This window comes from Sorghum bicolor, chromosome 4 (assembly GCF_000003195.3).
Source record: "Sorghum bicolor cultivar BTx623 chromosome 4, Sorghum_bicolor_NCBIv3, whole genome shotgun sequence".
Lineage (NCBI taxonomy): Eukaryota > Viridiplantae > Streptophyta > Magnoliopsida > Poales > Poaceae > Sorghum > Sorghum bicolor.
The window spans coordinates 768,044-893,398 of record NC_012873.2 but is presented as its reverse complement, the minus strand read 5'-3'; the positions used below and the strand labels follow the sequence as shown (position 1 = coordinate 893,398).

The window sequence follows — 125,355 nt, the reverse complement described above, 5'->3', positions numbered from 1 at the left end:
GTGTAAAACTGATATATCAGCCGTGCTCACGGTCACGAGCGGCCCAGACCCTCACTTGATGAGCAAATTGGATTCACTGGTTACTTGGAGATGGACCTTGGCGAGGTTGCTACCTCGTGTTTTGGCGGAATGGCTATTCCGTGTTGGCAGGATTGCTATCCTGTGTTAATAATTGGGGTTAATCCCTGGACTTCTATAATTATTAGGATAGTCATTTAAAAGATGCTAATTACTACTTACACCAATAAGGGTTGGGTTTATGCTACTCATGAATAGTAGTAGGTTGTTCTAATAATAGTCATAATTAAAAGTGATCAACTAAAATGCTACTGCAGTCAAACCAAGTCAGCTTTACCTTGTTTTAAGCCTTGCATGTCATTACTTTCCGTCTGTGCTTGCTGAGTTCGACATGAGCTCACCCTTGCTATAATCATTAAAGGTTGCTCGGACGATCAGGAGTACAATTGTGATTTCCCTGAGGACTACCCTGAGTCTCCCGGTTGTTAGGCTTGTGTGGTTCTGCCGTCGACCTTCCTGTGGCAAGGTGGTCCTGCTGTGTCGGCGTTTAGTTTCCTCTTTTATTTATGGAACAGTTTAGCTTATGTTTTCCCTTCGCACTTTGATAAACTTTTGGCTTGTAATAATGGTACATTTACTCTCATTTATGTAATTCGTTTGAACACTGTGTTTTGTACCATTGATGATGTCGATCCATGTGTGTGAATTTGAGATCCTGGCGCACATGTGATTTGACACCCGAATGCTCTTTTACATCCGGGTGTGACAGAAGTGGTATCAAAGCCGTGTTGACCGTAGGATCACGCAGCCTAGTTAGAAACAGCCGTTTAGATTGTCCCTTTTGGGTGGAATACACCATTGGATCTATTAACTACCTTACTAACCTGTCTCATTAGACTTTATCTATTGGCCTTATCTACTTACTTTTACTAACAGCTAGGTTTATTCACTTACCTCCTGCATTTATTACCTTGTTATCATTTATTGCTTTCTATTTCTCATATTGCATTTATATTCTTGTTTCAACTTTTACTACTTGTTATTTGAACCTTTCTTTTATACCTTGTCATTTATTATCATTCTACTCATATTACCTTCTTGCTCCTTGTTTTTCATTTATTACTTGAGTTATGTTTTATTTCTGCCTTGCCAATAAATTTCATTACCTTGTTTTCACTTTATACCTTCATTACTTGCTTTTATATCTTACCATAAATACCACCAAAGTTCATATTGTCCATCCATTGTATAATCTTGGTTCATCTTCATTACACATACACTTTACCTTCATTTATGTTATTCATTTACCCATCATTGTCATGATCTATTAACCGTTTCCTGCATGTCTATGATCTTATGCATAAGTAGATGACTCGCCACCTGACCTGCCGCAAGAGCGTTATCCGTTTCCGCCCCGTTCAAGCTGTGGAGTTCTCGTTGACTGGTCGCGTGGATAACATCGTGTTCCAGCCTAACCAGCATCTTGATGACGGTGCTAACCTCCAAGACGCGGAACCCTATGAAGGACAGCAACCACCTCAAGCTCTGGTGGTGCATGGAAGGGCGCCTTGCTGGGCACCTGGAGGAGATGATCCCTTCGGTGATGATGACATGGATGATGATGATGAGGATGATGATGATGAGGATGCACCTGGAGGACCTGGAGGACCCGGAGGACCCGGTGGACCTGGAGGACCTGGAGGTCAAGATGGACTTTTTGCTGCTGATGATGGGTGGATGGTGACAGTCTGCACCAGGGATGGTGGAGAGTGTTTCTTCCACAGCGAGCTGAAGCGTCTCCTTGACCAGCAACTGGGACATGGCATGTTCTCAGTGGAGTACCGCAGTGAGCACTGGAGTCACCCAGACTACCCAGCGTACTGGAAGGTCTGGGCACACGTCGGCAGGCCTAACCCGACGTTGAGGGCACTGAGGATCATGTCCATACATGAGGCTGTGGCTGAGAGGTCTACCCAGATGGCGGGCATTAATGATGCTGCTCGCCAGGCTTTCTACGCATACCGTGATCACTTCTTCGAGGAGATCAGCCAGGATGAGCGTCGCTACTACCCTCGCCGTCGCCGTGGAGAGTTGGCAATGACTATTGCTTCCACCACTGATGAGCAAGACCCCCGCGTGCGCAGGACTGTCAAGCTGGTGGCGGTCACTAACACCGAGCTCAACAGTTCACTAGTGGAGCTGAAGCAAGTCAGGAAGGAGCTGGACGACGCCAGGAAGAGGATAGCGCAGCTGGAGGCTCAGATCACTGGAGTGCTACCGCCTTCACCTAAGTGGCCTGCTTTCTCTCCGCCTCGTGAAGATCCAGCCTATGGGGATGCCAGCGCTCGTACTACCATAGAATAGGAGCTATTCCCAGCTTAGTAATAAATAGTGCCATGTTTAGAACGTTAGCACGATCTTAGCTATGCGAGTTTAGTGCTTAGTCGTTTGCTTAGTGTGCTTTGCTTGGTCTGTGTGAGAACTTGATTTATTATTGTGTTAATGGTGTGATTTGGTTCTTTGTAATGAGTGCGATGAGTTGTGGGTTATGTCCACAACGCATCAAGAATAAGATTAAGTATTAAGTTTATTTGAGATAGTTTGGGTTATCATCGGTCTCCTTCATTTGTGCCTTATCATATTTCATATCGCTTTATCTTATCAGTCTTACACTATCATGATCAGTTCATTATCTATATATTACATCTGTTGTGAGTACTGTGTTTATCAACTGAGAAAGGAAAGTAACTATCAGCTGGGTCATACTTTGAGGAAAGATTATTACATTGCAGTTTACACTACAGCCCAGGTTTACACATATGAACCACATCTGATTTTATTATTTCTATATATCAGATGCCTGTCCACACCAGGAGCAACACCAATGGAGGAAACAATGGACAGTCCAACAACAACAACAATGATCAGAGCGGGACTAATGCCAACCCTCCTCCTCCTGGGAATCAGCCCATGACCATAGAGCAGTTGATGACTATGCAGACTCAACTGATGCAAGGGATGGCTCATATTATGAACCACATGCAGCAGAACCAAAACCAGAATCAGAACCAACATCAAGGAGGTAACAACGCGTTTGCCCCACCTAGGGACAAGCGTGGAGAGTTCATGAAGGGACGTCCACCGTTCTTCTCCCACTCAGCTGATCCTATGCAAGCTGAGGATTGGCTTAAGGCAGTGGAGAAGCAGCTGGTCATTGCTCAGTGCAATGACAGGGAGAAGGTTCTGTATGGCTCTGGGCAGCTTCAGGGAGCCGCACAGGACTGGTGGGATTCATACTGCTTTGCACATCAGGACCCGGATACTATCACTTGGGATGAGTTCAAGGTCGCCTTCAAGACTCATCATGTGCCTGCTGGATTGGTGAAGCTGAAGAAGAAGGAGTTTTTGTCTCTGAAGCAGGGCTCCATGACAGTTTGTGAGTACCGTGACAAGTTCACTCAGTTGTCGCGGTATTGCCCCAATGAAGTGGAGAATGATGAAGACAAGCAAGACCACTTCCTGGAAGGTTTGAATGATGGTCTGTCCTACATGATGTCGAATGTCAAGTATGCCAGTTTCCAGGAGATGGTGGACAGGGCCTTGGTGCTTGAGAGCAAGCGCCGCAAGATGGAAGACAAGAAGAGGAAGTATAATTCCTCTCAGCAGCAGGCTGGTGCCAGTCGTCCCCGTTACAACAACCAGCAGGGCCCTCAGTCTCGCCTTGCATATCAGTCAGGCAACCAAGGACAGCAACAGAATGTCAGGTACAGCAACCAGAGTCAGCCGACGAGCCAGCGCTACAACAACAACCAAGTGCAGCGCCCCGCTAGTCAGGCGCCTCGCCAGAATGCCCCAGCACCATCAGGCTCTCGCCAGAACTCCAACACTGTCCCAATGAAGCCCAATGTCAACTCCGCCCCCACTGGAAATACCTGCTTCAAGTGTGGTCAGCTTGGACACTACGCGAATGCGTGCCCCCAGAGGCAGAGGAATGACAACAACAATGGAAGGGTGAATCATGTGAAGTTGGAAACTGCGGAGGAGGCTCCAGATGTGGTAGTTGGTATGTTTCTTGTCAACTCTTGCCCAGCTACTGTTTTGTTTGATACTGGAGCATCACATACTTTTATAAGTGCACAGTTTGTTGAGAAACATAGTATAGCCACCTGTACCATGCAAAACACCATGATAGTTAAATCACCTGGGGGAAAGATGCATACTAATACTTTGTGTCCGGGAATGAGCATTAAAATAAGGGGGGTAGATTTTCCTGTCAATCCCATTGTGTTGGGTTCAGAAGGTTTAGATATGATATTGGGAATGAGATGGTTGTCCAAGTTTAAGGGTACTATTCAGTGTGCTGAGAAGACAGTGGCTCTAACCGCACCTAGTGGGAACAGAATTGAGGTCAGAGTTTCTATGTCACCTAGTAGTGAAGGAACAGTTTACCATCTGAGCAGTGGGTCAGTAGAAGATATTCGAGTTGTGAAAGAGTTCCCTGATGTGTTCCCAGAGGATTTGCCAGGTATGCCACCTGAACGTGAGATTGAATTTGTTATTGATTTATTACCTGGTACTGCACCCATATCTAAGAGACCTTATAGAATGGCTGTTAATGAGTTAGAAGAACTTAAGAAACAACTAAGGGAGTTACAGTCTAAGGGGTATATCCGTCCTAGTTCCTCACCTTGGGGAGCTCCAGTTATCTTTGTAGAGAAGAAGGATGGGACACAGAGGATGTGTGTAGACTATAGATCTTTGAATGAGGTCACCATTAAGAATAAATACCCTTTGCCTAGAATAGAGGACTTGTTTGACCAGTTGAAAGGAGCTTGTGTGTTTTCCAAGATAGATCTGAGGTCGGGTTATCACCAGTTGAGGATTAAACCTAGTGATATTCCAAAGACTGCTTTCACCACCAGATATGGACTTTATGAATATACAGTTATGTCTTTTGGATTGACGAATGCTCCAGCTTACTTTATGTATCTGATGAATAAAGTTTTTATGGAGTATTTGGATAAGTTTGTGGTAGTCTTTATTGATGATATCTTGATCTACTCCAAGACTGAGGAAGAACATGAGGAACACCTGGGACTTGTGTTGCAGAAATTGAGGGAACATCAGCTCTATGCCAAGCTGAGTAAGTGTGACTTCTGGTTAAAGGAAGTGTCTTTTCTTGGTCATGTCATTTCAAATGGTGGAGTTGCTGTCAGTCCGAAGAATGTGGCAGATGTTCTTAAGTGGAGTCCGCCTCAGACTGTTGGAGAGATCAGAAGTTTTCTTGGAATGGCCGGTTACTATCGGAGATTCATTGAAGGATTTTCCAGTATTGCCAAGCCCATGACTGCTTTGTTAGAGAAGGGTAAGCCGTTCAAGTGGAATGAACAGTGTCAGGCTAGTTTTGAGGAATTGAAGAAGAGGTTGACTACTGCACCAATTTTGACTTTACCAGATGTGACTAAAAGTTTTTCTATCTATTGTGATGCTTCCAAGCAAGGTTTGGGATGTGTACTGATGCAAGAGGGAAAGGTGATTGCCTATGCATCTAGACAGTTGAAGAAACAGGAGGTGAATTATCCAACTCATGACCTTGAGTTAGCAGCTGTGGTCCATTCACTGAAGATCTGGAGACACTATATCCTGGGTCATAAGTGTGATATCTACACAGACCACAAGAGTCTGAAATACATCTTCACTCAGAATGACTTGAACCTAAGACAGAGAAGATGGTTAGAGTTGATCAAGGACTATGAACTGGAGATTCATTACCACCCTGGCAAAGCTAATGTAGTTGCTGATGCTCTGAGTAGAAAGAGTCAAGGGAATATGTTGGAGGCCACAGAGTTACCGATGGAACTACTGGCAGAATTTGAGTATCTCAATTTGGGGTTTGTTGCTAATACCCAAGGTACTTCCATGGACATAGAACCAACTCTTGAGCAAGAGATCAGAAAAGGTCAGGAAGAGGATGAAGAGATCAAAAAGATACTTAAGCTGATAGAGGAAGGTAGAGCACCTGGATTCAAAGTTGATCAAGAAGGAATTGTTTGGCACAAGGACCGATTGTGTGTGCCTGATATTCAGAGAATCAAGGATGTGATACTGAAGGAGTGCCATGAATCTGCTTACTCTATTCATCCAGGAGGTACTAAGATGTATCAGGACTTGAAGCAAAACTATTGGTGGCCTGGTATGAAGAAAGATATTGGTGAATATGTGGCACTGTGTGACACCTGTCAGAGAGTGAAAGCGGAACATCAGAGGCCAGCAGGGTTGTTGCAACCGTTGAAGATACCTGAGTGGAAGTGGGATGAGATCAGCATGGACTTCATAGTGGGATTGCCGAAAACTCAACGAGGTTATGACTCAATATGGGTTGTAGTAGATCGATTGACCAAGGTAGCTCATTTCATACCGGTCAGAACTAACTACCGTGGAGATCAGTTAGCAGAAAAGTATATGGAACGGGTTGTGTGCCTGCATGGGGTTCCTAAGAGGATTGTGTCTGATAGAGGTACACAGTTTACATCAAAATTTTGGGAGAAGCTACATGATGCTTTGGGGACCGAGCTCAGATTCAGTACTGCTTATCACCCTCAGTCCGATGGTCAGACAGAGAGAGTCAACCAGATAGTAGAGGATATGCTCAGGTCTTGTGCTTTACAGTATGGAGATAGTTGGGATACTAGTTTGCCCTACGCTGAGTTCTCCTATAACAATAGTTATCAGACTAGTCTTAAGATGACTCCTTTTGAAGCTTTGTATGGAAGGAAGTGTAGGACTCCATTGTTCTGGAACCAGACTGGTGAAAGGCAAGTGTTCGGCCCTGATTCATTGAGAATAGCCGAAGAAAGAGTTCAGTTCATCCGACAAACTCTGAAGGCAGCTCAGTCTAGACAGAAGAGTTATGCTGATGTGAGACGAAGGGAACTTGTATTTCAGGCAGGTGATTATGTATACCTGAAAGTGTCTCCGATGAGAGGTCTAAAGAGATTCAATGTCAAGGGAAAGCTAGCTCCAAGATACGTTGGTCCTTTCAAGGTCTTGGAAAGAAAAGGAGAAGTGGCTTATGAGCTTGAACTGCCTGTTAGTTTATCCAACGTGCACAATGTTTTCCATGTCTCCCAATTCAAGAAATGTTTGAGAGTGCCTGAAGAACAGTTGCCACTAGAGGAACTGGATCTACAGGAGGATCTAACTTATGAAGAGAGCCCTATCAAAGTCCTGGACACAGCAGAGAGAATTACCAGGAGTAAAACTATCAGGATGTGTAAAGTACAATGGAAACACCATTCCGAGGAAGAAGCAACCTGGGAAAGAGAAGATGATCTAATATCCAAATACCCTCAGTTATTTCCTGGTTCATCCTAATCTCGAGGACGAGATTCTTTTAAGGGGGGTAGGTTTATAACACTCCAAATTTTTGAATTTCAAATTTAGTTTAAATTTGATTTAATTTTGGCTCAATTTGAATTTTTGGGAATTATTAAATAATTTACAAAATTAAATAAAATTAAATATAAGGTAGAAACATGTTTGAGTTTGCATTCATGCTGCAGCATAATTTTTTGCTTGATTTTATTTATTTGTTTGTTTGTGCCTTTATTTGAATTTTGGAGCAATAATTAAATAGGAGAAATCTGTTTAAAAAAAAAAAGAGAAGAAAAAAAAGGGGGCAAGCGCCCTCTCTGGGCCGGCTTCTCTCCCCAGCCCAGCAGCCGCGCCCCCCCTTCTCCCCGCTTCGGCCCAAGCCGCGGCCCAGCAGCGCCCCTGCCGCCCGCTGCCGCTGACGGGTGGGCCCCACCCGTCAGGGCCACCCTCAACCTCCCGTCCGAAACGGACGGGGCAGCCGCAGCGCCGCCTCTCGGCTTCCGAGCCGCACGCGCGCCCCGAGGTTCACCCGAGCCTATTTAAGGCGTCCCTCGGCCGCCCGCAACCCCCCCCTAAACCCTAGCCTCGCTCTCGAGCCGCGCGTGTTCGTCTCGCCGAAAACCGCGCCGCCGCCGTCAACCTCGCCGCCGCCGCCGTCGAGCTTCTCTTTGACTTCGTCGTTTCGCGGAGGTGAGCTTGCCATCGCACTCGTCGCGACGCGCCGACCCCGTTCGTGCCCTCGGCACGCTCCCCCGTGCCCTGTAGCGCCGCCGCCGAAGCTCCGGGCGGCGCCAATGCCGCCACCGCCGCCGCCGGCCGCCCCTGCGCTCCGCACCGGCGCGCGGTCCACCGTGGACCGCGGCCCTGCGCCCCCGTGCGGCCGGTCCACTGGACCGGGTCCAGGAGGCCGCCTCCCGCCGCTCCGCAGGCGCGGTCCACCATGGACCGCGGCCTGTCCCCCCCCCCCCCGCCCCGGTCCACAGCACAGTGCCGTGGACCGGCCACTCCCGAGCCGCCACGTGGCCGAGCCGGCCAGCACCCACGCGCGCCCCTGCACGTTTTGCAAAAAGGCCCCTGTTTTTATTTAAAATTAACCCGCTATCCTATGCAGTTTAAAATAATTATGTTTATGCCCTTAGTTTTCGCAGTTTAACCCCTGGCTCGGTTAGAATTTATTTATTTTGTCCAAAATGAGTTTTAATTCAGTTTTTAATTAGTTTTATTACGAAAAATAGTTCAGTTTATCTACAGAAATGCCATTCAACTTGTTTTAGCCATAACTTTTGCGTCGTAACTCCGATTTAGGTGATTCTGGTCGCTATGGTTTCGTTTCGTCGAGTAGATTACAGTAGTGCAGTTGCTTTTTGTTTTCGCATGCTTTGGTATACTGTTTCTGATTAAGTTTGTTTGCTTGCATGTATTGTTCCTATGATTGATGATTGTCGCATATAGCCAACGAGACGTTCGTGAAGGAAGAGGTTCAGGATCCTGCTGAGTTCGAGCAACCCGACTTCGATCAAGGCAAGTGCAGACACCGTTTGATCATTTTGAACCTACTCATTAATGTCATTTGCTTTATATGCATGTGCCCAATGAATGCAAACCCTAAGGACATGACTAGCTTTACTTATTATTCCTTGCTCACCTGGGGTCATGTATTTGGGTAGACTAGGCTATACTAGATTTGCTTAGCTGCTCTACTCATCTTATACACATGCCTAAACAAGTATTAGTCTCTACTCAACTTGATGCTTAAATTGTGCTGAATCTTTGGTCACTGTGGTGATGGCGATGGATGCTTATGAGCATCGTGATGATGGTGGTGACAGGGGGAGCGGGTACCGTTGGTGGTCCGGTTTGCCGGGCGTACCCGTCTCTGCTCTCCGTAAGGACTTAGTCAGGGAGCGGCCCCCTGGGACTTACAGTGCAGCTCCAAGCTATATGGCTCTGGCTTGACTAATTAGCAGGACCTCCACTAGTAGGGTGTTACTTTCCGGGTAGGCGTGAGGAAGTAACTTGGGTAATGAATATTAAGTTGTCGGTTGATCGGTACGCCATGGCTATGGGTATCGACTGCCGAGCGCCCCGGCAAAAACTTGCGAGTGGCATCCTATTAGTTGGACCCTGTGAAAGGTCTCGTAGTGAGACCCTGCCTGCTCACCTTGGAAGTGTTTTGGGGAGTCGCGACCCCGGGCAAATGGGAATCACGACTTGGAGTGAACGTGCACACCTCTGCAGAGTGTAAAACTGATATATCAGCCGTGCTCACGGTCACGAGCGGCCCAGACCCTCACTTGATGAGCAAATTGGATTCACTGGTTACTTGGAGATGGACCTTGGCGAGGTTGCTACCTCGTGTTTTGGCGGAATGGCTATTCCGTGTTGGCAGGATTGCTATCCTGTGTTAATAATTGGGGTTAATCCCTGGACTTCTATAATTATTAGGATAGTCATTTAAAAGATGCTAATTACTACTTACACCAATAAGGGTTGGGTTTATGCTACTCATGAATAGTAGTAGGTTGTTCTAATAATAGTCATAATTAAAAGTGATCAACTAAAATGCTACTGCAGTCAAACCAAGTCAGCTTTACCTTGTTTTAAGCCTTGCATGTCATTACTTTCCGTCTGTGCTTGCTGAGTTCGACATGAGCTCACCCTTGCTATAATCATTAAAGGTTGCTCGGACGATCAGGAGTACAATTGTGATTTCCCTGAGGACTACCCTGAGTCTCCCGGTTGTTAGGCTTGTGTGGTTCTGCCGTCGACCTTCCTGTGGCAAGGTGGTCCTGCTGCGTCGGCGTTTAGTTTCCTCTTTTATTTATGGAACAGTTTAGCTTATGTTTTCCCTTCGCACTTTGATAAACTTTTGGCTTGTAATAATGGTACATTTACTCTCATTTATGTAATTCGTTTGAACACTGTGTTTTGTACCATTGATGATGTCGATCCATGTGTGTGAATTTGAGATCCTGGCGCACATGTGATTTGACACCCGAATGCTCTTTTACATCCGGGTGTGACATGCAGACCGTGTGAATCGCAGGGAACGCACCTCTGGCTCCATCTATGGGGAGAAGAAGCAAAGTGAGGATGACAAACGGGACCCACATGTCATTCTCTACAAGGATAAAACTGGGTAGCTAATTTTAGGTAGTTCTGCTGGAGTTGGAAGCAAAATTTAGGTAGCATAAAAATAAGTGGCTAACTAAACAGACATTTAGGTAGTTTGATTTAGGTAGTACTCCTGGAGATGCTCTAATCTAACAAAATACATGGCACTTAATTAAACCGAGTGTATAATAATAAAAAAAAACAAAGACCAAAACTTACGATGATTTTATATGCACGAACACTAGAGTCTGCCCAAAAATTAGGATTAGCTCTAGTGTTTACCCTCTTCCTTTTTCTCTCCTAATAAACCGCCAAAATCATCCAAAGGATACTCTGACCGTTACAACCTTTATAAATAGCCCCCCACATATTGTACAATCAACGACGACGCCCTCCACGCATTTTCCCCTCTGCCCCCTCCTTCTCCCAAAAGATTCGCGATCCAGACCCTCCCCTCCGGCCCCCCTTTACGGCCCCGCCAGGCCGCCACGATGGCCTCCGTCTCCGCAAAGAACCAAGAAGACACCGAAGCCGACTCGCTGCGCGAGGACGCCGAGGAGGAGTCCAACGCCGCCGACTCCGCAGCCGCCGCTGCTACAGCGCCGCCTCCTCCCGCTCCGCCGTCCAAGAGCTTCCAAGAAGGGGCCAATGGGTCACCGGAGGCCGGAGGCCGAGACCCCTCCCCCACCACGGCCGCGGCGGCCGAGCGGAAGGGCGAGGAGACCATGTCCTCGGCGCCCACGGGCGGCAAGCCCTCTCTTCCTCCACGCCCGATTTCCGTCTCGACAGCCAGGGGGCCGAGCTCCGCGAGCGGCAAGCCTCTCCCGCCACGCCCGACGTCTCGCGAGGAGGTGGTGGCGAGCGGCACGGCGGAGAAGGGCAAGGGCAAGACGAGCAAGGACAAGGACCAGAAAGCCGAGGCCGAGAAAGTACCGAGGAAACTCAAGGGCCAGGTGTTGTTTCCTGACCTTTTGGCTACGTTCTTGAGCGGTTTGCTTGTTATTTGACCTTTGGGAGATCGAATCCTGCTGTTCTTGGGGATCTTGGGGAGGATTTAGGGATACTGCAACCATGAAATCGGATGAAATTCTAGTGTACGGGGCGGAATCCTTTAGCAGATGTCGGGGGCAAGAGGCAATGATCTTTTCCTGCTGTTCTTGGGGATCGTGTGTGTGTGTGTGGGGGGGGGGGGGGGGGGGGATTACGGATACTGCAACCAAGAAATTGGATGAAATCCTAGAGTAGAGGGTGCAATCCTTTAGCAGATGTCGGGGGAAAGTGGCATTGATCTTGTCCTGCTGTTCTTGGGATCTTGGGGAGGATTTAGGATGCTGCAACCAAGAAATCGGATCCTAGAGTCGGGGGTGGAATCCTTTAGCAGATGTCGGGGGGCAAATGGCATTGATCCTGTCCTGCTGTTCTTGGGATCTTTGGGAGGATTTTGGATCCTGCAACCAAGACATCGGATGAAATCCTAGAGTCGGGGGTGGAATCCTTTAGCAGATGTCGGGGTGCAAGTGGCAATGTTCTTGCATAGATTTATACAGGCACATGTTATATCTGTGATATTTCTGTTCACTTTGATGGCATGCGGTTTTTTGACTGTCAAACTTAGGGTCAGTCTGTATATTTATTTCTGATAACATTACTGATAGTTTCTTTAGGTCATTGACCAAATTTACATGCATTGCTGGTTTTGGCCCTTTCCTGCCTGATTTCTGAAAGTGTGTCTTCGAAGCCCCCAAAACATAATCATACGAAGAGCTAAGACAACATGAATTTTCAAATTGTTATCACTACTCCCTTGTTTGAATATTTGAATTTCGATGTTGATTCTGGAACAGGTGAAATCGTGGCTCGAAAAGGTTCAAAACAAACAGATATGGAGAAAGGTACAATATGACCTGAATATTTCTTACATCTTTGGTTATGACTCATAACTGGTGTGAGCACTCTTGTGCCAATTTTTGTGTCTGAGATGTTGGATCAGGATTGTTCTGTATTTGTTTTAAACATTCTTATATATGAAATAATGAGACCATAAAGTTTATTATAGCAAGAAATCATGTTATTGCTTGCATTGCTTTAATTAACGGTCAGACGATCAGTATTATGTCTTATTCTTCATTGTACCACAAATTATTCTTGTTGACATGTTACAGAGAAGCCCTGAAGTCATACATACAGGATTCTAATGTTGATGAATGGTCTAGTAGTTGCAAATTAATATTATTTTAAAACGTCCCATTGTTTCCTTCTGTGAATTGTTGGATCTTGGCATTAATTATTTTCTGTTGCTTCTGATTCTGGAAAAATTCTGGAATTCTTAACCCAATTTCTGTGGAAAAGGTTTTGCACAGGATAAGGAACAATCGAAATCACACAATAATGAATCCTCATGTGAACTACCAGGTTTGACTCCATACACTATTTGTGTGCCTCTTCTAATTGATAGCATTGATTTGTTATATGGGACCTTAATCAGCTTTGAATTTGTACTGAATTTAGGAAATGTGCTATATGTTCTTTCTTTCTTTACAGAATAAATCAGTATCAGCAAAAATGTTTCATTTATTAGTGGCTTTTTTTTATATGTGGAAACCTGAAAAATGAACAGATTAGAATCCGATATTAGAACTGTTGCTTCCTGGTTCAGATCATTGTGATTAGAATTCTTTTGTTCTCGTGTTTGTGCAGAAAGTACACATGGCTGGGATCATTAGGCATTACAGTCTCCTTGAAAGGGTCGCTGAGCAAGGGTTTCATTCAAATGTACTCGAACTTTGTCGTGCCTATTCTGAATTTAGGCCAGTGCTTGGAGATGGTGAGTGTTTCTACAGGAGCTTCATATTTTCCTACCTTGTAAGTGTCCTCCTCCCTTTTCCTTTGAATAACATTTATGTTTAGTGGTTAACACAATAGTTTGTGCCACTCTAAAACAGGAGCAAGTTCTTGATAGGCAGGATACACATGAGGAGCACCGTATTCTTGCTGCTGTTAAAGGGGTGGCTAGGCAACATGCACGCCTTGGGTGGGCTTCTGAATTTTCCAGTAGCCACAAAGTAAGCTCTCACCTTCTCTGCATTTGACATTTCTGAGATAAACATGACTTTCTTCAAGTTATATCAACATGCAAGCTGGACCTGGCATCTCACTTTCCTTTTTCTTTCTTTTATCATTTGCAGGATGTGCACAATTGTTTCACCGTAGTGGCATAGTGGCATGCCATCACAATTTTACAACCTGTTAGCATAGGTTCAAATTTGAATTTATTGGAAATGTAACAATCTAATGCTAATAAAAATACGTGGTGAGATAAGTTCACTTTCACAGAGCACCAATAATATCAGTTAGAGAAATAAAACAGATCATGCTTCTTCCCTACACCAATATAATGCACCCATGCTGCTTTGTTTGGTCATCTGATGGAATCACTAATGTTTTGTTTCTCCTACTTACTTATAAATATTTTCTTTCTCAACTACTATCCTATAGTTGTTGCTTACTGGTAGAAGCTGCAAAGACAAGTGTTATGCTGGTTATATCTGTTCATACTTTGTTATAAATGGTCAATATTGTGTAAGCATTATTGCATAAATACAGTGATTATCTGATTCTTTTAGGCATTTAAGAAGCTGATAAAGAAAGTAATGAGATGGAAGACACACAGCAGATGGAAGCATGTACCAACAATTAACAGGTTTCTAATATTTTTCCCCTGCAATTCCATTGAAATGTTGCTGCCACTGCATTTCATGTAATTTACTGAATGTGTTTCGTTTTTCAGCTACCGCACCGAGAAACTTCTTGAATTCTTCAGTAGTTATGACAAGACAAATGACAGTGAGTAATACACCCCCTTGAACCAAGCTATCCTTCCTCCACTTGTATAGTTGTATTAGCTCCTGGTTCGTTGTTCCAACACATTTTGTTGGTCAGTTTTTACTTTCCTCAGATTGGTAGCAGCTATCTGGATATGCTCGCACAGTGAAGAGTTTGAACCACTTATACCTGAGCTCAATGAAGGTTACACTCTAACCGATGTAAGCATCACTGCCAATTTAGCTTGGGTTTTTAGATTACTTAGTTCTGAACTGGCCAATGCATCTTTTCCAGAAAACTTGACACTTATTCTATTTGTACTTTTGTCTTTATATATAAAACAGTGGTGCTCTCGAGAAGTTATCCAGCGTAAGGTCTTCACAGATCATATTCAGATAATAGCATTGGTAAGGGCACTTGGGGTGCCGCTGCGAGTGGAGTACCTCTTTCAAGAAGTTGGTCAAGACCTGTACACTGGGCAAACCTCTGAGGATGATATCTCAATCTGCATATGTTTACCATGTCATCATCATGTACTACCCCCTGCTCATCAAGTTCCTCGTGTGACTGTGCTATACTCAGATCAACACTATGATGTGATCTATCCATATTGTGCTGATGGTAAAGTGATTTTAACTGATGTGAGATCTAGTCAGCAGTCTGACAAGATAGAGTGCCCAACCGCCGCTAAGAGTCCAAGTCAACACCAGGGAAGTAGCTACAGTGATGAGAAATCAAGTCAACGATTGACTGGATAGATCAGAACACCAATGATGAGGAATCAAATCACCAGTTACCACTTCCTGATGAGCTATTATGGGATATCTTTCTTCAACTACCAGGAGCTGACATCCAGCGCTGCTTGAGGGTATGTAAGCAGTTCAGAAACCTGATCAGACGTGAGTCTTTCCAATATCATCATGGTCAGGTATGGTCCCCAAGGATATTGATATATCACAAACCAGATAGTGCAGTGCCAGAGCCCGAAGTGGTCACATATGATGAGGTGCCACAAGTCATAGAAGGTTTCAATGTTACTACACGCGAGGTATCCCCACTACTGCAGTTGACATGTTTGAACTATCCTTTTCTTCATCCATCAGGAATTCAAATACATGGATCATGCGATGGAATGATATTGCTCTCTCTCGAGGAGGAATTATGTGTGTGGAACCCTTGGACTGGATGGTGGGGGCACCTGGCCCCCATCCACTTACAAAATGTCATCATAGCATTTTATGCACAGTCGCAGAGTCCTCAGGAAAGTGCAAAGCAATATGTTATCCTCTGTCGTGCGAGTGATCAAGATAGGCATGTCAGTTATTGGATAATCAGCCTTGGCAAATATGGTTGCAATGCTGCAAGGGAAATTGGCCGTCCAATGATTATTGGGTCACCACTTCAGTTGGATAAAATCCTGCAAAGGCTCCCCTCTGCTTATAGTGGACCACCCACAATAATAAATGGGCTTCTGGTCTGGCTACTGCCTCCGCAGTTTCAAGTGAATTATCTTGTGACATTCAATATAATGGTCGAAGTCTTTGGAGTTATTGACATTCCAGACACAAATGGTCTTCTTCCATATCAGTTGCTTGTAGTTGAGAACAGGATTGCTATAGCCTTCTTGAGCCAAGCCATGGATTCTATTGATGTGTGGGTACTCAAAGACGGATGGGTTCCAGTACATACTGTGGATCTCCCTATTACTGAAATCCAGGCAATGAGAGGCATCAAACGTTTTGGAGAACCTATCATATATGTGGTGCTCGAAACATTAGATATGCTCATTTGGACTCCAGAGTTCTTTATGGTTGTGGATCCCAGTGGTTCGGTGCTGGAATATCACCAGCATCATCAGGATTGGATTCTACTTCCACCCCACATACTAAAAGTAAGATTTGAAGAGCAGTTCTTCGACCCTGAGGATGCGGTGCCCTTCTTTTGGTTTCCTGAGGTTCCTGCTAGTGGCTTTACTCAGAGTTCCACTGCTGAGAGGTCAAATCAACTGACTGTGCACCAGGGGGGGAAGTTAAGTTCATATCTGTCAAGACGAGTATGATGAGTATTACTGAGAGAAGCAATGGACTGCCATGCATACACTGACGAGATAGATAGGCTACTCCTGGATTCTCTGTTGGTGCCAATAGGATATGATTCTTTGTCTTGTGTTGGCATAGACTGCTGGTGCCAATAGGATTGTCTGAAAACCTGTAACTAGGATAAAAACTTTGTGCTGTACCTCAGTTAAAGTCTCAACTTGGTATTTTGATTCTGTTTGTGAACTGTGACCACACTTTCTTTATAAGGTTTCTGAGATAACTTTGGCTTCATAATCATTGGTGTATATACAGAGTAAATCTTTCTTGTGCATTTTCTTCTAATGAGCTTGCACTAATTTCTTAGTTCTTTTTTATTCACTTTGTAATTATTTTTCTATCTTCTGTAGCTATCGTCAGCCTACCATTATGTTGTTGCCTGGGTGAACCTGTATGACAAACCTTGTTTGGTTGGTAAATTGTAGTTGCAATCAGTTCATATATGGTCTGTGTGCAACTAATCTGTAGCTAGCATAGCAGGTGCCTGTGACTATGCTTCTGCTTAGCTGAGGATGGAATGCGAGAGGTGTTTTTTTGGATGCTGTACAGCCATGCCTCAAGATGGTAAGGGGGAATTCCCCGTCGGGCCCATTCCGTCCCCATCCTCGTACCCCGAGCGGGGAATTTATCCTCGCGGGGTCCCCGTCCCACGAGAGCGAGACAAAATGTAATCCAAACATCAAAAATTGATATAAATCAACCGTGCAAATATTTCTCAAGTATTGCTATTTCTGTTCCTAGTTCCCTGCTGTCAAAATACAAAGAAAAATAAACAATAGTAGTTCTTTGCTGTCAAAATACAAAGAAACAAGAAACAGTACTATTTCTGTTCTGAGTTCTCACAAATCCAAATAAAATATAGAGTAGCAAGAAAGGCATTGATATAGGCTTAGCATCTTTGGTTCTTTCTAAAGAGAATGTGCTCATTGCCAGCAAAACTTATACTGGTTCCCTTGTTGCCATAAAGCATTCCTTAACTGTCATCAATTTGTGATTTTTGATTCCTTAACTGCCACTACCGTCACATACATGGGTTTTATTTCCTTAATTGCCATTCATTGAGATAATTTGTTTCCTTAATTGTCATCACCTTAATTGGTATGGTTTTTGAAATGTAAAAGAAGAGGAAACATTCTTTCTAGAAAAAAAATCTAATGATCTTACAGTGGTCAGTGGACTATAACATATGTTATGAGATATAATGTAAGTATGTACCCACTGTGATATAGGAGTACATATATTTCTTGTGTGTTTATAGTCAGCTCTACCGTAACTCTTTCTTTTTTGCTATAGGCTCTACCATAACTTTTGTACTACTTTTATGCTTGGCGTAGTTTTTGGTCGGTCGGGCATGGTAAATTCATATGATGCCATTAGGTATGGCTTGTTGATCGATCGAGACGGTAGATTAAAATTAACAACATTTACGATATATCATAGCGTAACAAACCAACAATCACACGTATCATTAGTTTCTTTTTTGTTTTGTATAATAGAGACATGGGAGGAGCATCACGCGTTTAGTAGCCCTTACCAGCAGTCACATACATGGGTTTTATATCCTTAATTTGTTTCCCTCCTGCCCTCGGCGACCTCGCCGGAGCAGGCTGGCTGTGGGGCCCCCTCTCTAGTTAGATGGTAGTACCTAGTAGCAGCGCAGCTAAAGTTTCTAAAATCCCCGATGTGGAAGTCCTTTCCTGGAGCTGTCGCCGTCGTCGTGCTTGCCATGGCTGTCAAGGTCGACTTCACCGGCGACACCGCTTCTCACGTCAGTCGAAATAAAATTAATCAGTTCCCTATGCAGCTCCATCTTCGGCCGCTCCCCTCCATGTCTGCTCGAGCTTCCATGCCGCCGTCCTTGATTCGTCCGAGATTGAGGCTGATTTTGAGGGTTGTGCCTACGGATTGAGTCCCTTTTTGGGTGGATATGATCCGTGGTACTGCTGCTCTGCTCTGCTCCTCCCCGCCCTAGCTGTATTGTCTATGCTCTCCGACTTCACCCAGCTGCACACTTCCTCCTCTCCATAGCAGGCTCTGATCTGGATGTGCTCTTCAGCAACAAGGTGGCCCCCTCCTAGTATTCGCCCGATGGTGCTGCCTCCCCTAGGATCCTGGTACAAGCTTGTTCTTTAACCTCCGACAATGACTTCAATTGAATCTTTCGGTCGCCGGTGTGCTCGTGATTTGACGGTTCGACCGGCCGCCTTCAACTGACGCTTTGCACGGTCAATCCACCTAGGTGTAAGCGTCTTTGACGCCCCTGCAACCCTCCGCCAGCGGCATCATCGCCACCTTCTTCTAGGGCTATATTGTAAAATGGCCTTCTTTTGAGGACCTCTATGTAATTTGGCTACTGTGATAATATAATATATGTGTTTATTGTCCAAAAAAAATTGAATTGTATCAGTTCATATGATTTAGATTAGATGCAAATAACAGATGAGGACTAATCGTATTGAGGTGGAGTAGCGCCAGGTTCTCGGCGACAAGGCTCCATTGCTCACGACCACCTGCATTGATTCACCACAGCGCTACCTTGTTTGGGCGACAACGTGCTCTACTTTGTGTTTATCTTGACGTCGTTTCTGTCGTGCCGTCGAGCGAGCTGTGTACAACGGGGTCGTGCTCCTCGTTTTGAGGAGATCATGGGCTTCTCCGTTAGGCCGTGTACATCCAAACTCGCGAGCTACTATACGCACGCATGAGCCGTGTATGTCTATCCTTAGGAGCTGATATATGCACGAGCCGTATACCTACGAGCTGCACGAGCCATATGACAATACGAGCCTGATCGTAGCCTAAACTGCCAAGTATAAGAGACATTGTTTTTTGGACCGTATGTGCACCAAGATGACAAGTTCTTGTTCCCGATAGAGCAGATTGAAAATTGTTGAGGTAATTTGCACAACACGTATAGTTCTTGTACTCTCTGGATGCAATTTACTCTATAGGAAGCAACCACAACCCTATTATTATTAGAGGCAAATATGAAAAACTAAACCCTATTAATTATTTCTTGGTTACCACAGTCATATCCTAAACGTCAGGTTTTTGGGTATGAGGGGAGTATATATAATAGTATATATTATTCATCTCGGCCCAAAGAAAAACAAAGAAATAAATAGGTGACACAGTTGATTTAATTAAAAAAGCAATAATGATGAATCATCACTGGAATAAAATGTATAATAAGCTAGCTACATTAACAATTTAATAGATAACACATCCAAACTGCATTATTGCATTATTCCATAGTCAATAAACTCCCAGTATAAAGCGTGAGTGGCCCCCTAAAATCGTTGCCCATCTCCATTAGGTGAGTGAGAGCACCTGTGGTAGGATGGTAGAGTTGCAGGACGCACTGAACATCATCGTCCGACAGTTTTTGCTCTTTCTTCTTGAAGGCGTTTAGCATCAATATTCGTCCGTCAACCAATATCTCCAATGGTTTAAAAAGACACCAACCCTCGGTCATCTGTATCGCGTACTCCTTAACCCATATGCTCCTCTCGGAATCAACAAGAAACCATATGTTTTTTGTGCAATAACACCTGCTGCCCGGGTGGTGGTTGTTGTTGTTATTGTTATTGCGGATGATATCAGTCTGAATCAGGCATAGGGAGCCCTTGAGAGGTGCTAGAGCCATCTCCCATCCCACATCCTTGTTGAGCGGCGACGCCGACGACGGTCCACTGATGATGGTTGGTTTCCACTCCTCGCTCTCGAGGTCGAAAGAGGCTATAGATACATGGCACATGCTTATCGGAGGGCTCCATGGGCGTCCAGTGTGGGACGGACACCGGTGATTCATCAAGTAGAGGACGCCATCGACAACGGCAGTGCAGCTCGAGCAGCCGCAGGTAAGGATCGGCGGCTCTGGCCTTCGTCTCCAACAACAACAATCCATGGCAATATTAATGCCGCCGCCACGACCACGACCTTGATGATCATCATCATCGTCCCATGGCCATGGCCATGGTACGGTGGCAACATGGCAGATCTGGACAAAACCCTTGTTCGTCGCTAAACTGTCACGGAGACGTACAACCTTGTATGCACCGGACGGTGTGGCACGACCCAAGCTGTTATAGCTTGACCACCTGCATGCGAAGACGGTATTGTCAATGTCGTCGCCGTCGCCGGCGGCAGCTGTGTATAACGACAATGTAGTGGCACTAGTCGACGACGACTCTCCATCGAGTACCATGACCCGGCCAGTCGCCGGATCGATGACACTGGCGCCGCGGTCGCCTTGGTCCACCAAGACGAGGCGGCCGAGGCGGGCGCTGCACATCATCTTGGTGCTCTTGACGTCCTTCACCACCCTGAGGACGCTGCCGCCGTCGGCGGGGTCCATCACCCGCACCTCAACCGACGGCTCGGGAAGAAACCGCGGCGCACGGGCCGGGTGGAACTTGTTGATCGGGCACGGCGGCCCGAACACGCCGGCGACGAGGGGAGCGGCGGCGCGGGATGCCTGCGCGGAGGCGAAGGCCGGGGACGAGATGAGCGCGCGCCACGACTTGGACACGCACCGGAACCGGCATAGGGTCTTCACCGGCAGCCTGGATAGCACGTCGAAGATGATGTCCTCAGGCAGCTGCGGCGGCTCGGCGTCGGGATGCTGATCGCCGCCTCCTCCTAGTCCTAGCTTCACGTCGCCCGTGGCTTCGGCTTCTTCCTTGTCGCGCTTCTGCCCGGAGAAGCAGAGACACGAACGGAGCAGCCGAAAAGCCTCGAGTTTGGGTTTGCCCATGCCTGGATCGTGATCGCTTGAATTGTCTCGATAAATTGCTGCTGCCGGCGGCTTGCCAACAGTACATATATACTATCAATAATAAAGTTCTCCGTATATTATCGGAATTGGAATCGTATGACATAGGCGGCAGGACAAACACATCGTATCCTAATCATACACGAATCGTTCTGAAAAAGGACTCTAGCTCAGTCGGTTGGGGCTTTCTAGTGGCACCCGTTAGGTCCTAAGTTTGAATTCTAGTGAAAGTAAATTTCAGACTCGGCTTAGGGGTAAATAAAAATCGGTACTGCTAGCGCTCGGACGTCCGGCGCCAGCAGCGCGTCCGGACGCCGAGCTCTCCATCCACACCACACGGAGAAAAAAACCGTCAGCCCTCAACCAACTCGCCCCATGCAAAAGACCACCCTTGGTCCGCTCCCCGCACAAAGGAGCCCATCCTCACCCCCACCAGCACGGGATCCGCCCGCCCCCACCTCGCCGCACCCTAGCATATCCGTCCGTCGCCAACTCATTCCCACCAAAAACGACTCGTGCCCCGCGTCCGCACAGAGAAGAAAGGCGACCCCCACATGCATAGATCTGTTCGTCCACAACCTCGCCAACCCAGCACCTCTGACCCAACCACCAGCTCACCACCATAGTCTGTCCTCTAGCTACAACTATTGCAAACATCAATGGATATCTAAAATGCAACAAAAAGAGAAAACACTGCTAAAACAAGCAGAAAAAGCTATTGAAACATTGGAAACCATCTAATGCAACAAATAAAAAAAATAAACTTCAACATAAAAAAATGTCTACTGCAACATCGAGGGAAATATACTAAAACATTGATAAAAACCTATTACAACATCTCAAGCACAACTAATGCAACATTCAAAAAAACGTCTGTTGCAACAAAAAATTTAATGCAACATCAGAGGAGAATCTGCTGCAACAATAAGAAAAAACTATTACAACATCTCAATCACTACTAATGCAACATCAGGAAAAAAAACGCATGTTGCAAAAAAAAAAATCTACTGCAACATCAGGGGAGAATCTGGTGCAACAACGAAAAAACAAAATAAAACATCTCAAGAACTGCTCTGCAACATCAGAGAAACGCATGTTGCAACAACCAAAAAAAGGTACCATTGCAACATTCCACATCATCTGTTGCAACATTAAAAATGAATCATTGTAAAACAGCGACGAGATCTAACTCATTGGAACACTAGCTATCACAAAATCCTTAGATCGAGGAGGGGAAGAGGAGGAGGAGGAGGAGGTGTAGCAGGAGGGAGCAGATCTAGGTCCAGTGGGAGAAAGGAGGGGGAGAGAGACCTCAGATCTAGATCTCTCCCTACCTACCTCGTCGGAGCCACACATAGAGGTCACACCACACGAGGATACAAGAGCAGGGAGGGCGGGAGGGTGCGCGGCTCACTGGAAGCCGCCTGCCATGGCCCCCACTCCGATGGCCATGGATGTCGCAGGGAAGGAGGGGAGAGAGGCTTCAGATCTAGATCCCTCCCCACCTACATCATCGGAACCACACCGTCATCCCCATCTCCAGATCATGGAGGTTACAGTGCGCGAGGATGAGAGAGTAGGGAGGGAGGGGAGGTGTGCGGGCTCATTGAAAGCTGCTCGCCATCGCTCCTACTCCGGTGGCCATGGATGTCGCAGGACAGGGAGGTAGGATGCGAGGAACAGCTCGTCGGCGGCGTGGCAGAAGGATGAGCGTGTGGGCGTGGGCAGCAAGAGCGACGGGGGCAGCGAGTGCGAGAAAGAAGAATGGGCGTGGGGTCACGGGACAAGCCAAGGGTGAGGTGCTCATGACTCGGTCGAGTCGTTCGGGTCCGTCCGATCTGTCCGGACGTCCTAGAAGGAGCATTACAGAATAAAAATCCCCTCTAATTTCTGACAAAGCCAGGCTTAATGAAAAATGGGTGGAGCCGTCATTCCCCTTGTCATGTTTTTTCTATATGTGTGTGCTCTCTCCGTTCATATTCAAGTGCTCCGCGGGATTAGTCAAACTTTTCAAATTTGACTAAGGTTGTAGGTATCTCTAAATGAATTTATTATGAAAATAGATTAAATGACATATCTAATGATTTGTGGCTATCTCTAACTGATTGTTTGAGAAGTGAGAATGACGAATAAGAAGTACCAGTAGGAGTATGTGATTTACATATAACGTGTTGCGACCTATGTACGATCCAAGCATTCATACATACAAACTTTACAATCTTTAACCAATAATTTGGTCAAAAAAATTTAAATTGTTGCAATGCAATTTAGTATGTGTTTAGATTTTTAAGCAAATACACTACCCAAAATAATCATAATCATATATAAATTGCGCCTTTAAAATTGGACTCCATTCACTCGTCCATTCTTTCTACGTATACGTAGTATAAATAAAAGAACACGATACTCCAATATACATAAGCCTAACTAGACCTTTTGTGCATGCATGTTTTTTTTTTTTTTACGTCAGTACAATGCTGCTCCGATATAGTCGAGCTAGGTTGCCAATATATATAATCGATCTCTTCATACAAACTTCTTGGTGGTGGTGACCGTGGCAGCGTTATCATCGGCGGCGTCCTTTTTAGCCCTGGCGGCGACCGAGCCGTCGTTGCCGGCGAGCTTCATGTACTTGTCCTTCCTGGTGAGCGTGGTGCACTGGAACCCGAGCTCCTTGGCGATGACCCTCTGCACGTGGTTAGCCACGTCGACGGCGCTCCTCCCGCCGGCGCCGCACGTCTCCTCCGGCCGCAGCGGCGGCAGGAACGTGACGTCGTAGCCTGGCCGCGGGTTCATGTAGAAGAAGTAGGGGTCGAGCCACTTCCACCCCCTCGCCGTCGACCCGTAGTAGGTGCCCTGCCGCGCCTCCATGGCCACGGGCACGATCCGGTCCGTGAGCTCGGCGAACAGCGCCGAGAACCGGAGCAGGCAGGGCTCCCGGCACGTGGTCCCCTCGGGGCACACGACGACGTCGCCCTCCGCCAGCAGCGCCGCCATGCGCGCCGCGTCGGTGGCGCGGTCCCGGGACAGCGCGACGGCCCGGATCGGCGAGATCGCCGTCGAGAGGCGGCTCGCGCTGTACGTGACGCACGACACGGGGCGACCCAGCGCCACGGACAGGATGATCGGGTCCAGCGCCGTGCGGTGGTTGCAGACCAGCAGCGAACCCGGGGCGCCCGGCGCCGGGGGCGGCGGCGGCGTGCCCCGGACGCGGAGGCGGATCCCCGTCAGGCGGTACGTGTGGCGGACCAGGCGTAGCGGCATCATGAGGTTGAAGAAGACGCGGAACAGCGCCAGCAGGAAGCCCAGCGGGAGGTAGGCCAGCGCGAACAGCGCCTGCGCCGGGTCCGGGCGCTGGACGAGGCGGCCGTCGTGGAAGACGGAGCGGGACAGCAGCGTGTCGGCGGCCGCACGCGCCGCGCGCTTGTCCGGAGGCACCATGTAAGCTTCCTGCACACCAAATCACAGGGCGGATTGGACAATGTTTGTCAAATAAAAACGAAAGTGCTACAATAGCTAAAAAAACTAAAATTTTGCAAGCTAAACAAGGCCTAAGTTTCCCCGATCAGTCAATTTCTTGTTTTTGTTTTTTTTTGCGAACCAGTAAATTACGTACAGTAAATTCAAGTAAGGTTGATAATTTGATTTAATTAACCTTTTTATTATATTTAGTTAATAAATATTATTAGACTAATCATGAGCCATAAAATTTATTGGTATTTACCTATAAACTTATTAGTCAAGTAAAGGTTGACTTGATCTAAAATTAGAATTGTATTTTTTTGACCGGAGGTGTACTATTTCTCAAAGTCATCATCTTAACAATAAGCATTTTTTTTTCTAGACTACTGTGGGAACTTTAGTAGAAAGGTTTGCAGCCACACAAACAAACAGGGTGCCAAAGATGTGACAGCTGGTGCTTGAAGAACAAGCATGGCATTTGTTTGACTTGATGAGGCAAAGAAGAACAAATCCTCCTAGTGCTTGCTTGCTTGGTTACTAAATTCGTAGTCATAATTTAATCATCAAGCAACAAAATTTTAATTTTAATTTTAATCCACCTGAATGTATCGTATCTAAAATCTTAATTTTTTGTAATAATAAGCAACCAAAAAAAAAAAAGAAGCATGGATTTACTCCCGTACCTTGCAGATGGCCATGAAGTCATGGTCACTCTCGCGGTCCCCAAGCCCGACGTCGGGCATCTCCCCACCGGCGAAGAGCCGCCGGACGACCTCCGCCTTCCTCTCCCCGACGAGCACGGCCTTGATCCTCCCCGTAAACCTGGCGGCGCCGAACGCGGAGAAGGTCTCGAGCTCGGTGCCAGCGACCTCAGCACCAAGGAACTCGCGTACGAACTCGCCCACCATGACGGCGGGGGACGCGGTGACGACGACCCTCCTCCCCTCGCCGCAGCCGCGGAACACGGTCCAGGTGTCGGCGCGCACGCCGGCCGCGTAGTGCCGCGGCAGGACGCCGCGGGCGACGGCCTCGACGTCGCGCACGCGCAGCCCCGCGAACGTGACGAACGCCAGCAGCGCGATGGCCGCCGCCTCGGACACCAGCGTGTAGAGCGCTAGCAGGAGCGGAGCCACGAGGAGGAGCGCCGCCGCGCGGAGGCACGAGCCGGCCTCGAGCGCCACGAGGAAGTAGTAGGGGAACGCCGAGGAGGACGCGAGCAGCGTGCCGTCCAGGTCCGCGGCGGCGGTTCGGCGGGTGCGTGCGGACGCGTCGTAGGATGACACCGGTGGGAACCTCGCGCTCGCCGCGGGGGCCATGGCGAGGAAGACGACGGTGGTGGTGGTGTCTGGCTGGGTCGGAAAAGGTTGGGACTTGGGCAGGCGATTATATGGTTGGTGTCGTGGTGGCGGCGGCGGCGGTGGCTGCGTTTGTTGAGCGGCCCAACGCTGCGGTTGACGATGATGACGGAGGGATTTATATGTAGGACGGGGCTGGCAGCAGAGGTGGTGGTGGTCGGAGTCGGAGCAGAGAAGGGAGGAGGAATCGGAGCATGGAGTTGGGTGGGGGATCGGATTCCGAGTCGAGCTCGGCGCACATGAAGCAGGCGTTTTTGTGCCCGGACGGATTGGTGTGGCCTCAAAGGCGCCTGAAGAACAGACAGTGACGGACAGACTGACTGATTGGCGAGCTGAAGAAGAAGCTTAGAAACAGATGGATGAAGAACAAATTACAAATTAGGCGTCAGACTTGGCAGTCTGCAGGCCAATCCGGGTTGGTTAGTGCTTGCTTCTATTTTTGCCGTTGACCGAGCCGATGTGGATTTCATTCATGGGGATTAGTTACTGTAGTACAGTACAGTATTCTCCATGGAATGAAAGTGCTCTTGCTGCTCCATTGAAGTGGGTGATGTGCACAGGTAACTGCCTGCCGACTTGGATTGACACGGTGGGTGACCTTCACTTGGATGGATGGCGATGGATCATCGTCTCTAGTACACGTCAGAGTCTTTCGCAAGAGCAGCAGGCAGATCACCAACAATTCTCTAACTTCTGCTGCCTGCTTCCAGCTATCCCTCTTTCCTCTACTGTAATCTCTCGTCTCGTTTAAGATGCTCAAAAATATTAGTGACATATTTACATCTAAGAATATTTTTGTCTTTTATTTAACACCAACGGCAGTAGTATGGAGGTAAAGAAAAACAGTTTAAAACAGTGACGCTGAAGTCCGACTTTTAAAGTGGTTCACTGACGAAGGCCTTGTTTAGTTCCGAAAAGTGTAAAGTTTTCGGAACTGTAGCACTTTCGTTTATTTGTGACAAATATTATCCAATCATGGACTAACTAGGATCAAAAGATCCGTCTCGTGATTTGCAGCTAAACTGTGTAATTAGTTTTTGTTTTCATCTATATTTAATGTTTCATATATGTGCCACAAGATTCGATGTGATGGGAAATCTTAAAAACTTTTTTGGTTGTCAGAGTGAACTGAACAAGACCGAAGTATTTTCAGTCTACGGCTTGACTTAGCTTCAGTTAGAGCTAGCGACCTAGCCTACTGGTGTGGTGGCCTGGCGACTCGCGTCGCCCACGATCTCGTATGTGCACGGCGCATACAGCCGACCATCTTCAGAGATTAGCAAAAATACTAGTCAGATTAGAAAAAATACTAGTCAAATTTACTGATTTAGTTACTCTCTAAAATAGATTCGATAAAAAAAATATTAAAGTATTCCAACAGACTCTATGAAAGATGATTAGTGAGGTAGGCAATCTAAGAGTAAAGAGTGAATAAGGTGGAATGAAGAGTTACTAAATTTGAAAAGTCATTTATAAAGTCGGTTGAAAACATTTTTCCTATAATAATAACTAAATTTATTTTTAGAATTGACAAAAAAAATATTATCTTTAGAAAATAATTTAACTAATATCTTATAGATGCTCTAACCTGTGTCCAGAGACCAACACGAAATCCTGTTGGCTCCTACTCTCTTCATACACAATGAATTATGATCGTTTACGGTGACTCATAACGAATTTCCTCTAAAAAACACTGCGCAAGGCCTTGTTTAGTTCCACAAAAAATTTACAAAATTTTTCAGATTCTCCGTCACATTGAATCTTTAGATGTATATATGAAGTATTAAATATAGATGAAAATAAAAACTAATTGCACAGTTTGGTCGGAATTGACGAGATAAATCTTTTTAGCCTAGTTAGTTCATAATTGGACAATATAATTTTTTTGGAGCTCTAAATTTTTTTGCAAAATAGGAATAGTAACACTTTCGTTTGTATTTGACAAATATTGTCCAATTATGAACTAACTAGGCTAAAAAAAATTATCTCGTCAATTCCAACCAAACTGTGCAATTAGTTTTTATTTTTATCTATATTTAATACTACATGCATACGTCTAAAGATTCGATGTCACGGAGAATGAGAAAAATTTTGCAAAATTTTTTTAACTCACACACACGCACAAAGAAAAAAAAAAGGTCTCTTCGGCGGCTACCACACCTGCGCGCTGGACCTGCCACCGTCGGCGTGGCCGCACGTCCGTCCGGCCTCTTCCCCGCCGCCGCTGCTGGATTTCCTCACCACTGCCATTGGATATCACACCCAACCGCAACTGGATTTCCCATGTCCGCAAAGTTGCGATCGATTCCAACATCTCGATTGGCAAATCCACCGCGAGAAGCAAGCGCAGCAGCAGATGCCGCCGCCGCTGCCCGCGAAGCAGAAGCGGAAGCTCGCCCGCCTCTGCGACCTCGTCTCCTCCTCCCTGCTTCTCCACCTCGTAAGCGAGCAACTCCGCTCCGCACGCCGGCATTGGTTTCCACCTCTCCTGTAACCCCGCGCCGCTCTGAGCCTACATCTAACCCCACTTGCGCCTCTCGCACCGCAGGAACCCGCGCCGTCGCCGCCGCGGCAGCTGACGCGGGAGGGCGAGCGGCACCTCCTCCTCGCGCTCTCCACGGTAACTTCAGGTCATCTTCCTCCTGTTTATAATCGGTTTTCGCGGTTGATTGATTGGGACTTGATGTAGGTGAACAAGACCATACGACGATGGGACCAAGAGGAGGCAGCTTGTGAATTGGTTCAGGTATTGCTTCGAGTTTCAGTATTTTTTTTCGTTTCATTGTTAATCCACCTATGAAGCTTCGTATTGGTAATTCTCTCTGGCTAGTCCAAAATTTGTGTTTGATGCTTTTGTAACCTTCTAATCTCGGACCATACTAGATGTAATCAATAAATTTTATGTTTGATACTTACATGACCCTTCCAATTCTCAATCCATATTGGATGATAGCTTCCTGTTCTAAAGCAGTAATATTTAGTGACATTTATTTTGTAAATACTTGGTAGCTGATTAAAACCAGAAGAAAAAAACCTAATCTTTGATATCAATATATTGGCACAGGATATCTTATAACGTTTTGCTCTACTCAAGTATGATGATCTTTATGAGCAATGTAATGTTAATGAGATATCATTTTTTTGTGGTGGAAGTATCTGAGTTGACTTATCTATGTGTAAATTTGTGAATCTGACATCTATACTTTTCAGTCTTCACATCCATTTACTCTGTTATGTGTACAACTGTCACAGGAGATAATAACACATATTCATATTTTTCCCTTTTCATTTAGGAAACTCTTTCTGATTCTGGAGAAGTTCATAGTTGTTGCTTACTACTTGAAGAGCATCCATATGATGGATTTGGTTGCCTGGTGAATATGGTCTCTGTTTTGGTAAAAACCTTTTTGTTTGGCAAACTATATCAATGTTTCACTCAATTGTCTTCAATTTTATCTTTAGCTAGTATTGTCTTATTTATGTAGCCCGTACATTTCTGGAGGACCAATATGGCTAGTAGGTTACCGAAGCTTACATCTTTTGTCATCCTTTTCAGGTTGGTTTCCTTGATTTCTGCAGTGACTATGTCAAACATGCAGCTGGCAATATCCTAATTTCCATATCTAGTACCCTAATTAACTTTGTACGCTTCTCATATGTTTCCGTTTTCTTCTTTTGGTGCATTCACTCTTGCTTTTAGCCGACTAACTGCTTACTCCATGGCTATTGCTCTGTTCCTAGGAATCCATTTGGATTCAGTTCATTGAGCTTGTCTGGGTGGCTATACATGAAGCATCGAAATTTGTTCATAACACTTCACATTCTACAACTGACTCCAACAGCGATGACACCACTAGTTCAAGCACAAGAATCACAAGCTTCATGAAAGTACTTAATGAGCGTCGTCTCAGCATCAGTGGGCAAACCATGTCCAGTCTCTTTGGAGTATTACATGCTATCTTGAAGTTCCTTAAACACAGTGACAGTGACTTGAAAGATGACTTCATTTTTCTATCCGTTCATCATATTCATAAGATGCCTTGGGATTCTTTCCATCAATTACATGCTGGAGGACTTGCCAGCTGTGCCGAGGATAGCAGATTTAGCTCCAGTAGTGATTCAACACAGTCTGGAATTCTGACTGGCAGTCTTCTCCAGCTATTGGGCTCTTTACTTGACCAAAGTTACTTGGAAGGCACAGATGGACAAGATATGTTTGTGAAACTTGTGGATATAGTTCCCAAGATAGCATTTCCCTTACAAGGGCAGCATGATGGTCCCAAAAGTCTTTATCACTACTTAAAGCACAAAGTTCTGGTAAGCTGACATTCAGAGCTCTTTGTTTCACTTGTTGCTAGTTATTTTGGCTTCCTAAACATTTTGGCACATCTTAAGATATGTTTCGAACTTTCAATTTTGAATGCAGATGGTAATGATGCGGCTTAAGCCTTACATACAGCAAGATTGTTCACATATTGTTAGTTGTCTGAAATTGCTTCGACATTACTTTGAAGACCTTCTTCATGAGCCTATCTCACAACATATTGCTAAACCAGAAAATTGTTTAGAAGGTTCTCCGTTTTTATTGGACATGGTAGATTTAGTTGAGAGTCAGGATAAGTCAACTCGGCACTTGCAAAGGCAGGCTATCTATTTGTTCCTTAGTTGTTCCATATGTTTGTCTTACCACAGAAATGATGGTGCACTTCAATGTTTATGCAAGAGGGATGAGTATTTGTTGGATCACAAGGTACAAGGCTGTAGTAATCACTGCAACTGTTTTGGCTTATCACAAATTTCAGACTGGTTTCAGAAGTGTTACCTAAACTGGAGTCTTGACTCAAATTCATCAAGTTTTGCCTTATCCTTTCTGGAATTGTATATGGAGGAGGTATGCATCTATGCGACTATGCCCAAATGATGGTAGCTAAAAAATAACTTATTCATTGTTCTGGGAAACACAGCTTACCCTTTTACGTTTGATTTTATTTATTTACATTTGTTAGACAATGTAGATTGAAATTAGTTGTACGATTCTAGTTCAGTTTGTCTTCGCAAGTGGTTTGTTGTTACCCCACTGTGAGTAGTTTCTTTCTTTTTTCCCTGAATAGGGTAGTTTCTTTCTATACAGGTGGACATTTGGATTCTAATATAATGCATATGGCTAGTGAGTTACTTTATGTGCTGTGCATTCCAGTGAAAAGTCACGAGTGAATGCCCAACCCCCTTACTGCTAAATGCTAAGGCCTTGTTCAGTTCGTGAAAATTTTTGGCTTTGGCTACTATAGCACTTTCGTTTGTATTTGACAATTATTGTCCAATCACAGACTAACTAGGCTCAAAAGAATCGTCTTGCAAATTACAGGCAAACTATGCAATTAGTTTTTATTTTCGTCTATATTTAATGCTCCATACATATGTCAAAGATTCGATGTAACAGGGAATCTTGAAATTTTTTTGGAACTAAACCAGGCCTAACTGAGACAATCTATCCACTCTATTATCCATATCTGTTCAAAGTGGGTTAGAACAAATGCTGATAATAGTTGTCTGCTTTTTTTTTGCTCAACTATTAAATGTTAATAAGTTCATGCTTCATTCTGTAATAGAAAAGAAGGCTTACCACTGGCTTTATGAACTCTAAACTATCTTGGTAATATGTTCAATGTTCATTCATATTTCAGGATGACATGCTATTCAGCATTCTCTTACAACTTTTAGATGCTCCACTCATTTACCTAAAAATGTAAGTAGGAAAATATTGTTTGTTAGCTTGTTACTGAAGCAAGGAAAAAGTTATCCAGACAATAGATGCTTCTATAAGTTATAACCTTTTTCCCCAAACTTGCAGATCTAACTTGGAAACTACCGAACTTGTTGGTGTAAAACTGTTCTCAAGCATTTTCGACCCAGTTCACCTTTTCCATCTGCTTCTTCTTCTGGTGAGTCGATCAAAATGTTCTCATTGTTATGTTAGGTCTGCTGGAGGCACAATGGTTTCTGTAAGATAGCATCTTGACATTCAGTTCTTATTTATCTTGTGGTACAAGTGAGTGACTTTTTATGGGTTAATATTAAGTGCTGTAACCTTGATTGAGGACCTGGACAACAGTACTATTTGTAATTGCATATACTAAACAAAATCCAGTACTTTAGGACTCATAATTTTGCTCACCCATAGTACTTTCTTCTATTTGATCTTTCAATTTTTCTCCTGTTTCACTCATAATGCTTATTTTAAGCATAATATTTATTTTTGATCATTGAAATTATTCTGCAGCTGCACTATGATCACATGGTACTTGTTGATTACCTCATATCTAAGGATGTTGGCGTGCATTGTGCTCAGTATCTATTAAGGTTGGTACCTATCTTACAATTTTTTAAATTATTTTTGTCGACGTCTTTAGACAGAACGAAGCGTCTTCTGAATTGTGACCTTTGACTTATCTTGCACAGGTGCTTACGCTTAGTTTCCCAGTCTTGGCATGCTTTTGTTGATGAATCAGTTTACTCAAGAAAAATAGAAAAGCTTGACTGTAAAAGGCAGAGGATTTCTGGGGATAAAGATAGTGACAGAGCCAGTGCAAGTAAACAGTATAAGAATGGTTCTGGTTGTGATAAAGAAGTCAAGGATTCACAGAAGCTTTTCCTCGATGCTAAAGAATGTCTTTATTCACTAAAGAGAACAGTGGAAGATCTGCAAAAGAAGGATTTGTTCCCTTACAATCCGAAGCCTCTTCTTAGAAGGTCTGTTCTATGACCATGGTTTTTGTATGTTGTCTGGTACTTAAGTGAAATCCTTTTCTTGTTCTTGCATTTGCCTCTTTAAATTCTTTTGGCATATCATCAACTCAATGGCATTGTCAACCTAATGATTGAATTTAAAATTTTGGCATATCAAGTCAATGGCATTGTTAACCTAATGATTGAATTTGAAATTTTGGCATATCAACTCAATGCATTGTCAACCTAATGATTGAATTGGAACTTTGGCACATCAACTCAATGGTATTGTCAACCTATGATTGAATTGGAACTTATGGCATATCAATTCAATGGCATTTGCCAGGCAGACATGTTATTTTCTCATCTAACAAAATTGCGGTAGATGATAACTCTTATTTGCTTGAAACTGAATTTTAATTTCTCGCTTGGACAGACAGACATTATTTTATGATGTGTTCATATGAATCATGCATATAGTTTTTGCTTGTAGCTTGGCCCGGTTTCAGGAGCTGTGTGAGCAGGGGTGAAATTTGAGTTACACCTGGTGAGAAAGCTACTGCTTGTAGAGTTGAAGAATGGCCCTTTGGCAGGTAGTTGTATTTCCTTTACTCATCATGGCTTAGTTTGGTTCAATTGATATAGTTGGTAAAAGGGAACTGCGAATATATCTTCCAATTCATTATCTGATCTAGCACTTGAATTGCCTGCATCATACAGAGAAATTTCAGATGCTGCTACATTTTTGTAAGTTTCCTGCTACCATTATGCTTTCGGCCATGCGAGTCACCTATCATGTAAGGGTAAGGCACCTATAATGTAAGGCACCATTGTTCACTATACATTAATTAGCATCATATCATGGTGGCACTTGGCTTTCAATTATACATCAATCATTTTGTCCTGTGCACTTACACAGGTTTATGTATGTGAACATGTTTTAGGCCCTCAATCCCTAAAATCCTATATACACGAAGTGGTGCATGGTTGCATGAGGATGAGGTGGACTTCGATCCATGGCCTCAGATTGATTATGGTAAACGGTGAAGGGAAATGCTCATCTGTGTATTACTTGGGTAGTTGGCGCTGGATTTGTAAATCAGAATGAGTATCAGACGTTTACTGAAACAGCCATTAGAATTTAGACTTACAGCTTCTACTGAAACAGCCGTTAGAATTTAGACTTACAGCTTCTACTGAAACAGCCATTAGAATTTGTACAAGGGACAGTAGAGAAGGCAACTGAAGCTGATCATGAGCACGGTTCACCAAGAAGAATGTTCCTTGACCTCCCAAAAATTTTCTTTTTGTCCTATTACATCTTTAGACACGAGCATAGAACATTATATATATATATATATATATATATATATATATATATATATATATATATATATATATATATAGGTTTGAACCTTTTAAATATAATTAGTTTATTATTGAATACTAATTATTAAATAAAACGAAGATACTACAGTAGCAAAATCTAAAAAAATAACTAGATGAGCCCATAGTTTCGAAGGTTTGTATAGACCTCTAAAAACGTGTGGAATACTTACATAAAGGATCCTCAGGTCAATGCAACAATATTTAACTTATACTGTTATACAAGATATCTTCTCCGCTCATCAAGAACGAACTAGCTAGGGCACTGAATGAATATACTACATAAAAAAGGATCGGATCTAGACGTATCCGGTCTCTTTCATTTCTCCGTTCTTCCTCGCCCTTTACTCGTGCCAAGCTAGATGCATGACAAATAGCACACGTACGGGTTACCTAGCAGTAACGGGCCGAGTCTTAGTTGGCCCACCATGCATGCAAGCCCAGGCTTTCATTCATGCATGTTTAGACTTGGGTTATCGGATGAGACTAGGTAGCGTGCCCGTGCGTTGCTACGGGACATCTAAAATTTTATACTAAAAAAATACGTAACAATACTATAAAATTAATTAATTCAAAAGGCAAAGTTTGCCCATGTGTTGATCCAAAAAGAAAATATAACACCATGACAATTAGAGTTTGCCCATGTATTGTTGTATTACTAAAAACAATGTGTAATCATGGACTCTTTACCATCTTTATTTTTCAGCCTTTTTGACTCAGTATGCAATATTGTGTAACCATGGCCGCCTTCACCTTTCCTGCTTGTGGGGCAGTCCACTCTGTTTTGTATTGGATCTTTGATGTTGCAAGCCTGAAGGTACGTGAGCAAGTAATTAAGGTTAAATGGCCAGGCCGCCAGGGGCTAAAAGATCACAGGAAATAGTTGTGATTATCCAATCAAGAAACGACATCAAAACATACCCTGATTCATGAGATATCTTAGCAGCAACTAAGTTCATTCGTGCATAGGATAATTATATGAAAAGATCTATTCTGTCCATAGTAATGTCAATGGAGACAAATAATCTTTCCAGCCATTGCAAACCTTCAATCAAAATGCTTGATACACAAAAACTAAGGATATCGAATTTCGTGCACATATCTAGGTGAATGAAAAAAATCTCACACACAACAAAAAATTACCTTGCAATGAAGACAATTCTGAATTTATGTAAGGCTTTGCGCCTTTGTGTCACCTTTCTCATCAAAGACACATCTACATGAAAACAGGCATAACCAATAGTAATAAGCAAATTCTTGGCTACTAAGCATTTTAGCATCATGGGACTAATAGGAATTCAACAAGCATTTTATTGTACAAGCATGTGAAAATATCATATGTGCAATAAACTATTTACGGTTGAAAAAGGCTATCCCAGTATTCACCAATCATAAAAAGGAAAAGAGGTTTTCATTCCTCAAGAAAAGCCCACATATAAGAAGGGATAGATAAAGTTAAAGACATTCTAGAATAAAAGATGACACCAGGTATTTCAAACCAATAATCGACATTGTCTTTTTCAGTCTATGATTGTACAAGTCCTTGCGGCCATATATAAGAAGGGACAGATAAATTTAAAGACATTTTTCAACATTAGTGCAAGAGGACATGCCTTGGGCAAGATCTAGCAGGCTGCCCACTTTCTCCCTAGCCTTATCTTCTTTCTGAACCCATAACTCATGCTCTGTCCCACAACAGTAGCAATGGACAATTAAAATGCGCACAATTCAAGTTCAAACAATGTGTCGAACACGTTCCGAGTACTAAGAACAATGCCAGCATTAGAACCAAAACCTGATTAGTGTAAGAAAGTTTTCCTGACATCAATTGTTCATCCTATGCATTTGGATCCGGTAGTTATTTTAAAAATGGTACACATCTAGAAACTTATTTTAAATATACAGGCAATAGAAAATTGTCATTTCATAATCTAGCAAAGTGACACTTTCCAAACCTATTTGTGCTAAAAACACAAGCTGTTGTAACCTACAGGTATAATGTAGAGTCAAACATCCTTACATGTACATGCCACAACCTTCACCAAATATACATTGCTCGATCACAATTGGTTTCTGATCTTTAGGAATACAACCTAAGCCAAATTGAGTTTGATGCTATGAAACAATGCACAATGAAATTACCGGGTCAGCGTGAACTTGATTAATAACCTGACATTAGAGGTAGAGCTTTGACCAAATAGAAATAAGCAGTCTAAGTAATTAAGTGCTGAACACCTAAGAAAAGTATCAAAATTCTGGTTTACCGATTGGAGATTAAGTTGGACAGGGAGCAGTGGTCCACCTTGGTCTCAACACATGGATTAGCTGGTTCGGCTGCAAGATGCCTAGGGTGGTAGCTCTCTTCTGTTGCAATACATCTTATCAGCTCAAGTACTGAAATACCATGTACAATAGTAATTAATTCTCTGCAAAAAAAAACTGTGTGAGATTGAATCTGCAAGCACAAAAAAACAGAACTGGCCAAAGCTTAAAAACCTTTTGCATCTAAATGCAATATCTTGTCTCATGTCTCACCTATTCAAGTCAAAATGCACCAGCTGCATGTCTTCTGATATCTCGACTTGCACAGCTCCATAAGATGAAGTCTGCAATAAAGAAGTTCTAAAACCATGTGCAATATAGATGCTACTGCTTTTGCCATCTAAAGTAATATTAATATAGAAGCATCCCACAAGAAACTGCATCTAAAAAACATCCCAAAAGAAACTGCATTTGCCCAGATTATTTGCCCATCTACCACTACATGTACTATTTTACCATATAAAAAGAAATAGCTGCAAACATTTCTACATTCTATGTAGTGTCAAACAAACTCATCCTTGTGCAGAGAATTAATCTGCCAATAATTTTCTGGTTTTTTCAAAAAAATCTGCCAATAATCAATTAAGTAAACTAATGATATCTATTATGGGTCAAATTATTGATCGAGATTGGACTGAAGTGAATACAACTATATGAACATGGCTAGCAAATTTTAGGAGAGTTTTTCCCTCTCGTTCATTGTCTTTGCTTGGAAATTGGAAACAAAAGGCACTGCCTCATCAGACTATCTGTGAACTTGTGTACGGCTAAATGTTGTAGTGTCTTATTTTTTTTATCTTTTCGCTCATAAACAGATCCTCATACAGAGATCAAGAGAAGAAGCTAAAATATGTTTTATTAATCCTAAAAGCAAAAGCAAGATCTTAAAATGACTTCAAAATGGCATCTGCAGTTCATATTGCGGATGCTGGAAAATCAGCATGTATTGATTTTGTATGTTTGACTAATTGAACTATGCAATGCAACCTTGTCATCAAGAACCATGATCCCGATGCAGCTATAGGGTTGGAATGAAGAGCATGTGCTGCACAGTGATAGAATTATATAAAAGACAACTGGATTTGAAGTTCTTATTCAGCACTTACACGTCCAGAGAATCACCGTTCTTATTCAGTCTACAGAACAAAATATTTCAGCATATACCTCCCCGGATTCAGCTGGAGCAAGCTCTAGCGCCCAGCAGTTTCACCGTGTCGATCTGCTCGTGCGTGTCGTCCAGAGTAGTCACTGCAGCCTGAATCCACGAACAAGCAAATACACCATTGATCCACCACATGAAACATTAAAACCTATTCAGAAAGGCAATAACACGAACCAGCAAGCATGCACAAACGCACCTGACAGCAGGGCCGTCGGAAGCGATAGATCTGTTGGCTGCAGGCGGATGTAGGCAGTAGGGGAGGGGCCGGCTGGCCAGGGCGGCTGGCAGCCAAGTGCTAGGCGCACGGTCATGGTGAGAGGAGGGCCGGGCCGCCCCTGGCTCTGGATCGAGATGTGGCCGCCGCTGGCTCGCCGGGGACTTGGGGTCCTCGTTTGGCTCGCTAGATCAGGAAGGCGCCGCCGTGCTGGACTGTCGGAGGACGGAGGTGGCCCGACAGGAGGCCGGAGGCGCTAGGCAGCGGAGGTGGGGTCACGGTGAGCCGGTGCCGGGGATGGCGCGTCTCACGAAGTCTCAATCGGGGCAAGGGGCATGCGGGCAGCGGGCCGCGGGTGCCGCGCGGGAAGCGGGCGCGGCCACCGGCGGGTCGCAGTCGCTCAGGCGGCCACCGAAGTTCGCGCGGGTAACGGGCGCGACGCTCGGGCAGCGGGGGCCACCGGCGTTCGCGGCGCGGGCCGCGACCACCGACGCGGTCGCTCGGGCAGCGGGGGCGCGGGTCGTAGTCACTCGAGCGGCCACCGGAGCGCGGCCACTGGCGTGTCGCAGGGCGCGCGGCGGGGGTGTGGGTCGCAGCGGCGCTCGGGCAGCCACCGGAGTTCACGCTCGCTCAGGCGGCCACCGGATTCGTCGAGGAGGATCTGGAGGGGGCGCCGAGGAGGATTTGGGAGCGGGGCGCCGAGGAGGATGAGGGGGGCTCTGCGTCGAGGAGGATCTGGGAGGGGGCGCCGAGGAGGATTCGTCGAGGAGGCGGGCGCTTTCCTTTTTTTGGCGGAAGAGAGAGCCGGGCGTCGCGCGTCGCAGGAGGCAGGACGAAAACGGGAGGGGAGAATGTCGCACCAAAACGATGTCCCCTCTTTAGTCTTTTTAGTTGTAGGAGAGGAGATTGGTTTCCTGTTGCCAGTCACACCGTCTCCGTACGTCCTTGGCGTGTTGTGCCTGCGAGCCAGCTCTCTTCCCTGTCCTTTGCAAGTCCTTCCATGACTCTTGGATCACTTGTGTTGTGCATCTTATAATCTTATTATCTAACTCTCATGCAGCCAATCAAACAGAGAATTGACTTGTCTCAACTAAGGGAGTGTTTGGTTGAGATTGCGTGTTAAAGTTTAACACGTACTATAGTATTTTCGTTTTATTTGATAATTAGTGTCTAATCATAGACTAATTAGGCTCAAAAGATTCGTCTCGCAAATTACTCTCTAGTCATGTTTTTAGTTTCGTAAATAATCTATATTTGGTACTTCATACATGTGTTCTCAATATGACGGACGGTAAACTTTACCGTCCGTTGTAACCAAACAGGGCCTAAACAGTATATTATGGTGAGATGGTAAGTTTGTTTTAGTTTCCCCACATCTTTTTTGAGGAAGCTGGAGGGGCCAAGGCCCCTGCAGAAATTTTATTAAAACAGGAACAGTTAAAAGACGTTACAAAACATTAGAGAACAGCCAGGGAGAGGGAGAAAGGGAGGGCAATTAGGAAACAAAAAAAGAAAGGAAAAAAATGAACAGTAGTCTAAGGTCTAGCTGAGAGATTGTATCCATTGATTAAACTCTTGTTTAAGCCCCTCCTTGATCCTGTGGGTAACAAATTGCGCTTCATTGAAGAACTTTTCTTTGGCTTCTTGCAAGCTGCTTTGATAGTTTTCGAAAACTGCTCGGTTCCTGATTTTCCAGATAGTCCAGGTCATGATGATGATTGGAACCATGAAGAATTGATTTCTTAGTTGGTCCTTGATAGCCAAGGTGTTGAGACAAGTTGATCCATCTTGATCAATTCGAATGTTTAGCATCCCCCAACACTGTTGGGCGAAAAGGTAACCCCAGAATAGATGTTGAGCATTTTCTTCCACATTCTGCAAGCAAGTTGGACAGGTGTAGTCTTCCAGGTGCATATTTTTCCTTCTAAGAATATTCCTAGTACTGAGCCTATCTTTTAGGAGTAGCCAGTAAAAGACCTTGTGCTTAGGTTGACAGAGTGAAATCCACGTCCACCTGAATGCCGGGTCAATCACATGTTGACCAATCAGCTTCTGGTAGGCTAAGGAAGATTTGAATTTAGAGCCCGAGCTGAAGTAAGTCCAAACATCAGTTTGTTGTTCCTCTGCAGTCCAGTTGTTCAGAATCTGCTGAATCTCATTTACCTGTTGGAACGCTGTCTGGGAGAGAGGTAGTGTAAAGAGCTCAGTTAAGTCTTCAGTTTGAGACACCTTCTGCAGAGTGATTGCCTTGTTCTTAGCAAAGGAGTGGGCCTGTGGGAACAAGCTTTCAAGAGTGTTAGGCTGCCATTTGTCTTGCCAGAATAAACAAGTTCTTCCATCTTTCCCTGTCACCACTGCTAATTCCTTGAACTTGGGAAGCAGCTTCAAAATGTCTCTCCACCAGAATGAACCTTTTTTTTATGTGGCTTGGCAACCTGTCGTTCCTGTAATTTTTCTCCCAGACCAAATTGACCCAAGGTATGTTTCTTCTATTGAAAAATTTGTCAAGATTTTTCATCAAGAGGGCCTGGTTCTGTAGCTGAAGGTCAATTACCCCTAGACCTCCTTGTGCTTTTGGTTTGCAGAGGAGTTTCCAAGCTGCTTTAGGCTGACCTCCCCCATTTATGTTGTTTCCTCTCCACAAGCAATTCTTCCTGAATTTATCTATCTGTTTGATGACTGCCTTAGGCAACTCTAGGGTACACATATAGAAAGTTGGTAAGGCAGACATGACAGCATTAGTGATTTGCAGTCTTCCAGCTTGATTAAGCATGCTTGAGACTCCTCCAAGTCTTCTCTCACATTTACTTACTAAGGGAAGGAAATCCACTACTTTCGGTTTTGTTGTTCCCAGGGGTAGGCCTAGGTATGTGAATGGTAAGGATACTTTGGAGCAACCAAAAGTGTTGGCCAAGAGATCAAGTCTTTCTTCTGAAACATTAATAGGTAACATCATTGATTTGCTGAAGTTGATTTTGAGCCCTGTTGAGACTGAATAATTTTGGAGCACTGTTTTGAGGAAGAATAATTGCCTTGTGTCAGCTTCTAAGATAATGAGAGTGTCATCTGCATACTGAATGATGGGGAAGTCAGTGTCAGATTGGATGGGCAGGGGTAGCTTCAACAGGTTCAAGTCTTTTGTTTTGTTGATCAGAGTCTGTAGGTAGTCTGCTGCTAGAACAAACAGTAGGGGTGATAGGGGGTCACCTTGTCTTACTCCTCTTTTACAGTGAAATCTTTTTCCTGGTTTACCATTAAGCAAAACTGAGGAGGTCCCAGAGCTGAAGATACTATGCATCCAAGAGATCCATTTTGTGCCAAACCCATGTGCTTCCATGATTTTAATCATGGCTTGGTGTTCCATTTTATCAAAAGCTTTTTCAAAATCTAATTTCAGTATGATTACTTCCTTCTTTGACTGATGACACATGTGAATGTATTCAAAGGCCCATGCTAAGCAGTCCTGAATTGTCCTAGTCTTGATGAAACCATATTGATTCTTGTGGATGAGTCCCATGATTTTCCCCTGTAATCTGTTGGCCAACAATTTTGTGATGAACTTAATTGAAGTGTTTAGAAGAGATATTGGCCTGAAATCATTTAGGGTCTGAGGGTCTTGGGTCTTGGGGATCAGAGTAATGTAAGAGCTGTTGATACTCTGAATGCAGGACGTATTCTCTTGGAAACTGGAACACAATCTATAGAAATCCTGCTTGATTATATCCCAGGAAGCTTTGATGAACTCATTGTTGAAGCCATCAGGTCCAAGAGACTTGAAATTTGGGAGGTTCTTAATGACAGCATCAATTTCCTGCTGTGAGAAAGGGTTTTCGAGATCTTGGAGGTTGTTATCTGTTTCAATCAAGATACCCGGGTCAATGGTGAACCCTGTAAACTCTGTGATCCCTAGTCTCTGCTTGAACTCTAGCCAGATGATTTCCTCTTTATCCTTATGTTGGCAGACTGTGAATCCTTGCCTATTAGTGAGGTGAGAGATCAGATTATTTCTGTGCCTGATTGTAGCATTAGCATGAAAGAAATGGGTCCCTGCATCCCCTAGCTGGGCCCATTTAATAGAACCTCTCTGTTTCCAGTACAATCTTTGCCTTTCCAGAAGGGTATGCAGGTGATCTTGTAAAAGTTTGTAGAAGTTCCATTCTTGTAGGCTGAGATCTCTCATATCGGCAATAACCTCAAAAAAAGTAGGATAAGCTTAGTATTTGAAATGGCAGTTTTGATACTAATCTTTGAGCTATGCCATTTTTTGAGTTCTCTTCTCAAGGATTTCATTTTGGAAGAGATGACCTTTGCCGGGTCCAAATCAGGGTTATGAGGACCCCATGTGTTGGAAAGGATCTGCTGAAATTCCTGCTGCCCCAGCCAATTGTTGTTGAATCTGAAAATACTCGTTGTTGGCAAATCAGTTGCAATGCTGACTATGCATGGGCAGTGATCTGATGGTGTCATATCCAGAGCTGTAGCAGAAGTGTTAGGGTATGAGGTAGTCCAAGGGGAATTGGTGAAGATCCAGTCTAGTTTTTCCATCAGAGGAGCTGGATGTTGCATATTTGACCAGGTGTATTTTCTCCCTTTTAAGGAGATTTCATTCAGCCCCAGATGACTGATTATCTCATTAAATCTGAACATGAGGTTTATGTCACCACCCGGTTTGTTTCTATCCTCTGGTTTTCTGATCAAATTAAAGTCTCCCAAGATTATCTGATTATCAGTTTGGGACACTTGCAATTGTCTGAGCCAGTTCAGGAAGAGATTCCTGCCTTGAGGGGTGCAGGGGGCATAAATGGCTGTTAAGCCCCAAGATGAGTTGTCGTATAGGGAGGTTAGCTGGACTGAAATGCTAAAGTCGTTTGAGTCTGTTCTGTTTGCTGAGAATTTATTTCCTTTCCATGCTATCAGGATTCCCCCAGAAGCACCAATCGAGGGCAGGAAAACAAAAGCATCGAACTCTGGTGGGCAGAACTTTTTCAAGAAGGCCAAGTCAACCAGTTCTGTTTTTGTCTCTTGAAGACAGACTATATCACAGCCTGCGTCCACTATTTTGTTCTTTATAGTATCCCATTTCCTAGAGGAGTTAAGTCCTCGGACATTCCAACTTAGCACTTTCCATTTCTTACCGAGGTGCGTATCCATTAGAAAACCAATGCGGAGTTTGGTCTTTGCTCAGAAGGGCCCCCATAGATGGGCAGAACCTTGTAGACAACGAGCAGCTAGAGGACGGCCCCAAGGCTATTGCAGTTAAAAGCATCGATTCAGAAACAGCAGAGTAAGAAGCATCAGTAAGGAAACCCAGGTTGCACAACCTGACTTTGCTGAAACAGATAGCGAACTTAAGCATCCCCTGATTGTTCAGACTACTAAAGCAACGATTCCAGCAGCAATACCAACTGTTACAAAGGACTAAGGTAACATAGAGCAAAAAGCCTGCCCAACTGTTCCAGACACATAGCGACCAAATTTTACTATGAATGTTTTTTGACATTAAAACTAAGGTAACAGGATAGCTTCCAGGCATCAGGTTGCCTTCATTCCTTGTCTTCTAGGTCTGCCCCCTGTTTGTCATCCTTCCTAGCCTTCTTTTTGACAGCTCTGTCCATCTTCCCCTTCTTCTTGTTTAGCTTGTCCTCTGAAGCATCAGCAGATTCCATTCCACAGAACTGCACACCAAGGTTACGAAGGGTTTTAGCAGGCACAGTTGGGGGTGGGTTGCAAGAAATGCAGTTCAGAATTGGGCAGCTTGGTGATTTGAATCCACCTTGGCCCTCTTTTTCTTTTTTTCTTTCACTTCTTCTTACCTCTGTATCCACCACCGGTACAGCTCTTTTTGCAGGTGTCTTCTTTTTGCCTTTGTCCTGTTTGGGGCTAGCTTCCGGAGCAACATTCTGGGACTCTGTGACCACTGGAGCCAGCAGCCCTGCATCTGATTGTTCAGCAGTTAACTCCAAGGTTGCAGCATGTTGTTTGTCAGGATATTGTTTTGGAAGGGGGACTGACACCATACCTTGTTTTTCTCCCAGGAAGGATGGGGCTCCAGACTGGAGAAAGCTTTTTGCCCAGCCAAAGTGCTCTGAAGAGGATAGTACAGTTATGAAAAACTTAATCCAATTTAATGGAATCTTGATGGAAAGTGGCTCTGCATTACCTGGGCTGATCATATGGTCCCAAGCCTGAAGGTTGTCTTCCAGGTTCTTGTTGATTTCCCAAGTGTGGAAGACTGGGCCCCAGGGAGTCTGAGGGACCAGGGCCATTCCCACCTGCAGGTTCTGGTTGAGTTGGATATCTGGGTTCTGCTGTTGGCCTACTTCCAGCTGGTCCTCAGGTTGATCATGTTGCTGAACAAGATTGGCCCCCTGGAGATCCTGAACTTGAAATTCCTGGGGCTGTTCCTGTACCATCAGAACTGGTGGGGGCGGCACATCCTCTATATTGGCTGGCAGTGCAAGTTCCTCTGGTTCCACAATTGGGTCTAAGTCCATGTCAAAGTTATCATCTCCTTCCTCCGCATTGTGGTCCATCAGCTGCTGAGGGTGAATTTCCTCCCCAATGAGGTCAGGGAGCTGTGGCAGGGGAGCACCATTGATGAAGTTGTTATTATCCACTGCCTCCAACTGTGGCTGGATGAACTGTTGTACCTGATTGAGTGCTGCTTGTTGAGGAATAAGTTGCTCCACTTCCTGAAGGTTGAGGCCTTGACCCATCTGGGGGTTCTCAGATTGAACAGGGTTGATTATGACTTCCATAGGATCAAGGTTGAGGTCAATCTGGCCCATGATGGGCTGTTGTGGAGGCTCATTGAGGTTAAGTTGCTGGGCTTGTTCCTGCTGAGCCCACAGAACCTGCTGTCTCTGGTTTGCTTGCTGTTGGGCTGGCTGCTGTGGCCAAGGGGCCCAGGGCTCCCAGGGGTTTATTTGTAGCATCTGAAGTTCAAATCCCCCCCTTGGGCTTGTTGCTGTCCTTGACCCTGCTGTTCCTCCAAGTTCTGCTGCTGCCCTCCTTGTAAGTTATCCAGTTGCTGCTGTCCTTCCCCAATCTGAATATCCTCTTGTTGTTGCTGAATGACCGGCTGTCCGAGCCCAAAGAAGTCATAGGGCACGACTGGCTCTTGCTCAAGCTCGTCTGGGAGCGGATCCTCTTCTTGTGGTTGAATCAAAGCAGGCTGATGCTGAAGAACCTCACACTGCACTGTCCACGAGTCACCATTCGGATTTGCAGGGTCTGTGTAGACGATGAACTGTGGGATAGCTTCAATGCTCATAACTCTAGCTCTAACTAGGATTCTTCCTGGATAGTTATCGCTTTCCTCCCAAAGGATTATTCTAGCAAATTCACTAACCGCATTGAAAATGTGCTTTTCAGTCTGGTAATCCCCCGGAAAGGCTAACATCATAAACCAGCATTCTTCAGTAAAATGAACCCTTCTCCAGTTACGGCCCTGGTTGTGTCTAACAAAGGTGATGTGGATATCCCCGTGCTGGTGGGGGCTCTGAGCAACCATGTTATCTCTTTCATATGCGTGATTGAATCTGACAAAGGCTTGACCAAGAGCACATGGGAGGATTGCACGCGGGACTATCCTGCGCTGGAGCAGAAACTCTCTGATGATGTCCCTAACCACAGTGAAGTTCAGCACATTACCGGGCAAAGGAGCAAAGTTGACGATGGCCAGGTCTTCATTGTTGGCAGCAGGGCGGACCGGCGCCACTACCCGGCGCATATACTCTCTGTTAGGCACATCCACCCATTGGAATGTTGCCGGGATGAAGGGGCAAGGATCTACCCGCTGGAACGCCATGTTGATGTCAAGTGGGCGGTCGGCGTGGACGTCGAGGTGGCAGCCTTGAACTTGCTTGGGGTTATTTTCTGGGAGCGGAGGGGGCGAGGTGAAGTGGGGAGAGGGAGCTGAAGGGTCGGAGCAGAGTAGAAGGGGGCGAGTGACAGTGCGATGCGGAGCGTGCACAGCAATGGGTCGTGCAGCGGTAGCCTTTCCAACTATAGGCTCCTTTCCCTTGGCGGCCCAAGCGGGATTCAAGGAGAGGTGTCTTCCCATCTCCGAGAGCTGAGCAGGGGTCAAAATACCAGGCGGCCCAATGCGGGAAGGGCCGGCGTCAGACCGTGTTTTACTGGTCTCGGTAACCCGCCCCCGTCTGTTACTCTGGCCGGTAGAAATGGCATTACGAGTCAAAGGCTGCGTCCTGCAATTTACAGCTATGTGCCCTAGCTTAAGGCAGGCCCTGCATCTGATAGGCTGCATGCAATGCTGTCTGGAATGCTCTCGGGACATGCAACGAAGGCAAAACGGAAGCAAGGGCCTGTCCCCGAGATGATCAAAGGGAGATACGCCTGTCGGACCACCATGGCTAGGGTTTGGCAGGGAAGCACCGACGGGAGGTTGAAGACGGCGAAAAACCGACCGTTTAGCAGGGAGCGGAACCGCGTTAGCTCCAGTGAGCAAGGGAGGCGGCTTGTTCAGATCTAAGGCCGGTTGTTTGAAAGCATTGGCATTGGCCTTGGTTACATCAGCGAAGGAAACTCCAGGGCGGACCAAGGTAGAATTACCGATACGCCGCGAAGAGGCAGGAGGCTTAAAAAAACGAGGCTTATACTGCTTGGAAGAGGAAGAAATCCAAGAACGATCCTCTTCAGCAAGGAAGAGATTAAACTCCCGTCTCCAATTTGGACCTCCGTCATTCCAGAGGTGAAACGAAAGAAAGTAAATATCACAGGAAAAGGATCGGCTGTTAACCACCGAGAAACCCACATGCTTGGAGGAGACAAAGAACTTAAACGTGCGCTCGGCAAGCTGGGAGACACGGAAGTAAGGCGCAGAACCGCCAATGGTGGCTTGGAGAATGATACTAACAGAGCATGAGTCCAAGCGAAACTTGCATCTACCGAAGGCGGCCACCAGAGCAAAGGATGAGGGGTCAGACGAGGGGCGGCAGACTGGAAGGTTAAGGTCTCTACTAATTCGCGACTCAAAGCTTCTTCCCGGGGCGAAGGAGAGCCCGGGCAGGACCGGCAGCGACATATCTGAACAAGGCCTTCCCCACATCTCGGTGCATGCATAAGAGGATCGGAGGACGAACAGCCATGTTGATCCTCCCACATATATAAACCCGATCGAGCTGACTGACATCGATCATGATGAGGTGATAAGTTGCTTTCTCTGGATCTAGACGCGAATGGGAGCTGCCGCGCGCGTTTATTTCAGGGTTGCCACACCAGTAGCTAGCAGCGGAAGCCAAGCAACAGAATGAACGAGCAAAATTAATAAATCAGGCAATCGTACGTGTCTTATCGAGATGGATGGAGCGGCAAGCTAAGCAAAGCAAAGCAACCAATCAGTGAGCAACCAATGCTGCGTGCAAGCAACATGCATGTCCAGTCCAGGTCTCACCCCCATCGATGGAACCAAGCAATTAAGAACATGCAGGCTCATCAATCAAGTCTATCTAGGACGACACAGGCACTTGCGTCACGGAATGCATGCAACGACTGTCTAGCCGAACACATCATGCTTGCTTTTATTTTCTTTGATATATAGATGCTTGCATGCAGCGGAGCAGAGTGAGCACTCGGTGACGGTGAGGCAGCAGCACGTTCACGGCCATTATCTGATTTCCTTTCTCCAGACTTGCAAGCCAACCCAAAAAAAGCAAGGCTGCCTTGAGAGATACACACCCGTAGTGTGATACTCCAGTATGTTAACTGTTAAGCTAGCAGCTAGGCTTTGCCAAACTGCACGTGAAACTGACACTGACAGCAGCAGCAGGTTCTGTCAAGCTAGCTAGGCTGCACAACAGATTTCCTTTCTCCTTGTTTAGTTGCTAAAAAATTTTACAAAACTTTTCAGATTCCATGTCACATTGATTTTTTAGACGCATACATGGAGTATTAAATATAGACGAAAATAAAAACTAATTGCACAGTTTGGTTGGAATTGACGAGACGAATCTTTTGAGCCTAGTTAGTCCATGATTAGACAATATTTATCAAATACAAACGAAAGTGCTACAGTATCGATTTCCCAAAAAATTTTGCAACTACGGTGTAACTAGGAGGAGGATTGCACACAGAGAATGCATGCAATGCATCAAGTGTGTGTAACTGAGTGAGGTTATTCAGTTGCATTTATTCAAGGATCACACAACCGTTATCGTTATGGGTGGCTCAACTGAAACGCTGCCGCAAATTCAGTTATAAATAAATAACTGAATCGGATAGCAGGGCGGGAGAAGAGAAGCACACACCCTCCATGCATCAAAGCTCGCTGTGATCTGAATTCCTGGGTGTCGACGGAACTAACACTAGTGAGTAGTGACTATGACATCACCATGAAAAATCTCCGTCAATCCCAAAATAAATCTCTGTCGATCGTAGTTGAAACGCTTGGGGGCAGTCAGATGTCATAGTTCTCCTCAAGTAAGGCAACATGCATAAATATTAGTCGTAATTAACTCTACTAGTATTTGATAAATTGTGTACAATCCCATGATCCACCCCCCCCCCCCCCCCCCAACACACACACACACACTTATTCCTTTCGTTGTTCAGCGCGACGACCATGTAGGAGAAAACTAGTACGTAGTTACTACAGTAACAGAGTTTGAAATTACAGGATGAATCCATCGTAGTAGGTGTACGCCAATTCGCCGAATCTTCACAACTGCCCAAACGAAAGGAATCTCTTTGGTCTCTGCTTGCAAGCAAAGTTAGTTTAGTACTGAAGCCATTCTGAATTCTGAAACCACCAAATCAACTGAAATGCTGCCGCAAATTCAGTTATGACAACTGATCGGAAAGCAGGGCCGGAGAAGAGAAGCACGCCAAGCTTGCATCAAAGCTCGCGGTGTCCTGAATTCCTGGGTGTTGGCGGAACTAACACCAGTGACACTAACACCACCATAACACACACACAAATCGTACAAACGCGTAGTGTCGGAAGTCGGACGTGAGGCGACATATGCAAAACTATAATTATTCCTAGCTAACTATTATAATAATTTGATAATTTATGCAGAATCCCCTCTTCTATAATAGTATAACAGACTTCTCCATCTTTGTAGGTGTCCGCCAAACCTTCACAAGGCCACAAATGAAAAAGGAATCTCCTTTAGTCTCTGCTTGCAAGCAAAGAAGTCATCCTGAATTCTGAAACCACCAAACCTGACGAGAGGAAGTCTCTCGCGCTAGTCCGTTTCAAACGCCAACGCAATTCAACGCGACGGACGCGAGCTATAAAATCGGAAGAGAAACCGCTGCCAGTTCCACTTCCATTCCATCCAATCCCCCACGAACTCGCTCATCCATCCTCCATTCCTCCCCACGATGCCATCCTCACGCCTCCCGGTTCTCCTCTGCCTCGCCGCCGTCGCCGTCACGGCGGCGATGGCCGCCGGAGAAGGAGGCCTCCGCCTGCCCCGCGACGCCACCTTCCCGGCGGCGCAGGCGGAGCGGCTCATCCGCGCGCTCAACCTCCTGCCCAAGGAGAAGGGCGGCGGCGACGGGCCCAGTGTGGCGCCGGGGGAGCTCCTGGAGCGGCGCATCAGGCTGCCCGGCGTGCCCGACGGGGTTGGGGACCTCGGCCACCACGCCGGTTACTTCCGTCTGCCGCACACGCATGACGCCAGGTGATTGTGCTGTAAAGCTTGGATCTTTTGGTTTGACTTTGTGAATGAAACAAATTAGAGCTCCCAGCGTTGTAACGGCAGTCCAGAGCGTTCGATGAGACCAAACAGGACGTTGAACTGAACGCCGGTTTGTGTGGCTGGATTGCTGCAGGATGTTCTACTTCTTCTTCGAGTCGAGGGGGAAGAAGGAGGACCCCGTCGTGATCTGGCTCACCGGAGGGCCCGGCTGCAGCAGCGAGCTGGCCGTCTTCTACGAGAACGGGCCCTTCACCATTGCCAACAATATGTCGCTTGTTTGGAACAAATTCGGTTGGGACACAGTAAGTAATCGAATCATACCATGTCTCATCAGGGGAAATCAACTTCGTCACTTACAGTAACAAGTCTCAAACTGAACATTCCAGTTTTGCTTGCAACCAATTTTTGAAGAGGAAAATGACAAACTAACTACTTCAACCTATGTTGACTAGAGTAGCAATAGTCAAGTTTAGCCGTTAGTGAAAATATATATGGTCACTTTCAATGTTTCTGTCTGCTAGCATTTGCCAAAAATACTTTCTTGTCCATAAACCAGAATAGGCATATTTGTTACTATACTATTATCTATATTTACTAACTTCAGATAAACGGTTATAACCAGCTCATTTATCTACTTATTCGGCCCCTTAATCGACCAATTTCCAATAGCTCCATGGTACAGTATTAGTTCGTTAGTTTTTTTTTTTGGAAAATAAAGTCTTAGTTAGTTAGTTACAATTACAAGCCAGCTGTTTCCCTATTTCCGGAAAGAGACTGTACTAAATTCAGTATATCGTTGTAGAAAGTTCTTATTGCTGCACAGCTCCCACCTTATGTTGAATTACATAGATCATGCCAATTTCATTGCTATAGGTTGACTTGACCTCCTCTGTTTCTGATATGACTTGATGTCTGCAGATCTCAAATATCATATTTGTTGATCAACCCACTGGAACTGGCTTTAGCTACAGCTCTGATGATCGTGATACTCGTCATGATGAAACCGGTGTCAGCAATGACCTATATGACTTTCTTCAGGTGCTACTTTTGTATCAATTATGTCTGGCTGTTGTGCTTTGTTTCTTTTATTGATTCAATTATGGATGGTGGCCTTCTTGTGGTGTCTAAAATGGCTGCTCAACCAAGTATTTGGCCACACCACCATCCATGGCCTGGCTAAATGGATCAAACTGAAAATTTAGTGTCTAGGTTTTTAAAAAATATTTGTTATAAGAAAGTTTCGGGACTAAATCATACAAGGTGGTGTGGAGAATTTTATGCCTAAGCTTGTTCTCTTCAGCAAATCCATTGTGCTGAGTGGTGCCCTTAGATGCTATCAATGCTGCGAGGACCCTTTTTGCATAAAAGTATAAAGGATTATGGTAAATTTGGCTGGATTACTTTATTAGAGGTAGTAAAGATCATGAATCACATTTACTATATTTGGGCTATCGTATATTGCTTGATTGTGTTGGGAGGAATTGAGAAAAACACAAGGGTCATGGCCTCAAGGGTGTTATTTAATTCCTCTACACTGCCATTTCAGGTGTTCTTTAAGAAGCACCCAGAATTTGCAAAGAATGACTTCTATATAACTGGAGAATCTTATGCTGGGCACTACATTCCAGCATTTGCAAGCAGAGTTCACCAAGGAAACAAAGCAAACGAGGGCATTCATATAAACTTGAAGGTAGTATTAGCATCTTTGCATCAACTTTTCAGCCCTTTCCCATTCTCAATTCCCCTTTGTTTATTTAATTCTTAACTAATCTTATTCTAGGGATTTGCTATCGGTAATGGTCTCACTGATCCAGAAATCCAATACAAAGCCTACACAGACTATGCACTGGAAATGAATCTGATTGAGAAATCCGACTACGAAAGGATCAATAGGTTCATCCCACCATGTGAATTTGCAATTAAGATGTGTGGTGAGTACTTGTACTACAAAGAAACCTTTGTGAACATTGCACGATTTTATTTTCTAGCAATCGTCATTAAATCAGGATATGCCCATTATTTTCCGGTTGCCTGAAAAACTTTTACATCAACGTATGGTGACCTTCCTGAATCTAGCAGAAGAGGATTAATGTAGTACCTAAAAGTTTCATGTGAATGACACGTCCTGAGGATCACTCTATGTTAAATAAAAGGATTCATACTCAGTACTAATCCCTGCTAATGTTTCAGGTACTGATGGGAAAGCATCATGTATGGCAGCTTATATGGTCTGCAATAATATTTTCAACTCCATCATGAAGCTTGTTGGGACAAAGAATGTGAGTAAACAATGCCCTGCTATATGAACCTGTGTTGCTGTTCACTAAGGTGGAGAAACCTTACACAACAATGGCCTCTTTGCAGTACTATGACGTGAGGAAGGAATGTGAAGGGAAACTTTGCTATGACTTCTCAAACCTGGAGAAGTTCTTTGGTGACAAAGCGGTCAAAGAGGCACTTGGAGTTGGTGACATTGATTTTGTGTCTTGCAGTACTACAGTTTATGAAGCAATGCTCACAGACTGGATGAGGAATTTGGAAGTCGGCATCCCGGCTCTACTTGAGGATGGGATTAACGTGCTTATATATGCTGGAGAGTATGACCTTATATGCAATTGGCTCGGTAAGAATACAATTGGGCTCCATAATTTTGTTTACCTATTTATATATTTTATTTTACAGTCTTTCATCTATTGTTTGATCATGACTATGGACATACCTTCTCTGTGCAAGTAGCTGCACATAGATCTGTCTTTTGTCGACCATATTATTAATTATTAATTCAAAATAATTGTAGGACTGACATTCATCAGATCTATTGATTTACTCGTTGCAACATTTAGTTAGCACAGTAACATTTCAGGTGCATAAATGAATTTTGCACTCTGCCCCCTGACCAGTTTTGAAGACATTATAAGCACACAGTCAAGCTGACAGTTTTTTCTGTCTGCCTAATTATGGGGTTGTGGATGAATCTCAATGAGCTGACAAATGAATGTGGGCCATCTAGAATGGTCATGTTTGCAAATAATGCAAACTTGTTATCAAATTGGTTTCCCTGTCAATTCGTAAAAGAAAAAAAAAAGTTTCTGTATGAAGCTTTTTTGCTAAATAGTCCTTTCTGAAGTAGAGGGGACAACAACAACATTATTGTAGCACTTTTTCTCTTGTTGTTCGATCTTGGGAAACTGAATAGACATCTTCCCTTCGAAAAAAGTACAAAATGCTAACGTGTAATTTCAGCTGCAAGTTGCAAACTTTCAGATATGGAGGATCTTTATCAATATTGATGTAACAAGTATCCTACTTAAAAGTTACCCTCTATCGTTAATTGTCTTGCTGTCTTGCACATGCAGTTGTGCATCATCAGATTCTTTAATGGTTTTGCAGTTAAAATACCAAGTATTCAGTTTCAAATTTGTTTGTGTTTGGGCAGGAAACTCGAGATGGGTACACTCCATGGAATGGTCTGGCCAGAAAGACTTTGTATCCTCTTCTGACTTATCGTTTGTAGTAGACGGTGCAGAAGCTGGAGTTTTGAAGAGCCATGGACCACTCAGCTTCCTCAAGGTCGCGATCTGGCACTCCTTTTCACTTTACCTTGTTTCCTAGTACTCAGATGTTTCATGTTGGCGTACTTTACAAAATGTGGCAAGATAACCTAGTAAAATCTGTACACAACTCATAACTGCATACTAACATGAAAGTACCACTCAACCTGGCTGGCTGTCTAGTGCTTTAGAATCCTTTCGCATGTGAGGATCTACAACATCCAACAGCAAGTTTTAGGTATATGCGAAGAGTTAAAACCAAACTAAGTATATGTTTCCTCCATATTATGCAAATGCAGGTTCACAATGCGGGTCACATGGTTCCGATGGACCAGCCAAAAGCTTCCCTGGAGATGCTAAGGAGATTCACCCAAGGGAAACTGAAGGAGTCGCTCCCCGAAATGATGGTTTTGAAGGCGGCGATGTGATTGGCATGAACATGAAGGGAATTGCTTGATTACTAGGTAGTCTGAGGTGTCATTCCAAGGAGTGTGTCGATCACTGAATTGAAGCTTGTTATTTCCTCCCTGATACTAATAACGTTGGCCCTGCAATGTAAGTAACTACCCACTGATGCATGCTGTTGATATAAAGTCCAATACAAAGGGACAATGTCGGAAACCTTGTCTGCTGCTCTTGTAAAGCATCTCATGTATACAACCTTTGATCCAGAAAGACAAATAATATTTTTTATTAAAAAAAGATACTAGTGTCTGAATTACTGTTGGCAATTTGCTGTCTAGCCCTCTTGGCGATTTGCTGTCTGATCCGCACGCTCACTGACTGGAGCTCACATGCATTCCTGCTGGTTAGTTTTGAGCTGCCTATATATATAATTTACATGTGAAAGGAGTGGTCCTTAGATTTGCATTGCTGTTTGCCAACACTGTGTCCCTCTCGTATTCGCGCATTCAGAAGTTTTTTAAAGGAGACACACTGCTGAAAAATTGAGACTTGTTCTTGGGATCACCACAGATCGATCTCGTTCACCAACTAACTAGCCACAGGCATCGCAGGATTACTTACTCTGCTGGCTGGCTCACATGGAGGAAAAAGGGAAGGGAGGCTAGGGTTCTCTAATTTCTCCTCCCCTCCCTGAAGCTTTTGAGGTGGCACTGCATGATATGATGTGATAGACAAGTGAGGCGTGCAGCAAGCAAGAGAATCGTGTAGGACCAGAAGGGATTGGATTGCTGCATCTCCAGCTAGGTAGTTTGAGATGCAAGAATCAAGAATGTGAGCAGCCAGGAGGGACAAAACAACAGGAAGCTGGATCAATTCTATACCTGAATTTTATATATCCTCTGTAGTTTCTTTTCTTTGTCTAACAAAGTCACCAGGCACGCTAACTGAAAAGTATGCCAAGGGGTGGTTACACTGCCTTCCAGATGTGCAGGAACTGGACCTAGATCTGCAAGAATTCATGCTAGGAATTTGATGAACACATTAGCATCTAGGTGGAGAGACCCAAGTAAGCTTGTCTGCAGTGACAAGGTAAGTAACGAGAATTCGACTGTGGGAGGGAGCCAAGTTCATCAGAGGAACTGCTTGCATTGAATCCATTGAACCGCTGTGTGACTGTGCTGTGATCCGTGGCAGTCGTGCCTTCGTCTTCCTTTCACCTGTGCAAGTCTGCACCAGGCCAACAGCAAAGCATGCAGGACAGGATCAGAGGGGAAGAAGGAGAAGGCAGGTGTCCCAATTCAGTTCTGAGTTCTAACTGAACAACCAGCCAGCCAGCCAGAGCCAGACCACCAACCCGATCTCTTCTCTGACCTGAACGTCTGAACGAGGGAGCAGAGCAGAGCGCGAGCAGGATCAGGCCAGTTGCAGCAGCCGAGCTGATCTCCAGACGTCGTGGCCCGGTGGGAGACAGGCATGTCTGCGACAGCAGGTCATGTCCAAGCACACTGCGACATGACATCTAGCTCTCTTTCCCCCCTGCAGCCATGGAGCTCACCCCCTCAGGGCCACACAGCTCACCACCTGTCGCTTCCGCCGCAACCACGCATCTCACCTCCTTCCCTGCCAGTATATATACGTGCCTGCACCTGCAGCACCATCCATTCCATTTCCAATCCATCCATCTTGCAGCAGCTGCAGCCTACAGGTGTGGTGGTGGTGGTGTCAACGACACCTAGCTGTAGCACGTGGCCAGGTAGCTAGTCGGGTGATCGATCGATCATGGGCGACGTCGTGCGCGGCCTGCACGGCGGCGGCGGCGCCGGCGTTCCGGCGCCGGCCAAGTCGCCGGAGCGCGCGCGGCTGCACGTGGCGATGCTGGCGCTGCAGTTCGGGTACGCCGGCTTCCACGTGGTGTCCCGGCTGGCGCTCAACATGGGCGTCAGCAAGCTCGTCTTCCCCGTCTACCGCAACCTCATCGCGCTCTGCCTCCTCGCCCCGTTCGCCTACTTCCTCGAGAAGAAGGACAGGCCCGCCATGACTCCCGCCTTCCTGCTCCAGTTCTTCCTCCTCGCGCTGTGCGGGATCACCGCCAACCAGGGCTTCTACCTGCTGGGGCTCGACAACACGTCGCCCACGTTCGCGTCGGCGATCCAGAACTCGGTCCCGGCCATCACCTTCGCCATGGCCGCCGCGCTGGGTATCGAGCGTGTCCGCCTCCGACGCCGGGATGGACTCGCTAAGGTGGCGGGCACGATGCTCTGCGTCGCCGGCGCCACCGTCATCACGCTCTTCAAGGGCCCCGCCGTCTTCGGCCCGGCCACGGCGGCCGTGGTGACCACCGTGACCGCCGCGGGCACCACCGGCGGCAACAAGAGCTGGGCGCTGGGGTGCGTCTACCTCATGGGCCACTGCTTGTCGTGGTCCGGCTGGCTGGTGCTGCAGGCGCCCGTGCTCAAGCGCTACCCAGCGCGCCTGTCCGTCACCTCCTACACCTGCTTCTTCGGCCTCCTCCAGTTCCTCGCCGTCGCCGCCGTCGTCGAGCGCGACGCCGCCGCCTGGACGCTTACCTCCGGCTCCGAGCTCCTCACCATCCTCTACGCGGTGAGTTCGATCGAGAGTAGCATGGCATGGCATGGCAAGAATGAATCGAAGGTGACATGCATGTGACACGATCGACATGGATATGAACAGGGGCTGGTGGCGTCCGGCGTGGCGTTCGCGGTGCAGACGTGGTGCATCGACCGCGGCGGACCGGTGTTCGTGGCCGTGTACCAGCCCGTGCAGACGCTCCTCGTCGCCGTCATGGCGTCGCTGCTCCTCGGCGAGCAATTCTACCTCGGAGGGTATGCCCGATCATATCGAAATCTTTCTGCTTCTTCGATTTATCATTATACCGCCTGTCTTCGATCTTCTGATTCGTTTAATTAAATTTCTGGAATCCTTGCAGGGTCATGGGGGCAGTGCTCATCATCGCTGGGCTCTACCTGGTGCTGTGGGGCAAGAGCGAGGAGAGGGCGCTCGCTGCAAAGCTCGCCGCCGCCGGCGTCGGTGACGACGAGCCCGACGCGGCCGCCGCCTCCTGCCTGAAGCAGCCGCTGCTACCGTCGCCGGCGACCTTGGAGTCAGCTGTGTGATCGATGTGATCCAATCAAATCCAATCATTTTCATGCACGAGTAGTCCTATATGCATGGCTGAGATGCACTGCACCCGTCGTACCGTATCGTAGTGATGATAGCATCTGGTAGTTAACGTCCATCTCGCCTCATCAACATGCATGTTAGGTTAATTATAATTTGTAAACTGTATTAATCCATCACCTATCACATGGCTGTGTGTTGGGTTCACAATGCAAGTATACCACTACAAAAGCAAATAGTGAGTAACATGTGCAACCGTTGTAGTAGTAGGGATAAAAACGGCTCGGATACGGACAGATATCATCACTGATATCATATTTGTTTTCATATTTCTGATTGAATTCGGATTCGAATACGGATAATATCAACCATGTCGGACAAGATAGGATTAGATGTCGACATCATAAATATACAATCTGCTAAGTATTCGAATACAGATACGGAATCGGATGTTGAATATTCGTACTCGAATACGGATAGATCTGAACCCCTCTAAACGAATTCGGTCTCGAATATGATCGGAAAATATCAGTACCATTTTTATCCCTACGTAGTAGTAACCCTTTCGTCAGCAAACTGCAGCTGCAGCTGTTTTTTTGTTTTATATATTGCAAGTGGACTTGTTTTGTTGAGCTTCCGAGCGACAGTTAGTTGACTCATAGCGTGAGCGTCAAGTGCCATGCATGATATGTGTCGTCAGTCATCAGTCACGTACTCACATGGAGACGTTATATAGTACGCATATTCAATTCTAGAGTTTGTTAGAGCACCTTCAAGAGTTTATAGAAAATGGATCTCTAAACTGCTTCCTTTTATCATGAAATATAGGCATTCAAGGTTCGAAATTGTCCCTTATACGATATTATAGATCACATAGATGCATGCATACCTTTTGAACATTAGTATTTGCTTAAAATAACTACTCCCACATCCTGAAGTCCTGAAATAGAGTGTGTTGTGACTTGTAAATTTTATATTGAAATACAATATATTCTACATAATGACTATATTTCAATTTAATAAGGTTTATTAAAAAAGGAAGCCATGATTTGAGGAGAAACTCTATAATTGGAATAATCTATGGGTATATGTGTCATTTCAGTGTTGTCTTAAAATTCATAGAATGCACTGTATTACAGGACATGGGGAGTATGTGTAATTAGTAGACAAAATCAATGGCACACATAATTACCTTTTAAATTGTGTATTATTAGTAAATTATTAAACAAATTAATAACCAAATCATTGCCTCTATCATGTAATAGTGTATTCAAGCATTGAAAAATTGTACCCAAATATAATAGATTTTAGGGAGAAGAGATAGTTTTGCATTAAATAGTAGCACAAATACGGTAGGTATTATAACGCTACATGCCATTTATCAACCAGTCTTGATTAGAAAATAGAGTAAAGATATATGTCTTTTGTATTGTCTCTTAATCTATCTTAAAATTTTTAGAATGCACTACTCTCTTCTTTCTGTAATATAGCGCATACAAAAGACAAACGATAGTTTTACATTGAATACTTCATATTTATCATCAACCAATCACCATTAATCATGTTGATGATTACATCTAATTATTAGAAATTAAAGTGATGACACATTTATTTTTTATGTTCTCTCTTAATTAATCTATACTAAAATTTCTAAAACATACTATATTAGTGAACAGAGAGTATATTACAAAATTGAGCAAGTAACTATAATTAGTAAAAGGGCAAGTTAGTCTTTTGTTAGAATCTTTATTTGGTCATAAAATTACTTAGATGTATTGTAATTCAAGATGGAGAGAATATTTAGACATTTATAAGTACCCGTTCGTTGTCTTATATGCCGTACTTTTTTTGTCAACCAATAATATTTTTCTCTCACAATAAATTAGCGAACAGTATTTTCAGCCACGGCGGCAGAATCTCTTAATTAGACTCTTCATTTTTTAAATATACATAGAAAACGAATTTTGACCCCGATGATCAGATTCGCCTACGTCCAGGTCATGCGCCGCCAAGTCGTCACCCGTCCAGCACATTCTCAGATGATGCTCGCACATCGCAAGGTTCAGAACCTCATATGCCAATAGAAAACATTAAAAGCGAAATTAATACAAAGAACTTTATTTTAAGCACAATTAGTTGAAGATGATGGTGGCTGCCAACCGGCCAAATTAGGACAAGCTGCAGGTCACCGGCCACTAGTCCAGCGCATGTCCAAACATTTCTCTCCTTTTTCGTGGAGCAAATCTCTACGAATCATCAGTATTGCAACTTGTGATAATTTTCATGTTACACCACCTCGACTACACTAGAGTATATTCTTACTTTAGGTTTGGTTATGTTGGGGCCATACATTAGACGTGCTCTTGGTCCACTGCACCCTTCAAAATGGAGGCAACCATACAAATTGGAGTGGGCATGGCGATTATTTATAGGTTCTTTGGTTTGAGGAATGAGTTAATTCATCATCTACTTATTTTCTCATTTTTTTTTGTTTGGTTTGTGCAATAAAATAAGATGATGTATCATCAACTCATTTCTCACAAGCTAGTCAACAAGCTGCACCTCAGGCCCTATAAGCTTCGGGTGTGAGCTGCTTCGTTGCAACCACGCAATGGACACAACTATGCAAGCTGCCACTGCACCACCACTGCACGCTAGCTGCCCTGAGCGTTGAAGGAGAGGACGATGAGGCCAGTGAGTAGGAGGAAAGAAAAGCGAGGCCGAGAGGGAGTGAAAGAACTAGGAAAAAACACATGAGTTAGAGGAAATTAGAGTTTAGATATTTTTATTTATGAAAAACGGAGATGGTTGAGATAGGCTCTTGATAGGCCTATTGTTAATTAGGCTGACTTCTCATATATAAAGATACCTAAACCTTAACGCACTCGAGGGTGGCACGTTATGCAAAGGAAACGACCCAAGCATGACCTTTATGTTGCCCAACCTGGCACCGACACAATGGCCATTGGCCGTGACATGCCTAGGTGGGGCCTAATGGTTGGGCCATGAGCCATGCTCTGGGATAGATATAGCTCTGGGACGGATAGGTTCAAGCCTCAGCTATCATTACTCAAAACATAGATCCTCTAATAAAATACTATCCATTAAAGTCTAGAAAGAGGGGTTAGAGATGGAGGATAATGGAAGAAGTCCATCCTAATTTCTAATATGTTTTTGTAAATCCGCCACTAGAGCTACCCTCATGGTCTTCCTACCTTTTGGCTATGTTGCCCCAGGTGCGAACTGCCTTAAGGGCGATAGATAGAAAAGAATGCTCTATCATATTTTTGTTCGTGTTTTCTAAATTAATCTAGGCACGATACCGTGTTTGCGGACTCTGGATGAGAAAAAAACAGAGATAAAACATTAATCACCCTATTCACTTGAGCTTATCTACCAATTCTAACAGCTATTATTCAATATTGTTTTTTTTTCTTGCAACATATGAGCGAACAGGCTCAATATCTGTGGGTGGCCCGGCATCCAGTTTTCAAAATCCGTCAGATCCACTCGAATCGAAGAAAACAAAAGAGGAAGCACCTACATACCTTTGTGGCAAAGGAAGAGCACTAGCCAATGACCATCCAAGACGGCCCAGAGGAGAGGAGAAAGAAACAAAATCAAAGCTATTAGCTAGCTAGCAGTAGCAAATTAGATCCGATTTTTTTTAGATTTTAACACTGTATCACTTTCGTTTTTATTTGACAAACATTGTCCGATCATGGAGTAACTAGACTTAAAAGATTTGTCTTGCGATTTACAGATAAACTGTGCAATTAGTTTTTGTTTTCAACTATATTTAATACTTTATGCATTTGTCGCAAGATTTGATGTGACGGAGAATCTTGAAAAGTTTTTGGTTTTTGAGGTGAACTAAATAAGGCCTTGTTTAGTTGCGAAATTCTTTTGGATTTCGCTACTGTAGTATTTTCGTTTGTTTGTGGCAAATATTATCCAATCATAGACTAAGGGTGAAAAGATTCGTCTCACGATTTACAGATAAACTGTGTAATTAGTTTTTATTTTTGTATATATTTAATACTTCATGCATGTGCCGCAAGATTTGATGTACTGGGAAATCTTGAAATTTTTTTGGTTTTTGGGGTGAACTAAGGCCCTAAAGGGGGAGGAGGTGGACTGAACTGTGAAAGCATTAGTACGTAGTATATACTCCTACTGTACTACTCCGACCTGTGACGAGCGAGCATATCCATGGAAGATGCCGCCGGAGCAGATCGATGCACCAGGCCATATCTCCTGCTAGCAGCAGCGCTCCGATCCCCATGTCTATCTCTGTCTCGTCCCTAGCTAAATTCTCCCGTCCAGCTATATATAAATTGAGTGCGCAGGATCAGTAGCTAGCTACGCATCATGAGTGGGTTCCTGAATTCCTGAATTATATATACTACATGGAGGCCGCCGGCGCTGCCGCCGTGGTGTTCCCATGGCGATCCGCCGCTTGGTCATCAGCAGGGTTGTCGTCTAGAGCTCAGCAAGCAGCAGCAGCAGGAGGAGGAGGAGGAGGAGGATCGGTGCTCTGGATCCATATCGTCGCTGTCGCCGTCAATGCTGCACCGAGGGATCGGATCGGAGCTGCTGTGGCGTCGCCGGCGCCGGCGCCACGCCCCATGCTGTCTTCCTGCTCCGGTCTTCGATTCTTCCCCGGAACCGAAGAAGCTAGCGAGCTGAGCAGTGCGCGCGAGGTCGGAGCAGGCGTCTGATCGATCCTCTCAGCTCGGCTCCTCCATTTTCTGCAGGGCAAGTTGAATCCTTTGGCATGTACGTATGTAGTACTACTGATGATGCATGTACACGATCGATGATGATATCTAACTAACTCTTCCACCATTCGTTTCCTGAATCCTGATCCTATATATTGTGTGTTCTGACTTCTGGACAGACGACAGAACACGAAAGATATATGATGCACTGGTGCATTTTAGACGACGACGACGACATAAATAAATCTTGTAAAACTCTCTTCTCGGTTTCCTGACCGTGCGTTCATCAAGTGCTACTAATAGTCTGATGAATTAATACATCCTTTTCTTTACCGGTGAAGTATGAATCATATATGATCCAGCTATTTCCAATCAAGCGATTTTCATAATCAGGTTCCGTAATATCCGGACGTGTTTAATTTGCTTCTCATCCTGAAGAATGCCCCTGATCAGGCGCCAACGACTTTGAAAGTCTGCGGTTGGATGGATGTGGCAGGCAACAAAACATCCATCACCCCATGGATCGATCAATGACAGTGGTCACCATCGTACAGTAACAACATACTACTAGTACTAGGACTAGGATATATAGTACTCCTCTCGATCAATCAAGTGGTGGGTTGCTGCTGCCTCCTGCATGCACACACTTTGACCTGTCAGTTTAGGCCTATCATCGGAGCAGCTCGTTTTCAGTGCCCAAGCAGCAGTTAATGCACTGCACGTCTGCATGATGAGATGAGAGAGAGACGGTTATAACTGACAAAACGAACTGGCACAAGAACTGCGCCCATCCGTTGCCGTTTGCCGCCAGAACAGAACAGACGGTTACTCCTGCCCGCCAGAATCTTTGACCTGCCATGCACAGTAGTACTCCTACAGGCTACAGCTAGCGGTTACTCCTGTCCGCCAGAATCTTTCTTTGCAGGGACCAGGGAGGACACCATCCCGGGTGTCAAATCATATCAGGAACTGTTCAAAGAATTTAATAATAAATAAAAAGCATTGTTTAGTTCCTACCTAAAAATTTTTAATCCCATCTCATTGAACGTTTGGACACATATATTAAATATAGATAAAAAATAACTAATTACATAATTTGCATATATTTTGCGAGATGAATCTTTTAAATCTAGTTAGTCTATGATTAAACACTAATTGCTATAGTTACACATATGCTACGTTACTCAAATTTTTTTCTTTTCTTCTACTAAATAAGGCCTTTGGTTGCTACACTTGTCCTTAATTGCCCTTCTGACTTTGTTACCTCCACTAGGTCCACACACACACACAAAAAATGTTATAGCAGTATTGCTTATTGCTTATTACCATAATCATCCAAACAATTAAAAACAAGGATGTACTAGATGGAAATATATTCAATATACTTTGATGCACCAGGACACCACGGTCTCTCTCATTTTTTACTCCCACCGTGTACAATTCACCACCACAATGTTGTGAGCTGTGCGTTGCTATTTTATTGTAGGCTCAAGCCATGTAACAAACAACACAGGCAATGAATTTGCAGTAACAAATGCAAATTTGGTACAACTTCTCAACCAGTGAGGGTGTGCAAGTATACAGCACACTGTCCAGGTCAATATCATGCTTCCCAAGTAAGAAATTCAACAGAAAATATCGTACATATATAGTCATTATTAGTCACTTGACAGCACATTCCAAATGTACAGTGTATACTCCTGCGCAAATTCCAATTCCGAGCCATTCCAACAATGTCCACAGAAGATCACAGCCATTAAACCAACTCGTAAATTCACAAAACGACAAGGTGTTCCATGCAAATGACCCTTCACTGTCTCCATTCTCCATGTCTCTTTAACATAAAAACCCATCACCTCCTACTAATTTACGACTCCACCACCACCCTCGCCTCACTCTCCTTCCCCTTCCCCTTCCCCTTCCCTGTCTTCTTCTTCCCAAAAAAAAAACCCGACGAGGAAATAAAAGAGAAGGGAGGCACGGAAATCTCCATTCCCAAACACGGATTAGGGCTTGACCACCCACGCCCGGCGCCCCCCGCAGCGCGCCCCCGGCGGCGATCCGGCGCCGCGCGGGCCCGGCCGACCTAGATCTGCCTTGGACGCATGAGGGAGCTCCGAATCGGCCAGATCTAGAAGCGCTTCCGGACCCGCTCCTCCCCCCAGGGGACCCCCGGGCCTGCCACCATGCAGCCCAGCGGGGGGCCCTCCGGCAGCTCCCGGGGCTCGCCAGCGTCGTCGCCGCACCCGGACCAGCAGCAGCCGCCGACCCCGGCGTCCGCGCAGCAGCAGGCGCAGCAGCTAGGGTTTAGAGGCCAGGTAGGCCTTGCCTTGTCTGTCCCCCCCACCGCGGTTCTGGGTTCTGCCCTTCTGGATTCGAATTTATTTTGGTGGTGGTGGTGGTGGTGGTGGTGTGGTTTTTTTTTCCGCACTTGGGGCCAACGCGATTGGTGGGAAACCGTGCGCGCCTTGGGATTCGCGAAAAAGGCGGCGTGTTTACGTGGACTTCCGCTAACGGCAGTCTTCTCCCCTGGAGTGAGGAGTGCCTTTCGTTGTCTTGTCTTTGCTCCCCTGCTGTTCTTCGCCTGGTCGGAATTTCATTAATTTGGTATTGCACATGTGTTGTGTACTTGTGTGTGTGGCGCGTGGGGTTTCGTCTTGCCCCGGTTTCGATTCGGAGTAGTTGTCTGACCCTGATAGTCTCTCAATTTGGTTTTGGTTTTTCTTCAGAGTGATTTGGATTTGGATAAGCTCTGTTCTTTAGTATGGTCGATGCGGCCGATTCTTGCTTTGCTTTTAGAAAATCCGACCCATTCATTCGTTTTCGTTTTATGAGCTTGCAGTCGATATGCTTCTCTAGTATGCGTTTTTGTTGTTTCTGGTTCTGGTGATGGTGAGGTTCTAGTAGACTTCTGATGAACGGATCACCTTCTGCTGCAGGGAATGATGCATCACCATGAACAGCAGCAAGCCTTCCAATCTGGTGCGCCGCATGCCATGATGGGACCAGGGGGTGTGAGCTTCCCTCAGTCGTCTGGTCCAGTGTCACCGTTCCAGGGTCAGAGGAACCTGCCAATGTCAGGTGGACCGCAGGGCATGGTCGGTGGTCAGGTGCACAATCAGGTTGCAATGCAGCAACAGTTCCTGAAGCTTGCGATGCAGCAGCAGCAGCAGAAGGCGGCCCAGGGGATGCTCCTCCAGCAGCAGCAGGCCAAGATGAATATGGTGGGTTCATCCTCAAGAGACCAGGACATGCTTAACAACCCTGCCAAAATGCAGGAGCTTATGGCCCTTCATCAGGCCCAGGCCCAGGCTCAGATGTTTAAGCGGCAGTGTGAGCAGAAAGAGCAGGGGCAATCAAGCAGTAGTGAGCAAAGAAGTGGCGATATGAGGCCTCCTATGCCTCCTCAAGGAGTCCCTGGACAGCAGTTGCCATCAATGGGTATGATCAGGCCCATGCAGCCAGTGCAAGGCCAGGTGGGCATGGGCAGCGCCGGTGGCGGCCCGATAACACCTGCGCAGTTTCAAGCCATCCAAGCCTGGGCAAAAGAGCACAACTTTGACCTGTCCAATCCTGCAAACATGAGTGCAATTTCTCAACTCCTGCCAATCTGGCAGGCCAACAGGATGGCAGCTATGCAGAAGCAGAATGAGGCAAACATGGCTGCACAGCAGCAAGCAATGCCCTCTCAGGTGAACAGTGACACCCCAGGGCACGGTAACGCTCCAAGCCAGGGTGCCCTACTGAAGCCCCGGCAACCCCTTCCCCCCAGCTCAGTTTCTGGTGGAGAAGAGGCTAAGGTAGTGAATCCGAGCAACTTGCAGTTGCAACAGCAGTTGTCTGTGCACAACAGGGATGGTTCAAATGAAAGGGCTGTGAGGTCACCTATGACAGGGGGCAATAGTGCCCAAACGATGCATATCCCCCAAAGTTCTGGACATGTGAGTAAGGTTCCTGAGCAATCCAATCCAAAAAATGTTCTTTCAAATTCAGAAGCAATGCAGATGCAGCATGTCAGACAGATGCAACAGCTTAACCAGCCTGCTGCCCCCACATCTACCCCTGGTGAAGCAGGAGGATCACAGGTCTCAACTCCAAGTGCTCGGCCACAAACAGGGCAAACGGGTTTCACCAAAAATCAACTTCATGTACTCAAGGCTCAGATATTAGCTTTCCGGCGTTTAAAGGTATAAGAAAGACAAACCTTAAAGTATTTTTTGTTTTCTTTCAAGAGACTAAATCCGTAATTTTAGGTTCAAGCTGATCAATCTAATGTTGATATGTCCTTTTTCCTCCTTTGGTTGCATATCTTGGTATCAGCGTGGTGATCGACTCCCGCCTGAAGTTCTTGAATTAATTGTATCTGGCCGCCCTCCTGATTCACAAGGAGGACCGCAACAAGTTTCAGGACCTCAGGCAACACATAATCGTGAAAAGCCTGGTGTAAGCAATGCTGATGAACATGGAAGGCAGATGGAGAGTGGTGACAAAGCTCCCGAAAAACCTGCATTGTTGAAGGGACCCTGTTTACCAAAGGTGGAGGTTTCTGCTTCAGAAGACAAAGCTAGTCCTGCCAGTGGTCCTGGTCCCATGCAAGTGATGAAAGCTTCACCGAAAGAACCTCTTAAAATTGGACCAGTTTCTGTACCAGAGCATAGTAACACTACTGTGATTAAATCTGAGCAGGAGCTTGAACGGAGTATCCAGAGAACACCTGGGAGAAGTGATTACAATGCTGAGAGGGGTAAATCTGTACCAGCAGAAAGTGGTTCAGCGGATGCTGAGCAGGCAAAAAGGACTGGCTCCACAAGCAGTGCCCCAGCTCCAAGAGATGTTCCCAGAAAATACCATGGCCCATTATTCGATTTCCCGTCCTTCACTAGGAGACACGATTCGATGGGACCTGCAAATTACAACAGCAATCTGTCACTAGGTTATGATGTGAAAGATTTGTTAGCTCAGGAGGGGATGATAGTTCTTGGTAAGAAACGTGAGGATAACTTAAAAAAGATAAGCGGTTTGCTTGCAATTAATCTAGAGAGGAAAAGAATCCGACCTGATCTTGTCTTGAGGCTACAGATTGAAGAAAAGAAACTCAAACTCCTAGAGCATCAGGCTCGTCTAAGGGACGAAGTTGAGCATGAACAACAAGAAATTATGGCAATGCCAGATAGGATATACAGAAAATTTGTCAGGCAATGCGAACGCCAACGTGTTGAGCTTGCAAGGCAAGTTCAGCAGATGCAGAGAGCTTCAAGAGAGAAGCAGCTGAAATCCATTTTCCAGTGGCGCAAGAAGCTTTTGGAGGCACATTGGGCCATTCGTGATGCTCGAATAACTCGTAATCGAGGGGTGGCCAAGTACCATGAAAGGATGTTGAGAGAATTCTCAAAGAAGAAAGATGATGATCGGAACAAAAGAATGGAGGCATTGAAAAACAATGATGTGGAAAGATACCGTCAAATATTGTTGGAACAGCAGACTAGTGTTCCGGGTGATGCAGCTCAAAGATACAATGTCCTATCTTCTTTCTTGACCCAGACTGAAGAGTACCTTTATAAACTAGGAGGAAAAATAACTGCTGCCAAGAGTCAGCAACAAGTAGAAGAGGCAGCAAATGCTGCAGCTGCAGCTGCACGGGCACAGGTATTTTGACACTCTTTGCTTGGGACGAGAGAAACTGGCATGTCCCCAGCCTTCTTCCTTTTTGGGTTCATAGCATTGGACACCGAAGGTTTCTGTAGATTTTAGCTCAGATATTCATTGTTTTACATTACGAATTCATTGTTGCTGCATGTAACCAGGTTTCTTCTTTCTAGTCCTGTATATGAACATGTTGCTTGTTTAACAGGGCCTGTCTGAGGAAGAAGTGAAGGCTGCTGCACAATGTGCTGGTCAGGAGGTTATGATAAGGAACACATTCTCTGAGATGAATGCGCCAAGGGATAATACATCTGTTAACAAGTAAGAAAGCGACTAAATTGGAAATGTAGTTGTATTGGAATTTTTTTCTTTCTCTATTTTGTTTACTTTAGAGTTCAGATATGCACCTGGAGTGAAATGCTCCTCACCCTATACAAGGTTTTTACTTCTTGCATACTTTCAGGTACTATACTTTAGCCCATGCTGTAAGTGAGAGAGTTACGAAGCAGCCATCACTGTTGCGAGCAGGAACTTTAAGGGACTACCAACTGGTAGGATATTTGCTTTTAACTGAAGCAATATATGTATTCATTTTCAATGTAGTTTTGTCCTGTCATAGGAGATCTTACAATTCATTTTGTTGGTTATGCAGGTGGGCCTACAGTGGATGCTTTCTTTGTACAATAATAAGTTGAATGGCATTTTGGCTGATGAGATGGGTCTTGGCAAGACTGTACAGGTCATCCCTTGCTTATTCTTTTTTGCTTGCTGCAATCCTGTTATTCATGATGTTTTTCTTATCATAAATGCTTCCTCTTTATCATTCGATCCAATGGCTAGGAACTTATTTGTATGGCTATGCCATTTGTTATAATAGGTCATGGCATTGATTGCGTACCTGATGGAATTTAAAGGGAATTATGGCCCTCATCTCATAATAGTGCCAAATGCTGTCTTGGTCAATTGGAAGGTGCATCTTCTGCGTCCTTCATGCATTGAGTTTTTTCCCCTTTTTTTGGTAAGATATTTGTTATCGAAACTCATATTTTTTGCTGACTCTTGGTTCAGAGCGAGCTGCTAAATTGGTTACCATCTGCATCTTGCATCTTTTATGTTGGTGCAAAGGACCAAAGGCAGAAGTTGTTCTCTCAAGTAAGCTGCTTTTTTCTTTGGGTATTCTTTCATATATTAGGCATGTGCTCATGTTATGATTTATTATTTTAGCAATAAAAATTTCCTGATAAATTTGTTCTGAATAAACACAAACATTCCTGATTACTCAGACCAGCTATCCTAATCTGAAAATATTCTATGAGGGGAAGGCTTATAACCATGCACTCTCTGATTTTGAAGGAACCACCTGCTTATAATTAGTAGCGGTAACTTTATTTTGCATGCAATGCCTGTCTTTTGTTGGATTTGTTTTCATGCCAACTGTATGTCCTAAATAAAAAATAAAAAAAATGCATCAGCAAACATGCTCTAAAACTGTTTGTAATAAATTAAATTTTGCTGTACACAGTGCTATTTTGATTTCCTAGATCACTCTACATAATTTCCTGTACAGGTACATGCTTTGTGCAGCATACGGTAGTGTTTTCTTAGTTGAATGGCTGCTCTTATCATAGATCCCTGTTTGGCTGTTTATCTCTCAACTGAAGTTAATGCTTGCCACATTTTTGTTATTTTGCATGGCTAATCTATCTGGTAGCATACCTGTTGATGTTCTTCATTTAGCTCTTGGTAGACATTTTTCTTATATTCTTCTATTGACTTGTCTTGCAGGAGGTTATGGCCATGAAATTTAATGTTCTTGTAACAACATATGAATTTGTTATGTTTGACCGTTCCAAGCTTTCAAGGGTTGATTGGAAGTATATTATAATTGACGAGGCGCAGCGGATGAAGGACAGAGACTCCGTTCTGGCGCGTGATCTTGATCGCTATCGCTGCCAGCGGCGCCTCCTTCTCACCGGTACTCCTCTACAGGTAAACTAAATAAGTGTATATTCCTACTGTTGTCAGTATTGCTTCACTGTCTTGAAGCAGCCTTTTCTTTTTCTGTGGTGCCAGGATCCCTTGTCTCTCTCTCTTTTCTTTTTTGACAGTATAGCCAATTTATAATGTCAGTATTGCACCCTTTTTGTCGTATATTATAGTGTAGTTATTTGACGCGTTTGGAAATTGATTACAGAATGATCTCAAGGAGCTTTGGTCCCTCTTGAATTTGTTGCTTCCAGAAGTATTTGACAGTAGCAAGGCATTTTCAGACTGGTTCTCTAAGCCTTTTCAGAGGGATGGTCCTACACATAGTGAAGAAGAGGATGATTGGCTTGAGACAGAGAAGAAAGTAATAATAATTCACAGGCTGCATCAGATTTTGGAACCTTTTATGCTACGTAGGCGTGTGGAAGATGTTGAAGGATCACTTCCACGGAAGGTGCTATCCTTTTTTCCCTTGTTTCATTGGTTAATTTGTTTGGTAATAACTTCATAACATTATTAATCCGTCATGTTGTTGTAGGATTCCATTGTTTTGAGATGCAGAATGTCTGCTGTTCAAGGAGCTATATATGATTGGATCAAGTCTACTGGTACCATTAGAGTTGATCCTGAAGATGAGAAAAGGCGTGCACAACGGAATCCCATGTACCAGGTCAAGACTTACAAGAATCTCAACAACAAGTGCATGGAGCTAAGGAAAGTTTGTAATCATCCTCTGCTGACATATCCATTCTTAAATCATGGGAAAGATTTTATGATTAGATCTTGCGGGAAGTTGTGGAATCTTGATAGAATTTTAATTAAGCTTCACAAGGCAGGTCATCGTGTACTCCTTTTTAGCACAATGACAAAGCTTCTTGACATCATGGAGGACTATTTGCAGTGGAGACGACTTGTTTATAGGCGAATTGATGGAACAACAAGCTTGGAAGATCGAGAGTCAGCAATTGTTGACTTCAACAGGCCTGGTTCTGATTGTTTTATATTCTTGCTTAGTATTCGTGCTGCTGGTAGGGGTCTGAATCTTCAGAGTGCAGACACTGTTGTAATATATGACCCTGATCCAAATCCACAAAATGAGGAGCAAGCAGTTGCTAGGGCCCATCGTATAGGGCAGACTAGGGAGGTAAAGGTTATTTACATGGAAGCTGTTGTTGATAACATATCAAGTTATCAGAAAGAGGATGAATTGAGAAATGGAGGGAGTGCAGATTTGGAGGATGATCTTGCTGGAAAAGACAGATACATGGGATCAATTGAAAGTCTCATCCGCAACAATATCCAACAATACAAAATTGATATGGCAGATGAGGTCATTAATGCTGGTCGTTTTGATCAAAGAACAACCCATGAGGAAAGGCGGATGACTCTGGAGACACTCCTGCATGATGAAGAGAGATATCAAGACTCTGTTCATGATGTTCCTTCATTACAGGAAGTAAACCGTATGATTGCTAGGACTGAAAGTGAAGTCGAGCTTTTTGATCAGATGGACGAAGACTTCGATTGGACAGGTGATATGACGAAACATCATCAGATTCCAAAGTGGCTTCGTGTTAACTCCACTGAAGTAGATGCTGTGGTGGCGAGTCTGTCCAAAAAGCCGTCAAGAAATATGTCATCTGGGGGCATTGCTTTAGACACTAATGAAACACCTGAGAAAAGAAGGGGGCGGCCAAAGGGTACTGGCAAGTACTCCATCTACAGGGAAATCGATGATGAAGATCTTGAAGAATCTGATGAAGATTCTGAGGAGAGGAATACTGCATCCCTACCTGAAGAAGGGGAGGTAGGGGAATTCGAAGATGAAGACAATGATGATTCGATACCTGATAACAAGGATGAATCAGAGGAAGAGCCTGTGAATGATGATGTATATGAATTTACTGAAGGACTAAGAAGCAGAAAAGCTAATAGGATGGAAGAAGCTGGTTCAACAGGCTCTTCTTCTGGAAGCAGGAGATTACCACCACCTGTACCTTCGTCATCTTCTAAAAAATTGCGGTCTCTATCTGCATTAGATGCCCGCCCTGTCTCTTCGTCAAAGAGAACTGTATGTGTTGACACATTGTTGTTATTTATCTGTTTTGTTTTTTCGCTTGAATTTCTGTGCCAATTGACTATGTCATCAAGCATTTTACTGGTGATTTACAGCCGGATGACCTAGAGGAAGGTGAGATTGCAATGTCTGGGGACTCACATATGGACCTCCAGCAGTCTGGGAGCTGGAATCATGAGCGTGATGACGGTGAGGATGAACAGGTACTGCAACCAAAGATAAAACGCAAGCGAAGTATTCGTCTTCGTCCAAAACCTAATGCAGAAAAGCAGGAAGATAGATCTGGAGAAGGGGTCTTCCCTCAGCATGGTATTCATCTTGCATTTCAAGGAGATGGTCATTATGATTCACAATTTAAGTCTAACCTAGATGTCCGTGCTTTTACTTGTCCAGCTGCCAGGCAGCAAGACACAGTTCATCCTATAGTGAAACAGAAGCGCAACATGCCATCTAGGAAGGTTTCACCAGCTTCTAGGTCGGGGAAATTGACTTACATGTCTGGGTCTGGTGAGGGATCTGCTGAACGCTCCAAGGAAAATTGGAACAGTAAGGCCATTGATTCCACCCCCCCTGAGTTCCGTGGCACAAAGATGTCTGACAGTATGCAAAGAAAGGTAGGCACACAAACTTATGCTCTTTGTGCCCTAATTTATTTAGTACGACTCGTAATATTTACTTCGCTTCAAAAACAAAAGGGCTTGACCAGGAAATCTGGAGCAATTCTTTGTAGAATTGAATCCCTTATCATCTGAAAGCACAATTACCGCACACAAATTAGTTTCAGTCACTACTTATGCCATATATTGTCAATATCTTGATTGTATTTATTGCAAGTTAAGTGTTTCACGTTATATTGTGGCTCGTTATTCCTTTGGCATGCCATATTTCTTTTATCAAAAAATGTTGTCTTCTCTGGAATTCTTTTGTTCCTTTGGCTTGTTAGATGGCTGAACTAAGGCTCTCTTGACTTGAATACCTGCAGTGCAAAAATGTGATAAGCAAGCTTTGGAGGAGGATTGACAAAGAAGGTCATCAAATCATACCTAATATATCTTCTTGGTGGCGGAGGAATGAAAATTCCTCATTCAGAGGTCCGGCTGGTAGCACCCTGGACCTACAAAAAATCGAACAGCGAGTTGATGGATTCGAGTATGGCGCTGTAACTGAATTCATAGCGGACATGCAACAGATGTTGAAAAGTGTGGTTCAGCACTTCAGCTATAGGCATGAGGTATCCCTACATCAAACATTGTATCTTTGTTACATCTATTTTGTATTACGATCTATGTTTCTACCTGTTATGGAACTTGAGGCTGGTGTCTTAGAATATTAATCTACTCCATCCGACTAAATGATGCAGGTCCGGATAGAGGCTGAGACCCTCCATAACTTATTTTTCAACATAATGAAGATTGCCTTCCCAGATTCAGACTTCAGCGAAGCTAAGAATGCAATGTCATTTTCGAATCCTGGAGGAGCTGCAAGTGGTGCTGCTGCCCAATCGTCAAAGCACACCGCATCAGTCCATAAGCGCAGAGCCAGTGCCAGTGAAGCAGAGCAGCATGGCTCGGGACATAGCAGGCATAATCAATCCAGCGAGGTTCCCAGCCGGCCCCACAGTTCCAGATCAGAGAGAGACCCCAGACATTCTGGATCCAGCAGCAGGGATCAGCTCCAGGATGGTGCTGGGTTGTTGCACCCTAGCGATATGTTCATCGTTAAGAAGAAAAGACAAGATCGGGCAAGGAGCAGCATTGGGTCCCCCTCCAGTTCAGGCCGAGCTGGACCTCTCTCACCAGCCAACCCTGGGCGGCCAGGCCCAGTCCCCTCACCCAGAGGTGCCAGGACGCCCTTCCAAAGGGATCCACACCCATCTCAGCAGTCGATGCATTCCGCTGGATGGGGCGCGCATTCAGATCAAGGAGGAAGTTCTTCAGCACCCGGCATTGGAGACATCCAGTGGGCAAAGCCTGCCAAGAGACTGAGGACCGACAGCGGCAAGAGGCGGCCGAGCCTAATGTGAGGATTCTTTGCATCGCGGTGTGCATTCTCTGGCAATCTTGATTTGCCTGGCCTATGAAATGTGGGCTGCACTGGTGGGGGCTTGTTCGTGTAATTTTGGCACACAGCTGAGTTCGTTCTTGCATATATGAGCACCTACATGCTGGGGCTTTTGTTGTTGTGGACATGAAGAAATGTGGAAGGGTAGTGTTATTGTTCCTGTATGTTATTAGCTTCATAAATGTGTAAAGGGAACTCTTATGGTTGTAGGTGGTGCAAACAACTAGAAAATGCATCCACGCAGCAATGAAGGCATTGGCGCAGCCGGCCTTGATAATAATTAGTTTTTTTTGTTCCCACATGTTATCGTTCTTCTAGCAGTCTGGGTGCGTGCATTTGAGAGTGAATCCTGTGCATATTTTTAACGGTAAGATATACATTTTAAGTAGTCAATTTTTTTCATCCCAAAAGAATTTACATCCCATTTTACGTAGCAATTATTTTATTAAAATTATTAGATTAGATTTGTAAAAATAGTATCACCAAAAAGAATGTATATCTTACCGTTAAAATTTTTATCAAAACTGATTCAGTGGTAGAATACATAGTTTTACAGGTTGGGGCGACGGCACGCGTGCATGGGGCCGACATTTTTCCTTCATCCATTCCAAATTCCAGATATTAAGGCATTGGTTAGTTTTCTACTTAAAAAAGTTTTCACCTATTTCATCAAATATTTGGACGTATGCATAGAGCATTAAATATAGATAAAAAAATAAACTAATTATACCATTAAATATAGATAAAAAAATAAACTAATTGTATAATTTGATTGGAAATTAAATTTTTTAAGTCTAATTAGTTTATTATTAGCCTTAGGTGCTATAGTAGCTGACGGATTAATTAGACTTAATAAACTTGTCTCATAGTTTTTAGACGAGTTATGTAATTAGTTTTCTTTATTAGTATCTAAACACTCTCTCAGACATTCACAAAACATTCAATGTGACATTCAAAACTTTTCGCTCCCAACTAAACAAGGCCTAATATAACCAATATGTAGCTTATGCATCCATGCATCTTTTGCAGCGATGCAACGGCCAGTAACGAAAATGATAAACAAATTAAAGTCAGAGGTGACGAATGCACACGCTTTGCATAAACTCGACGACACAACACAATTTGCAAATTGCAAACTCGATGAGCGCTTCAAATCAAATACATACATATGCGACATCTCCAACTTGCAATTTTGTGTTTGCTTTTGCTTGTGGAAAATCGATCGGGAGCGACAACACCATATCAAGGGGGTGGGGTCAATTAAACGATTCCACAAGTCGTTTGATTGCAGCTGCCGACGGCTCTTCCAGTTTTTACAGCCAAAAAACGTGACGTAATCGTTCACCATGCTGACGACGACGAAGGTCATCAGCACACAGCATTATGAAGCTCCAGCGTCCGGTCTACCGATGATAGCGACAAAAACACCGAAGGGCCGGAGACAGACAGCAAGGAAATAAGGCTATTTAGTTCTCCACAAAAACCAAAAACTTTTCAATATTTCTCGTCACATCGAATCTTGCGGCACATGCATGGAGCATTAAATATAGATGAAAATAAAAACTAATTGCACAGTTTGTCCGTAAATCGCGAGACAAATCTTTTAAGCCTAATTACTCTATGATTGGACAATGTTTGTCAAATAAAAACAAAAGTGCTACGGTGTCAAAATCCAAAATCTTTTTGGATCTAAACAAGGCCTAAAGCCACTGGAATTCTTAAAACGCTGTGTTAATTAAATTTGGAGCAAAGATAGGCATTGTTTAGTTCACCTCAAAAACCAAAAACTTTTCAAGATTCTCCGTCACATCAAATCTTACGGCTCATGCATAGAGTATTAAATATAGATGAAAGCAAAAACTAATTGCACAGTTTGCCTGTAAATCACGAGACGAATCATTTAAGCCTATTTACTCCATGATTGGACAATGTTTGTCAAATAAAAATAAAAGTGCTACATTGTCAAAATTTTTTAAAAAAATCTAAACAAGGCCTGGAAGTCCGAACAAATCTCATCCGGTTAAAAACGAAGTTACCGATATGGATATTTATTGGAGATCACCGGTAGAATAAAAAAAATCACGAAATTCAGAACCATGGCTTGCTCGCTAGTCGCTAGCTGCCCACTTCCGTACGTAGTCGTTATGTGACCCTTTGCACTTATCAGGGTTGTCAAACGCCGTTTTATAAGATAATAAGCTAACTATATATATGATCAATAATGGAAGTGCATGCACTACACGATTATTGCTACTTCTCAATGATGCGGCTTTCCTTGACTCTTGGTTAAGTTCGTCTACAAATTAACATGACCCTAGCTAGCAGTTGCTTTCAAGGACATTTGACGACGACTCAACCAATTTATTAAAGATGTAATAATGTAATGCATGTTTCATAAGAATTTCTGTTTAGCAGTTATAGTTATGTGTTGTTGTTTTTTTTTTTGAAGGAACTGGAGGGGCCGGTCCCCCTACAGATAAAATTTATTGCTTGTAAGACATAGTTATGTGTTGTTATATATGATGGTACATCAATCCAATCTAGTTCGTCCAAGTTTCACAAACCTTCTTTTTTTAATGAAGTTTTGCTAATAAACTTGGTTGACAGACAGGAGTATATATGTATGTACTTTTTCTTTACTTACAAGTTGGCAGCAGTGTACGGTCAAACCTTCATATTGCCAATACGTTGCCGACAGGGCACAGCTGTTGACTGTCAAATTTGTAAATATTTTGCTGATAGCAACTCATGCTGGGCAGCCTGTATGGATCGACACTGTCTCAGGTTGATTCCTGTACTTGACAATCCTGTATGTATTAGCTCATTTTAGACGGACGGCGTGCATGGATGCAAGATGTTCTTGGTGTCCAACTGTCCATGCAACAGACACACGCTGAAAGAACCTCATGGCCCCATCATTAGGCAACGGTGAAAGGGTGTCTTTTGGCTTTTGGATGGAGGCAGCCGCAATTTCTTCTCCGTTTGGCTTTTTGTCATGGTTAGGCTCTTCAGCATCAGCTGCCGCATTCCTAGAAGCTGGGAGCTGTCATGGTTAGGCATCAGCATCAGTGACAGCAAGGTTGACTCCAACTTCTTTATCCTCCTCTAAATTCTCGATCTTTTAGGAAAAAAAATCTACTTAACCGCTCTAATTATTGCCGGCTGTTTCCAGTCAAAAAAATTATTGCCGGCTGTATACTTCACGACGCCTGGTAATAAGCTAGCTAAGTAAACGCACACGTACAGCGCGCGTGATCCTCTCATCAACTCTGACAGAGGATATATAACAAGCCAACAAATTTATCTAAGCAACGCTTGTGTTCAATTCATTGGATGGTTATTAATTAAATCCATTCATTAGCAGGATGAATAATGCATGATTCCAGCTAGCTGGAGGAGCACCGATTTCACCTTAGCTTGTTACTGTAAAAAGATAATTTTAACACATACACTGATGCACACAGTAACTAAGGAAACTGACATCAGCTGATATATAGACACATATATAATTGCATTATGCAGATACAGTATCAGTATGTATGAACAATGAAACTCGGGCGCCATAGCAGCTAGAGGTATCCAGTTTAAGTTTCTGTCGATCGTCGTTTCGGAGTTGACCAGCAGCAATATAATTATTAGAAAAAAAAGGGAGCAAAGAGCTCGCGTGTCGCGGCAGGTATGGGCATTTTTACTTGATTTGGCTTTGTCAGATTCTGGACGCCGCATCACCAAAAAGTCTAGCTGCCAATAAGAAGATTCTGATCCTTGGCTGATCCCACGGGATGAGGCCAAATTAAAACCCCACCAAGGTCATATTCCTCTTCCTCTTCCGGTGATGCGGCGCCGAGGGAATCCATTTCTTTACTAATCTCCAAGCATTCTCTTGCTAATTATCTATGCCAGATAGCGCCTTCTAGGTTCAGTTCCAGCTTTCAAAGTGTTTCCTCTTCCAGCAATCCAGCTAGCTATCTACTAGCTCCAATCTTAGATTAACGCTGCACTGATGATTCCGTCAGATCCAATAATTGCCTTGTTAATTCAGCTCAGCTGAGCTTGATACGACCCTTCATGTCCATGACCCGGCATGAGAGTGATCGAGATACCCAAAATGTCAACCATGCACCACCCCAGCTCACTATAAATACGTACACCATCGACGCCATTGCCGGATCATCCTCATCCTCAACCAAAAGCAGCTAGATAGCTATCTCCTGATCTAGCTCTACTAGCACTAGCAACGGCGTCGGGCATGGAGGCCGCTGGAGCGCCGGGAAGCTCTCTGCACGGGATGACGGGTCGGGAGCCGGCGTTCGCCTTCTCCACGGCGGCGCCCGAGCACGACGGCGACGACGCCGCGGCGAGCAAGTTCGACCTGCCGGTGGACTCGGAGCACAAGGCGAAGAGCATCCGTCTCTTCTCCTTCGCGAACCCTCACATGCGCACCTTCCACCTCTCCTGGATCTCCTTCTTCACCTGCTTCGTCTCCACCTTCGCCGCGGCTCCCCTCGTCCCCATCATCCGCGACAACCTCAACCTCACCAAGGCCGACATCGGCAACGCCGGGGTGGCGTCCGTGTCGGGCTCCATCTTCTCCCGTCTCACCATGGGCGCCGTCTGCGACCTGCTGGGCCCGCGCTACGGCTGCGCTTTCCTCATCATGCTGTCGGCGCCCACCGTGTTCTGCATGGCGCTCATCGACGACGCCGCGGGCTACATCGTCGTCAGGTTCCTCATCGGCTTCTCGCTAGCGACCTTCGTCTCGTGCCAGTACTGGATGAGCACCATGTTCAACAGCAAGATCATCGGCACCGTCAACGGGCTCGCCGCCGGGTGGGGCAACATGGGCGGCGGCGCCACGCAGCTCATCATGCCGCTGGTGTACGACGTCATCCGCAAGTGCGGCGCCACGCCATTCACGGCGTGGCGGGTGGCATACTTCGTCCCGGGGCTGATGCACGTGGTCATGGGCGTGCTGGTGCTGACGCTCGGGCAGGACCTCCCCGACGGCAACCTCAGGACGCTGCAGAAGAAGGGCAACGTCAACAAGGACAAGTTCTCCAAGGTCATGTGGTACGCCCTGATAAACTACCGGACCTGGATCTTCGTCCTCCTCTACGGCTACTCCATGGGCGTCGAGCTCACCACCGACAACGTCATCGCCGAGTACATGTACGACCGCTTCGACCTCGACCTCCGCGTCGCCGGCACCATCGCCGCCTGCTTCGGCATGGCCAACCTCGTCGCGCGCCCCATGGGCGGCGTGCTCTCCGACGTCGGCGCGCGGTACTGGGGCATGCGCGCGCGCCTCTGGAACATCTGGATCCTCCAGACCGCCGGCGGCGCCTTCTGCCTCTGGCTGGGGCGCGCCAGCACGCTCCCCGTCTCCATCGTCGCCATGGTGCTCTTCTCCTTCTGCGCGCAGGCCGCCTGCGGCGCCATCTTCGGCGTCATCCCCTTCGTCTCCCGCCGCTCCCTCGGCATCATCTCCGGCATGACGGGCGCCGGCGGCAACTTCGGTGCGGGGCTCACGCAGCTGCTCTTCTTCACCTCGTCCACCTACTCCACGGCCAGGGGGCTGGAGTACATGGGCATCATGATCATGGCGTGCACGCTGCCGGTGGTGTTCGTGCATTTCCCGCAGTGGGGGTCCATGTTCTTCCCGGCCAGCGCCACCGCCGACGAGGAGACCTACTACGCCTCCGAGTGGAACGACGACGAGAAGAGCAAGGGACTCCACAGCGCCAGCCTCAAGTTCGCCGAGAACAGCCGATCAGAGCGCGGCAAGCGCAACGTCATCCAGGCCGACGCCGGCGCCACGCCGGAGCACGTATAAGCTGTTTAAGATCGATGGGTCTTCAAATGTACGTGTACGTATATTAATTCCTTGCAACAAGCTGGACCGGAACACGCGTTTAAAACAATCAGTCAAGTAAGGATGTGAGCTTAATCCAATCCTTACTGTTGTACTAGAGCTGCTGATCGAGCTGCAGCTCAGTGTGAGAGGGTTTTTCTTTTTCTTGCAGCTAATTGTGTCTCAAATTGTAATGTTGCTGAGATGGTTGTTATATATATACATCTCAATGTACTTGAGCTAGCAAATACAGACTCCAATCCACTCTATTTTTTGAGGGCTCTTGTTTATCGTCCCTCACTTGTATAAGCTACTCTCGCGCTCCATATCCTAAGCAAAACATTCTAAGGCCTTGTTTGGATGTTGTCGGATTCACCTCAATCCATATGTGTTGGAATGGATTGGAGTGGAATTTAGTTCAATTTTCACTCCAACCCACCTCAACACATGTGATTGATCATTGATGCGAATCCGACTGCATCCAAACAAGACCTAAAACTCATTTCTAACTCACTCGCTATTTTTGAGAGCTGCTATTTATCATCGTCCCTCACTCTGATAAATGCTCGCGGTCCATATCCTAAAAGTTATCGGCATCTGACATGTGGGACCCACTATGTATCCTAAGCTTGGCCCAGAGGGGGGGGAGAGAGAGAGAGAGCATGAGATGAACGACCGGTAAGTCAAATTAGTAAGAAAAATATTGTACAAGGGACTACTAATAGTTAACCGAATATTTGAGCAGGTCTTGTATATGTACACAAATATTTGTAGAAAATACTACAAATAGTTAACCGAATGAAAAAAACTCAACAATGTCTACTCGCCATGTTCCAAATCAAAAAAGAAAAAGAAATCACTTTAACCTTGTTGGTACATCTATTTTACGATGCATCTAGATATGATAATATTTCTAGATACATAATAAAATGGATGAATAAAAAAGTCAAAATGATTTATAATTTAGAACGAAGAAAATATTTAAAACTGACAATAGCATTAAAGATGCTCCCATCACCAAGTCACATTAAAACGGCTGAAATAATGGTCTTCTTTTATCTACTCGAACTAGACTAGAAGTAAGCGGCACCAAATTTTTGTCTCTACTAAAAATGCAACCCACATCCTTATGTGCAGCACGTCAGCGCGCCTATCCGTACAAGAAGCTAAGCAATCGTGTGTTCGTGTTCGAACTTACTATATCCATCAGATTTATATTATATGGACTCTAACCTATGTTTTCCGTTTTTTTACAAAACAATTTGTAGTTGCATGATGCATGCGTACTTAATTAGCTGAACCAACGAGCTAAGCGCCCCAAACTTCAGTTCAATGATTGAAAACTATCGGATCAGATGTACAGTAAAATGATTTTCATCAGACTTGGTCATCGTATTGTCACCAGCTGTTTTTATTTGGAAGGAACAAATTACTAAATAAAATGACTAAAATTTCAGGTGTTCACTTAATTTTGTTAAGCCTAGGTGCTTTTCTTCTAATAGTCATGTGGAACTTAACTTTCAGTTTATTTTAGATTACCTGGACGGACCTCAACTAACTAACAAATCCTGTGACACATATATAAATGGCAAAACTAAAATTCAGCTAAGTATAACTGTCGACTACCAGAACCATTCAAACAAAAGTGTCAGATACCAACGATTGGAGGCAACCCAAAGTCCATGGAAAATTTGCATTATATTAAACAAACAGTGAAACAGCTTGGGTGGACAGCTCAGGATCTTGTTGGAGCTGATCAATCCACATCCAGTGGCTTATCAGTCATGACATGATCGATTGAGCAACATGAAGAGCCAGGTGAAATGTGCACTTGGAGATATTAATTGCCTGGCCCAATCAAATGTCAACTAGTTTGATGCTAGCAAGCAAACAAGAGGGGCTGCAGTACGTGGTCAGATTAGGCAAAGTCAAACGAACCATATATGGGATGCATGATGAACAATAATACAAGATCATTGTATATATACCTTATAGGTGAGAGCGACACCAGTGATAAGTACATTTGTGTCGACATATATGTGTGTGTCCAAATACCTAGCTTGTAGATAAAGTATACTAAGTGGACATCAACAATACCACACTGGAGGCCGTGCGTGATAAAGAATCAGGGAGAAAGATTCAGGTTTTTTTAATAAAACACAGCAATTAATTGGGCTCGTAGTCTAAGTGTGTGCTCTTATTCGGTCACTTGAACAAGAAAAAACTTTCTTGAAATTGTCAAGAACAAATTAAATGGGGCATGAAACGTTGGAATGGCTCCTTTGCGTTATCAATTCAAATATCTAAAGATTTCATAAATACATTTATCCCACTACTGGCCAAAAATTAAATACTTTTTGGACATGGTTAAAATTTATATTCAGAGATCCTTTTTAAAACCACATCTACTATCAATTCTAGAAAAAAGTGGATTTACTAGGTTGGTTTTCGAAACCGACCATATACTATTACGATTATAGAAAAAAAAAAGGTATTTACAAGGACATACATGGGCAGTTGACAAAGCAACCCTCAAGGAATTTTGGATAGGTTGATTCAATCAGTCATCCCTTAAAAGTGATTTCTAGGGTGACTTGTTTAATTCAGCTGCACCTAGAAATCAATTTCAGGTCTGACTTAAAGGGACTGCCCTTGAAAATAATTTTAAAAAATTGAACGTTTCCCGCTAAATTTGAAATTGCCTTTTACTTGTCAATTCTTACATCTTAGAGATATACTATATACTAGTTTAACAATATTATTTAATATAAAGCACCGAACTTCTCACTCACAATCATCATTGTTGTTTGATGTGTTATCGAACATGACTAACATGACTAATATTGAAGTATCTATCACACTACACACTATTTAAACAAAAATTACATTGATAATCATGAAGAGGGGGTAGTTCCCACTAATGAAGAATATTGTATCGTGAAGTCATACTCCTTGCAAAAGAACATTGCCATAAGAAATGCTTTCTGTATTTATTTAGCCTTTTGAGGACAATTTTGTGTAATTCATTGTACACATCATGGAAGCTAGAAAACAAGAAATAAGTAAATTCATCATCATTAGTCCTCCCTCTTGTGTGAGTACTTCTGATGTGAGAAGAAGTTTGGCTTCATATACCTTTAGTGAAGGAGAGTTCCTAAATAGTTGGCTTTGTTAGACCGAGTGGCATGCTCAAATAGGTGAAAAACACACCCAATATAGTAACCAAATGTTGGTATAATATTGGTCATTTTTCACGTGACATATTTATTGGCACCTTGCAGAATTTAACATAATTCATCTTCAGCTGTGCATGGCCAGCAAAAGTACTAAGTACAATATTGAGGTAAAATAATTATTTAGTGCATCCTTCTATGACAATGAGTGTGTAATTAGCATATTGTACATTTTTTTCGCGATCGGGCCAGACCCGTTTTTCATTAAGAGGAAAGCAAAGAGGTACAAACCCGACGACGAAAATGGGTGAAGGCGAGCGGCCTTAACACCAACAAGAGAGACCTAAACTACTGGGTTCAAAAACCGGAGATTACAAAATAGTAGAAAGTTGCGACCTAAGCGCCAAGAGCACCACCAACGGAGCGAACCCCGCCTCAGCCCAATCCGCGCCTTCACGGAAGATCGCGTCCACAACAGCGCAGGCCACGGACAGCGGACGCCGAATACCCTGGCATTGCGCTCCTTCCATAGCGTCTAGGAAATCAGCAGGAGCAAGCTGTCGAAGACCGGCTGGGAACCAGCGTCGATACGTTTCCGTTGCTGTATCCACCAGTTGCCCAGATCGCAGTCACCTGTCGGCGTAAGGCCGCCCAACTGCAGCCGTTGAAGAACACCGAACCATACCTGCCGGGCAAAGGCGCAGCCCAGAAACAGGTGGCTTACTGTCTCCGCGTGCTGATCGCAGAGTGTGCATGCATCATCGTCTTGAAGCCCATGTCTTTTACGACGCTCCGCGGTCCACAGTCTCCGGTGCAAAGCGAGCCAGAAAAACAATTTTACTTTCGGCGGCGCCTTGGTCCGCCAAAGTTCCTTGGCTCCGAGTAGCTTGGTGGAACCGACAAAGAACGCACGATAGGTCGAAGAGACCGAGAACGATCATCAGCTGTCCACTTCCAAACAAAACGGTCCGGTTGATGAGGATGGAGCTGTACCGACCGCAGTAGCTCCCAGACCTTCGGGTAGTCTCTCACAACCTGCACGGTGAGAGCCCCAGTGACATCGCGCGCCCACTGATTGTCAGCCAGGGCGTCCCTTAGAACGCGCTTCCTGCCTGCGCGCGAAGTTGCTGCATAGAGGGACGGCGCGAACTTACAAAGCTGCCCGATCGGCGCCCAATTGTCAGTCCAAAGCAGCACCGCCGCCCCATCACCCACCACTACTGAGAGACTCGCAGCACACATTGCAGCAACACTTTGCTCTGCACGCGAAGGCAACGACACCCAGCAGCGCTGAGGGTCTGATCGTGAAAGCCATTCCCATCGCAGCCTGAGTGCAAAGCCGAACACATGCAGGTCTAGCAGTCCCAGGCCGCCGAGTTCTGTCGGCCGACATACCAGAGGCCAGGCGACGCGACATTTCCCTCCACTGCAGGATTCGTCACCGGTCCATATGAACGCCCTCCTCCTCTTGTCGATCTGCGCGATGGCCCAAGACGATAAACAGCAGGCAATGCTGAGGTGGACAGGTATTGCTGAAAGAGTTGCTTTGGTGAGGGTAACCCTCCCGGCACTCGTCAAGAGACCCGCCTTCCACGTCGGGATTCTCGCCCGCAACGGCGTCGATTAGGGGGAGTTCATCAGCACGACTGAGACGTTTGAGCGACAGAGGGATACCAAGGTATCTGCAAGGAAAGTTGACAACCGAGCACGGGAAGGCTGCCTGGACCGCGGCCAAAGTCTCTTCATCACAAGAAATTGGAGTGGCGATGCACTTCGCTGGGTTGCTGGCGAGGCCCGAGGCACCAGCAAACAGTTGTAGGATCTCCAGCAGACAGTGCAGGTCCTCGACTGTGGGAGCAAGGAGAATGACCAGATCATCTGCATAAAGCGAGGCACGGAGACCACGGACACGGCCAGGGAGTGGCGACAGAGCTGCTCGACGATCAGCCTCTCTGATGAGGGAGTTCAGCACTTCCATGACGAGCACGAAGAGCATGGGCGAGAGAGGGTCGCCCTGGCGCAGTCCTCGAGCATGAGAGATGCGACGCCCAGGTCTTCCGTTCATCAGCACGCGCGTGCTGGCAGTGGACAGCAAGAGCGACATCCAGTCTCTCCAGCGACGGGAGAAACCTAAGTGCTGTAGGATCTCAAGTAGGAAAGGCCACCCCACCGAATCGAACGCTTTCGCAATGTCAACTTTAAGCAGAAGTGATGGGTACTTTTTTGAATTTAGCCATCTGCAAGCTAGCTGGACATTCCTGAAATTATCGTGTATGGCCCTCCCTTTGATGAAGGCGCTCTGATTGCGCGCCACCATCTCATTCAGCCTAGGACCAAGACGCCTAGCTAAGCACTTGGCAAATAACTTCCCAAAGCTGTGAATTAGAGCGATCGGACGGAAGTCCTTGAGTTCGGTGGGTGAATTATTCTTCCATAACAGCACCATGAAGGAGTCATTTAGTAGACTGAAACTCTGGCCATCAAGTGACCAGAGCGCGTTTAGCGCGTTCATGACATCCTGTTTGATGGTTGGCCAAGCGACCTTGTAAAACAACCCGGTGAATCCATCAGGCCCTGGTGCGCGATCAGACGGCATGTTGCAGATCGTCTCCCAGACCTCCTGCTCACTGAAACACACATCCATGTCTGCCAGGTCTAGTTGAGGCAGCAGATCATCGAGCCGGATGGAATGCGCACGGTTGAACGGTGTTCCGAGGATGGAGTTGAAGTAACCGAAGATGACCTCAGATTTGTCAAGGTCAGCGGATAACCAAGAACCCTCATGTAGAATTGGAGGGATTAAGTTTTTGCGGTTCCGATGGCATGCTTGAAGGTGGAAGAACTTCGTGTTGGCGTCGCCCTCGCGGAGGAATCTGAGCCTAGATCGTTGTCTTGCGATTGTGCGTGCCAAAGAAGCTAACCCAAGACTCATCAGCTTGAACTGATTGTGCAGCATAGCTTCATCATCAGTGAGAGCCCTAGTCTCCTGCTCTTTGTCGAAGTGGGCAATGAGCTCTCTTGCCATGAACAGCTGTGATCGCACGCTGCCGATGCATTTCATGCTCCAGCTTTGCAACGCTCTAGCAGTCTTTCTGAGCTTGAAGTCTAGCACCCTGCAAGGATCGACCTCCGGCACAGAGCAGTCCCAGGCCTCCGCGACCGCTTCAAGGAACCCTTCGAGACGTACCTAGAAAGTCTCGAAACGGAAACGTGGCTTAGCCCAAGGCTGAGTGCATAACTGCAGCAGTAGTGGCGAGTGATCAGAGCAGTCGGAGGATAGGCAGCGCAGATGATGAAACGGGAAAGCCTCAAGCCACTGGACAGATGCAAAAGCACGGTCGATGCGTTCAAGCGTCGGGTTGTTTCTTCGATTTGACCATGTGTATAAGCGACCGTGAAGGTAAACCTCCTGGAGGTGGGAGTCATCTAGCATGCGACGAAAACGGCGCATGGAGCGCAGGTTTAGCCGACCATTATTTTTGTCCTCAGCTCGGTAAATTTGGTTGAAATCACCACACACAAGTAGCGATCCGCTGTGCTGCGCACAAATTTCACGTAGCTCATCAAGGAAGGCTGGCTTGAGCTCGTCGAGGACAGGACCATACACACAAGACAGGGTCCAAGTACTTGTTGGTGATGCACTGTGCGCCAAGGACAGGGTGATCGAGCAACTGCGTAGCTCGTGTGCGGTGACCACCCAGTCTGTGCGATCCCAAGCGACAATAATACCCCCTGACGCCCCATCCGAAGGCAAGCACACATAATCAAAAGCTGCACCCATTAATTCAGAAGCCATAATGTTGTTGAGTACATTCAGCTTGGTCTCGACCAAACAAAGCAGAGAAACGCGTTCCTGTAGCAGGAACTCGCGGACGACCGACCTGCGTGCCCGCATGTTTAGCCCCCTAGCATTCCAGATTAAGATGTTGGTGCTTGACATGGGAAACAACAAGTTACGACAGATGGCGGAAGGAGGCCGGAAACATTAGGCGGCGCAAACGGCACCGCGTGCCAGCTGCTTCTTGCCATGGAACAGAACTTGCATAGCCTCCTTCGTCGAAGCATCAAGCGGGAACTTGAGGGCTGCATGGAACTCATCAAAGGATGCCTCGTCCGGGACCTCGGTTGCTGCATGGAGGCCAAGCTTCTTTAGCATGACATGCCTACATGAAAGTGCAACTTGTCCCCTAGTGAATTTTGGTGGTTGAATGGGAAAACAATTAAATGATTAATGGGTTTGATGAGTTTTGGATATGTTCAATTGCAAATGAGTATATCAAACTCATGTCACATATAAAAGTGAAAAATAGCAATGCAAGCAAATATTACATGACAAAGAGACAAGATATAATGGAGATAAGATGGTCGCAAATATTGGTTTCCTTGCTTAGAGATAGATATGGAAAGTCACTTTGTATGTATATTTTCATCAAGATTGGAAGATCAAGAAATGTGGTCAAGAACTTTATGGGTCTTGAAAGATATTGTGGATAAGCTTGTTTGGACACATTTTGCGAGAAAAGAAGATCACATGAAGAGGAGGAACATGTTATATGATCAAGAGGTAATGCTAATAAATCATATGGATTCCAATTATTGGTTATTTTGGTCACACATATAGCATTCCTAATAAAAAGGAAGAGAGTTGATCAAGAGCTTAGCAATTCAAGGGAAGTGATCAAGATCGAGAAAAACTTGTTTGATTACCAAATTGATAAAAAAACAAATATCCAACCAAGGATCATGTTATTGGAGATATGGAATTGAAACTAGTGCTTTATTGTGATGTGAAGCTACTCTACTCTCCTCCTCTCCTCAGCCCGACAACGGGCGCAACCATCTCTCTCTAGCTCCTCCCATCCACTCTCCTTCCCACGCCTGACGCCTCACCCTAGTGCGAGCGAGGCGATAATGAGTGCAGGGGGCAGCCATGCAGGGCACAATGTTTTTTTTATTTGTGAAAATAGACATCATTGGCGATTGAAAATCCAAAGTCCACACCATTGATTACCCATTGCCGGTTCAAAATTCGGTAGTGAGGCTAGTCTCAATGCATGTTTCATGAGAGTGTCATGCATATTAAATAGGGTGCCACATAAGCAAAATTGTTGACTTGGCAGGGTTATTAAATGATGGAGTTTCATCAGATGAGGAACTCATGTGACTCGGTTACCTAGTTTATAGTCTTGGTAACTGTGTCATGAAACTATGCATTAAGACTGACATGAAAGCCGGTTCGAACCGACAGTAGTTTTAGGATAGTGTGCCAAGTCCAATACAGGTTACACATCACAAAGCATAATTTGTGACACCGAAGGAGTGGCAATGTGCATGCAAATTGTGTCAACATAAACTTTGTGCTTATATATAACATATACACATTATTATACACAACAAAAAATATAATTTTAGCTTGTACCCACCCATACACATACTTTTGCCTCACTAGACCTGGGACTTATTTCGCCACACTTGTATTCATCTCATCAATTGAGGTGGATACGAGTGCCGCAAAGGCCTAGAATGTAAATTTAAAACAGCTTGCATACTATATATGTGCTCCAGCGTGGTGTATGCGTGCACAGTAATAAATACATACAAACAAGTAACAGCAGGTGAACATGGATCGATCTTAGACAGCTTATACGTGCTCCGGCGTGGCGCCGGCGTCGGCCTGGATGACGTTGCGCTTGCCGCGCTCTGATCGGCTGTTCTCGGCGAACTTGAGGCTGGCGGCATGGAGCCCCTTGCTCTTCTCGTCGTCGTTCCACTCGGACGCGTAGTAGCCCTCCTCGTCGGCGGTGGCGCTGGCCGGGAAGAACATGGATCCCCACTGCGGGAAGTGCACGAACACCACCGGCAGCGTGCACGCCATGATCATGATGCCCATGTACTCCAGCCCCCTGGCCGTGGAGTAGGTGGACGAGGTGAAGAAGAGCAGCTGCGTGAGCCCCGCGCCGAAGTTGCCGCCGGCGCCGGTCATCCCGGAGATGATGCCGAGGGAGCGCCTGGAGACGAAGGGTATGACGCCGAAGATGGCGCCGCAGGCGGCCTGCGCGCAGAAGGAGAAGAGCACCATGGCGACGATGGAGACGGGGAGCGTGCTGGCGCGCCCCAGCCAGAGGCAGAAGGCGCCGCCGGCGGTCTGGAGGATCCAGATGTTCCAGAGGCGCGCGCGCATGCCCCAGTACCGCGCGCCGACGTCGGAGAGCACGCCGCCCATGGGGCGCGCGACGAGGTTGGCCATACCGAAGCAGGCGGCGATGGTGCCGGCGACGCGGAGGTCGAGGTCGAAGCGGTCGTACATGTACTCGGCGATGACGTTGTCGGTGGTGAGCTCGACGCCCATGGAGTAGCCGTAGAGGAGGACGAAGATCCAGGTCCGGTAGTTTATCAGGGCGTACCACATGACCTTGGAGAACTTGTCCTTGTTGACGTTGCCCTTCTTCTGCAGCGTCCTGAGGTTGCCGTCGGGGAGGTCCTGCCCGAGCGTCAGCACCAGCACGCCCATGACCACGTGCATCAGCCCCGGGACGAAGTATGCCACCCGCCACGCCGTGAATGGCGTGGCGCCGCACTTGCGGATGACGTCGTACACCAGCGGCATGATGAGCTGCGTGGCGCCGCCGCCCATGTTGCCCCACCCGGCGGCGAGCCCGTTGACGGTGCCGATGATCTTGCTGTTGAACATGGTGCTCATCCAGTACTGGCACGAGACGAAGGTCGCCAGCGAGAAGCCGATGAGGAACCTGACGACGATGTAGCCCGCGGCGTCGTCGATGAGCGCCATGCAGAACACGGTGGGCGCCGACAGCATGATGAGGAAAGCGCAGCCGTAGCGCGGGCCCAGCAGGTCGCAGACGGCGCCCATGGTGAGACGGGAGAAGATGGAGCCCGACACGGACGCCACCCCGGCGTTGCCGATGTCGGCCTTGGTGAGGTTGAGGTTGTCGCGGATGATGGGGACGAGGGGAGCCGCGGCGAAGGTGGAGACGAAGCAGGTGAAGAAGGAGATCCAGGAGAGGTGGAAGGTGCGCATGTGCGGGTTCGCGAAGGAGAAGAGACGGATGCTCTTCGCCTTGTGCTCTGAGTCCACCGGCAGGTCGAACTTGCTCGCCGCGGCGTCGTCGCCGTCGTGCTCGGGCGCCGCCGTGGAGAAGGCGAACGCCGGCTCCCGACCCGTCATCCCGTGCAGAGAGCTTCCCGGCGCGCCAATGGTCTCCATGCCCGACGCCTAGCTAGCTAGCTAGCTTTGCAGTAGGCGGTGATGCAAGAACACGGGCTTGCTTTTGGCTGCTGCTGCTGCAGCTGCCTCTGCGTGCTGGTGCTTGGAATGGAATGGCACCAACATGGAAAGGTGAGATATTTATAGGTCGCCGTGGATGAGATGAGATTCAGCAGATGGGAGGGAGTTGACATTTTGATGACAACTGACAAGGCTGGCTGGATCGAGTGTGTTTTGGCCTTTGGGGGTCCTGGATAAGTACGGTCGACAAGAGCCAGGCTAACACGACGGAATCGATCCATTCTCAACGAACTCTGCTGCTTATACTAAAAAAAATATGCACCTAGCAACACAAGAACATACTACAGATTGTTTGTATTACTACTAATCTAAACTAATTAAGCGAGGCTGGCATTGACCTGGGAGAGTTGAAACTGGCAGAGAGAGGGAGGGGAGATGGAGCAGCCAAGCAGGCACAGGCGGCAGGGAGCTCGAGGATGATGGAACTGAAGAAAATGAAATTGTTTAATTAAGGTCATCATCAGAGGCCTGATCGCCGCGTCTCTGCATCCATGGTCGTTAGCTGCAGCTTGGGAAGAGGGAGAGGGTACTGATCCAGCTTGTTGGTCCTCCAAGGATCATCATGCCATAGCCCATAGGCCATAGCATAGCCAACCACAGCATTTTTCAGATTAATTTTCAGGCAGCTTCAGGAAATTCAGAGATGCTACTACCGAGTGCCGACCTAGGCGTAATGTACGTACGTACGGCGAACAGCAAACAGGATACGGCCGGTTCGAAGACGGCGACGATGATGCTTTGCTTTGCTTTGCATATATGCATCGGCCTGATCGAGTGTCTGTCTGTCTGTCTGACTTTATTTGTCGAGCAAGGCACGCGTACCTACGTAAGTACGTACGTATGTGCGATCGGATTCACATGGTATACGTTACGTAGCGGCGCCACATGTTTGCGTACGTGTGCCTGCCGATGCATCTACCGCACCGTAGGTATGTACGTAGGTAATAACGTACCTATATATGCGATCGAGCTCAGCAACACACACTACGCTCGGTTGCTAACCATTAGCGAGCTAGGCAGAAGGGAAGCTATAGGGTACAAACACCACTCCATGCGACCCATGCCGGCATGCCACCCACCTTGACCTCCGGCGAGCGTGTGCCCTGGCTTGAACCTCTCAATTGGTTGGCCATCCATAGCACATTATGTTGGCCGACTTCTGACGGAGCGAAGTGGAAGCCTGTAGAAAACCAAAGGCTTGGGCCGGAGCGATTAGGGTTTTACCTTGTTGATCTCTTGTAAGCTGACTCTTGATAATAGTGAGGAATGTTGCTCCATCTCTTATAAGCTGACTCTTGATACGGCGTTGTAACCTGACTCTTGATAATAGTGAGGAATGTTGCTGGCTGGCGTCAGTGGTTTTTTTCCCTTCCACATTGGAGGAGTTTTCCACGTTAAAATCTTGTCTCGATTGTGATTGATCTTATTTTCTTCATCGTTTATTTGTTGTTATTCGACATCCTGTAAAAGAGAGAGAGAGATGGGACAAAAGCTATGGATATGAATAAAAAATATATTGATCTTTCATTGATAAGTTCATTATGAGATTATTGGGTATCTCTATACGCCTACGCATGTGTATTGCATTCGGAAATAAACAAAGAGAAAAACATGCAAATTAAGATCATAAGTAGTTTTTTATTATGTAGATATTGAATATGGCATATAACCTTTATCTCTTCTAAGATTCTAACCCGCGTGGGTGAACGCCAACCAAGTAGAGGCGAAGCTACAAGGTATGTCAGATATGCCCCAACACACCTTTTGAGGGCCTGTTTGGAACAGAGAAATGCAAAACACAAGAACGAGAGAAAACATAGGAATAAGAAAGGAATAGAGGTGTAAAACAAAGGATTGGAAAACACATGAATACTAATAGCAACAAAGTCTATTGATTTGTGCTAAACATAGTTGTTTAGATTAAATAGGAGCTAATTACTCCTTTACAAAGCGACATATAGCAGTTTTAAAAAAATGACGTGTCTTGGATGAGCTCACATGGCTGTGCGCATATGCAGATAGAAACTAGGCCACTAGGGAGTAGCAGATGCTGTGCATGCAGGTAAGGAGGAAGTATGCTGCATGCTGCATGCAGTGCTATGAGTGCGCATGAACCACAGGAAATAATTTCCATAAGGTCAGACCTCATTTGCAGCTCTGCTTTGCCCTTTCCATTTTCCAAGCCCCTGTTCTAGCTAGGCCTACGAGGCCACAGTCCACACGAACGGAGCACGGTTCGCACTAATTGGGACTTTTGGCAGGTGACTCTTGACGGCGGACGCAACATTCTAGCTAGCTCTAGTCCATTCATCTACTGCAAATTTGTCTCCATCTCTCATCAATACTAGAGTGACCGCGACCACACGACGAATTACGTGGTTGACATTGTTAGGTTCAATTTATGTTCTTTTCTCCTCCTTTTCTTTTAGAAAAAAAAATCATGTTTACTTTCATGGCTAAGATTAGAGTGCAGCGAGATCATGGATTCACCCAACAGCATAGACAATTCAACATTTTTAGAAAGTGTTGTGTAATCACATATGAGGATTGAGGATTTAACCCGTACACAACACAGGCAATTTACTTAATTGTTTGACATTGTGTTTTTTTTTAACAATTGTGTAGGTAGTTATAAAGATAAGTGGAGACATTACATCTTTTTTCCAGAAGCATGCTGTGGAGAAAAGTATAAATTGTGCCTTAGCGTAAAATCAGCAAAGGTATGCTCGCTCCTGCCTTATCAAATGGTTTACCAAATTGTTAAATGGATTTACTGAACTGTATATGATATAACTTTCGGTAAAATCCTAGATTCACTAATGTATATGCCAACAATTAGTGCTAGTTGTACTCAGGGACGAAGCCAGAAAAAAATTTAGAGGGGGCTGAACAAAAATTCTACATCGACTTAGCTCTACTATTATCCCTCGTAATAAAAAAAATATTAGTTTAAATTAGTCTTAGATTAAAAATATAGACCAATAATGAAATTCACAAAATATATCTAAAAAATAAAGTTCTCAGCCCACCCTACTTTATAAATTTATGTCTAAAATTAGAAAAAAAACACTAGAAATTTCACTAGGCCAGTAGCGGTAGGGGGGCTGGAGCCCCCTAGCCCCACCGCTGGCTTCGTGCCTGGTTGTACTTGCATTGACCTCATGTGAACGCATTGTGTGACTGACATTGATTTCACAAAGAAATGAGGAGCCAACGTCAGAGTTAATTGATATTTTCCAAGATCCAAAACATTTTCCTCAGAAAAATCTTTTTAGAGATCATAGTGACTCCCCGTCCTAGCATCAACAAAAAATTCAAATGAGTTTGCTGAAGTTAGGTGTGGCACTCTTCCATAACTGATTTCTTGGCTACCAAATGAGTTTATCTCGCAATAGCAAAACAGCAACATCCTAGAAGGTGGCAAGAGGGCAGGGTGAGAAGACTGCCACAGAGAAGGCAGATGACCAGATGATCAGACTCTCAGGAATACCCTCGTGCTGCTACTTTGCTCGGTGGCTCATGACTAACGAAAGGAATATCCTCGTGCTGCTACTTTACTAATAGCTACATGCTCACTGGTTCGTCTACATGGGTGTGGAACACCATGTAGAGTTACGAAGGAGGGTCTCCTCCTAACCACACATGTCGTAGAGGGAGAGAGTTTCTCAGCATGGTCACCTTCTCATGCTACTTTGCTCTGTGAGTTGGCTTGTGACTGACAAAAGGATGTATCACTAGTTTGCCCCATGGGCATGTGCCCCCCCCCCCACCCTCCCCGTGCCATTGTACGTCCACGTGATACGGCTTCATCTGAAAGTTTGGAGTTTGTATATGAAAAATTTTGAACGGTATATACCTCTAAAAATTCTAAGTCTGGCCCTTAAAACTTATCTGGGCTATATGAGTACACACATAAATATTATTTGCACGATAAGTTATGATGATCAGCGTATAGTCATACACAGTAGTGAAAGGACACATGTACATACAATCGGTGACAAATTAATTGCTTGTGCATATGTGTTTTAATTTGAGTAATAATATACATTGGTCTTTGACCGACCTAAGCAGCATGCCGACAAATAAATAAACAAAACAATTGCATCGCTAACTAATCAAATACCTATGTCTTATCTTTGCAAGTACAGCAGCCGTACAAGATCAGAGACCACATACACTAGCTAACTAAATCCACTATCGACTCAAGATCTCTGCTTGAGGCCTCACCACTAAACAAAGAAACTTGAGAGACATTCATCATGCATATTCATGCATACAGCTGTACGTACATGCAGATTCAGAGGGAGACACAGACACATATACATATGCATGCATTGTATTATTAGTCGACTGAACTGCTTAGCTTATTCGGCGAGCCGACCTGCAGGACATGAAAGCGAAGGTACGGTGAAGTTAGCCATTTCATTATCTTATATTATTTGATATGGAATGATTTGTTCATAACCAATCAAATGACAGAGACTCCTACGAGGCTACGACTTGAAATAAAGAAGCAGGCAAGCAGCCAATGAGCACAGGAAGGGCGCCAATCGAGCTGGAATTAATAAATAAAAAAAATGGAGGTGATGCATATGGATCGGAGCTAGTAGCGTTGTAAACTGAAAGAGAAAACACTGATCAAATACATAAACAGATTACGGATGGTCGGATGGATCCAAACAAAACTTGTTTCTGCAAACCACAACAGGTGATGGATAGATGTGCCTACCCTGCTTGTTGGAGAAATTAAGAAAAATGGATCCGGGAAAAAGTCAGAAAGAGGCAAGCGTGTGCAGGAAAGAAACAATTGAAGAAACCTTGGCGCCGCATCTCCGATCCCCCCCGAGGTAGCTTATCCCATGGAATCCTCCAAGGATCACAATTCACAACAACAAGAACAGAGCTCCTGCCTGCGTCCGGTCGGCAGCGCATCATATTCACAAGGATAATGAGTATTATAGGATAATAATATAATGGTCCTGCATAACACGTCAGGCAACCAAAGTAAACGGCCGACTGAAAATGGCCTCTATTTCCCGATGTGGCTAGCGCTACCAACAGCTGAAGGTAATTCTAAATAGAAGTCGACTCTATAAACGCATTTCCAAACTTCGAGTGCATCATAATAGGTGTTTTTAGTACTAGCCATCTTTTTTTAAAAGAAGAAGAAGAAGAACCCGTGCCTATGAATTCGTTTGAGTAAAATACACTAGCGGCCCTTTAACTTGTCGGCCTGTGCCACTTTGGTTCATTTCCCATCCAGCCCGGCCTCGATCCGACGTGGCTACGCCACGGTGGCATTCTTTGGGTTTGGGCGGGACTTTTGCCGCTTCCTGGATATAGAAGGCAGGTGGAAATATGCATATGACCCCTTCGTGCTCTCAATCCTCCCAAATCCCGTCTGTCTTCTCGACTTCGCCGTCTTGGGCAGAGGCGGGGGCAACGACGCGGCGGCTGACGGCGGCAGCTGTTGCCGGCAACTTCGCAAGATTCTGGGGTAGAGCACGGACCTAGCGCGCGTGAACCCAAAGAATGCCACCGTGGCGCAGCCACGTCGGATCGAGGCCGGGCTGGACGGGAAATGGACCAAAGTGGCACAGGCCGACAAGTTCGTGGGTCGAATTGTCCTGTTTACAAGTTCGTGGACCAAAGAGGCACAGGCCGACAAGTTAAAGGGCCGCCAGTGTATTTTACTCAATTCGTTTATATTATGTGGGGTAGTGATTCATGTAAACTCTTGTACTTGCCGATCAAGGGGAAGAGAGGGGACAGATGACCTCTTGGGGCCTAGGAGCCATGCCATGCACTGACTGTCACTCTCCAACTAAATCCTGTACCTTGCAAAGTCTTGTCGCGTCTCTTAGCTTACAACCAAATGTTGCGTGCGTCACACTCCCTCCTTTTCTTGCTTTCTAATTCTAGGTATAGCATTGGAGGAGCAGAGGTTCAAATATTATTGCCTTGATCAAACATACACATATATACAGTAGTAACTGAGAGCTAATAAACCATATAGCTCACAAAGCTTGTTACTAATTTGTTGGCAAATTTTCAGGTACTCTCGAAACAAAATGACCGTCCATCTGCTAGTGTGATTTCACCACTGTTACCTCAGCGGCTACTTCCTCTGTCCAATACAGGCATTTCTAAGGCTGCCCTAATTCAAACTACTCCAAATTATAAGGCATTTTAATATTTATAGGAAAATAGCTTTTATTATGTATATATATATATATAGACATAATGTATATCTAAATATATATATATATATATATAACTTAATTTATTAGGTATCTAGAAAAGTTGAACCGACTTATAATTTAGGACAGAGAAAATACTAACTTTCATTACAACTGATGATCTACTTAAAAATTAAAGTAAAGGAAATATATATATGCCACAAGCTAGGGCCGTATTCCCTTTCCTGTTGTCTCTAATATAATTTCAAGCAAGGTATATGTGGCCCTTAGAACTTATCAGAGCTGCCGACCCTGCTATATATTTGCATGACAAGATGATGATGGTACTCAAAAAGTCAAAAGTACGTGGATGACACATATCATTAGCTTTTACAGATCTGAACACTCAACAGCCACGTATTCAGTATTCATACTGATTGATTGTATATTTATTTCAATGGTTAGGTGTTTGACTTAAACACAAAAACAATAATCAAATTTGACAGTTGGTACAACAGCCGTACACACAAGTCCACTTAGTTATACTAACTCTTTATTATTAGAAGAGGCACAAATGACCCCATTTTCTTTGGTTGTGCTTGTGCAAGGCCAAGAAACTCGTCATCAATTGAAGTTTTTCTCTGCCTCTTCCTCCACTTTGATTGGCATCGTATCGCACAACCTCCTCTTCGCCTTATCCCCTTTCCCTTGTTTCCCTACATTAAGTTGGGTTATTTTCAGAACAATTTTGAAAGTCTATGCAAAGATCAAATTGGAAGTTTTTTATTTGTGCTATAATCACTTTGGAATAAGTAAAAATTCTTTTTACAGAGCTGATAGCTTTTCGACTATTTTTTGGTAGTTATAATGATTTCCTTGTAAAGATAGAATATTTTTATGAAGATTAAACATGTTTAAAAGCTAATATTTTCATAACTTTTTTTAATAAAAAATCACATATTTTTCTAAAGATTTTGTATTTGATATGGATTTTTTTTATCAAACTAGAACATGTTTCTTGTAAAGGCACAACATTTATTTTGAACCTAATAGATTCTTTTGTTGAGGTAGATAAATTTAGAAACATTAAAAATATATGCTAATTTTTTTAAAGCATATGAAAATATGTTGATATGATTTTTACAAACTACTACAAGGAGTCAAGGACTGCAAGAAGGGAAATAAACTAGAAAATAATGAAGTGTCATTATTGGACCTGGGACAACAAGATCTGTCATGGGCCAGAAAAAGGGAAGGCCTAGACTCAGTTGTGCTCGGTGACAGAAGCCCATGCGGACGGACAGAAGCCCATCCTTACGCAGCCCATGTGTCGATTGATTTTTGCACGTGGGCTCATTTATCCTTTTCGCTTCACTGCCATTTCTCTTTAGTTGGGTTGTTCTTGATTGGTGAGCTGTGAAAAGAGTTTCATGAGTTGGATCGAGTGCACTCTGGTTGTTCCTGATTGGCAGATGTTGAAGGCATCGACAGATGTCATGCAAAGTTTTAAAACATGTTTATAGATTGATTAGAATATATTGAAAATTTTGTAAAAGTTCAAGACATTTTTTCCCAATTTCCTAGAGCTAGACCGGATTTCCCAAGTTTCTAAAAATGTTTTCACGGGATCTAAATATTTTATTTGGATTTTTCATATCCCAGTCTATCTGTATATATTTTTTTTACATAATTTTAAAATTTTATAGACAATCTCTATGGTTTAAAATCCTTATGAAGTATATTTACTGAATTTCTTTAACTAAAAAGGAGAAACCTGCCTCCACAACCACTCTAAACAAGAGTAGGAAACTAATTTGAATGGGTTTTAAGAATTTAGGAGGCAACAAGGTGTGTAATTTTGGAGTTTGAGGAGGAAAAAAAATATAATCAGACTATGGAATAATTCAAGGACGTAGAATTAACTTTGTGCTTTGCTTGGGCTCGCCACGCGTAGGTAAGCATAAGTCCGTACAGTTCATTAGGTCTTGTTTGGATGTAATCGGATTCGCTCAATCCACATGTGTTGGGGTGGGTTGGAGTGGAAATTCCACCCCAATCTACTCCAACACATGTGGATTGAGGTGAATCCGACAACATCCAAACAAGGCCTTAAGCTGTTTTCTTTCTATTGGATTTGGATCCGCCTGCCGCGCGGCGGGTTTGTCAGTATGTGTGTGCGTTTAAATTTATGTGCATCATGTCACATGGCCAACGCAGCATGAACTTCATTCATGAGTTGTTAGTTAGTTGGTCTCTCTCCCTTGATCTTTTTAGCTATAGCTCTACTAATTGTGTCAGAGCATCATCTCTGATCCCATTGTTAATTAATGTACTAATAATCAATGCGCCGTGCTAGCTAGATCCACTGTCAGTTGATTAATCCAAGTGTAGCGACTGGCGACAAGAACTTCAGTTAACTGATCCAGCTGGGTGGACTGAATAATCATCTCAGTTTCAGGTACTAACAAACAAGCTGACAAACTAGATGTGCAGGTTTGGATTGGCAGCCTACGTGTTCGGTTCCTGGCCCTCCAGGGACCTAGTAACAAATCTGTTCTAATTAAACAGAACAAAAACTTGAGATTCTTTTGTTCTTTGCAGGATGATCGAACATGATGCACGGTTGGAAATGTAATGCATGCATGATCTGGTTCCTGCTGCTGATTGACCAGTTGTTATGTTAGTAAACCATGCATGTGTATATATATGTTGCTCTAGCTAACAGGATGCATGACTCATATAAATCGCATTTGCATTTGCATGCATATAACTACATCTGAATGATTAGCTTTATGCAGGCTGTGTTTAGCCATCGAATTGCATTGCATACACTTTGGTAGGCAAGTTTTCGTTCAGTATGGGGCATGGTGGTACTGGTGCTGCAGTAGCGGTGGTTGACCACCACTCAGCATCGGCAGCAGCAGGCTGCAGAGTTCTTCCCGTCATTATGGAGGAGGAGCCGCCGGCGACGACGACGGCGACGGAGAGCCACTACCAGCAGGGATCACCACAGGAGACGAGGGTGGCGGAGCGCAGGAAGGCCATCGTTGCCAGGATGCGGGAGCTGCTCAGCCGGGCCGCCGCCGCGCAGGCAGCTCACTCGAGGCTCCGCCGTTCCACCGTCGCCACCGCCAAGAAATGGAAGGTACATTATACCTACGCTACTACGTACCTCTGTCACTGTCAGAGCGCCGACCGGCCGGATCTTCGTTCCATTTCCAATTTTTCATTATTCATGCTTCACGACGTGCTCGTAATAAATGCCGTCTTCTTCTCTGTGTTTTTTTATCGATCTGTCATGTCAGAGGGCGGTAGGCCGAATCCAGAAGAGGGGAGCCTGCAAGGGATATGATCGAGCGGCAACCGACGACGGCGCACTGCTGGCCTCGTCGTCATCCATCTCCAGCAACGGCAGCTTCAGCTGGGACGACGACGATGCTGCCGCTGAGGTCACCTTCTGCTCGTCTGCGGCCAACAGCTGTCCGGGTCCGGCGCCGCTTCTCTGGCCGGCGTTGGTACCCTCGTCACCGCTGCCGGCGGCGACCAGCACTACCGTGCTGCGGCTTTCATGTAGCAGTGGCGGCGGCTCGTGGTCGGCCGAGGATGATGACGACGACGACGACGACATCAGGATGGCTGCTCATTGGGTGACCACCGACTCTGACTGTGAGTGGTCTGATTCTGATGCATCTCCATGCATGCAATGATCGATCTGTTTCTGTTCCCTGTTCACAAACCTGCATCGGCATTCAGCTACATCCTCAGAGATCGATTATCGATACAATACAAGCATTAATTGCTGTACATATGTTCTAATAACAAAATTAAAACGAATATATTATTTCAGTTGTGGTGTTGGAGCTCTAGCGATGAAGATGCAACAACGCATGCATGATCGAGCTGCGAAAAAAACAAAGCGGGAAATGTGCCGTGCGTGCTCCTTCGGCCTGGGCTATTATGGGCCATCAGGACTCGTGTTTCGTTAACGGAGGCCCGTCTTGGAAATGGACACCTATGGCTTCTTGGCAACAAGGCCCACGTCACTGTTACGGTCTCTCTTGTACCTCCTAGATCTTAGCTTAGCTTCTTGAGGAAATTACTGTATGAAATAAATCCACCTTGCATTGTGTTGAGTATTATTGGATGAACTTCAGGAAATTACTTATTGGTATGCACACAGCTAATCAACATTTTTATTTTGGCCTTTTCCTTTCCCCCCATGCATCGCGCTAAGCCCTCCACACGGTGTTGCAATTTCCCTTGATGTTGTGGCCATGGTCATGTCTAACTACGAATAAGAAGAGATTGAAATAGCTAGCTACATACCTCTGTCGATCTATTATTTCAGTGCCAACACATACAAAAAATAAAAAATCATCTCTAACAAATTTGCAATGCAATTATAATGCCATTTTGTCGCTAAATGGCAGAAAATACATCACATTTTAGGAATGGGGATTGCCAACAATCTTTGTTATTGGAAAGACCAAGGACGTCAGACTAGGGTAACGACTTGTCTCACTTCGGTTATAAACTTGCTATGGGTTGTGGTTTGGGAGAAATCATTGCTCGGCTTGCTAATGTGGATAATGAAAATGTTTGTGGGCATCATATATCTCATTGGATGTATTGTCATGTGTTCTCATCCTTTCCTACCTCTACCTTGGGCTCTTTCCTAGTTCTAAAATCGGTGCTATTTTTTCGGTTGGTGTTGACGGCATCTACGGATACCGTTTTCTTCCATGCAGGCATCGCTATTGAAATCCCTGGTGGTTGTTTGTGGTTTTGTAGGCAACTTTGTTTGTGGTGGTCTGTCTTTGCTATCATCGAGTATTGATTATCAGTGGTGTTGGTGCAGAGAATTTTGTTTTTACAATTATATGCATACTTATTTACTCCTTTATTAATATATAGACCGGCAGTTTCAGCTTCTCTTAAAAAAAGAGTAATGACCTGTAATTTTTATGAACGAATTGCACAAAACACACACGTCCAATTTTGAATATGAAACAAACGATAGTTGTAGAAGGTCTGGAAAATATGTATGCATGTGCCTTTTGACTGACAGTGGTGTGTAGCGACGTCATGTACGCGGTCCTAGTCCTCCCGATCTGTGTAGCGACGTCATGTATGTGGTCCTAGTCCTCTTGATCGAGTTCCTCGATGTGGGGAGTCTCCACGTGTGTTGAGTTAGTGTGCCAACCAAGGGAGAAACAAAACAAAACCAATGGCATAAAGTGAAGTCATAATTTCCAATGTCACAAAAGAAACAACTATAGATTTCAGTGGCATACAAGGCATTTTCTCCAAATTTAACCAACCCCCCTAGCTAATTGAACCAAAATAGGAAAGTAATATCTCATCATGCCTAGATCCTCTAGTCATGCCTGCCCTCAGTAAAATTAGGGCAGACTTCGCCTCTCGAGTCCCATCAGCGTCTGCACTCTTTTTTGGTCACCCGACATTCGGTCGCTAATGATAAGAAGGATGATGATGTGGAGCGCAAGCAGAGGCAGCTCAGCTCTCATGTGTCTTCTAAAACTAATTTTGTGGTGGTAGGGGATATATGCCCCATGGGATGGCCCCTGTGTAGACTCGGGTGTTGGAGGGGTCCTTCTCGGCTTGATCTGGTATCTTTGGACGAGGGGCACTACGACCACCAATAGGGCAATAGGACAAAGAGCTCAAAGACAAAATCTCTTATGAGACAGGTAGTTGGAGATCGATTTGTATAGCATGGTCGATACTCTTCTGGCATCTTTGTGAAACCCCCTGAGGTGTAGAGCCCTAGGAAGAGAGCATACAAGTTCAAATTAGTTCTCTACAAATTGAAGTTGCACGAACACCTCAAGATAGGAAGGGGCCTAATAAAAGGATGGTCAGGAGGGGGCTTAATCTTGTTGTTTCCTCCCATGGCGCCTTCCCTCGGATGGTAGTAACTAACCCCTATGGACTTATTTACGGCCACTTTGATTTACGATAGTGTTTGCACTAACTTACGATAAAGTGAATATTTAAGATACTTTGGTATAGTTGATCAATTTGAATTACGATAACTACTGTACTAGTTTTACGAGATTATTATAACTCTCTCGTAAGTTATTTTCTATAACCTTATGATAAAATTATCATGAGTTACAGTAATACGTGTATCATAAATATGTATTCGCTTTACCGTAAATTAGTACAAACATCATCGTAAATATATATACCCCATGGCCAACTAATTTGGTAGTGTTAGAGTGTGTAGAAGTGTTGCAAAAGAGTTGAATCTCTATTCCAAGTGCTCATGCCACCGAAAATTCTTAAAGAAATATTAGGTGATTAGCGTAGTGCTTTTGCAAAGTGCTTAGGTTAGTTAGGCTACCATTTTAGCACTAGACTTAAGCTTAGTGTTCAGTGAACTTTGTATATCTTTTGACACTCAGTGCTTCTGCACAATATTGTTGTACATTGGGGCTTGTAATCTTACGAGATCACACCAAATACATTTGTGGTGTGGTCGCCTAGCTTGTACCGGAGGGGACAAGGCTCATGACGTTTGAGTCAGAAGTTTGATAGTGAAGATGGTGGGGAGTAGTCTGGAAGAGACCATCTTGGGGCCCACTTGTGAGTAAGGAAGGCACCAGGACTATCTACGAAGTTACCTGACCAAGAACTTGACCCTTACACAAGGGAGCTCCTCGATACCTTGGGAAAAATCATCATCGCAGGAGTTTGTATTCTTTAACTCAATTAAGTTTTGTATTTACTTGCATTCCTTTGGTTGTATGTTTACCTTTCCTAGTGTATCTTACTAGGTTATTAGTTGATAGGATTGGAACCTACCGTGGAAAACTCTTTTTTGTTAGAGATAGTAACACTTAGCAATACCACAATGCACAGATCTAGACAGATATCTTACACAGTTTTTGATAATTGTATCTCCTAGACTTCACTAGCTTAGATTCTTGAGGAAATTATTAAATCCATGTTTCAAATGTTACAAGGAGCCTCCATATTCGCAGGTTTATTGAAAAGTGTAAAAAAAAGTGTATACCGTTGATTTTATGATCTCAACACGGTATAGAATAAACAACAGCATCCATGTCAAATAGACTAACGTACTAGATAAATTTCGTTACCGATATTATTGGATGTAAGTATATATATGGTAGACGCAAATCAAGGCTTTTGCATATATTGCAACCCAATTGGCAACCACACTACAATTAGACAGGGCACGAAATGGTATCATAAACCATGATCAATATAAACATCAGGTGGAGGCACAAATTGTCGGGCAGGGAAACGGTGGCTGACAACAACAACAACAACAACAAAAAAAGTAAAAAAAAAATCTCTCCACTCGGTAAACTACTGGGCGCATTCGTGTACGGGCTGCTAATACATACCCGGCGGACAACTGGGCCTCGTTAGCCCACCGTGGGCCACAGCGATCAGTGGGCTTCTCCTCCGGGTGTACTGCTCCTTCCGCCACGTATTATGTTCGGACGCGATATTTGTTTGTTCGTTGCTTAATTATGTTGTCCCTGTGTACTTGATTTTATTTGTACTTTGCAGAAGAATGCATGTGAACAAATTAAAGTTTGTTCATTCATTTACTGAATTGTGTTGCACGTACAGGTACAGGAACACTACTAGGTACATCCAAATCTATATGTTTCATTTGCTACTCCTACGTACACATACTATAGGAGCACACCGATCGATCGGAGCTAGCGTGCAGAGTACACGTCATCATCATCATATATATATATATATATCAGATGCATGCTTGGAGCCTAGTAGAAGTACACAAGCAAGTATGTTAGACGTGCTCCGGCGTGTTGTCCGGCGGCGTGGCCGCGGCGGCGAGGACGGCGACGGCGGAGTTGCGCCTGCCACGCTCGGACCGGCAGTTCTCGGCGAACTTGAGGCTGGTGCTGTGACGGCCTACGCTCTTCTCCTCCTCGCTCCACTCTGCGGCATAGTAGCTCTCCTCGTCGGCGTCGGCGCTGGGCGGGAGGAGCATGGAGCCCCACTGCGGGAAGTGCACCAGCACCAGCGGCAGCGTGCACGCCATGGTCATGATGCCCATGTTCTCGATCCCTTTCCCCGTCGAGTAGCTCGACGTGGTGAAGAAGAGCAGCTGCGTGAGCCCGGCGCCGACGTTGCCGCCGGCGCCCGTGAGCCCCGAGATGACGCCCAGCGATCGCCGGGAGACGAAGGGGATGACGCCGAACGTGGCGCCGCAGGCGGCCTGCGCGCACAAGGAGAAGAGCACCATGGCCGTCACGGAGGCCGGGAGCCAGCTCGCGCGGCCGAGCCAGAGGCAGAAGGCGCCGCCGGCGGTCTGGAGGATCCAGATGTTCCAGAGGCGCGCGCGCATTCCCCAGTACCTCGCGCCGACGTCGGAGAGCACGCCGCCGAGCGGGCGCGACACGAGGTTGGCCATGCCGAAGCTGGCGGCGATGATGCCGGCGACGCGGATGTCGAGGTCGAACTGGTCGTAGAAGAACTCGGCGATGATGTTGTTGGTGGTGAGCTGCACGCCCATGCAGTAGCCGTAGACGAAGACGAAGACCCAGGTGCGGTAGTTGGCGACGGCGTGCCAGAGCACCCTGGAGAAGTTGTCCCTCCGGCAGCTGTCGCCGCCCTGCTTCTGCAGCGTCCGGAGGTTGCCGTCGGGGAGGTCCTGCCCCGCGGTGAGCACGAGGATGCCGACGGCGATGTGCATGAGCCCCGGCACGAAGTAGGCGATCCTCCACGCCGCGAACGGCGTGGCGCCGCACCGGAGGATGCCCTCGTAGACGAACGGCATGATGAGCTGCGTGGCGCCGCCGCCCATGTCGCCCCACCCGGACGCCAGCGCGTTGACGGTGCCGATGATCTTGATGTTGAACATGGTGCTGGTCCAGTACTGGCACGAGACGAAGGTGGCGAGGGAGAAGCCGATGAGGAACCGGCACACGACGTAGCCCGCGGCGCTGTCGATGATGGCCATGCAGAACACCGCCGGCGCCGCTAGCATGACGACGAAGGCGCAGCCGTAGCGAGGGCCCAGCAGGTCGCAGACGGCGCCCATGGCGAGGCGCGAGAAGATGGCGCCCGAGACGGAGGCCACACCGGCGTTGCCGATGTCGGCCTTGGTCAGGCCAAGGTTCTCACGGATGATGGGGATCAGTGGCGCCGCCGCGAAGGTGGAGACGACGCAGGTGAAGAAGGACATCCAGGAGAGGTGGAAGGTGCGCATGTGCGGGTTGGCGAAGGAGAGCAGGCGGATGGACTTGGCCTTGTGCTCCGAGTCCACCGGCAGGTCGAACGACTTGCCTGCCGCCGCCGCTGGCGTCTCCTCCGTGGAGAAGGCGAAGGGGAACGACGGCTCGCGCGCCGTCACCCCGTGCAGCGAGCTACCTGCAGGCGCCTCACTCGCCATTTTTTCTCTTGCTAGCTTGTTTTCTTCAACCTTCAACAACCCTAGCTGCTGCTACTGTGCTAGCTAGCTAGCTAGGTGTCGGTGTGTGTGTGTGCAGGTGCGTGCGAGAGGTAGCTTGTGGTGCTTGGATCCTGAAACGATGGATGGGCTTTTATAGGCAGCGATGGAGCTTCCGATGGAGCAGGGCGACATTTTTATATTAGGGATGGGATCGGCTTTCATTCGTGAATAATGCTGATGATAAGCAGTGCTCGCAGGAAAAGTTGACTTTTTGACAGCATGTGGTAGTGGCCCCCATGGAGTTCTGACTTTTCCACGCGTTGCACGCAAAACAATAATCAGGTGAAAGCGACGATCGACGTCCATCTCAGGCCCAACACAGTTTATTTAATTCATCTATTGTCTACTAGTTAAATTCAACACAAGGACTTTATACAGTTTCTATCCAACCATGCACGGTGTATAAAACGCCCGTAAAAATTGTGCTTTTTCATTATTGGCACCTCTAGATGCTCTTTCGAATGAGCCGAGCTAGAGTCTCCTAGGTGCAACAAAAAACGGTTCTCCTCTCATCTGGTTTTTTGGTGCTGTTCTTCCGGCCCCTCACAAGTTGGAACATACTCCCTCCGTCCCAAAAAGAATGTCGTTTTAGAATTTAAGACATCTTGTTTGATTATTCGTCTTATTCAAAATTTTTACATAAATATTATATATTTTGTTAAGACCTATTTTATCATTAGAGATACTTTACTAATGATTTATTTATTTTATACTTTACATAAAATTTTTGAATAAGACGAACGGTCAAACACGATTTTTAAAAGTCAAAAACGTCACTCTTTTTGGGACGGAGGGGTACTAAATATGTCCTAAATTGTCATTAGTGTAAATATAATTCTCTGTCACTTCATTTAGACAACACTAGTGAAAAAATACCGAGAGCTACTAACAACCGTTTCTATACTAGACTACTAGTTAAGCTCTATTTGCATTGTTCAAGCAATTTTTGTCACACTTTTAAGAAAAAAAAGTGCATAGAGTAGTTTTCCTAGCAGCTTTGTGGGTTGACGAAAACCTTGTGTATGTAGGAGATAATTTATCTGAGCTATCTTCTTTGAAAAAAATTACAAGAGGTAGTTATTGTCCATGCTAATGATGGTGTCCAAGTCAAATTTTTCTCTAGTTTCGTTCAAATGTATAAAATAATATGCAAACATAAAGGATATCAATCAAGAATCATTAAATACACATAAACTATATTTTGATATTTGATTTATTCTATAAATCTAATCAATGTTATTTGATAAGTTTAACTTAATTAGCACAGAACTAAAGCGACTTACGAACAGGCTATATATCTCTAATAAGATAGAACATAGATAGCTACAGGAGTAGTACTCTCTGATCGTACACGTTGCTTCTCAACCCGACGACGCGTGCTCGTTGCTTGCATGTTTACGACTACCACCTTGGACTTGAGGACACAAATATATACTACTATATATATGCATTTCGTCATATATATATATATATATATATATATATATATATATATATATATATATATATATATATATATATATATATATACATCAGACATAAGAGAGTCACCTGCTTGTGTAGGGGTAGGTTATAGGTGTATACTATATAGCAGGGATGGTTGGTACAACAGCCCAACCAGCTAACGTAACGCACGCCAGCCGTACAATACGTACGGACACCAAGCTAACTGCCCAAGAACTCGGAAGTCAAACTTTGACACTCCGGTACAGCCAGACCGTACCAGGCATATCGACACCCCTCATCTATAATATATACTCTACTACGTATATATATATATATATATATATATATATATATATATATATATATATATATATATATATATATATATATATATATATATGATTGCAACAAGAAATAAAAATTCAGAGGCGGTGTGTGTGTGGCGTTCATGGAATGGTCGGTGGCGGGTGTTCATGGAATCACGGTTGATTCTATAGACTTTGATACTTATTACATACTCCCTCTATTTCTTCATCAAATAATAAAATGTCTTCGCTAGCTTATCTGTTGAATATATCAGCCATTCAACAGTGTTTTTTTCTTTCATAACAAATGAACGAATAGTAGTATTTTTAGCCGTGACTTTTCAGCCAAGCAAACAGAGCGTTTTGAAGCTTCGATCTGGAACGTGCTAAAATCAAGGCCTCGTTAGGGTGTCTCAGTTCCAGAGCCCAAATCTCTACTAGACGAATTTTGCACCATCGGATCTGACCCCTCATCCAGCCACGTCACCTCGTATCCTGTACATGTTGTATCATACCTACACATATCCAGAGCCTTCGTTCCGAGCGTCGCCGGCTACCTATCATGCAGTATCCACCGGCGTCGGTGACGTAGCGCTCGACCCTCGATCTGTAGCAGAGCCTCAGCTCTCCACGACGTTCAGGTCCACCACGCACCACTGCAAAGCCGCGCGTGTGTTTCTAGTATATGTCTCAAGCATTGAGTTATATATAGGGCACACTTGGTCTTCTTATTAGCATGTGCATGCAATGGCTTGCATCGATGTTTGTCTCTCTAAGGCACTTGACTGGCCTCATTCTTGGTCGAGCCGCTCTCCTCCTTTATCTCTGGTTAGAAACATATGGAATCAAAATAAAGAATATACTTCCGCGTCCTTTGCCCGATATATTCAATTGATTTCTAGAAAATCCAGGAAAGAAATTAGCAAACATGATAAAATAACCATGTTAACCTTCATTAAGACGTTAGATCGTAATTATTGCTAGCGAGTTTGACTAGTGGTATCATTTGGTATATAAGAATAAATTAAATATGTTAATGCACACTTGAGGGTTAGTGAAATTATAAGGAAGACACAAATACAAATGTGAGCACTGTTAACACGCTAGAATTCCACCAAGAAGGAATTGAAAGGGGTAATGAATAATAATATTCATTAGAAATAGATTTAATTGGATAAAGTTTTGGGCTAAAAATGATTTAGTCATCAGCGCCACCTTGAGAAGAACTTTAAAGCTTCTTGGGATTACCATGAATTAAGAAAGATTGTGTGCCTTTGACTTGCGTTTTTATACTAGTACTATCGTCTTAAATAAGGCTGCACGTAGTAATGATGCACATGATCGATCTCTAATGAATGGCCAACCAATTTGATGAGCTTTGTCGATACATTCATATCCTATCTTCGCAAAGGAAAAGAAAAATCATTCAGCTTAAGCCTAGTTATAAACTAATTTAAGCATCCTGTTTAGGTTCCTAATTAATTAACGGCAGGTCAGAGATTGGGAGTGACTGGCTATGCGTGTATAAATAAATAATTAAATCGTACTAATACCATAAGGTTTGTTCTACTACTTAACTTGCAAGTTGCAACTGTTAGTCATGTAATGCAGCCATTATTAATACTGTCTTGTGTCGAGTCATATTGATGACAATAGTGCTCTCTCTACCAGCTGACTACTCAATGAGTCAATTACACGTTTGGCACGTCAGTCTGCCGGACGACGGCAACCGCTGCATGGCCGGTGCACTCCACGCATGTGCCGTCCGCCCAGAAAAACCGTAAGTCAAATTGATGCCCAGCGGTAGCAATCTGCGGCCCGGTGGTAAGGGCAATCTCTATACATCATGGCACAGTTACCAAGACTATAAACTAGATAACCGAGCCATAGAAGTTTCATGGGGATAAAACTCCTCTCTCATCTAATGAAACTCTTTCATTTAATGACCCTGCCAAGTCAGCAATTTTGCTTATGTGGCACCCTATTTAATGTGCATGACACTCTCATAAAACATGCATTGAGACTGGCCTAATTAACGAATTATATTATATATACAAGACATGCATGTTTAGAGACTCTCTTGTCATTATCAAGCCTTACCACACCTCAACTTGCTAAGAGAACTATAACTACTACTATTACATATATAATACTACTATATATATGGTTGATCATTGTTTTATTATTAGTACTTTCGTCTCACAAAGAGTGGTGTTTTATTTGGTTTTGTTCTAAGTCAAAAAAATTTAAATTTGACCTAGTTTATAAAAGAAAACTTTCAATATACATAACACCAAATATGTTTACTTTAACAATATATTTGTATGATAAATCAAATGATATTTATTAAGTATTATAAATTTTGGTCTGTTTTTGTAAACTTAGGACAAAATTATAATAACAGTCTTTGTGGGATGGAGATAGTACATCTCTATAGGAAGCTTCCTAGCTCATCCCCGATGTTGAAAACATGCATTTTTCATGTTTAGCATCTAGGACAAACTAATTTCACTGTTCCAACTTTGGTAAAATGATCAGGCTAGCCTAACCAAAAGCAAAGCGAAGGCAAGCCCAATGATACCAAATACTAGAAAAACCAATCACACTGGAAAAATGAAATTAGATGAAGTATGGGACATCATATACCCCACGTTCCCACGAAGACAAAGCATCACCAGGACCTGCCACAAATTTACGGCGCGTGTTCTCATATGCAGAACTTCCAAATGTACAAGAGTATGGCTCTTACGATAGATAGATATATGCTTAATCACATACATATGTCATAAATCCAAGATAAATCTCACGCACGGCGTCTTCCGGTGGCAAGTAATACTCATTCAATTTTTTTATACCAAAACTGACTCACCACGCCCAACAAGGGCCGCACCCTGATCATCTGATCTGATCCGCAATTTCAGTTGGGAAACCGGGGATTAAATGGGTTTCCAGACCGAGATTAAAGCCCACCTATGTACTAATGTACTCCCTCCATCCTGAAATAGAGTGTATTGTGACTTCTAAAATTTGTATTGATATATAATGCTTTCTACATAATAACTATATTTTGATTTGGCAAGATTTATTAAAAAAGAAAGCCACGATTTGAAGAGAAACTCTATAAGTGAAACAAATATGGGTACATGTGTCATTTCATTATTTCCTTAAATTGACTTAAAATTTATAGAACACACTGTATTTTAGGACAGAAAGAGCAATACTCATTTAAATTTTTTTCATATCAAAACTGACTTGCCATGCCCAGCAAGGGCCGCACCCTGATCATCTGATCTGATCCGTAATCCTGGTTGGAAAACCATGATTAAAGGAGGTTTCCCAACAGAGATTGAAGCCCACTTATATACTAGTGTAATACTCATTCCATCTTTTTTCATACCAAATATTGACTCGATCGCGACGGCCAGCAAGGGCCACACCCTGATCATCTGATCGATCTGATGATAAGCGGAGAGCACATGGAGAGTTGACATTTAACGCGGGGGTTTGAAGTTCTGATTGATGGTTTGAAGTCAGGATCCTTTCCCTTTTGACTTTTGCAGCCTTTCTTCACCTTGCATGCAATGCAAAGACGTTTCACGCGTGGGAACTAATTAAACCACAAGACGAGGAATCAATGCCGTGGCTTCCGTTGCATATGCATGCTCTCTTATCATTTGATGGATATATCACTAGTACACGGATGATTTCTCTTGGCAGTGACCTTTTATTTGTACGAACGGTTTTTCTTGACGTTGGCAAGTAGAAATTAAACAGTTCTTAACCGTCACTGAAATGGTTTTTCTACAAAAACCGCTACTAGAAAGCATGTATTTCTAGTGGCAGTTTTCTTAAGAAATCGGAACTAAAAATCATATTTTTAGTGGCGGTTTCTTAAGAAAAAATGTCTGTAGAAATAATTTGAAATTAATTTTTTTTTTGAGTTTTTTAAATGACCTCGTATGGAAAAACCATTAAAATAAAAGTTGTAGATCTCGAAAAGTTACGAAACTTTATAGTTGATAATCTTTTTATTTGAAATCATCCGAGGATTAATTTTTTTCTATTTTTAAAATCCAATTTAAAGTTATGAAACCGCAAGTGAAAATCGGTTAACCGCTAGTGGAGAACCATTTCCGCTGGCCTCTCCTATTGGTGGTTCTGAAAAACGACAGCGGAAATGTGTTTACAACTGCCACTATTGAGGTTTGTGTACTAGTGTATTATTAGTTTTATTGATGCAACCTTAGTTTCTTGAAAGATAGAAATCATGTATGTACTGTATAAAAGGATAAACTTCATGTGTAATTAAACCATGGTTTGTTCTGTACAATAAAGCTTTTGTTTCTTCCGGTATGTTTTTCACCCTTTCCAGGTACGTGCTTCGTTCCTGTCTCCTCGATGGAATGGAAGAACATACTGTATACAAAGATAAGTTAAGGCCCTGTTTAGTTTCAAAATATTTTGCAAAATGGACACTGTAGCTTTTTCGTTTGTATTTGACAAATATTGTCCAATCATGGACTAACTAGACTCAAAAGATTTGTCTCGTCAATTCCGACCAAACTGTGCAATTAGTTTTTATTTTTGTCTATATTTAGTACTTCATGCTTGTGTTTAAAGATTCGATGTGACGGGGAATCTGAAAAATTTTGTAAAATTTTTTGAGAACTAAACAAGGCCTAATTATCTTGTTGGGGTCTCACCCTATCATGCATGCACACGATAAGCTATCGTGAAGATAGAAAAGCACATGGGATGACGTGCATACAATACCTTCACCTTTTCTTGATTCTCGATGCTTCAGTTTCAAAATATTCAGAGGTCCGAATATTCGTTGGCGCCAAATATAAGCTATTGTAGTTGTTTGTATTTTGTAAATGTTGAGCCGCCTCTTTGACTTGAGCAGATCGACCAATAAATGCGTCTGATAAAAGTCGCCTTCCGCAGTCAGCTGGTGCAGCCGTACCGTAGCCGTACAGGGGCTATGATTAAAAAAAAGAACTTCTTTAATTAAGCCTAGATTAGTTTTTCAAAAATTTTCAAGACTCCCTATTATATCGAATTTTATAGCACATGTATGGAGTATTAAATATAGATAAAAGAAATAACTAATTGTACAATTTATTTATAATTTGTGAGATAAATCTTTTAACCCTAGTTAATTTATGGTTGAATAATAATTATTAAATACAAACGAAAGTGCTACAGTAGCTAAAACCAAAAAAATCGTCAACTAAACAAGGCCTTATATGCTCTTCTCTTTGGCCACAGACAATTGTTGTTTAGGACAGTGATAGCATCATGAAGCATTGAATAAGCAAGCAGACAATTTCAGTCATGTGTTACCAAACTAATCAACACAGGATCGGGCTATATATTTTTTTTTTAAAAAAAAGGGAAACATACTAGTACATATATTTTGCAACAGTTGACGCTATGACGGCATGAATCAGGAGCTCTATATAAACTGCAAACATCTATCGAAAATTTTGAAAATATATTGCACAAATTTAAACGCTGTTTGATTAGAGAGTTGTGGGCCGACTGCAGAACAGGGGAGCAACACAAAACAAGGATGTGTTGTTGGGACGTTTACTGGCATGGAATGTGGCGGCCGGAGACCAGTATGTGCTCTTTTTAGAAGCCGGCCCTGGCCCAGCAGGCCCAAACGAAATTTAGACGACGAGAGTCATAGCATCTCAAGTTTGGCTAAAGGATTGTAACAGAAAGGGGCAAGCAAAACATAGCTAAAATAAAGCTTTTGAAATAAAAATACCGTCTTCCGGTGGCAACAGCTCATTTTACCACATATAATAATCATACATAACGTAATAACATAAAGCTGGATGGACCGTGCGTTGGTTATGTTAGCCAGGGCCAACTTTGGGGATGTCGTAGTGCTCGCTGAGGTTTGCCAGATACTGGTTGAAGTCCTGGATGCGGTCCCTGTGCGACTTGTTGGCAACTTTGGCCATCTTGTGCATGTCAATCTTCTGCTTCTGTTCCATGTAGCGTCGCTCTGCTGGTGTGAGATGGTCATAGTCAGGATGTGGATTCCCTTCTTCATCTCCCATCTTGTCAGCTTCAACCAGCTCATTGTTGGGATCAGTTGGTAAATCAGAGTTTCTGCCTGAAGAATAAGTGAATAACCACTGGATTAGATATTTAGTGAGTGTAATAAGCTAATAACACTTATTAGCACAAACTAAATAACAAATTCCTCAGTAATGACTCCAAGACCCTATATCAAAGCATGAATACAAAAAACAAACATATATGCAGTGGCCGTATAAAACTACAAACCGGTGTATCCAAATACAGATTAGATGAGCATCAAGCATAGACAGAGAGAAAGAAATGCGGCAAAAAAAAAATTTGTTAGAAGCATTAGTAATGTACTTCCTATTTGTTACGGCACGGACAAATAACAAACAGAAGGCACCTAAACAGAGGTAATCATCAACAATTATGTAACAAAAAAACTAATTGGTTATTCAGTGCATGGAAACCGAGAAATTGCAAAAAGGTTGAATGCACACAACCAAGCAGTTCATGGGTACCACCTCTAACAAACATAGTAATGCTTATCAACACATCCAATTGTGCATAAATTGAACAGCAGATGCTAAAGTCTAAAATTGGTCAGTGTAATAATGAGAAGAAAAAAAAAACCTTTCTGGAGCTCATCATGCTCAATCTGAGACGACTCCTCAAGCTGATGCTTCTTCTTTTTCTTTTTCTTGACTCCACCTTCCTTCACGTCCAGCGCTTTACCCTTCAGCTTCAGCCTCCCCCCAACAACGTTCTGGTATTCCGACATCGCGCTCTAACAAAGAGATCCAACAAAGTGAGCTCAACAAAGCCAAGCAACATGTCCAACTGATAATTTTTTAAAATATATATAGAAGCTAATAGGCATAATACATGTATGTATAAATTTGACCGGATCTGAATACAGATAGTTTAAGTTAGGGTTTGAGTGCTCAATTTCGAGCTAAGGGGCGAACCCAGTAAAGGACATGGGTGCACACGTGTACACCCATACACCCTTTTTTTAGAAAATGAAACAAAAAAAAGTTTGTAGGTATAATACATGTATACTACACTTGTAATTGGATTAGATCACGGATGGGTGCATCAACATCAGTCACTTCAGATCATACGCCTCCTCATTTTGCTTCTTGACATACAACTTCATACTCTTAATTAAGAAATATCTAAATCTATACCTTCAGGCAGAAAAGAAACTGAACATAACCCAGCATCATTTAGATAAGGAGACACAGGTAAAGAAAGCAATGAGAGAACTTTGAAGACCATGAATGTATGTATCAACATCAGATATCTTCAAATTACAAGAGCTCTTAATGTCGCTTCTCAGTGACTAAACACTACAGTTCAGACTCAAGCAACCACTATTCAGATGGCAAAGTAAAAGAAAATAGAATATTGGTCCTAGTAAGAGGGTATCTTGTATGGATCACTCTCTTTCCCTATAATACAACAATACACAACTCTCCGGTGTGTTCGAGAAAAAAAAATAGAATACTACTGCACTAGACAAACATCAATCAGATATGACAGGTACAGGGTACACAGAGAAAGCAATCAGAGAACTTTGAAGACCATCCGAAGAATTGTCAACAGCACAGTTTCAGATGGTAAAGCTGCCTCATTGGCTTTGCAATCACTATATGTTGATTTAATTCACATGAAAGAATGTGAGAGAAGAAAAGTTTGAACATGAAGCAATCAGAGAACTTTGAAGACCATTCAGATGTTTCAGTCTCCATATTTTGCTTCCTAACAGAATTCAGAGCGTGACTAAACAGATTAGGCCTTGTTTAGTTCGTGAATTTTTTGGATTTGGCTACTGTAGCACTTTCGTTTTATTTGGAAATTAGTGTCCAATCATGGACTAATTAGGATCAAAAGATTTGTCTCGCAAATTACATGCAAACTGTGCAATTAGATATATTTTTTATCTATATTTAAAGCTCCATGCATGCGTCCAAAGATTCGATGTGATAGGATGAAAAGAAATTTTTTGAAACTAAACAGGGCCTTAAGTGAAAGCAGCAAACATAACTGAGTGAGTAGTACATCAAAGAAAACAGCAGCAAGATGATCATGTGGGCAGAAGATATGACCCTGAGGAAAATCGCTGGTTTCCACAGAGGTATAGAGCCCCTGCCTGGTCCATTAATCTTGCACCCATAGATACCCTTTTCTCGCATTTTTCCCTGCATCCAACCTCAACAGAGCAGGGGGCTAATGGTGCGACTTAACGAAAACAGAAGCCATTGATTCACCAAAAAGGCATGTAGTGTACTAATGTCTAAGCAAATAAAGCGAAAGACTGCACTTCTTGGAAAAGTACTAGCAGGAAAGCAATGCTGATCCAGTGGTCCAAAGCAAAGCAAAGCAAAGCAAAACAAAATCAGCCAAGCAACGGCCATTGGATACAAACAAGTACAAAATTACTCAAAAAATGATTGTGTAGGTCAGTATATAAACCGTGTGAACTGGGGAGGTTGCCAGCATGGTACTTGCTCCCTGACTGTCGGGTGGCTATCTAGTCATCTATGTTTCCCAGATACGCGTATTGGATAGAGTGGCATGGGGATATGCCTAGGATTTTTTTAATAATATATAATAACTACACATGATTTAATATGAAAACCACAGCCACATTATAATAAGTTGAGTGCATAACAACTTAATAAGGCCATAGCCGAGTGACATATGGCATAACACATAATTTAAGTCCACAACTTAATAAGGTCACATCCACAGGTCCACAATTATACATAATTGAGTTCACACGCATAGTAATACTAGTACTGCATAACAGAAGAAAATTTGAGATCAAAACACATGAATACAGAATGAACACACTCAGAGCACATGAATACAGAATGAACACACGGGCAGGCGGGCACCGGACGTGGTTAGAGTGAGACTGAGCATAGGGAAGACCGAAGGAGACAAGGAACTGACTAATTACCTTCACCGACGATTGAATCTTGCTGGGATGCAGAAAGCCGGCCGGCCAATTCGACGGTGAGCCCGCCTAGGGATGCTTGGATTAGGGGCGCAAAGGCTTGTGCTGTAGCGGGGCGGGCCGCCTTAAGCAGGGAGGGGGCACCGCCTGCCGATTCAACAGTGAGCCACCGAGGACAGGGGCGCAGAGGTGCAGCGGTAGGGCGGCGGGAGCTGGGAGGGTCGCCGCCGGCCGGGAACTGTCCCGCAACCGGCCGCCGTTCGGAGTCGCCACTCGCGTGGGGCAAACCTGGCACCTGGGCTGTGCGGGAATAGATCACAACAAGTGGGGAGGTAAGCTAGGCTGCTTTTCTTTCATGGGCCGTATCAAAATCGGTCCTCAAACCGTCATCGCCTAATCGATGATTCCCGCGAGGCCACCAAACACGCTGTCCCCACAAACAAAATTGCTATCGCGAATATATAAGAGCTCCCAAAGACTCGACTCCAAGATAATTAATTACATATTATTTATGGTATTTTGCTGATGTGGCACTGTATTTATTGAAGAAAGAGGTAGAAAAAATAAGACTCCAAGTGGTGTATTTATGATGATTTCTAGACTCCAAGTCCACATTGTTCGAGGTAATAAATAATTTTAGACTCCATGATAGAGTCTGCATTGTGAGTGCCCTAAGAAGGATCGCGACAGATACCAAGCGAGCACAATAAACAGATTATATGAGCCTTAATACATGTAGTATAGAGAGGTATATTCATGAGCTCTCAACACCATGGGCCTCGCACTCTCTTATGAGATGGGTCTAACTGTAGTATTTTCGTTTGCATTTAAAAAATATTATTTAATCATAAATTAATTATGTTTAAAAAATTCATCTCGCAAATTACAAGCAAACTGTGCAATTGGTTATTATTTTATCTATATTTAACGCTCTATGCATGTGCCGCAAAATTTGATGTGACAATAAATTAAAAAGTTTTTTAGAACTAAACAATGCCAGAATAAAACTATAAGCGACCGACCTGTATGTATCTTAAACATAGCCACACGCATATTTACTGATTTTCTTTCCACCAGCAAAATTTCTTTTCCGATTGTAGGTTTCATGGTTTTTTTCTAATATAATTTGCTCACCGTTTTTTCTACAATAAAAAGTAAATATACTCAGATATATATATGTGAAGATCACACTAAAGCTAATTTTTTTTTTTTTGCTTTTTCATGGTATTTTTTTTCTTCGAATTGCATCTGTCATCCCATCCCACGGCACTCCACTATCTCCAGTCTGCATCTCTCCCTTGCTATCCGCATGATCCAAATCCAACATGTGATTACGTTTCTAATCCAAAACTAGCACAATTTTTTTTCGTGATCAGGCATTGCACCCGTTTTCATTAAGAAGGTAGGATAAAACAAAGTTACACAGGATTGCTAATGGTGGTAGCGAGGAACTCCATATTACACTGATACCGCTCACCAATTCAAACGCGAGGCCTTGTTTAGTTCCTAAATTTTTTGGTTTTGGGTATTTAACATTTTTATTTGATAATTATTATTATCTAATTATAGATTAACTAGGCTCAAAAGATTCATCTTACGATTTACACGCAAACTATGTAATTAGTTTTGGTTTTTGACTATATTTAACTAGTATAATGCCCGTGCTAACGCCACGGTTTTTTATAGAGAATGCTATAGTAATTTTTTTAGAGTTTTAATTTTGGGTAATTGTTTTTAAGTCTATATACATTTTATGAATCATGAGTATATAAAGACATCTTTACATTTTCTCAAACTTTTTAATCAAATATATATATATATATATATATATATAGACAATGACATATAGATGGGAAGTAATTACGAATCCTTTTGCATTCTTCGGGCAATCATATGGTTAGTTTCCCAGGACGACATTTCAATACCATGCTCCCATTTGCTTGTGTCGAGTTTTTGTTCTCTACTACATGTTTAATTATTCTTTCGATTCTTATTAACTGTTAAAACCGAGAGACCAGGTTAATTTTGAATTGTTTAGTTCAATAAGTTAAAAAAGTATGTGTACATCATATAGATATTATGTTTTACCGTGTTTCGAAGATCTACACATTCTATCATTTGCATTCCAATAGAGTCCATCATCTGCATTCCAAAAGAATCCAATACTTGTATCTCTCGTTTTAAAGCATTCACGACTGCGAGGTACCAGTGACAGAGTGGAATATTGATTGGTAGAAACACTTGTAGACATAGAAATTTATGCTCATTATATACTCTTATTTGGACGGTATAAAATTTATTATATGGCAAATGTTATATTTAAGCTTACCATATCAGTTTTTAAATAATCCTTTACCCTTGATTCAGCCGAGGCTTGTCTTTGAATCCCTAAATCTTCAAGATCTTGCTCTCCATGAGGTTTTAGGATCTTGCGCCGGCGTCACAGGCAAATTTTTTTCGCGCTTGAGGAAGGGATATGTAGATCAACTGGAATTCGCTGATCACCGTCTCTCTGCTGTCCAAGCAAATTTTTTTTCGCGCTTGAGGAAGGGATACGTAGATTGACTGGAATTCGCTGATCACCGTCTCTCTGCTGTCCGCTGATCAGACCGTCCGTTCGTCGACGGCGCCGGCGTCACAGGCAAAAAAAATTTCGTGCTTGAAGAACACGCACCTGAGGGCGCTCCCCGGTGCGGCGGAGAGGCTGGTGCTGTGCAAGGCCGACCTACTCGACTACGACGCGCTGCGGTCGGCCGTCGCCGGCGGCCACGACGTCTTCCACACCGCGTCGCCCGTCACCGATGATCCGGTACGTATACGTGTAACCTATAGTACTTGAATACGGATATACTAAGATCGATCTATAATCACGGTACATGTCACGTACTGTAACCAAGCTGGTCTTTGGAGGAAAACTGTTTTCTCCTGTATGTACTCCAGTAGGGACCATATAGGCTATTGCAGCTATTTATTATTTATTATTAAAAAAGATCAACCAAAATCACAACAAAAAGATTTATTACTCCAGCAGTAAAATATTTTTGCGACAGAAACTGTCTCTTGCATGTATGCATGCGTGCAAAATTCACTCCCTGAAGCAACCTGGTTATGGTGGAGATTAGTGGGCCGAATTAGTGGGCTGCGGTGGAGATGAGTTTGTTGGGGCGTGAGTTTGTCGGGTCTAACGGCCCAAGAAGTTTTCAATTATAGTGGAAATGTTTAATGCATGTGTCACAAGATTCGATGTCACGAGAAATCTTAAATTTTTTTTTTGATTTTTGGGTGAACTAAACAATGCCTGATGAAGAAAAGAACGCTATCCATGGCTTAGCCATGCATGCCGTCTCGCGGCTCTCGATCTTGCACATCATCACCTCCGCCGAGAACCGCCGCAGCCGCCGCTCTCGTTCTCAATCACTCCCCTGAGAATCATGACCGCCGCCTGCTTATCCAGGTTCCTGTTGTGCCCGCTGCACGCGAACGACTGCACGCAGCTCGGGCATCCATCCGCGCCGGCGCAGCCGCACGCCGAGACGAGCTGCAGGGCCGCCACCAGCAGCTCGCCGAAGAGGCGCTCCACCTGCGCCGCCAGGCCGATGCCGCCGGGGTGCTTGTCGTACAGCAGCAGGACCCCGGGCGCGCTATCACCACCATCACCCGGAGCTCCGCTCCCGCTCCCGCCTCCGCTCGCCGCGGCGGCGGCGCACCGCGTCCCGAGGTCGGAGGCGGCGCAAATCATGCGCAGCGGCAGGACGCTGAGCAGCGCGTGCGACGCCGCGTGCACGCCGCCGTCGAACCCCAGGCCTCTCTGCTCCACGGCCGCCTTCACCGCTACGGGAACGCTCACCCAGACCGCCTGTGTGTGGAAGGAGTACGGAGGCAGGTTCAGCTCGATGCTGTCGGACATCTGGTCGTTCGATCTCCATATCCTGTCGAACCTCACCCATTCCGTCGTCACCCTGCAATCGCTTGATCGAGCTCTGCCTCTGGATGATGATGATGCATTTTCATCACCGGTAGCAATTCCATCGCCATTGCCGTCGACTTGGAGGATGTTGATCTCGGTGACGTCGTGAACTCTGGTGTAGTACTTGAGATCAGGTGCTGCTCGGCAGTACGCCGTCCTCGACGACAGATCGAGCTTCTCCACCAAGTAGCTGACACCTTGGTGCATGTACACGGCGCCTTCGTGCACCTGGAAGAAAGCCTTGCTCTCCTCGATCTCCTCCAGCACCCGCCGGTAGCCCTGCTTGTCGACCACCTTGTACCTGTCGTGCTCGATCGCTCGTATGCTCACCGTGCGAGCAGGGTTCTTGTCAGGCCCGACGTACTTCCACACGCCTGAATGATGATCCAGACTGTTGCTGGTGTTCGTCAGGTGGCCCTGATCTCGCAGGGTCGCCATGACAGCGTCCATGCCGGGACCGAAGTGCCTCTCGTCGTGCTCCGGGCACAGCGGCTTCTCGAGAGCAGCGCAGGCGAGGTGCTGCCCCAGGACCTTGCGGTTGCGCGCGTCGACATGGCAGTGCTCCACCGGCTTGCCGAAGAGCTTGTGCGGGAAGCTCATGAAGTACTGGTCCACCGCGCCGTCGAGGCCGACGTAGATGGCGATGGACGGCTTCGACCTCCGCCCGGATCGGCCCGCCTGCTGCCACAGGCTCGCCATGCTCCCCGGGAACCCGAGGTGCAGCGTCGCGTCGATGCCGCCGACGTCGATCCCGAGCTCGAGAGCGTTCGTCGCCGCCACGCCGCGGAGCGTCCCGCCGAAGAGCCCGGCCTCGATCCTCCTCCGGTCCTCGGCGACGTAGCCGCCGCGGTAGACGCAGATGGAGTCCGCGAGCTCCGCCGAGGTCTTCTCGAGGATCTCGCGCGCCCGCGCCAGCACGGCCTCGCAGAGCTTCCTCGTCTTGCAGAAGGCGATGCACCGGAGCCCGTGCTGGACCATCTCGGCGAAGAGGTGGGAGACCTCCTGTGCTGCGCTCGGGCACCTCCCTTGCCTCGACACCGACGGGTTCCACAGGAGGAAGTGCTTGGGCCCGCACGGGCTGCCGTCGTTCTGGACGAGCTCGACCTCGTCGCCTTCCAGGCCGGCGAGCTCCGTGACGTGCTCCCGGGGGTTCGCCAGTGTCGCCGTGCAGGATATGAAGGTCGGGTGGCTCCCGTACACGTCCGCGCAGACGCGCTTCAGCCGCCGGAGGATGAGCGCGGTGTGGCAGCCGAAGGCGCCCCTGTAGGAGTGCGCCTCGTCGACGACGACGTACTCGAGGTTGGACAGGATCCGCCGGAACTGCGCGTGGCACGGCAGGATCGAGACGTGCAGCATGTCCGGGTTGGTGATGAGCAGCCTCGCGCCGTCCCTGATCCTCGCGCGGTCTTTCATCGGGGTGTCGCCGTCGTAGATGCTGACGACGCCGTCGCCGAGATCGCCGCCGTCGGCGCCCTTCATCATCCCCAGCAGCGTCTTGAGCTGGTCCTGCGCCAGCGCCTTGGTCGGGAAGATGTAGAGCGCGCACGACGCCGCGGCGGGACGCGAGATGGACTCCAGCACGGGGACGTTGTAGCACAGGGACTTGCCGCTGGACGTGGAGGTGGACACCACCACGTGCTTGCTCTTGCCGGAGGCGGAGGCGGCGGCATTGATGGCCTGGGCCTGGTGGCTGTACAGCCTCGTCACTCCGATGGTCCTGAGCGCGTCCCTGGTGCGCTGCGAGAGGTGAGACGGGAGCGGGCACAAGGACGCCTCCCGGCCGGGGATCTCCTGGACATGCCTGATCTGGCCGTGCTTCCCGATCCCCTGCTTGAGGTGCTCCACCATCCGAGCAGGGTCCAGCGGCTCCACGCCGTGGCAGTAGAAGGACGGCGAGGCCGGGTCGTGGACGGGCACCCTGGCGATCTTGGCGTACACATCCTCCCCTCGCCACATCGAGGACGAAGAAAGCTTACTCCTTTTGGCCGCGGGGAACACGGCGGGGCCGGCACGTGGGTTCGGATTGGCGCTCGCCGTCGGCGGCGCGGCGGGCTTGGCGGTGAAGGGGATGAGGGACACGAACTCGCCGCGGGCGAGTGAGAGGTTGGCGAGCTTGGCGTCCAGGAGGAGCTTGCCGCCGCGGAGGAAGAGGTGGAAGGCCGGTGCGGCCTGCGCGGGCGGGAAGCAGACACGCAGCGCCGCCTTGAGGTCCCGCACGGAGGCCGTGGCGGGCAGGCGCACGGACGTGGCGCGGCCGTCGAGCGCGCGCACGGGGAGGACCACGGAGCGCTCCTGTGCCGCCATTACTGACGACGGGGAAGGGAACGGAAGCGGAGCGCGGGAATCTCGAGAGATCGCAGTGCGCTTTCTGTCCGTCGGCGGCGGCGCCCGGCCCGAATTTGAGGCGACTGCGCGGCGGGTGTGTTCGACACGGAGCAGGAGTCCGAGCGGTGCGTGCACGAACGGCCCAAGTAAGTTTCGGTGCGTTTGGACCCAGGCAATTCATGGGATATATATATTAAAAAAACAAATTTTATTGTACATAAGAGTATGAGGTCATAGTAGTATATCGAATAAATATGACCACATACTTAATGAATACTAACATAATACTACCTCAGTAATATGATCTTCACGTACACACACGCTTCATCGCTCATATACATTCTTGATCTTAAGATACTACAAATGCATGTATGAGAGAATGTATAGTTGCTTATTGCTGCTTGTTGCTTGGTCTCCTGTAGTCAAGGCCAGGCGCCCGGACATGGAGCATTCCTTGTTTGTCCTCCTCGATGAGGAAGGGCATGTAGGTCCCAAAAATCCTGTCCCACACGACGAAGAAGAGCTGAGAGTAGTTGCAGTTACCACCACGCAACTGGTGGTGCACGTCATGGTACGCCGCGTTGTTGAAGATGCTGATGCGATCCCAGCTGGGCAGCAGCGACATGCCGCAGTGGTTGTCGATGACCTTGACGGTGCAGAGCGAGAAGAAGAAGATGGAAGCCCTCGGCGACATGCCGGACACCAGGAAGGCGGTCGTACCACCGACGGTGTCAGTGACGAAGCTCTCAAGGGGGTGTCCATACAGAGCTCCGAAGGAGTAGGTAACCACGAGACGGTGGTGCCATGAGTGGAGGTTCCGGTAGAGGAACCTGTTGGCGTGCAGGATTCGGTGCGTCCCGAACTGCCACAAGTCGAACCAGACCATGCCCACTATGATTTGGCTGGCTAACTTCAGATACGAGGTCGTCTTCGTACTGCTGCTGCCGCTCTCTTCTTTGCCCTGTATATATCCGGCCGATTAAATTCAATTCAACAAAAATAGCTAGCTGAAAAAAGAGCCATATACTATATAAATCATGCATGCAATATATAATAATGATCTTAATAAGCATCATGCATATACTATATACTACGCACGCACGCGCACGTACCTTGAACATCATCACCATGGTGACCGTGACAACCTGTACGATCTGCAGAGTGAGGACGTTGCTGATAACTTGTCGCTTCGACACATGGTTCTTGCTGTCTTCATGGCTGCTTGGATGCAGCCTGTATTTGGTCAGATACCTAGACTGCCCAAGCATTGCATGCAGGCCACAATACGCCCAATACACCACGATGGGCACCACGACGGCCAAAACTTCGTCAGAGAGTAGTAGTAGCTCCATTTGTATGAGTTTATTTTGCTTGCTGTTCGATCGACCGATGTACGTACAGTGCAGTGTGCTATATATGCAGGTAATGATGTGTGTGTCCATCTTACTACCGGAGCGTCTCCATATATACTCTTGCTCTTTTGACTTTTATACGTACACCAGAGAGGACTGACAAAAAACAATTATTTTCATGCAGCAACGACTCACGACTCCACGACCGGGTCCGGCCGCCGTTTACAACTGTTTGTACACATGCGTTCCAAAATAGGTAGTAGGTACTTACGTTGCTGTTGCTTACTTGTGTCGTGAACTCGTGATGATGAGGGACTTGCATTGGCTCACTTCACTTTTATGCATACCAGGTACGACTTTGGTTCGTATATATACAAATGCGTGCATGTTTTAGACTTAAGAAAAGATTAGTAGTAGGGCTTGTTTGGCACAGCTCAACTTCACTAGTAAAGGTGTTTTTCTTAGAAAATAGCTTCATGAGTGACTTTCTAGATGAAGCTGAGCTGTTTTGGAGAAAATGTTTGGTAAAATAGCTTCACCAACTACTTCATGCATAGTTGAGAGAGAGAAATGAGGGAGAAGCTGCAATAAGCTACTTTTTTCTAGCTTCATCCAACTTATGTCTTTGTGAGAGGAGAAGAAAAACAGCTTCACTCATGAAGCTGTTTTGAAAATAAGTGTTCGGCAAAAAAAACAGCTCACAACAGCTCATGAAGCTGTTGTGAGCTGTACCAAACAGGCCTGTAGTGTAGAGATTTTTGTTTTTTTAAGTTGCACAGTATAAGGCAGACACTCTTAATATATACACACATTTACCTTCATGAACATATATACGCAGACTCTATCTGTATATGAGCACTTTCAAATGACTGAATCGGCATAAACGCAAATCCTATAACCTTCGGATGACTGAAAGAGCGCCTTGTTATCCATATACGACGACGACGACGAATTGAACTAACGAAGCTGGTCCATGAATCTTGACATCTTGTGCATGTATACGTTCAGGCTTGGCATACGTGACCGGTGACCTGCTTAGTTTCTACCTTGAAGTCAAAGTCATAGGCCGTTTTCGCAGCGGGACGATTGAGAATTTTCGTCGGGCCAATCCATTTTGACAAGACGATGTCAATTACGTATGATCATATCGCACAGGCATAAATGAAGACATCTACACATCACTACTTAGAGGAACCTGTTTATATCTCTGAAACACAATATATAAATGAAGACATCTAAATCACTACTTACAGGAATCATTTTCGGATTCTATCAACAAAGATTTCACATCTTTGAGAAAGTCAACTCGTGACCTACTCTTTATAGCCATAACACCCCTCTAACACTACACCGTACACTCATTTCTGACTCATATATAGGATGTTTGAGATACTAAAAAACTTATCAACAACAAACATGTAAACCGGATCGGCCACTACAATTTTGATATTAATTAACTATGTGAATATTTAAAGTTGTTTAGAAATTTAATCTTTTGAATTCTAAAATCTATGAACTTAAAACACAACTTTAATTAAAAACTTTTTGACTGCAAAGTTATAGATTGTATTGAGAACTACAAATTTGGTATAAAACATGAACATCCAAGAATATTTAAAAAATCAAATTTCAGAATTCATGAACCTAAAACAATATTTTGTTACTCTAAACAATTTTAAATAAAAAGTTCTCAACAATAGAGTTGAAGATCCCATACATAATTTTGATATAAAATTTATCTTCATTCGAGTTTATATAGAAAAGTTATACATTCTTTTTTGAATATACACTACTAAAAAACGATTTACAGCGACTTTTGAAAACACTCTCCGAGACGAGCAGAAATTATAACCGCCTCGGTTAATGCCTTGTATTAACCAAAATGATCATTTTTTA

At 44.9% G+C, this 125,355-nt stretch overlaps 14 protein-coding genes across 50 annotated transcripts; 7 read left to right on the top strand and 7 right to left on the bottom strand.

Moving 5' to 3' along the window:
• Positions 10,974 to 16,607, top strand: LOC8085195. The gene is made up of 9 exons (XM_002453120.2): positions 10,974 to 11,459; positions 12,351 to 12,398; positions 12,856 to 12,918; positions 13,204 to 13,368; positions 13,449 to 13,568; positions 14,130 to 14,206; positions 14,294 to 14,349; positions 14,446 to 14,549; positions 14,673 to 16,607. The coding sequence occupies exons 1-9, from the start codon at positions 10,998 to 11,000 to the stop codon at positions 15,084 to 15,086; spliced, it is 1,509 nt and encodes a 502-aa protein (XP_002453165.1). The 5' UTR covers positions 10,974 to 10,997; the 3' UTR covers positions 15,087 to 16,607.
• LOC8066516 (glycerol-3-phosphate 2-O-acyltransferase 6) lies at positions 23,508 to 26,576 on the bottom strand. Its single transcript, XM_002451332.2, has 2 exons — positions 25,344 to 26,576; positions 23,508 to 24,648 (listed from the first exon to the last, which is right to left on the bottom strand). The coding sequence occupies exons 1-2, from the start codon at positions 25,974 to 25,976 to the stop codon at positions 23,725 to 23,727; spliced, it is 1,557 nt and encodes a 518-aa protein (XP_002451377.1). The 5' UTR covers positions 25,977 to 26,576; the 3' UTR covers positions 23,508 to 23,724.
• Positions 28,138 to 33,623, top strand: LOC8066515. The gene is made up of 12 exons (XM_002453119.2): positions 28,138 to 28,455; positions 28,564 to 28,635; positions 28,705 to 28,761; positions 29,309 to 29,410; positions 29,572 to 29,658; positions 29,757 to 30,332; positions 30,442 to 30,906; positions 31,700 to 31,761; positions 31,867 to 31,957; positions 32,296 to 32,375; positions 32,475 to 32,765; positions 33,235 to 33,623. Exons 1-12 carry the CDS (start codon positions 28,372 to 28,374, stop codon positions 33,269 to 33,271), a joined length of 2,004 nt encoding a protein of 667 aa, XP_002453164.2. The 5' UTR covers positions 28,138 to 28,371; the 3' UTR covers positions 33,272 to 33,623.
• On the bottom strand, positions 34,670 to 38,732 carry LOC110434955. Of its 34 annotated transcripts, none has more exons than XR_002452576.1 (5): positions 37,808 to 38,708; positions 36,663 to 37,704; positions 36,430 to 36,553; positions 36,148 to 36,242; positions 34,670 to 35,812 (listed from the first exon to the last, which is right to left on the bottom strand). XR_002452576.1 is itself a non-coding variant. In XM_021460050.1 (5 exons), exons 2-5 carry the CDS (start codon positions 36,830 to 36,832, stop codon positions 35,295 to 35,297), a joined length of 438 nt encoding a protein of 145 aa, XP_021315725.1. In that variant the 5' UTR covers positions 36,833 to 37,704; positions 37,808 to 38,707; the 3' UTR covers positions 34,670 to 35,294. The 34 variants fall into 34 exon arrangements, 1 of the variants encoding a protein (XP_021315725.1); XR_002452589.1 differs by lacking the exon at positions 36,148 to 36,242 and having other exon boundaries at positions 34,670 to 35,186; positions 35,271 to 35,343; positions 37,808 to 38,707; XR_002452590.1 differs by lacking the exon at positions 36,148 to 36,242 and having other exon boundaries at positions 34,670 to 35,172; positions 35,271 to 35,343; positions 37,808 to 38,707.
• Positions 47,610 to 73,374, top strand: LOC8066511 (ATP-dependent helicase BRM). 4 transcript variants are annotated; one of them, XM_021458796.1, is made up of 15 exons: positions 63,198 to 63,624; positions 64,246 to 65,493; positions 65,627 to 66,952; positions 67,158 to 67,270; positions 67,413 to 67,500; positions 67,602 to 67,688; positions 67,827 to 67,919; positions 68,018 to 68,101; positions 68,735 to 68,938; positions 69,144 to 69,389; positions 69,474 to 71,006; positions 71,087 to 71,321; positions 71,406 to 71,626; positions 71,995 to 72,243; positions 72,373 to 73,374. In XM_021458796.1, exons 1-15 carry the CDS (start codon positions 63,493 to 63,495, stop codon positions 73,033 to 73,035), a joined length of 6,522 nt encoding a protein of 2,173 aa, XP_021314471.1. In that variant the 5' UTR covers positions 63,198 to 63,492; the 3' UTR covers positions 73,036 to 73,374. The 4 variants fall into 4 exon arrangements, with proteins under 4 accessions (XP_021314472.1, XP_021314470.1, XP_021314471.1 ...); XM_002453115.2 differs by having other exon boundaries at positions 63,199 to 63,624; positions 71,108 to 71,321; XM_021458797.1 differs by lacking the exon at positions 63,198 to 63,624 and adding an exon at positions 47,610 to 47,615 and having other exon boundaries at positions 64,507 to 65,493; positions 71,108 to 71,626.
• On the top strand, positions 48,986 to 53,760 carry LOC8066513 (serine carboxypeptidase 3). Its single transcript, XM_002453117.2, has 9 exons — positions 48,986 to 49,473; positions 49,625 to 49,793; positions 50,410 to 50,529; positions 51,038 to 51,181; positions 51,272 to 51,422; positions 51,682 to 51,770; positions 51,856 to 52,114; positions 52,928 to 53,061; positions 53,342 to 53,760. Exons 1-9 carry the CDS (start codon positions 49,172 to 49,174, stop codon positions 53,468 to 53,470), a joined length of 1,497 nt encoding a protein of 498 aa, XP_002453162.1. The 5' UTR covers positions 48,986 to 49,171; the 3' UTR covers positions 53,471 to 53,760.
• On the top strand, positions 53,897 to 56,953 carry LOC8066512 (protein WALLS ARE THIN 1). The gene is made up of 4 exons (XM_002453116.2): positions 53,897 to 54,536; positions 54,642 to 56,048; positions 56,139 to 56,290; positions 56,395 to 56,953. Exons 2-4 carry the CDS (start codon positions 55,227 to 55,229, stop codon positions 56,579 to 56,581), a joined length of 1,161 nt encoding a protein of 386 aa, XP_002453161.1. The 5' UTR covers positions 53,897 to 54,536; positions 54,642 to 55,226; the 3' UTR covers positions 56,582 to 56,953.
• On the top strand, positions 77,253 to 79,176 carry LOC8085192 (high-affinity nitrate transporter 2.1). Its single transcript, XM_002453114.2, has one exon. The coding sequence runs from the start codon at positions 77,323 to 77,325 to the stop codon at positions 78,904 to 78,906; it is 1,584 nt and encodes a 527-aa protein (XP_002453159.1). The 5' UTR covers positions 77,253 to 77,322; the 3' UTR covers positions 78,907 to 79,176.
• LOC8066510 (high-affinity nitrate transporter 2.1) lies at positions 87,421 to 89,469 on the bottom strand. The gene has a single exon (XM_002451330.2). The coding sequence runs from the start codon at positions 89,320 to 89,322 to the stop codon at positions 87,739 to 87,741; it is 1,584 nt and encodes a 527-aa protein (XP_002451375.1). The 5' UTR covers positions 89,323 to 89,469; the 3' UTR covers positions 87,421 to 87,738.
• On the top strand, positions 98,255 to 99,786 carry LOC8085191. The gene is made up of 3 exons (XM_002453113.2): positions 98,255 to 98,727; positions 98,888 to 99,248; positions 99,430 to 99,786. Exons 1-3 carry the CDS (start codon positions 98,440 to 98,442, stop codon positions 99,447 to 99,449), a joined length of 669 nt encoding a protein of 222 aa, XP_002453158.1. The 5' UTR covers positions 98,255 to 98,439; the 3' UTR covers positions 99,450 to 99,786.
• LOC8085190 (high-affinity nitrate transporter 2.1) lies at positions 103,151 to 105,109 on the bottom strand. Its single transcript, XM_002451329.2, has one exon. It carries the CDS (start codon positions 104,998 to 105,000, stop codon positions 103,393 to 103,395), a length of 1,608 nt encoding a protein of 535 aa, XP_002451374.1. The 5' UTR covers positions 105,001 to 105,109; the 3' UTR covers positions 103,151 to 103,392.
• Positions 112,556 to 116,143, bottom strand: LOC8085189 (protein FAM32A-like). The gene is made up of 3 exons (XM_002451328.2): positions 115,819 to 116,143; positions 113,484 to 113,637; positions 112,556 to 112,941 (listed from the first exon to the last, which is right to left on the bottom strand). The coding sequence occupies exons 2-3, from the start codon at positions 113,629 to 113,631 to the stop codon at positions 112,679 to 112,681; spliced, it is 411 nt and encodes a 136-aa protein (XP_002451373.1). The 5' UTR covers positions 113,632 to 113,637; positions 115,819 to 116,143; the 3' UTR covers positions 112,556 to 112,678.
• Positions 118,987 to 122,248, bottom strand: LOC8085188 (uncharacterized ATP-dependent helicase YprA). Its single transcript, XM_002451327.2, has one exon. The coding sequence runs from the start codon at positions 122,084 to 122,086 to the stop codon at positions 119,186 to 119,188; it is 2,901 nt and encodes a 966-aa protein (XP_002451372.2). The 5' UTR covers positions 122,087 to 122,248; the 3' UTR covers positions 118,987 to 119,185.
• Positions 122,269 to 123,539, bottom strand: LOC8085187 (sphinganine C4-monooxygenase 1). Its single transcript, XM_002451326.2, has 2 exons — positions 123,220 to 123,539; positions 122,269 to 123,068 (listed from the first exon to the last, which is right to left on the bottom strand). Exons 1-2 carry the CDS (start codon positions 123,457 to 123,459, stop codon positions 122,499 to 122,501), a joined length of 810 nt encoding a protein of 269 aa, XP_002451371.1. The 5' UTR covers positions 123,460 to 123,539; the 3' UTR covers positions 122,269 to 122,498.

What these genes read in the sequence shown, in the direction of transcription:
- LOC8085195 (XM_002453120.2), top strand. Translation starts at nt 10,998, where the DNA reads ATGGCCTCCGTCTCCGCAAAGAACCAAGAAGACACCGAAGCCGACTCG. An exon ending in ATCCTCATGTGAACTACCAG is followed by an intron (nt 12,919 to 13,203) that starts GTTTGACTCCAT and finishes GTGTTTGTGCAG; the next exon opens with AAAGTACACATGGCTGGGAT. An exon ending in TTATGACAAGACAAATGACA is followed by an intron (nt 14,350 to 14,445) that starts GTGAGTAATACA and finishes TTTGTTGGTCAG; the next exon opens with TTTTTACTTTCCTCAGATTG.
- LOC8066516 (XM_002451332.2), bottom strand. Translation starts at nt 25,976, where the DNA reads ATGGCCCCCGCGGCGAGCGCGAGGTTCCCACCGGTGTCATCCTACGAC. An exon ending in ACTTCATGGCCATCTGCAAG is followed by an intron (nt 24,649 to 25,343) that starts GTACGGGAGTAA and finishes TTTGGTGTGCAG; the next exon opens with GAAGCTTACATGGTGCCTCC.
- LOC8066515 (XM_002453119.2), top strand. Translation starts at nt 28,372, where the DNA reads ATGCCGCCGCCGCTGCCCGCGAAGCAGAAGCGGAAGCTCGCCCGCCTC. An exon ending in TCCTCCTCGCGCTCTCCACG is followed by an intron (nt 28,636 to 28,704) that starts GTAACTTCAGGT and finishes GACTTGATGTAG; the next exon opens with GTGAACAAGACCATACGACG. An exon ending in TGGAATTGTATATGGAGGAG is followed by an intron (nt 30,907 to 31,699) that starts GTATGCATCTAT and finishes TTCATATTTCAG; the next exon opens with GATGACATGCTATTCAGCAT.
- LOC110434955 (XM_021460050.1), bottom strand. Translation starts at nt 36,832, where the DNA reads ATGCAGTTTCTTGTGGGATGCTTCTATATTAATATTACTTTAGATGGC. An exon ending in GTGCATTTTGACTTGAATAG is followed by an intron (nt 36,554 to 36,662) that starts GTGAGACATGAG and finishes TTTTTTTTGCAG; the next exon opens with AGAATTAATTACTATTGTAC. An exon ending in GAAGGTTGTGGCATGTACAT is followed by an intron (nt 35,344 to 36,147) that starts GTAAGGATGTTT and finishes GTTTTCATGTAG; the next exon opens with ATGTGTCTTTGATGAGAAAG.
- LOC8066513 (XM_002453117.2), top strand. Translation starts at nt 49,172, where the DNA reads ATGCCATCCTCACGCCTCCCGGTTCTCCTCTGCCTCGCCGCCGTCGCC. An exon ending in ATTTGCAATTAAGATGTGTG is followed by an intron (nt 51,423 to 51,681) that starts GTGAGTACTTGT and finishes CTAATGTTTCAG; the next exon opens with GTACTGATGGGAAAGCATCA. An exon ending in AGCTTGTTGGGACAAAGAAT is followed by an intron (nt 51,771 to 51,855) that starts GTGAGTAAACAA and finishes GCCTCTTTGCAG; the next exon opens with TACTATGACGTGAGGAAGGA.
- LOC8066512 (XM_002453116.2), top strand. Translation starts at nt 55,227, where the DNA reads ATGGGCGACGTCGTGCGCGGCCTGCACGGCGGCGGCGGCGCCGGCGTT. An exon ending in TCCTCACCATCCTCTACGCG is followed by an intron (nt 56,049 to 56,138) that starts GTGAGTTCGATC and finishes GGATATGAACAG; the next exon opens with GGGCTGGTGGCGTCCGGCGT. An exon ending in GAGCAATTCTACCTCGGAGG is followed by an intron (nt 56,291 to 56,394) that starts GTATGCCCGATC and finishes GAATCCTTGCAG; the next exon opens with GGTCATGGGGGCAGTGCTCA.
- LOC8066511 (XM_021458795.1), top strand. Translation starts at nt 63,493, where the DNA reads ATGCAGCCCAGCGGGGGGCCCTCCGGCAGCTCCCGGGGCTCGCCAGCG. An exon ending in GATAATACATCTGTTAACAA is followed by an intron (nt 67,271 to 67,412) that starts GTAAGAAAGCGA and finishes GCATACTTTCAG; the next exon opens with GTACTATACTTTAGCCCATG. An exon ending in ACTTCAGCTATAGGCATGAG is followed by an intron (nt 72,244 to 72,372) that starts GTATCCCTACAT and finishes TAAATGATGCAG; the next exon opens with GTCCGGATAGAGGCTGAGAC.
- LOC8085192 (XM_002453114.2), top strand. Translation starts at nt 77,323, where the DNA reads ATGGAGGCCGCTGGAGCGCCGGGAAGCTCTCTGCACGGGATGACGGGT.
- LOC8066510 (XM_002451330.2), bottom strand. Translation starts at nt 89,322, where the DNA reads ATGGAGACCATTGGCGCGCCGGGAAGCTCTCTGCACGGGATGACGGGT.
- LOC8085191 (XM_002453113.2), top strand. Translation starts at nt 98,440, where the DNA reads ATGGGGCATGGTGGTACTGGTGCTGCAGTAGCGGTGGTTGACCACCAC. An exon ending in CCACCGCCAAGAAATGGAAG is followed by an intron (nt 98,728 to 98,887) that starts GTACATTATACC and finishes CTGTCATGTCAG; the next exon opens with AGGGCGGTAGGCCGAATCCA. An exon ending in GGTGACCACCGACTCTGACT is followed by an intron (nt 99,249 to 99,429) that starts GTGAGTGGTCTG and finishes ATATTATTTCAG; the next exon opens with TTGTGGTGTTGGAGCTCTAG.
- LOC8085190 (XM_002451329.2), bottom strand. Translation starts at nt 105,000, where the DNA reads ATGGCGAGTGAGGCGCCTGCAGGTAGCTCGCTGCACGGGGTGACGGCG.
- LOC8085189 (XM_002451328.2), bottom strand. Translation starts at nt 113,631, where the DNA reads ATGTCGGAATACCAGAACGTTGTTGGGGGGAGGCTGAAGCTGAAGGGT. An exon ending in GCATGATGAGCTCCAGAAAG is followed by an intron (nt 112,942 to 113,483) that starts GTTTTTTTTTTC and finishes CTTATTCTTCAG; the next exon opens with GCAGAAACTCTGATTTACCA.
- LOC8085188 (XM_002451327.2), bottom strand. Translation starts at nt 122,086, where the DNA reads ATGGCGGCACAGGAGCGCTCCGTGGTCCTCCCCGTGCGCGCGCTCGAC.
- LOC8085187 (XM_002451326.2), bottom strand. Translation starts at nt 123,459, where the DNA reads ATGGAGCTACTACTACTCTCTGACGAAGTTTTGGCCGTCGTGGTGCCC. An exon ending in CCATGGTGATGATGTTCAAG is followed by an intron (nt 123,069 to 123,219) that starts GTACGTGCGCGT and finishes GGATATATACAG; the next exon opens with GGCAAAGAAGAGAGCGGCAG.